This window comes from Lipophrys pholis, assembly GCF_963383615.2.
Source record: "Lipophrys pholis genome assembly, chromosome: 10".
Classification (NCBI taxonomy): Eukaryota; Metazoa; Chordata; class Actinopteri; order Blenniiformes; family Blenniidae; genus Lipophrys; species Lipophrys pholis.
Genome location: NC_137640.1, coordinates 28,316,727 through 28,422,785, shown reverse-complemented (window position 1 = coordinate 28,422,785; position 106,059 = coordinate 28,316,727). Strand labels below are relative to the sequence as shown.

The 106,059-nt window shown below is 43.4% G+C and overlaps 6 protein-coding genes across 11 annotated transcripts; 1 reads left to right on the top strand and 5 right to left on the bottom strand.

The window, feature by feature from the left end:
* Nucleotides 1-5,191: 5,191 nt before the first annotated feature.
* Nucleotides 5,192-10,875, bottom strand: cldn33b (claudin 33b). Its single transcript, XM_080472768.1, has 2 exons — nt 10,645-10,875; nt 5,192-6,673 (listed from the first exon to the last, which is right to left on the bottom strand). Exon 2 carries the CDS (start codon nt 6,300-6,302, stop codon nt 5,643-5,645), a length of 660 nt encoding a protein of 219 aa, XP_080328894.1. The 5' UTR covers nt 6,303-6,673; nt 10,645-10,875; the 3' UTR covers nt 5,192-5,642.
* Nucleotides 10,876-12,014: 1,139 nt separating this feature from the next.
* On the top strand, nt 12,015-56,464 carry wwc3 (WWC family member 3). Its single transcript, XM_080473955.1, has 23 exons — nt 12,015-12,342; nt 34,986-35,095; nt 35,301-35,501; nt 35,954-36,030; nt 37,311-37,390; nt 41,500-41,629; nt 42,048-42,197; nt 42,350-42,423; nt 44,970-45,218; nt 45,949-46,038; nt 46,119-46,690; nt 46,801-46,921; nt 48,286-48,366; nt 48,473-48,559; nt 50,486-50,681; nt 50,782-50,952; nt 51,914-52,065; nt 52,154-52,301; nt 52,377-52,541; nt 52,624-52,716; nt 53,918-54,148; nt 54,256-54,383; nt 55,799-56,464. Exons 1-23 carry the CDS (start codon nt 12,197-12,199, stop codon nt 55,863-55,865), a joined length of 3,519 nt encoding a protein of 1,172 aa, XP_080330081.1. The 5' UTR covers nt 12,015-12,196; the 3' UTR covers nt 55,866-56,464.
* Nucleotides 56,465-58,738: 2,274 nt separating this feature from the next.
* traf3ip2l (TRAF3 interacting protein 2-like) lies at nt 58,739-64,140 on the bottom strand. Its single transcript, XM_080473956.1, has 10 exons — nt 63,957-64,140; nt 61,624-61,705; nt 60,761-61,416; nt 60,640-60,682; nt 60,484-60,548; nt 60,294-60,391; nt 59,750-59,818; nt 59,309-59,425; nt 59,130-59,204; nt 58,739-59,022 (listed from the first exon to the last, which is right to left on the bottom strand). The coding sequence occupies exons 2-10, from the start codon at nt 61,680-61,682 to the stop codon at nt 58,876-58,878; spliced, it is 1,329 nt and encodes a 442-aa protein (XP_080330082.1). The 5' UTR covers nt 61,683-61,705; nt 63,957-64,140; the 3' UTR covers nt 58,739-58,875.
* Nucleotides 64,141-68,701: 4,561 nt separating this feature from the next.
* On the bottom strand, nt 68,702-86,047 carry chd1l (chromodomain helicase DNA binding protein 1-like). Of its 3 annotated transcripts, XM_080474293.1 has the most exons (25): nt 85,851-86,047; nt 85,542-85,654; nt 84,517-84,623; nt 84,302-84,413; nt 84,181-84,212; nt 83,595-83,676; nt 83,338-83,500; nt 82,979-83,134; nt 82,803-82,895; nt 82,598-82,694; nt 81,910-81,983; nt 80,526-80,636; nt 79,616-79,730; nt 77,736-77,889; nt 77,461-77,665; nt 76,161-76,306; nt 74,913-75,076; nt 74,630-74,829; nt 74,443-74,541; nt 74,298-74,368; nt 74,052-74,166; nt 72,133-72,241; nt 71,778-72,038; nt 71,569-71,653; nt 68,828-69,082 (listed from the first exon to the last, which is right to left on the bottom strand). In XM_080474293.1, exons 1-25 carry the CDS (start codon nt 85,942-85,944, stop codon nt 68,960-68,962), a joined length of 3,081 nt encoding a protein of 1,026 aa, XP_080330419.1. In that variant the 5' UTR covers nt 85,945-86,047; the 3' UTR covers nt 68,828-68,959. The 3 variants fall into 3 exon arrangements, 2 of the variants coding, with proteins under 2 accessions (XP_080330420.1, XP_080330419.1); XR_013935764.1 differs by lacking the exon at nt 68,828-69,082 and having other exon boundaries at nt 71,592-71,653; nt 72,133-72,237; XM_080474294.1 differs by lacking the exons at nt 84,517-84,623; nt 85,542-85,654; nt 85,851-86,047 and having other exon boundaries at nt 68,702-69,082; nt 71,569-71,655; nt 71,780-72,038; nt 84,181-84,366.
* A 4,087-nt stretch (nt 86,048-90,134) lies between these two features.
* Nucleotides 90,135-96,294, bottom strand: sft2d2a (SFT2 domain containing 2a). Of its 2 annotated transcripts, XM_080474317.1 has the most exons (9): nt 96,079-96,294; nt 95,849-95,967; nt 95,676-95,765; nt 94,656-94,741; nt 94,468-94,549; nt 91,994-92,029; nt 91,816-91,874; nt 91,696-91,725; nt 90,135-91,207 (listed from the first exon to the last, which is right to left on the bottom strand). In XM_080474317.1, the coding sequence occupies exons 1-9, from the start codon at nt 96,164-96,166 to the stop codon at nt 91,168-91,170; spliced, it is 630 nt and encodes a 209-aa protein (XP_080330443.1). In that variant the 5' UTR covers nt 96,167-96,294; the 3' UTR covers nt 90,135-91,167. The 2 variants fall into 2 exon arrangements, with proteins under 2 accessions (XP_080330443.1, XP_080330444.1); XM_080474318.1 differs by lacking the exons at nt 91,816-91,874; nt 91,994-92,029 and having other exon boundaries at nt 90,315-91,207; nt 96,079-96,116.
* A 1,814-nt stretch (nt 96,295-98,108) lies between these two features.
* On the bottom strand, nt 98,109-105,117 carry tmem45a (transmembrane protein 45a). Of its 3 annotated transcripts, none has more exons than XM_080474315.1 (7): nt 104,764-105,117; nt 104,564-104,682; nt 101,687-101,887; nt 101,327-101,539; nt 100,056-100,240; nt 99,839-99,981; nt 98,109-99,724 (listed from the first exon to the last, which is right to left on the bottom strand). In XM_080474315.1, exons 3-7 carry the CDS (start codon nt 101,880-101,882, stop codon nt 99,628-99,630), a joined length of 834 nt encoding a protein of 277 aa, XP_080330441.1. In that variant the 5' UTR covers nt 101,883-101,887; nt 104,564-104,682; nt 104,764-105,117; the 3' UTR covers nt 98,109-99,627. The 3 variants fall into 3 exon arrangements, with proteins under 3 accessions (XP_080330441.1, XP_080330440.1, XP_080330442.1); XM_080474314.1 differs by having other exon boundaries at nt 98,110-99,724; nt 104,759-104,961; XM_080474316.1 differs by lacking the exon at nt 104,564-104,682 and having other exon boundaries at nt 98,308-99,724; nt 104,759-104,945.
* Between the last annotated feature and the right edge of the window lie 942 nt (nt 105,118-106,059).

Sequence of the window (106,059 nt, the reverse complement as noted above, 5' to 3'; positions counted from 1 at the left end):
TCGCTCACTGCAGTGATTGTTGCCAGGGAAGGCAGTGGTCTGCTGCACCTCGCTGGAGGCGGCGAGCTGCTGGCGAACAAAAGGCCCTCTTCAGACGAGCACAGGCCTCCGTCAAAAACACAAGCTGCACTAGGGGATGACTGGTGGACCTGCTCTGGGCGCAGCCAGGAGTCAGAAGGCTTTTCTGTGAAATGACCATCAGACCAGACCTTTGTTTTGTCCCTTTGTCCCGTCATTCAGCATGCAGCCACCTGAAAACAACCTCAACATATCACCCAGTTTAAGATTTATCTAATCTGCCATGTCAAGCCATCTATCCATAAACTCCAGAGTATAGTGGAGGAGCTCTGATAAGACGGCGGGGCCGCAGGGTTTGCTGATGTTTTGTTTCAGAGTTTCCGCCACGAGCCAACGCTCGCTCGGGTGACACTTTATCTCAGCTGATGACGTTTCTTCTTCTGTGAGATTAAACTGGTGATAAAGTTCCCGGCAGACGAGCAATCCGATGTCCTTCAATCTTCTTGAAAGATAAATGCTACCATCAGATAGAATCTGATAATACAATTTCTTTTTTTAAAAACACCTGGAGAAAAAGGACATTTATACACTAATATTTGCTGCATACAACATTTTTTGTGATCTTAAAATCATTTAATTGAAAGATTGCAACAACAAAAAAATGTCCTTGTCAATCGGCGACACCTTCGATCTGCCTGCCCTCAGATTGTGCAAACCCATAAAAGTGAATTGATCTTTTGGGCAAAGAGCATTTCATTTGCCAACATAACGCGAGCAGACGCTTTTATTATTTTATCTCTTTTCCAAAGGTCATTTACTCCATGTGAGCCAATAATACATTTTGTCTTGTTGATTTTGTTGGCAGTCAGTACCTCAACATCACTGCAGGGGGCAGTACAGAGCAAAAAGAAAGACCATCATAATACTAAAAAAGAATCGAGTCACAGCAATTAAAAAGGTGGAAAAAAGTGAGAAAAAACTCCTCTTCCTCTTTAGGAGACTCTCCTGTGACACAGTTTAAAAATGCCTGAACAGTTTTGCTGAATTTGACAGGAGGAAACTGAGCTCGTTACGGTGGAGCAGTTTTTAGCGCTCTGGCCTCACAGTGGAAGGTCGTGAGTTCAAATACGATCTGGGGCCTTTCTGCGTGGAGTTTGCATGTTCACCAATCATTTTTGGAATGAATCTACAAACTATAAACTGGTACTATAGATTCAAAGATGTTTCCTGAATGTCACACACACTGGTTCTAATAATCAGTGCAATACACAGATGTCCCACAATCATATCATCATATCACATTAAAGCTGTTTCCTAAACGACTCAGACTCAGGCTGTTATTAACTGTTACAGTTTGCAGATGGTTCCCACACAACAAATATTAATTGATAAACCTGTAATAAATCATCAAGCATTTTTTGAAAAATGTGTTTAACAAATCAAGTCAAGACTTTACGAACTTAAAGTTAAACTGACGGAAACTGTATCACATGTTTACAAGACTAAAATTGCAGAGGAAAAATCTTTGTTCACATACTGACGTCTGAATCCACCAGTAAAGGTGTCTGATTCCCAGTATTAACAGGTACTGGTGGTTTCATTCCAGAGTTTGCTGAATAGTTTTTTTTAATGTTTGTTTGTTTTTAACAGAGAACCGCTTGTTTTGCTTTGTTTTGGTTTGTTTTGTTTTGTTTTGTTTTGTTTTGTTTTGTTTGGTCTTGTTTTGTTTTGTTTGGTCTTGTTTTGTTTGGTCTTGTTTTGTTTTGTCTTGTTTTGTTTTGTTTTGTTTTGTTTGGTCTTGTTTTGTTTTGTTTTGTTTTGTTTTGTTTTGTTTTGTTTGGTCTTGTTTTGTTTTGTTTTGTTTGGTCTTGTTTTGTTTTGTCTTGTTTTGTTTTGTTTTGTTTGGTCTTGTTTTGTTTTGTTTTGTTTTGTTTTGTTTGGTCTTCTCACTCTGCAGATAAGTGACTTGACTCATGACTCAGTTCATCTTATGTTGGTGCACTATGTGCACTCTGTGGACTATGTTGGCTTTTACACAGCGCACAGTGAGTGCATCTTTGGTCCTTAAAGAGGTTCTTTTGTCAGACAATTTTGAATATTGCATCTGAATTTACATACATTTTAAAACTAAACCAAGACCAACACTGAAGGTGTTGTTGTGTGCGGTTTTTTTGTTTGTTTTTTTAAACCCAGTGGGAAACAAAACAAAAACAGGCAGAAATAAATTATGTAAAATATTAGAAGAGGAAATTATTCTTTAATAACCCTCTTGGAAATGACTTCTCTGCACTTGAGCCATCCTAGTTACCGTTACTGCCACTCGAGGAGGCCCGGGGTCAAAGGTCTTGGTCAGGGATAATCACAGTCTGGCTGTGGTCATAATGTTATGGCTCATAGCATGAACGTACAGCTTTCACTGTGTTCTGTTCTGTCAGCGTCTGAACTGAGGCTGAGCTTCGTCTTCACAGTCCTCATAAACGCTGTCATTTCCATTTGCAAAACACATCAACAACATAATGGAGCAATTTGTTTATCATCTCCTCCAAACAGGTTTGTTTATTAGTGGCAGGATCCACTTCGACTTAATTCCCCGTCTTCAGAGGGAGAAATGTCGCTTCCTTCGCCGCACTGCCCGGCACACAGCAGCAGGAGTCTTGTAACAATCAAATTGAAGCTCTGTGTGGTTGTTTTGAGCGTCGCCCTGTTGATAGCTGCTCGGCACACCGGGAGACTCCTCGCTCCGCCTGGAGCCGGCGAGGAGGAGAGAGAGTCTCTGAATCTGCTGAGGCCTGACAGAAACACCGGCCACTACTTACCAGGGAAAGTCTGGCTCGTCTCTCTCTCTCTCTCTCTCTCTCTCTCTCTCTCTCTCTCTCTCTCTCTCTCTCTCTCTCTCTCTCTCTCTCTCTCTCTCTCTCTCTCTCTCTCTCTCTCTCAGGAAACATATGCTTCTGTGGTACCATCATTACCTCTTATTAACTTCATCCTATAAACGGGGCAGGGAGGGTGAGGTGGATGTGAAGGTTCATAAAGTGCCCTGCTCCCATGCGATAACACATTCATGTCTCTGTACCTGCGTGTATGTAAATGAAACAGACAGTTTCCAAGTGCAGGGAGCAGCGGCGCCCTCTGACCTCGGCAAATTTGTGTAATTATGTCAACTTGTTCTACATTCTTCGCAGTACACACAGACCATTAAAGCGTTCATTAAACACAGCTTAGCTCAGCGAGTGACCAGGAAATCTGATGGAATTAGTCTCAAGCTGTGTTTCCACCGCCGCAGACACACCTGACAAACTCAGACGGCTGTTTCCAGAGACCGAGTAAGAAAAAGACTCTTTGTGTTTCCACGTCTGGCAGAGCTGAAGACGTACCTGCTCCCTGAAGAGTTTACAGCCGTGACATTACTTTGGCTGTTTGAGGGGAAATAACACTGGAATCAGTGTGTGATGGTGAAGAAGATGATGATGATGATGAAGAGAATAGTTGAGAGATGTAGTCAGTGTGGCGACTTCTACTCAGTTAGAAACGTACACATGTTGTCGTGATGTTGTTTCCTCCTGCTCGCAGGCCTAAAAATAGTGGCCAGTACAAAACAACAGGCGAGAGTTATGGACGTCCTCCAAAAGCGTCACCAAAGAGATTATTTCTATAAAACAGCTGTGATATTGAACACATTTGCAGGAACAGAATTAAACACTGTCGCTTGAATAAATATGCAACGGGCCATTGTGAAGAAGACAAAAGCACCGGGCGCCTCAAAGACGAACTGACCCTCACTCTCATGACATCATGATGTCGGTATATTAATATATCGATATCTTAACAATGTGGCTTCGCTGAAAAGTCCTGAGCTGTTTAGTAACAGTTGCTTGGTGATTTCTTGATGTCAACCAATCTGTTGTATGAAACCAGTATAATGCTCTGGTCATGTTGTCGTACTGCGTATTAGCATTAGGATGTAATGATGAAGTAATGAGTCCCAGTTGTACTGATATTTAACAGAGCTCACGCTGCGGTCACAGTCCTTAAATAAAACTGCTTCCTAGATGTTATTAACTTTCTAAGCATGTTTTTTGGTTGTTGATGAGGGGGAGCGGAGCAACTGTGCAATCATGCAAATATTCAAGAAGGCCTGGAGCAGGAGGGTCTTGATCTTTTAAGTAATTCTCAATTTCAAAAGGTTAATAGCACCCAGAGTATCTAAACAATGAAATAAGGTGAGCAACCAGTGGGTGGGGTCGAAAGGTAAAGGTGATTCTTTACAGTTTTACATTTAAATATGGTTCATTTCAATTCAACTTGAAAGAAATATGTATGAAATGAAACAGTTCTATCACAGCGGAAGGAAACAGGAAATGTCAAATGACGACAATATAGCATATAACATAGTTTACGTTACTTCAACAGCAATTAGATAGTTAAAGATGACACTACTGCTAACAGCAGATAATGATGTAACTTGAGTGGCAGTTAGTTGATGATAATCCCTCACAGGGATTAATTTTAGTCTGAATTTTTCAACATGTGGAGTCGCCTTTCTATCAAACACTTCTGGATTCGAATAACAGCCAAATGAGCAACATTAAGATGTCGATTTATCCTGAAATACGTCATCATAGAATAAAAAACATTTCATAATTTCAACACAATTCTCTCTACAAAGTTTAACCTCCGAACCTGGAAATATTGAGTTAGTCAAACTACAGAATCAAGTAGGCTGCGCAGATATTTCAGTTCTTTGAATAAGAATATATTTAATGTAGAAATGTATTAAATTAACTTACAGGACAAAAGTCTGCTGGACTTTAAGTTGAATCAACTTGTACTTGGATAGAAGCAACTCATCCACTTTAAGTTGAATCTACATCGAAACCCAAATCCAAACTGTTTACACTTAATTTATTGTGAAAAGACCATTAAAACAAACAGACTGATCGTTTAAAAGAAAAGAGAAGTTTCCTTGAACTGATCTTTTCTTATGCTCCCAAAGTCCCTTTAACAGAAACAACATACTGGTGTTTCCCCACAATGTGGCTGAAAGGAGCGTCATCCTGATTTCAATGAAGGAATGTTTGTTTTGACAGTGTGACACACTCTAAACCTCACCGTCAGCCAATGCGTCTGAACATAACTAAACTATAGTTTCTAATGGAAAAAGACACATTTTTTTCAATAGAAGTTTCACACAAGTCTTTATGTGGATGATCTGAAATCTGCAATCAAAAAAGACACGGAACAATTTGTGCTTCGACATCTAATCTCCATGTATTAGCTTTCAGAATAACTTACAATCACAGCATTTAACACAGGCTAACGATAACATTTCATTTTCTTTGCCACTGGTGCATGACAGAAACCTAAAGTAAAGGATTTAAAGCCTTTTTATGAAACATCCTTTTAAAAAAATATTCATATTTACTGATCACAGCAGGTCATCTTACAATGTGTGGTTTGATTGTGCAGGTGAGTCATTTAAAAGCTGAACTAAGGTGTGTCTTCATGATGAAGCAACCGTCTTGATAAAAAAAACTTATTTACATAATCATTGTAAAGCAGTTTTGCGTGCACGTCTCCAGGCGCCTGTGTTGTGCTGCCGCTCTCTACCGACTCCCCATCCCACCTCAGACGTACTCTGTGCGCTTCCTGAGGCTAGCGTTCGTGCTCATCACCTGGTACCTCCGCTGCTGCGCAGGCTGAGGCTCCGCCTGCGGGCAGGAGCAGGAAGCCACCATGAGCATCCCGGCCACTATCAGGAGAAACCCGGCAGCCCAGCCGCAGAACAAGGCGTCTCCGAACTCCCAGCGAGGAACCACATCGGGCACTTTGTCGTCGAAGAAATGTATCACGGCTAAATGGGCCATGTAGGACACGGGGATCAGACACAGCACTCCGGAGGTCATCCCCAGCACCCCTCCGGTGATGGTCAGGGTCCTTTTGGTCCGGTGGCCGCCGTGCTCCTTGCAGCTGTTGACCAGGTGAAGTCCGGGGACGGCCACTAGAATCCCCAGTACGCCCACGGCGAGGGCGACGCACATGAGGATGCGGGCCAGCTTGAGGTCACTGGAGAGGCCCAGCAGGCTGTCGTAAGCCCTGCACTCCATGCCCCCCACGTCCTGGACCACGCAGGTCTCCCACAAGCCCAGCTCGTAGCTCTCCACGGGCAGCAGCGCCGTGGACATGGTGAGCCACTGCGGCAGGATGGTGGTGGCCAGCGCACACAGCCACGCTCCCACGTAGACCAGCATCCCCAGCATCTCCAGAGCGCAGGCGCACGTGTCCATGTCGGGCTGCCTTTCAGTCGCTCTCCCTCTCTCTCTCTCTCTCTGGCCTTCGCGCTTGACCAGAGCCACAAGAGCTTTTTCTTCTGCGGCTGCACTTCAGATGGAGAGGCCGAGTGATGGAGAGCTGCTCACAAACACCTGACAGTCAGAGCAGAGGGCTCGGCGGAGCTCCAAGCACACAAGCGGTTCCCACTCGGAGGAGCCACACATCTTCTGCTGCTGAGAGGAGAGGTGGGGGGGGGGGGGGGGGGGGGGCATCAGCCCTCCCCTTTTGTGGTCCTCCTGCTTCCTCTGCTGTGCCAATGGGCAGCAGAGTCAGAGATAGCCACAGGAAACAGCTTGACATAACTGTCATCAAGTGTTTGTTTTTTCTGAAAGCCGACAGGGGACATCATTAAATGTAGACAGGATATGAATTATCTATTTCACCATGAAAAAAATGTTTATCCAGTGTTTTCTCCCAACAACAGCAATATTTACAGATAAATAAACAAACAATCTAACATAGCCCAGTTTGAAATAAACACACATTTCTGGACAGATTCATCAGTTTGGGGTTTCAGCTCCCGCAGTCTCGCTTTTCTCCCTTCATGTGACTAAACGTTGAACAACAATGCAGCTCATTGTGCGCTCTCATACGAACACTACAACCTGTGGGACGTGATGGTAGGAGGCTGGAGATCAAAGTCGCGATGAGACAAAATGTTTCCCATTCATAAACAAACAGGCAGCTGGACGTGCCACAAACAAACACACAAACAGAAAAATGCAGAGACAGATAAAATCCCTGGCCCGCCAAACTCCCCCTTCACTCCTGGCGATGGAGGAGAAAAGAGGCCATGCTCAGCTGACTGCTCTGAGTACTTGACAAAGAATAACTCACAACACTTAAATTCTCTCTGAAAACTCCAGTTCATAGAAATTTTTAAGCACTTCTGAAGACAAGTCGGCTCTACTGCTCAAGATACTTGATATAATGTTCTGAAAGTAATGATAAAAATCCTCCCTTTGCCCACAAGTATTCACAGAACTTGATATCAAACTGAATTCTAGGAGGGAGAACCAACAGAGACGACAATCACAAGAAAACCTCAGGAAATAGTTTTATGAGTGGTGTTGCAGTTCCACTGATCGAACATAGAGGGCGACAGACACCGTTGATTGCTGGGGGTCTGTTTTGGTGGTGGAATGATTGTGTTGCTAAAAGGCAGCAAACAGAAATGTCTTCACCCATTTCACAAATTAACTCAGCTGGAGTCCTGCAATTTTTGTTCATTTCGTTCCAAACATCTGGAGCACTTAAAGGGAAAGCAGCTTCTGAATACAGGATTTACAGCTGGTGTGTTGCACATGCATATGGCCTGTTCGCAGGTGGAGGAAAACAAATCTTCACATGCATTATGGCATTTAAAAAGACTTCACTCTCAAAACTCAGAGTTAAGAAAAACAAGGACCTCCTACTTCTCTGGTGTAATTTGTAAAAACATCAATAATGCACACACTATCACTCCACTCCAACTGGGCAATAAGTGGTGCAATAACTAGAATAATCTATAAAAACGTACTAACTATGTGCAATACATCCACCCCCATACTCTGTACATGTCCACACTTATAGGCACTGTGTGCATACTTTTTATTATATTGTATTTTATGTGCTTTTTTTAGTTTCTGCTATGTGTGCTTCTTTCTCTTTACTGTCCTGTTGTACCACTGCACATTTCTCCACATGTGAGATAAATAAAGAGATATCTTATCTTATCTTATCACCTGTGTTTGACCGACTGAGTGTGCAGTATCAGTGACTTCTGAACTGTTACCCACCGCGGCCCACAACAAACTCGCCACATATTTTACTGAAAAATCCCAAACAATCAGACGAGCAGTCATCTCCTCCTCCACTCCCTGTTGTGATTGATGTTAGTGCTGCTTTGGACTCTGTTGATCAAGATGCTGTTAAACACGATGTCATGATCAACATGACCGACTGGAACACACTCTGGCGCAGCACTGGAATGGTTTGAATCCCATCTGAAGGACAGGAAATTCTTTGTGTCAACAAGTAATTTCAAGACCGAGCTAAAAAAAGAATAAAAAATAAAATGATATGTGAAGTTCCTCAAGGCTCCACTCTGGGCCCACTTCTGTTTAACATCTCCACGCTCCCACTGGCCACACAGATTTACATCGTCAGTCTCTGGCCAGGAGACGACGGTCCAATAGAAACACTGAGTGGCTGTTTTGGGCAGGTTGACCGCAGGATCTTCATTTTCTTCAGCTTAACAAAGAAAAATGTGAAGTAGTGGTTTCTGTAGCTAAGGAGGAGAGATTAACAGTTAGTTAGTTAGTTAGTTAGTTAGTTAGTTAGTTAGTTAGTTAGTTAGTTAGTTAGTTAGTTAGTTAGTTAGTTAGTTAGTCCTCTTCTTCGGTCTCTGGCGTTCAAAAACAGTGAAGCTGATTTAAAGTGCTGCTCCTCAGGTCCTCACAAACATCAAGAAGTTGGACCACATAATTCCAGGTTTTTCAGGGGTTTTTCAGAGTCCAGAATCCTCTGCTGGTCCACAGGTCTCTGAATGGTTTAGAGCAAAAATACATCTCTGATCTGCTTTCTGTGTTCTAAACATGCAGAAGCTATTTTTACTTTTTATACACTAAATATTTTGAATAAACTAATAACAAATTTAATGAAACTTAATATACTTTTTTAATTTGTATACTTTATTGTTTTTAATCCACCCTTTTCATTGCCAGCTGTACAACTGTGTTAATGTAAAGCACTTTGAATTGCCTTGTTGCTAAAATAAGAATGTGTGCACATCTGAGGTCTGGATTGTTCTTAAGACAGATTTAGAGAGAAGTCAGTGTATCTCAGTTTTTCTTCTTCTTTTTTAGTCAAAACACACATTTTTAATTTTATGGTGTGGCTTATGAAACTTTTTACTCTCTTCTTTATTAACCTAAAGAGGTTTCTGGGTGTTGACCTGTTCAATAAATTCACTCGGAGTTTCCACTGGAACAGTCTCCTAAAAACAAAGAAGTAAATCTGTGTATCATCTGCATAGTTCTGATAACGCAGTAATAGTTAACAGCAGCCCTGGTTGAGGCAGACCTGGTTAACTGTGCATGTAATATTGTTCATCTGAGACTTGAAGTTAACTATAGACACAAAGAACCCCTTTGTCCTTAAATCAGTTTAATGCTGTACCAGTGATGACAGACCAGTTCCGGTCAGTCTAGCAATTTATTTATCAGCAGTGACAAATACTGCACTGAGATCAAGTAAAACCAGGATTATATATAAATTATATAAAACCAGGAGCATATAGAATAATGGTGTTTTTCTATATTATGCCATAGGTATAGAAGTGAAGTCTGCCACCTTGGTTGATCTATTCAAGACTCTTATCTCTCTTTTCTCCCTGTGTGCTGAGAAGGCTTTGGTATTTTCCACGGTGTTTAAATGATTCCTGTCAAAGCATCTCTGTGAACAGGCGCTGTACTCTCAAAGCAGATCAGACAGAGCAACATCCATCACTTCAACAATGTGGAAATGTGAGTCGGTCTGAAGTGTGCTCTCTGTTTCACGTGGGATCTGTTCACCTGCTGCTTCATAATTATCAAGAACCGGAACCGGTTCTGTGGTTCATCTGCCCTGTGGTTTGTCAACATGAAAATAATATCACAAACTGTAACTCCATATTAAAGATCAACCCAGATAACAGACAGTAGTTCCACAAAAACATCAGAAATGTTTGTGTGTGTTCAGGTGACCTTCAGGGGAGGAAAAGCTTCGCACAATTACTTAAAAAGCAGCAAATTCACGAGAACTAACATTTTATTAAAGCATCTGTTTGCATCATAGGAGATCATTGCACCTTCACCTCCTTTATCATTGTTTTACTTGGTAAAAATTAATCTTGTAGGGGTCGACTCAGTGAGAACAGTTGTCTTAAGAACATAAAATCGAGCTTGTGCTCAGTAGTTAAATGACTGATGTTTGTTTTCCCTGTTACCTTATGTTTAATAAGGCTTCAATGTACAGGAGGCGTTATTATCACTATTATTACTTCAGTCATAGTTTGGCTGACAGTGAAATAATAATAAGTTAGACAAATTTGCTGAATCATTTGTTTTTTCCTTTTTGCTGATTTGAAATTATTTTTCTATTACTTATTGAAAAAGCCGCTCCTGCTGTACAGGGCCTCGTGGGTATCATTATCTCTCAAAGCTTTCATTCAACACATCGGAGAACTCTTGCAACACTTTGTACTGGACACCGGGAAGAGATAAAAAAAAATAAGCGAGTAGTTAAGCAGATTAGAGTTGGACAATGTTGTCCTACCTTGATTCGGAAGAGTCCATCTGCCATCAAAAGAAAAATCTCCGCAGGACCAGAGGAAAAAAAGAAAAGTTCAAATTGTCGATGAACTGCATGATTTAGTTTCATGCAGTAGGAAGACAGATGCTCAGTCTTAACAGCCTGCACCAAGTTGTTCCAGAGAGGAGAATCAACAAATGTATAGCCTTGCACACAGATTCCTTCATCTCGGTACATTTTCATCAGCTTCCGCATGTTTCCTGGGCCCGTGGATCCTACAATTTGAGAAAGACGTTTGTGGTCATTTGAAAAAGAAAATAAAAAAGGATGTCTTGTAATTGTTTCTATTTCTATCAAAGAAAAAAGAAAAGTGGTTTTAAGAAAAAACTTTAATCAAATAAGGTGGGTAAAATTTGAATTATCCCAGATTAAAGGGGTTTTATAACATCGCCATATTACCATGATGAAGACTTGAAGTGACGTGTTGGGTTTTCCTTCTTCTGAATCTTTAATAGATCAACTCAGAATAGTTGTCCAGAATCTACTTTAAGTGGCTTATATTTGAAAAAGCATTTAAAAGTAAAGAAAACCAAGAACACGCAGCAAAGGCGTCTGCACTGCCAGAATCAGACGTCAAGACAAAAACAAAATAAACAAAATAAAATAAAATACAAGCCTTAACAGACGCAGAGATCCAGAGAATCGCACTAAAACTACCAAGGTAGACATTTGTAGTTTTTGGACACGCTATGTAATAATATAATTAATACATATGAAGTACATAGCTGCGATACCTCTTACAGACACCAGATGTCGCTGCGCCACAAGTATTTAAACCTGCAGCCGACAACAAACCTCAAGTTGTCGTTGTTCTTTGGGGATTTCTGCGTGTTTGCTTTTTTTTAATGATTAATATTTTTGTTGATATGCACTTCTTTCATCCTCGTGATACTTTGCATGACGTTTGTCAAGTTGCCGTTCTATTTCCACGGAGCTGCCGCGTTGTGTGAGTCGGCGCAGTCAACAGGTTGCAGTCTGGAGCTCCTCTCCCGGGTCGCAGCGTCTGCTCCGGGCTCAGAGGCTCCGCGGCAGCGCTGGGGACCGGAGCGCGAGACCGACGTCAGGAACCGCGTTTCAGCAGCGCTAATGAGCTTTAATGAGGGGGTCGAGCTCTGAACGGCCCCCATTGGACGGAGGACTTCGCTCTGTCGTACGTCCGACCGTTTATGCAAATCCACTCCCGAATATGGACGCGGAGGAATGAAATATGGTGGAGGAGGCGAACATGGAGGACCGAGGACCGTGAGAGCGCCGCGGTGCAGCGTCGGGTTTTTTCGGGGGGGGTCGTCCGGAGAGAAGCGGGTGGATGTCCTTCCTGGAGACACTTTTTCAGCGGACAACTTGGGCGGAAAGTTTGGCAGCGGCGTCTTCTCCAGTGTCCGGCGAGGCCGAGGCGGAGCTGGCTGTAATGCAGTGAGCGGCGACGTGTTTGTTCGGGGGAGAAGAAGCCGAGCAGGGGGCTGCAGCCGCCGCCGCCGCCGCCGCCGCCGCCGCCTCACCGCACCGCCTCGACGCTATGCCGTGGACCGGCGGCAACAGGCGGAGGGAGAGCTCCGAGCTGCCGCTGCCCGCGGGCTGGGAGGAAGCCCGGGACTACGATGGCAGGGTGTTTTTCATCGACCACAACACCCGGCAAACTTCGTGGATTGACCCCAGAGATAGGTACGCCACGGGCCCGGGAATCAGCGGGGTCACACACACTCTTACACACACACACACTCTTACACACACACACACTCTTACACACACACACACACACACACACACACACTCTCAGAACGAGTTGTTGGAGCTCAGCAAGTGTTTTGGGAACCACCGTAACTTTTCTCGGAGGGGATGTGGGGCGGCAGGAGGAGGGAGAAGGGGGACAACCAGGGAGGACGGTCCGGGTTTTATTTATGTTTTTCCGGGGGGATCGGGGCTGTAGACCCGCTCCGTGAAAGCCGAGGCTGCGGCGGATGATGTGGCCGCGACCCGGTGGATCAGCTGAGGCTATGCCGCAGGTCGTGGCCCCTGCAGCTCCGCTCCAAGTCCCCGCACAAACACTCGGGATGTAACGCCCACGGTCTCCCACCGAGCCTCCGGTTACAGCACGGAATGGTCACCCCACGGGGGTTCTGGAGAAGGAGGTGGACGGGTTGTGTCAGTGTGGTTTCGTGAAGAGTCCGTCCGTGTCCTCGCGGTGAAGGAGAAAACCTGATGTCTGTGTCAGACTGCAGTCATTCAGACTCATCGGTAAGCTCTGCAGATTTATGACTTCCAGTGACCTCAAACATTCCTGGCTCTCTCTCACACACACACCTAACACAGAGAGCTATTGTTATGCAGCTCCCCTTTACTTTTCATACAAAGACACCTCCTTCAGAGCAGTCCTGCACGCAGAGACAGTCTGCTCTTTTTCAATGTCACTCATCCCCCCCCCAAAAAATGGTGAGCGAGTGTTTTTGCTGGATTTGAGAATGGAGCAGCGGCCTGATCCTTAAAAACTCCAACTCCCAGAAATCTTTGAGCAAATATGTGAGGAATGCTCGTTGGGCCACTGGGAAAGCTGCTGGGATGTGCTTTGGAAGGGGGGACAGGGGTGTCACCGGCCAGGAACCAGCTCAGTCAGGCGTTCAGGGGAGACTGTGTGAGATTACTGGGACTTAAAGCAAGTATTTTAACTCTGATGTGTTGTGATGGAAGAGCAGAAATTAAGAAAAGAGGAAAGCAAGAATGGGGCAAGGAGGCACGAGTCCAGTTCTCAGAGTTGTGTTGTCTTAAAGGAAAGGATGTGCGACATTCTACTCCAGATTTCTGGCAGCTGATTTCAGCGGTGGGAATGTAGTAGCAGCATGTGATCTAGATAAGACAAACCTGATTTCCTTGAAGGGACCCCTCCCTTTGGGTTGCCAGTTGATTAGCTATTGTTATGTGCAGCTGATAGCACTTTCTCTAGATCTTCTGGTCATCAGAGTACGAGGGAGGGGACTGTGAGCTGGTTCATTTTGCGTGACGAAAGAATGTTTTCTGCATTTGTTCTGGTGCTGCTCAGTGATTTATAGGTGATCTTGTCGGAGGAATGTCCTCTATCGCCACCGGAAACTGAATTTCCAGTAAATCCCATCACTGCACGGCTCTAAAACTGACTTTCTGTTAGCGTGCAACAGATACAAAAAGGTATCGTTGTTGCCTCTCTGATGTGAAGAGCAGGAGTCGAGTCGACTGATGATTTCAGCAGCAATAAGGTTTTGGTACTTTCTCCTGTCTCTCCCGTCCTGGTTTGACAGCTGCTCTGTTTAAACACGGCTCAAAATCAAAGCGTGCGCAGTTTGAGGTTGGCTGTGTGGTATCTGTCATTATAGGCCTTCGTTGTGAAGTTACAAGCTTTAAATTAGGGTGGCACAGTGTTGCATGAAACCATGTGCCACCAGATAACTGAAATACAAAGTGATTGTAATCTGATTCTTGAGAGGTGACACGTGGAATTAGAAGAATGATCCAAATGTGGCCCGGGTATTTCAGCACTCTGTCCATTGTCTGTCATCTCAAAAATATTTAAAGTATTCGATAATGTCAAGGATAATCCTTTAAAAATATTAGATGCATTTTTCCACTGTACTGTGAGAAATATTATTAGTCGTACAAGAGCCGTCTGACAATGTGGAACTTAAATCATCTTTGTATAATAGTGATATTCAAAGTACCAACTCAATGACTCTGTTAGTAAAGATTGTATAAGTTTATCTGTTGGTGGTATTTTCTTAGAGTATTTAACTTTAGTCATGTATTCTGAGTTCATGTACGATTTTTAATTGTAAATCCATTTATTATTTTGATTATTGATTTTGAGGACATTCAAATATCAGCGCCTCGTAAAATAAAATACGTATCCATCGATCTATCTACCTACACATCTTTATGAGAAAAACATACGTTAAGGGAAAAACTCGCAGAGTTTTACAACTATTCTATTAAAAACAATTTGCAAAAAACAACAACCTGATAACAACAACATGTTGAAAATAACAAAACATCTGCGTACCTGTTTGGAGGATTGCTTCTAGAGCAGTACTCTTGGCAGACAGTGTACAACTTGGATCACTCAGCTTCACACAGTGGTGAGGAGATGCGCTCCCCCGGGAGCTCTCGTTTGGTTGGTCTTAAAGTGGGCACCAGTGTGGCGTCCAGAAATACAACACTTATTGAAGACGTAGAGCCGTCATCTGTCGTCTGTGTTTTAGTAATTGTACCTGTGCCAAAGGGAGCGTGGATACAGCCATCGCATGACAACACGGCTTTTAATCCTGCATGCATACCTCAGTGCTTGCTGATTGGTTTCTGTCTTTTGCTCAGTTTTCAGCTCTTCCTCACACTGGATATGCAGTTACGCAGAAACTGTTAAGCGCAGACGTTGATCAGTCACATCATTAACATCCGCCTGTTATTGTGTGTCTCGCTGCTAAAACGGACTGAACTGATCGATTGAGGCAAAAACTCCTTTTCATAAAAGCACAAGCCCATGGCTACCCACATTCCTGTTGAAAAGTCGACTCTTCATCCCCTTTGGACACTTTGATTGATACTACTGCACCAGGAACACCAAGAGTTGCAGGTTGGAGGATCTCCGGGCCTGTTTGGCATTCACATGCATTTTGGGCGATCAAACCACATGTGGCGAGCCGTGACGCAGTACACTTGTCCATATCATGCGTTTCGAGCTGACCACTTCAGTTCAGATTGTTTTACTACCTCTAAGTCACATTCACTGAAAGGTCAAAGGGCCTGGTGCACAGTTCTGACCTCAGTCTGTCCCCCAGACAAAGACGTATGACGTAGTAAGTCAGCGTGAGCGCGCAACAATAACACGTCCTAAACAAAAACATGGACGGAACCCTCGCCATCGTGGTATTTATGTATTTGTAGAGAAATCCCCCCCAGAAAAGAGCAGGAGGAGAATATGGATGAGGTCGTGGCTCGGAGGCCAACTGAGGATGGTAATTTTGCAAAGGGAGCTTGAAGTACGTACTTGTTAGAATCTATTAACGTCTACTCGCATTTTAGGTTGGCATCTAATGTTGTGGTCTTTCACTTTCCAAGAAAACATACTCCATACTGTGAATGAAACAAACAGGCCGCAGGTCGTAGCAGCAGCTACCATCGCCACTAATATCGGACACTGTCTGATATTGACTGCAGGCTCACGACCACGACGTCGGCCATCCTTGACGCAGGCTCATGGTACGACGCACGACCACTGATTAGAACCACGTTTTGCCGTGACTCCCCCACGATTGCAAATCTTTCGTCTGCGACGGCCGAAATTCGCACAGCATGCAGAGGGCTTAAGACACGTGTCTCCTCAGACCTCCAGACGTCCATGTTGTTTTCCAGAGTTTCTTTGCAGAGTTAGAAAGACCGTATAACTCAGACCGGCTCTTTCTTCTTAAATGAAAAAACAACGCGCACTGATGATGTTTATGTTTTACCTCTGACGTATTTTCTTGCCATGCCGCCGCCCCGGGACGCATCACGTTCATGGTACAAATCCTCTGTGGTCAGATGCTTCCCAGGCCACCTCGGGAAATAATTCCACTATTCACACTTGTTTTTGGGGCTCGCCACACGTGATCTGTCCACCTGAAACTTACGTTAATTCCAGGCGTAAACGGGACCTCTTAGCCAGTCATCCAACCCTCATTTCATCCCTTGTGGAACTCGCTCAAATTTCACCGCTTCGGACACAGAAGCCACGTGAACGAGACGTTTGCTGGCTGTCTATAAAACTCTCTCACTGACTGATGCCATGATATAGACAAATTCATTCACAAACCTTTACAAATGAACTGACAGGGAGAAGCCACTGCAACTGTCTCTGTTTACAATAAGTAAGTTACCTCCTGAAAGTCTCCCTGCATTTTCGCTGCTCATTCGTTCTTAAATCAACTTCCAGAATACAGCCCAATTGTTTCTCTGCACGTGTGAGTAGATTGAAAACAGTAACAATAGAGAATGCCAAAGTGCTTGTGCTGCACACTTTTTTTATTTACTTTAACAGCGCTTCTCAGACAAAGTGTACATTTACACCCATTTACAGCAACATTGTGTGGATGAGTGGAGACTCATTTCTTATCTGCGCCAGATACTGATTGGGCCAGAACGAGGAAGAATCACGGCTAAAACATCACATTGTTCTCTGTGGGAACGCTTGTGTGGTTCCAGTACAAATATTACACCACCAACTGCTAGCCCGGTTCCATCAAATAGATTTAACGTAAACAAATCTTGAGTGCATCATTATGTGGAGAGCTTTTTGTCAGAGGACTAACATTCGTTCAAGTTTGGTGATCGAAAATGAGCTTATTTCAATGCACTAATGCCCGTTAGTGTGAAGTTTTGATGATGAGTGTGAGACTTTGTATTCAGGCATCAATCCATCCATCCACATTCTATCCCGCTTATCCAGGTATCCAGGGTCACGGGTTGCTGGAGCCAATCCCAGCTGACTGTGGGCGAGGGCAAGGTACAACCATGTCAGGTTGTCAGCCTGTCACAGGGCAAACACACATAGACAGACAACCACACGCTTTTTATTCATATTTAGTATATATTTCCATAAATGTACTCAACTCCCTGGACTTATTTCGTAACACTGATCCTTTGTCTTGACATACCAGTGTGATTATCCAAAATGCAAAAAACTAAATACACTGAGAAATGTTGATATGGGAAAGTAGTAAAGGTTTTCGGTCGATTGATTTTTGAGATTTATTTGACAGTGGGGATTAAAATTGGGTGTTGGACGGATGGAAACATGCCTTTTTTTGGCGATGATTAAAATCTGAAGCAAACCAGCGTCTTCAGGAGCTCCCTCACAACCCCTGATGCTCCACATGCACGCGCCTCTCCTGGCAGCTTGTGTGAGCGTGTTGAGTGTCATTGCAGCAAGTGGCAGACGCTGCCCCGCTGTGGTATTTCACTGGGTCGCACTGTGTGCACGAAGAAGGTTGTCTGCACTGCGCACAAGATTCAGGTCTGCTGACCCACCGGAGGGGGGGGGGCACATCAGCGGTGGATTATTGCCTAATCAATGAAACACAAGAGCCATTGAGCTGAAACATAATCATCATGTAACCATGATGCGCCGTAACAGAGCTATGTAGTGCGATTCGAGACGTCTAATGCTAGAGATGGAGCGCTTTGGGTCCGCTGGCGGCGTGTAGTGAAAAATTAGATGGATGTGTGAACGTGACACACAGGTACCCGGGAAGTTGATCCATGAGATTAGCGCTCTCTCTAACGCAGGAGTGCGGGTTTTCACATTTATCTTGGCAAAAAACTTTAAAGCCCAACAACTTGTAAACCTCGCGCTCCAGCCCCTGACGTGAACGATGCTCACATCTTTGATGAGCAGCAGATACCTCGAGCAGCTCGCGACCGGCTCCTGCAGATAAGCGGGGCGCTTCTGTGGGGCTTTTTTGTTCCTTTGGAATGAGCGTTATGTTAGGCATGCCTACACTAATGCCCAAGGGCTCTGCTTGCTCGCGGCCCCAGACAAAGCAGCAGAACAGAGGCAGTTACCACGTGTCTACCTCCTCCTCTCATCCCGGGCCCTGTAGGCCTCCTTTATTAGCTCTGTTATGCAACAGGCATGGCCGGCCTGCCGCTCAGCAAAGGGAGGCCTTTATGCTTGGTCACAAAGCACACCAAATTCAATTATTCTGGAAAGGGTGAGCTGTGTTTCCAGCACCGAAAGGTTATTCACATGCGCTGAACCCCGCTGTTATTTTGCTTCCCCCAGTGTTTTCATTATGATGGCTCTGTTTTGTCTTTTTTTTTTTTTTTTTTTTTTTTTTTTTTGGTGGGGGAAGGTTACAACCACACCAGTGCTTTATCTGGTGTCCTTTTGGCCCTCTGTGTTTTCTCTGTTCTTATTTGTGATCACACGATCAATTCGTGGGTTTGTCATTGGGGTTTTTTTTTTTTTGCCTTCAGCTCCTTCTGCTGGTAGCACAAGCTCTTTTTTTTCTCCCCACATTCTTTGTCACATGAATGGCCTCTTTTGATGTCCGGCTGCCCCAACTCTTAAACCTATATATTTGCTTCATTCATGAAAATAAAACCCATCAATAATAGTAGTGGGTGTGACTGTCTTCCAGCTGTATGGCCCATTCATGTCAGTGGTGAAGCAGAGTGTTGGTTAGAGCTGTTGAAATTGAGTTTAGATGTCATGACATTTAAATTTACACATGCTATCACCATGAAGCTGAATATTGCAGCAGACATATTAAGCCTTGTATTCCAAATAATGCTTTACCTGGTATATATGTTGTTGGAAACATTGCTCTATGAGTTTATTTATTTATTTTTTCTAATACGCTCTTGATCTAATGCTGGTAATAAGATTTTTGCCAACTCTGTCTGGGGTTCACATGTTCTCCCTGTGCATGTGTGGGTACGGTTTCTTGTCGTGCTCCAAAAATATTCACTTCATTTTTAATGCTGACTCTAGAGTTCTGTCTGTTGATGACACTCAGAAGAACCTCAAAACTGATTTAAAAATAGCCCTCTGCCTAGAGTTTCTTTTAAAGTTGTGATATCTAATCTAAAAACTGTCTGCATAGTAATGATTTATGTGTTTTATATTAAAAAGATACTGTGGAAAAAGTTGTCGTGCCAAAACGAAGCCTGGATTGAATTGGTAAAGGTAGACAGAAGCAGCCATTTTTAAACAAAAAACTGCCAAATCCAAACTTTACATATGTTCTTGGGCTTATTAAGTATAAGGGGAATTTATTAGGCCTATTCAGCATGCTGTATTGATTTCTGGAAAAGGAATGTTAAGAAGAAGAAGAATCATTGTAAAACAGCTTTAACTTCAAATGTAGAGGAGCTTCAGTGGTGCGGCTGTGACCTGAATGAAGTGGCAACAACATAGTATGAAGGGATCACAAAGCTTTTTTATTTTTTGTTTAATCTTTGGTAGAATTCTGCAGAAGTCTGACACAAAGGCTCAATCCAGGCCTTCTGTCCTTCTGGTGTGATAGCTTCGATCACTTGAAATGCTTCTTTTATTTGTTCTGTGAGAGATGGTTTTGAAATGGGTTACAGCGGCAGTAATGAAGACGTGTTTATTAAAACAGACGTGCAACTGGCACTGTTGCGTTGACATGATAACAACACGTATCGCAGACGAGCATTTGAAATATGCGAGCGAGAAGCTTGTTCCACCTCTTGCTGTGGGTTTCACTGGCTCCTCTGTTCATGGCTTTCTACCCGAGTCTCGCTCACATGTGATACTGGTACCAGATATAAAAGACAAGAGGGGATCCATAAACACTTTGGATGAATGTAGACCTTTAGGTTTAGAGAGCGTTCATTCATGTGTGAGTGCGTATGTTGCTCCCCGTGTTACAATCTATGCAGAAGTAAATCCACTTGCACGTGAGCTCGGTTTGTGTTGTGATGATGTGAAGGCTGCTTTGTTCACAGCATTTATACCTCACTGTAAGCCACTTGTGGCTTTCATACACAAAGAGCAACATGCAAACACTAATTGTTGTGGCAATGGGACTCGATTGATTCAGAAACTTCAGGTTGCTGCAGTGTGAGTCAGACGTTTTGGTGCTGGGCTTCTGCTGTGAAAAGGAATCTTTTATACTGATGAATGTGCGGGATGTCGGCATGTGAAAGCACTGAGGCCTTCAGCTCTTTAAAACTTTCATCAGCGTAGACGTTGGCGCTGTCGTCTCTAAACAGGTCAAATGTTTGGAGTGTTATGCAACTTTATGTGTTGTTGCTGTTTTGTGTTTATGGTTCTTGTATTTTTACATTCTATCGACCTTTTTGTCTCCTTTTGTAAAGTGTCACCTCTTCAGTTTTCTTTAGCCAGTTCAGAGTGAGACCTGTAGCTTTCTCCTGCTTGATATGTGTATATTGTGAAGAATGCAACCTAAACAGGACATGCCAGACCCGCTGGACCAACCTCCAGCCCTGGGCCACCATTGTTTTTTTCCTCTTCCACACATCTGCACATTTGCTCTTCAGAAAGGGAGAAATATGTAGTTGACAACAGACTTCACCATTAATTCAGCAGCGTTTTATTTGCTCTTGAAGGATTGTGGTCACTGGTCCTATATGACCTTAACTTCAATAAACAAACACTACTCTTTGTTTAGCGATTTGAGTCAATTTAAGCATTTATCATTTATAATTTACAACTTTTAAGTGATAACTTCCTCTCTATCATTAAATCCATGTTTTCTTGCAGTCTTCTTTTATTAATGTAACTGTACCTAAGTATGGATTGTTTTTAAAATGTTTATAATTGTAGAAATATGTTTGATTAAAAAATAAAACTGCGTCATAGTTAAAAACGGTTTTCAAACTTCTTACAAGTGCTATTGGCTGAGTGGGGTTCTTTAAAAGAAGAGCGCTCTGGGGAATCCGATTATCTGTTTGTTTTTAGTGGAAGCACTGATACCGCCGTCATGTTTGGACTGTCAGAATGACGCTATAACCAGCAGTTAGTCAGCACAGCGTAAAGACTAGAAACAACAGGAAAGGGATAGTTTAGTTTGATATGAGGTGACAAAATCCATCTGCCAACACTTCTAAGCCATGTTTGATTAACATGTTCCATCTTGCTTATTTGTTTTCAGACGTGAACTGTGGCAGTGATAACCTGTGATATGACAGAAGACTGAATATTGCAGTACAGATATTGAAATTGAGAAGCAGAAATTTTGTATTCTGCTTCTGATTTCACAAAGCCATTTTTGGTTTACTGACATATTCAAAGAATAAACTGATTTTCGTGTTTTCTTATACGTTATAAGATATGTTGGTGTTTATCCCGCTCACTGTTAACTATCAGATTGTTTTTTTGAAAAGATGGTTTTTACAGCGCTGTGCTAAATATGAAAAATGAAACTACAGAGGTTGTTGAGGATGTTATGTAATCACATTCAGTGCAAATTAATCTCTTTTACACAAATGTTTGTTATAACTCAATCCCTGTAAGGGGAAAAATATCTAATAAAGGCACTGGAATTTTGCAATGTGACATTTGTTGACAGTGTGTTGATTCCCAAACAGTTATGTTGATTTCTTCTCTGTTGGAAATGGCTGAGGGTCTATGACAGCTCTGCCACCTAACAGCTGAAGAGGTGAAGGAAGTCAGTGAAACAAGAAAACAAGCCAAGATTTTGGGTTGTAAAAACATTCATCTGGTGTTTTATGTTGGCTGAATGAATGAACATTTAAAAAGTTGATTTATTTGAGTAATTTGGCCTCAAAATGACAAATCATAAATTGCAGTCATTACACACAGACTGATATGTTTCAGGCATTAATTTCTTTTGTCTATAACTCGCAGCTAATGAAAAGTCAAAACTGAATTTTCAGAAAATGAGAAGCTTTTGAAAAAGTTACACATTTAACCCTCATGGTGTCATCCATCGATCAGTTCATTAACAGTTTGGCTCAGTGGTCTCCACAGTCGTGAGTAAAACTGCTGAATGAAGTTGTCCAGAAGCAGATCAATGATGTTCTGAACAAAGAGGATGAACACAGAGAGTTTGCTAAAGACGCTGGTTGTTCAGAGTGCTGTGCACAAATGCATTAATGGGAAGTAGTGCCCGACCGATATGGATTTTCTGGGTCCGATTAAGGAATAACAAGCGATAACTGATATATCAACTGATTAAGCTTTATAGTGTTGGGTGATTTGTCGTTGTAAACACGTTGATTAGCAATGACAGGCATTGATTGGTCACATCAGAGAAGGTGACGTCCTGTCAGTGAGCCAGCAGCGATGAAAGCATGGCCGGAGAACGAGCGAACATATTAGTCAAGCGTGAATGACACTATGAGCCACGTCATGGGAAATAGGAAAATTATTGAGTTGTTGTGTGTTTCGCATACTTTTCACTCTTCACTGCTTCGGTCTGTTGTGGGGTGACCGGAGCGTGACATGCAAGGAGTCAGAGCGTCCTCGAGAATAGAAATACTTTATTAATCCCTGGAACAAATTCTTTACTGGATACATATAACAGAAATGTCGTAAAAACCATATTCTCTTTATTTTTTTTTGTGAAAAATAAGTGTGAACGTCGACGTCATCTCCTAGCAATTGTGGATTATTCTATAATGGAAAGTTGAATGCAATGGAGAACTATGATGTAAAAATATGCACGCACAATCTAAAGGGATATTTGCAGCCTTGGCAGGATTGTGAAATGAAGCTGGGGGAGATTGATTCACACGGAGTGGACTGCAGCTGGAGGCAGAGCTTCAGGAGCCACTGCACTCAGACGTATCCAGCACATTCACCGTTTAGTGATCGTATTCCTTCTGTCAAGACACTCTAAAACCAAAGACATTGTTAGAGCCGTCTTACCTTGGACAACCAGGGTCCAAAATCCTCGTCTCAGATGAAAGTGAAGCTTGCATTTGATTTCAAAATCAAGCTGTCACCGTCTGGAGGAGGAGAGGAGCGCCACAGAAAACACATTTTGAGGTCCGCTGTAAAGTTTCCACAGTCAGTGGTGGTTTGGGGAACCATGTCTTCCATGACTATGGTAACACAGGCTTCATAGGACTGGAGCGTTATAACTTTAAAAAAGTTTAACTTGTTACCATGAATTTGTTGGTAACATAACTTGAGCAGATATGAACAGAAAAAACTTTTGTTGTTGGGTTTTTTCTAGGAAACTGAGGCTGATTACAACTTCAGCGTGGCTCACCAAGAATTTGACAGCCACGCAGCCTAAACTCCAGCTGTGTTCTTCTTGTCTTTATTTGTGTAGAATAAACATGTGCGATCAAACACAAATCAACCAAAGATCTTGAGATAAACAGGTTAACTTATTTTGTTAACTAACTGACAGAACCACATGACTTGTTTACTTCTGTTTCCTTAGCAGTTGTTATTACCAGTAGTACCAGCGACAATGTAATGTGTTGTTGTGGGGTTATTTCAAGCCTTTCAACCAACTCAATGAAACTGTCTAAACTCTTGAGGACTTGAGGACTCTTCACCCCAAAGCAACCAGCAGATAAATTTCAATCAAAGTTTCCCAGTATGAAGAGTTTTCTGAGTGTACCCACTGGATAAATTCCTCAGGAGATTATCGTGGCCATGGCGGTCCTTTCACATGGATCATTTGTGCTTCAGTCGTGAAAACGAGCTTCTAAAGACAAATATTTGCATTTTCTTCTCGGACAGTCTTCCTTTGTGTCTTACATTGATGTTAAAAAGTGCCTGAAAGGCTTGAAGCCCTGAAGGCTGGACAGTTTTACTGGAGTGGCCATGCCTCTGCTCCAGTTCCCCGCCAGACAAGCCCCTTCCATGTGTCCAGACGCTGTCTAAATGTGTACAGAGACAGGAATCTCTGTCTACTTATAGAGACCTATTTCTATAAGATTCAACACATAATGGGAGAAGCGGGACGTCCGTCAGTCAGCTGCTGTATGCCTTGCACTGAAATGCTCCACCAGACCCTTGGAGAGGCCGGACACAAAGTGACATGCCCCTTAAAGTTGTTTTCACATTTCTTTTTTAACACAAAGGAATTTGTGGCATCTTTCCCTTCCCGCAGACTTTGTCTATCACCTCCTAACAACATGAGAATCAAGGCAGGTGGTGATTGATTGTGGTGCAGAATGTTCTGCTCTTGCATTGTGGGCCCGGCTGTGACTGTCGCTGTCATCGCGTGTGTTGTTTTGGCTTTTGCGGGCAATGCTCGTCATCCAGAGGTCAAGCCTCACTTCTGATTTGTGGACTTCAGCATCTGGTTTGCGCGGATGATAAAAGACTAGCAGTGACTGGATGACTCTGTTGTCGCGATGCTGATTTGAGGCTGGCGATCACACTCCTCGACTGAAGCTCCTTTATCACTCGGCCCTAATTATGCAGTGAACCATCACACCATTAAACCCCGGCATCACTTGCACGCCAGGACTGAGGCGACAACTTTTCTAAATGAAAGCCAACGGAGAAGTGATCAGCTGCTTATTTTTCACTTCAACATGAACCGAATGAAAACATGGCGAGTATAAAAGCCAATGTGTTTGGTCCCACAAAACAACAGCAGGAGCAATATAGTAATAATAAAATGCATGGTTGTGTTTCTCCAGCTCCTATGTTGTTGTTGTCACAAAGGCGAAGGAGTTAGTGAGGATCGTCCAATAAGACGAGGTCCAGACACCAGTTTCACATGCCTTTCCCATGCAGCAGTCCATCACCAGGCAAAAACAAAAAAAGCGAGGGAGTGGAGGTACATGCACGGCAGATAGAAATATCCTCTGGGGCAACCCAGGATTGCACAGATTACTCTAGAATTAGCAAATGTCTTCAACAACTAAATATATTTTGTTGGGAATTTGTGAGACCCTTGCAGGCAGAGCAGCACCACAGCTGAACATGCTTGTCATTCCCTGTCACAGTTTTTTTCTATTTCAGATATCTGTCTCATTTTCTATTTCCTCTTAGATCGAAAGATGATCCTGGAGAATGTGTCGGATTTTAGATCCAAATGTTCAACCTTAATAATAACTGCTCTCATTTGCTGCACAATTAGTAGCAACCATGGCGTGTTTTCATTTAGGTTTATTTATTTGAGGGTTTTTTTTGCTTATTATTTGCTCTTCTGTATGTTTATAAATGTTCCTGTTGTTCAAGCTTCATTCAAGAGTGGAAATAACTTGAGACACAATAAGAGCCCAAGGCTGCCTTCAGGGATTATTTTAGTTACTGAGTATTCTGCTGAGTGTTTTATTTTAGTTGGCATTGCCTGAGGTTACACCTTCAAGCTCAAAGACACTAGTGGCCCAAAAACATCACATAAACCATCAATGCTGAGGTTCCCTCGACCCCCCCAACTCGTGCACATGCTCACACTAAATAATTATGAGTTTCACAGGAAGATGAATGTTCAACTATCATTAATGACACTTTTGTCAAAATCAGAAACTGCATCCAATGAAGATAAAACTTAAACATAAAATTATGTTAATACCATTTATAAGTACTAATATTGATACTCATATTATTGCATCCAAAACTTAAAGCATTCAAGACATTTATTCACAGCGAAGTAATCCACCTGTTTTCAGACTAAAGTAGCTCGTCCACTCGTTCCTGCAGGTATTGTTTAGATGTCGTCACAGTAAAGCATTACTTCACTGATAAACTACCATACCCCATACCATACCATACACCCTGATTGTAGAGTTTTATTGACTTGATCCTGGGTCTTGTTTGTGCATTTATTGCACACTACAGTACAGAAAAGATTAACTTTGAGAATGTAAAAATGAACAGCCTACCTAAATCTTCTCAGAAAATCCTTCCATAGCGTTGGATTGTTTACCCACTAACGGGAACGTGAGCCGGTTTAGACCGCCGTAAGACAGGTTAGTTTTACCCTACAGATGATGTGTTGTTGCAATAGTAATCCTAATAGTTTTGTCTCAAGGATTGCCTCCATGCTACGATTTTTGACAGACCACCTACCATTTTTATTATTCTACATATACTTTTATGTTTGGGGTTCAGTGTCTTGCTCAAGGACACTTCCACATGTGAACAGAGAGGGAATGGAACCTGCAACTCTCCGATTGAGAGATGACCCGCTCCACCAACCGAGCCACAGCAACCATTTGTAGATACAATTATAGATTGAATCGAGCCACAATAGTGTAAAATCTAGATTTTCATTCATTTTCTTCCACTTATCCGTTTCCGGGTCACGGGGGTGACAGTCTGAGCACCGTCACCCAGATCACAATGCACCACTTAAGAACCTTCCTGCAGGTGGTGAGCCCACAGGAAGGTGGCACCCGGCGTGGGACACGAACCCACTACCCTGAGATTGTGAGTCTCATGCTCTACCAACTGAGCTAGCCGGGGTGCTAAAATATAGATTTACTGTTGTTTATAGCTGTTGAAAGTGTAATTTTTGGAATTGGGCTCCGTTTACATGACGGTGTTCCAAGTGAAAAGGAATACTTTTTGCAGTTTTGTTTCAGAAAACTTTGGCATCTACACAGCAACATTTTGAAAACGATGTCCATTTACGCAGAAACGGCAGAAACACTGAAAATGATGTAGTTAGAATGTAGGGCCACTAGTAGGTGCTGTGTTTTTTGTTGTCTGGTTTTTTGGTGGCGGGTTAATGAAACCACACACGTGTGCATACAACAATACGCTATAAACATTAACAATGGCCAGGACACGGGTCCCAGGAGAATATGGACTGGGAGTCAGGCCACTCTGGAGGAAACATCGTTGTCCATCTTCTCACGAATGTGCAGAAGAACTATTTACTATGGCTGTGGTGCACAGTAGCAGCGTCTCCATGAACGTTTTCAAATCGTTGCATTTTCCCCCGTCTCCACTGAGAGAGAGCATAGGGACCATTTAGACTGTATACATTTGATAAAATGAAATGTCAAACCCAGCATCAACGTTACAATTTAAACCCTAAAAAGCTTTGGAAATGTATATTGAATGTAGAATAGACCTTAGTAATTGGCCACACACTTGGTCAATAACTAAGAGTTACAGATGCAGAGATGTTGTTTAAATCGCAGAGCCTGAGTCTGCTTCAACTACGTGTCCCAATGTGTCTTTAAATGCTTGCATATGGCCGACTTATTTCCGTGATATGCGAGATACTGTTTACATTCCTGCGTTGGAGAGTAAAATGTTTCCAAACTTTCGCAGTATCAGTTGGGGATGCTGCAGCACACACACACAGTCAATTTGACTCACAATGCTGCTGTTTATGTGGAATTCATGGCAGCGATAGGAATGAAGCAAGATGCCTCACTATGTTGGAAGATGCTGACATCTTGACAAAAACTGACATTTATGTGTTATTATTTTTGTCAACAAGATTTTTTGTCGACAACAATGAGTAATGATTCCAGCCCTAATCTGTACATGAGTTCAAGGAAATTCTTCCCGTAGTTGTGATATGGTGGACGAGAGTTTAGATTAGACAATTAACTTAACTTGTATTGCAAATTTTACAGCTTCTGCAGCTTTTCACACGAGTGTTCCCATCCACCATTCACACAATAAAAGGGCCTGCCACTCTGCAAGTTGCTCGCAGATCATTGGGAGCAACTTTGGGTTCAATCTCTTGTTGATGTTTTACCTTTTTTGCAAAAAAGTTGAAAAACTCGACATGTTTTTAGAGCAACATTGATATTTAATTTATAATTGTATTTTTCTTATTGATGTGCCACCATCTGTTTACATGTGTTCTGTTCCTGAAAAGTGCCATGAAATATATAATTAAAAAATATTTTAATTAAGACAAGTCCTGATCATAACTAGTGAATTTAGCATGCGTTCGTGCATTAAAGACAGTTCAGTCAATGAAGAGTCATCTGCAGATTATATTCACGTGTTGAAAATGATCACTGCATTTGTCAAACTAAACTCAGACTGTTGGTGTGCACCTGCCTGCACCTCTTCAAGACTCTGCCTCTGCACTTCCCTTCGCTCTATTTATTGGTTTTGGACCTGTGATTCTAGTGTGAGCAACCTGCGGGTGTCTTTAGGCCATGAGTGGAACAACAAGGGATTTCCTCAACTCCTCCAGGAGCAGGAGCCTCTAAACAACTTCTCTTGCTTTGCATGTTTGCTTCAGATGTATTGTCCAAAGCAAACATGTTGGTCCCTTGAAAAGGTCTAGCTGTACACCCCGGCCTGGATTGGAAAAACAGGGGAAGTTGCATGCTCCACAAATCCAGAACTTCAGCCATCTTGTCCATCCTTTGACACGTTGATCTGCTCAGGTGGTCATTGAATCTGACGGCCATGCTGATCTCTTGGAACCTCCTGGGCTCTGTCCCCTCATCCCCGGTCCAGGGATAGAGACGCGATGAAGGCCCTCTGCTCCTCCTCATCCACAGCTCCAATTGGCTGTTTGTGTTCCCTGCAGACTCTTGTTGTGAAAAACCAATGGTGACAAATACTGAAAGCACAACTTTGGGATGCTAACCTTAGCTTTGGACCCCAAAGTCAGAATTGGAGGTAGTACGTACCACAGACTAGGGCTGGGCAATATATCAAATATACTCGATGCATCGCGACCTGTTCTCTCTGCGATATAGAAAATGAAAACATTGTGAATATTCGAGTATCACACTGTAGGTTTTAGCTGCAGGAATTAAATTGCCGGCTGCAGCTGGTGGGCTCTACACAACGAGTGCACCTACAGACATCCCGTACTCTCGCGAGAGCTACGTCACACACCTTAGCCGAGCAGAGTACTAGTGGAGCGCGCCCGTCGACCCGAGGCAACACCTCCATCCGGCTCCGGCCAGGCTCCAGGACCCCCGGCCCATGCGGGAGAAAGTTCTACCTGCGTTGTACTGTATATTCAAATTCAAATTTCATGATTGTGCTGCTTAATAAATACAGTTTTGGGAAGATTCACTTTGCTGTGATTTCCCCCTTATTGCATCCAAGTGAAATAGTAGCATATATTAATGTAGTATGAACAGCAATGTTTTAATGTAGACATAGAATCATCACACTAGTGTAATTGTATGCATCAAAAGTGTTGATTTCAGGCAAAATATCGAGATATGTGTTGTGATATGGCCTAAGAATCTTGAGATATTGATTAAAGGCCATAATGTCCAGCCCTACCACAGACTCTCTTCAGGAGTGGGATCCCTGATGAACTGTCCATGATCCCCTGCAGCGTCCGCTGATGTCCCTTCACTGCTTGTGTCGGCAGGACAGCAGGACAGCAGGACAGCAGCCGCAGCCTGCTGCAGATAGAAGGGTCTCTTCATTTTAGTTTTCACAAACAGCACCTGGTCCACTGTAAACAAGTGATCTTTGACCTTTTGAAGTGTGTGTGTGTGTGTGTGTGTGTGTGTGTGTGTGTGTGTGTGTGTGTGTGTGTGTGTGTGTGTGTGTGTGTGTGTGTGTGTGTGTGTGTGTGTGTGTGTGTGTGTGTGTGTGTGTGTGTGTGTGTGTGTGTGTGTGTGTGTGTGTGTGTGTGTGTGTGTGTGTGTGTGTGTGTGTGTGTATAAAGGTTGGGGATGTGCAAAAACGGATGAAGAACAACACATTTGCAGTTTCCCTGCACACACATAATTCTCTCAACACACACAGTCATACTACACCTTTACATCAATGCCTCCACGGTCCGAACCTTTGGTTTGTATTCATGCATCTTGTTGCCAAGTATTAGAAAAGCAACAAAAAAATGCCTCCATCAGCCATATAATACAAATTTATATTACATAATGGAAACTTTAGACGGGATTGGATTGGCATGGTATTCCTATATAGAATCTTGTTTGGTGCTACAATTGATATTTTTGTCCATTTTGCTCTTAAAATGAAGATCATGTTTGCACTTCACCTCCCTTTTTTTCTTTTTTTTTTCTCTCTATCTATTTGTTCGCCATACAAAAATGTTTTGTTATAACTATTGACAGGGGTGGAACACTTGTACAAGCCAATCGGCTTCGTTCCCTCCTTGCACCACTGAATATGTGTGCTAAATAAACGAATGACTGAATGAATTGAAGCAGGGTCAAATATTGTTTGTTGTATTGGTAGTCAGTGGTGCAAAGAATGTGTGAAGGGTAGAATTTGTTTTTACATATGGTATTATAGCCCTATAGTTATAGCCAAAGGTTGGAATTCTGAAACTTGATTTAGGAAAAAATATTTGCCCAAATAAAAATAGATCAAAAATTCACGAAGAGTTAAAAAACACAAGTTGTTTATTGTACAAAGGAAGTCATTACTTGTTTCTTCTCAGGAGCCCCGGTATCACATGTTATGTGGAGAAATGCTGCAGCACAATGTGAGAAAATCAACTCGATTGTTACGGTAACCATTTCCTTAAATTCCTTAAATTTAGTTACAGCATTGACATCTTCCAAATGGAGGTTTGAATAGTTGCACAGCCTTTTAATCTGAATTCAAATGATATCAGGAAGTAGTTGGACAACAGACGGCTGTAATAGAATACCGTTGATAGTTGGATCTCTGTGCTGTAAATCAGAATGATGTGAAGGGTGGAGAGCAGAATATTCCAGACGTCTCCTGCCAGAGAGACACACTGCTTCCCTGGCTGACAGCTCTTTTAAGAATCTTTTCAAGCCCCCCCCCCCCCCCCCCACTGTAATTCTATAGGAGCTCTATAATAATCCTATAGCTAAATCGTCACTAAAGATGATAACTGTGCAGCTTAAAAAGCAAACCAGACTTCGGTCTCTCTTCACAGATATAAATATATTGGAGTGACCGACGGAGGCCAATTGATAAAAGAGGCTCTAAGGTTTTCAGTTTATGTTAAAGGCGAGTGTGAAATGCTGACACAGCAGCCACAACCAGCTTCGGCTGCAACACGTTTCAGCTCGGTGCTCTCCTTGAAACCACGCCGTCACGTTGTCCTGCTTCGTGTTCGCTGTCGAACAGTCTCTTCCCAAGACCCGAGACATGAGTTGGAAAAAGCGAGGCCGCTGTCACAAGACTGCGTAACAAACCAAACATTCAGATAGTGAGATTCAGATCAGTGAGGGGATGTGTTATTCCCTCCTCTCTCTCTCTCTCTGTCCCTCCCCGGGGAGGTCAGAGGGCAGCTCAGGACTAACCTCACTCTGACGTCACACTATTTCCCATCCAAAGCTACTTTTGGTCTCAGTTTCCCTGCCTATTTTCACACAAATCAAACTATAGCATATATGACATTACCTGCCTCTTCTCACCATTCTATCATTTTCATGTAGAATGTCAAGCTTCCTCTTTACGTAACGGAGGAAATAGCAGCTGCTGTCACAGTTGAGTGCTTTTCAAGTGTTTACGAGTGTCTTTAGTGTCTGGATGTTTGTTTACCTTCAACAAATACTTAAGAGTAGGAGCATTTAGAGAGTGTGCTTTTATTTGCATTGTCCTGGTGTTTGGCACTCGTTTTATTAAGAGACTTACGGCCTGTGGTAGATTGGAGCTGTTATTCTGGCTGCTTCACCAACAAAAGATCAAATGCTGACAGTGAAAAGAGCTGTTTTGATGTGAAGTGATTGACCTGTGCTTTGAGCAAACCGGGTGACGTCGGAGTGTCGAAATGAAACAGTTATTAATGGGGTCCATTGGTAACTTAGATGAGGTTGGCGCCTCTCACTGGGAGCTTTTTAGAGCTGGTGGTGGATATGGGAATTGTTTTCCAGAGTGAAAGTGTATCCTGAAGCCTGTGAAATTTGTCCATCAGTCGAGAAACTCTACAGCTCTTAAAATGGGTTTCTTAATGAGATTCATCTCAACTCATTTTTCTGTTTCCGAGTGAGCTGCTGAATATTTTCACTTTTTTACGCATCTAAATTTGTATTGTTTTTTCTGTTATTCTCTACAATCAGAAAATGTCAGCTTTTAAAGGCCCAGCAAGACTTAGAAATTGATAAATGACCAAATCAGTTATAAATGAGTTGTTAATGGATTTCTGGGCTAATAGCTGCTGTATTAAAACATGGATGGCAGTGTCATGGTCGTACTTGGTCTTCATGGCTGAATATTGCATACGATTTGGAAAGTGACAAGAGTTTCCACAGAGATGTAGATGGAAAATTATAATAAGAAATGCTGGACAGTAATATCGACTGAATGTGTTTCATTCCTGAGCGGGACAGCCTGTAGAATTTCCTGAAAATGTGTGAGAGGGTTTGTGAGGGGGGCTGTGTGTTTGGTCATCCATCAGGATTCAGCCCATCTGTATTTAATACTCTTTACATTTCATAAAGGGCATTTTTTTAATAGCAATTTTTTTGTGTTGTTCTTTGAATCAGCGGCATGAGTATGGTACCGATGTGCTATAAGTCTGTGTATTTGGAGTGAAACAGCCCGTGGGTGGTAGTGAAGGGGGTTTGTCCGGGGTGGCTGTGTACAACCAGGAGAGCTGCTGCGTCTGTCTCCTGAGGAATGTGGTGCAGAATGTCTCAGCGACTCTCTCCGGGCCGTCCCCTCATTGTGCGCATACCTCACCAGGATAAGGCCCCGTGTCCCGTCTGCATTGTGAACATACTGGGTGGACGGGGTCAGTGTCTCCGGACCCCCCTCCCTATTTGTCCCTGTGCTGATTGATGTTGATCTGTGAGTGTTGGAGCTGCTGTCATCAGCGCCAGCGCTTCTCGCAGCGCACTGATATGTGTTGGGTTAGTAGAGATAATTATGTATCAGCCTTATGTCATTAGCTCTGCCTCGTCATGGTGCCTGTTATAGCAGTCAAGAGTGTGCTGATGGGCGCACGTCCTCGCATTCAGTCTGATTAAACGTTGCACCCACAAGGGGCACTTTTATTTATATTTCAAGTTTACCAAAATAGTTTCAAAAGCACTTCCAAAGTGACGCTTTACCTGTACACCATATATTAAGGTATGAAACTTCACTTTTCCCTGGGTTGATAATCACTGCCGTGTCCCACTTGCAGCTTTTTGATATATGGTGAATGAAATTTAAACAAAAGTTTAGAGTTTTTATATTATAAAAGAAACCTTTTCTTTCACCGTTAGCTTTATTAAACACTAAGGAACTGCTTTGGATGCTCTTTCACTCTATTTTTGTCAACAGATCAGCGCCTTTGTCCACACTGTTAAACCATCTGCTGGTATGTTTAAATGTTTCAGACGGGATTGCAAGTGCAGCATCTTTGGGTGTGTTGGAGTAATGTTTAAAGCCAGTAAAATTATAGGGATTGTGAAAAATTGCTATTCCCTGCAAAAGGTTTTGTTGACTTTACACTCATGAGATTGTAAGACTGCAAATTTTGCTCGACTGTTGAGACGCGACAGACTTATCAGCATTATTGCTGAGCAAGCAAAGCTTTCTTTTGTTTGACGTGGTTAAAAGAATTCTGCGTGTTGTAAAGAGATAATAGCCTAAAAAAAAAAACCTTGATCATTAGATGTCGTTATGCGAGCTGTACTCGTATAAAGCCATAGTTACAAGTGTTGTATGCACTTTATATTACATTTTAAAATCACTTGTTTTCACTTGGAAGGACCTCTACTTGTGTGGCTCAAATTAGGTCTTGTCTTGTTTTTGCTGAAAAACCAGTATATGCTTCAGTGTGTTAAGTTGGTGGCGAGTATGCGGCAGCAGCAGCTCTTGAGTTGAGAAAATACCTCTGAACAAAGAGTTTCGATGACACTAACTCATAGTTTCTCACCGCAGTGAAAAGCGGAGATTCTTTTCATGAGGATCTGTGAGGTCTCACTGTTCAAAGAAATATCCAGACATCATGAACCAAACCAAAGCAGTTTACTGGTTCCGCAGTAATTTTAACTGAAAGTATGAATGCATCATTTCTTCTTCGTGGTGTCTTACGGGCATTATGGGTCATGTAAACCCTCCGAGTTTAGACAGTACACTATCTCAGCTGATAACTTTCAGGATTCCCAGCTGCCTCTATGCCTTTGCTCCTTTGACGGGAGTCCTCACCCTCCATTGCCTTTGTTTGTCTCAGGATACTTTGGTATTGTTCGGCTGGCGAGGTGTTTGATACACGATTAGAACATTTACTTGAGAGCAAAACCAAGTCAGAGTTGAGTGGTGCCGATTTTTCATTAAGTCATTGGTCAAAGAAGGCAGTTTACACCATAAACGACATTGCATTGAAAGCGTTCTGGACTGTTGACTCTTCATTAGATTGTCATTTGAAAATTCCCTCCCCCTCTTTGTTTTGTTATTGTTTATGTTTTCTGGTCTTTGTTCTGATGTTTTCTGGTGTTTGTTTGTACTTGGATTTTATCTTGTGACCTGGTTGTCCTGATAGTTAGAGATAGAAACATATCCAGTGCTGTAAGTGTGTCAGGCATTAAACTGGGTCAGCACAGAATTTCACAGCGCTTTGGGAGAATCAAATCTTCAGAAAGAACATTTATTTTTTGCTGCTCCCCCCCCCCCCCCCCCCCCCCGAGTTTTCACTGAAAAGACCATTGTATTTATTTTATAGTGGAATCATAAACATATAAATACTATACCATATAAATACTATACCAAATACTAACAGATTTATGTACTGATGTAATGTGAAAGTTGGATATCATCAATGGGACTGTAGTACAGCTCGATGCTGGGTTCAGTCTTTGATTACTGCTTGTCTTCATCACCAGTATTGTCAGAAGAATTATTTTTGAGGGGGTGAAATATCAGGATTATTGGAAGAAAGAGCTGTTGTTACTTCATTTGAGTTAAAATGCAGAATATCTCAAGTTGCATCTTAATAGTGGTCTATCAGCAGCTGTATCTCTGGAACTCTTTCACTGAATGACTCTTGAAATCATTTCAGGATCACCAAACCGCTGACCTTCGCTGACTGTGTTGGAGATGAACTGCCGCTCGGGTGGGAGGAAGTTTACGACCAGCAAGTTGGAGTTTACTACATAGACCACATTAACCGTAAGTACACCCAATATACATTTTGTACATGGCGAAAGAAATATATATAAATAGCTGGATTGAGAGAAACAATAAAAATGTTAAATCTCTTTCAACAGCTGCACGTCTTTAGTAATGGTATGAAACTGAATAGAAGAGAGTTTTTATGTCAAACCACTGCTTGTGTGACTAAACATTGATTATTAAGTTAGTGTTCCATTGTCAGAGACCACCCAAATTGAGAACCCGCGGACTCAATGGCGGCAGGAGCAGGAACGGATGCTGAAGGAGTACCTGGTGGTGGCCCAGGAGGCCCTCAAAGCCAAGAAGGAGATTTATCTGGTCAAGCAGCAGCGACTGGAGCTGGCTCAGCAGGAAATGTTGCTCTTCCACGAGCTCTCAGAGGACAACCGCTCCATCACCAGCAGTAAGCAACACCAACGTCCTGCTGCAGACCACACACACTCCAATAAACGCCTTCACTGTACTGCACCTAATAGTAAGACACGTACATGTGAGCCCAGTTTGGACCTTAAGGTCCATGAGAACAGCAATGGTGACGTTCTTTAACCTGTTCATTTGGCCTGCAGGGATGATAAGGCTCCATTCACAAGGAGATGCAAATTCTTAAAAAACTTCCAAATCCTGGTCCCTTGTTCCTCTATCGTCCCTTTTTGCCACCTCCTCCCAGTCTGTCCTCTGACTTCAACCACCTGTCACATACAAAGGGTTCAGAGGGCGACCACAGACGGCGAAGGCCGGGAGACAACATCAGATCCCACCTCTGTCCTCTTCCACACTCACCACTCCAACATTAAAGTCATCGCTCCAGACTAACTGTGTATCTCCCTCTGTGTCTTTCTTTTTATGTCCTCACAGCGCTTTCCGGCTCGTCCTCAAACGCGAAATATGACCCTGACCAAATCAAAGTGGAAATAGCCTGTAGACGAGAGCGGGTAAGTCATCATCAGAGGAGAACAATGGGCTGCAGTCAGGGGTCCCTCTGGGCAGAGAATGGGGCTGGGGTGTGGCCCCTACAGGATACTGTGGCTCTGGCCCGGGGCCTCGGGAGGATGAAGATGAGATCACCATCAAAGGGTCAGGCAAGGGCTAGGTCCCTGACTCAGGGGGCCAGACGAGACGTGTCTGTGAGATCAGTCATTCGGGTTCGGGTGTTTTAACCTGCAGTGTTACACGGAGAAGTTACATGATTGTGATGTAATTGTGATGTTACCATAGAAATCTGAAAGGATTGCACATCAGCAACTCGAGACGAAGTTGTGTTTTTGGAGAATTGCAGACAACTCCCTAAAATCAACAGAAATTATTTGAAGAGTCAGCGGTTATGCTGCTATGATCAATGGTCAGTAGGTCAGAAGTCACAGCTCATCATTATTGCTCCCTCTTTATTATTGGAGTATGAACTATGGGAAATACCGTGGGCCTGAAAGTATGACGATGACGTCAGTTATAGCTTAGTAAATTATTTCATAAATAATACTTTCAAAAGTATGAAAACAAAATCACCTCCACAACTAGAGTTGGTTTTCAACCCCAGCCGATATAAATTCAGCAAACTAGCAAAGAAAGAACTACACTGCTGCCTGTTGACAGCAGCTGGACATTTCCCGGCGGCTTCAGTTTTATTTCAGCCACGAACAGTTAGCTTGAGCAGAATCAACATAGTAAGCAGGAATAGTTTGTGTCTAGACTGAGCAGCAGCAAATGTGAGCTCTTTCTCTGTGGAGACCAGGACGCTCCCGCCGACTGTGCAAGTTGCAAAGCTGGCACTCTGAAGAGCAGTCAAAGGTCGCTGTGTCTAAAATCAGGCATTCCTTTTTTCTTTTTTTTCTTTTTTGCATAAACACGACAGACAGACTGACTGGATGACTGATAGCAGCTTGGCCAAAGGACATGTCCCCTTAAAATCTACTACAAGACGGCACATTATATCGTGACCTTGTTTTGAAATAACGTGATGTTCAAGAAGTCACTTAAGACGGTCCATGTCATGAAGTCCACACTGTTATTTTTGCATTAGCAGAAGCCCGTCTTCTGGACCAAAACCCTTCCAAACGTCTTTGTGTGCGATGCAGCGTACGTGAAGGTGCTTGTGCACCTCTGCATCAACATAAGCAAGCATTCCTGTATGAAAATACTCATGACTCAGCAGTTTTGCTGGTGGAGAAGGCGATTGTGTACCATAGTAACTCCGGTGTCGGTTTGCGTTCCACAGCTCTCCAGACTGAAGCAGGAGCTGGCCCAGGTGAAGCAGGAGCTGCAGTACAAGGAAATGGGAGTGGAGACCCTGCAAGAGTGAGTGTTCCTCTGAACCCGTGTGGCCCAGGCCCACCCTTCCTCTGACACCCACCCACACATTCGCCTTCCTCCAGCACTCTGCCTTTTCCCTTGTTCACTCCCTCCCCGAGGTTGGTCTCGTCTTTTATGTTTAACAACTGTCACCCTGTGTATCCGATGCTGCAACCAAGAGATTTGACCCTTTAAAATATTGGCTTATTTTACATTTGATGGCAGCAACACGTCACAAAAGGTTTGAACAGGAGAATTAAGGCTGGAAAAGTATACAACACAAACAAATAAACCACTTGAGGGGCTCACACCCATGTTACTGACATATTGTGAGTTTATCTAACTGGATGAGTATAAAAGGTGCATGATTTTACGACGGGCACCGGTTGGTAACATTGGGAAGACGGTCAAGATGGTCGAATATCAAAAGTTTCAAGAAGAAATTGTGCACAAATCTGATGGTCAAAACTATCTGGTGGTCTTTTGGCCCTCAGGCAGCACTGCGTCCAAAACAGACAAAAACCCCAAACTGCTCCCATTGGAGAGACGGCGCCTTGCATGGCCGCAGCCTCCATTGGTGTGTGAATGTGTGTGTGAATGGGTGAATGAGATTGACGATGTAAACTCAGTTGATCTGTGGTCAGATTAATTAAAACGCAAATTCATTGTGGAAAGCATGGAAGCTGTGACCTGTCGGCTCAAGAGGTGAGGGTCCGCCCAGCTTGTTACCAGTTGACAAACCTATGGTGTGGGCAGTTTGCTCATGTGGCAAAAAGGATGTTGAGGCTTCAGAGCAACATTTGCATCCATCCAAGACGTCGTCTCTTTCAGGGAAATCTTTCATATTTGCAAGTCAATTCTAAACCACATACTCCATCATCACGCGTCATAGTAGAATAGTCCAGGATCTGAAGTGACCTGCCTGCTGTCCAGACCTATCACCAGCAGAAAACATTTGGCTTACCAGGATATGAAAGATCCAACAACAGATTCCTGGTTCTGTTGAGCAGCTACAGGAAGGTGTCGTCCCTCCTAAACTCCAGCAGCGGTCTCCTCGCGTCACTGACGTTTACCAATAGTTGTTGTGGAAAGAGGGGATGAGTTACAGTGGGGAACACGGCATGTCCCCTTGTTGAGATGTATTGCTGCTATCAATGTCAAAATGAGCTGAAACCTTCCATAAAGGGGAAAAATTCTCAGTTTGAAAATGAGATGGACAACATTCATTGCTTTCTGTCGTTTATATTTAACAGTGTTCAACCTTTTTGGAATTGGTCCTGTGAATATGTGTCATTTTAAATATGTAAGCCTCTTTCATACAGATCAGAAATACATTTGATTTATTTTTAGATGAAAATACAGGAAAAATATTTTAAATTGTTCTTTTTCTTGTACAGTTGCTTCTTACGAGTGTCCGTGCGTCTCTCTGTGCTGGGAAAATTTCTGTACAGCTCCAAATGTCATGTTGGAAATAGAAGCTCCACCTCTCTGGGAGAGAAAAAAAAAAAAGAGTGTGTTTGAGAAAAGGCAAATGGAGGGAGTTTTTGATGGAAAAGGGGACTCCACCTCAGGAAGAGGATGTACTAGTGGAGTGCATGGAGCCAAGGCTCGGCCTGGAGAGGAAGTCGTTCCACAGAGAGGGGAGGGAGGAGGAGGAGGAGGAGGAGGAGGAGGAGGAGGAGGAGGAGGGGAGGTGTAGGCCCAAAAAGCAGTTTCAAAAACACAGAGATATCTGGCAGCAAATTCCTCTGCACTTCCTGAGTCCTGGCAAAGAGTCACTTATCTTTTAGATAACACACAACTCAAGTGATTCCCAGAATAGCAGAGAGAATACACAGCTTGCAGAAAACACAAACGCATCCTCGTGTCCAGTGGTTTTAGTGTGTGTGTGAGTGTGTGAGTGTGAGTGTGCGTGTGCGTGTTCACGTTCTATTGTTCTCTCAAGATAATTTTTTTTTGGTAGAACAGGGTTTGAGCTGGGAGGAACCCTGGGGCTGTTATTTATTTTGTTTTTCTTCACCCTAATCTGAGTTGTAGTCAGCAATATAGCTAATTGTTCTCCACGCCACATCACATAAGATAAAGCAAACAAACATGTTTCCTCCATTGAACCCGCCTCCTCCTGCTCCTCCTAATCGTCACTCAAAGAATGCAGGAGTTTATGGTTTATCTCTTTTGGACACGTATCTTTTCCAACTCATCCCTTTTGCACTTTATCTTAATGAATTTCGAGGAGCTGCACAGGCCATATTCAGCAACGAGCCCAGCGTAACTTTGAAAAGCCAAACTTCCTGGCTCCTACACCAGCACACAGGCTGGTGTTGATGATGACTGGTGGGCGGGGGCTTCAGTACATTCTAAGGGTTGTGGGTAGTACCCCCTCTATTTTCTTCTTGCTAGGCATATAAACTTATAAACTCCCCGGCCCTGCCAATGGGGTGGGGGGGGGAACAAAGCAGGCCTTGTTTTGGGAGGAAGAGGCAGGGTCTGGTGGATGAACAGTACCTGCTGTTGAAGGAGAGTGAAGGAAGCGAGCTGTGGTGAGAGGGGAGGCCACGTGCCAGGCCCACTGACGGAGGAGGCACCATGCCTCCTAACCACCCGGACCAACCCCCCACCACACATACACACCCACCCAAGAATACCAGAGAATTTACCTGGCCATGCATGAAGTCACCCCCCCCCCCCCCCCCCCCCACCCCTTTTTTTTCCCCTTCTTTTTTCCTTTTTATTTTCATTCTGAGTTTAAATTCTTTGATACGGGCGGATTTCACCTGTTAACATCAGGGAGAGTCTGAGAGAAAACGTGAATCTGGAGTCGAACAGAAATTAGCATGCTCACTCGCCGGTCACATGCGGATTCAGTATTTCATAACTGACCACAGCTTTAGAAAAAAATGAAGAAAAACACTTGACTCGTTCATGTTCGCTCCCACACAGAAATTCTTCAGATGTTCATCTGATTTTTCAGTAACTTTCTTTTTGACTGACCTGCTTGTCCTCAAAGTTGTTTGTTGGTACACGAAAGATCAAATGACTGTTTTTCGCTGGATTTTTGTGTCCTCTGTATATCACTGGATGTGTACATGATGTGATTACACACATAAACATTCGGTGATATCAGAGCATTCAATTGAATTTTATTTATATAGCAGCAAATACAACACAGTCATTTCAAGGCTCTTTTACAGAGATTTAAAAAAAAAAATAACAATTCCACATGAGAAGGTAGAGAAGACGGTGGAAAGGGATTGTTCTTTTTCAACAGGAAGAAACCTGCAGAACCAGGCTCAGAGCTGGAGACTGTCTGCAGTTCTGGTTGGGCCGAGATCATAGAATTAGAGAAAAGGATTGTACATCATGCATGTAGTTTCCTCCATCTGGATGATTACATTTAGGTTGAATTAAAAACAATTTATTCCGTTTTAATAAAGAGACCAATGGAAGCCCAAAATAGACAAAAGTGAGGTTTTCAGAAAAGTCAAACATCAGTATATATGTATATATATATAAGCTTATATAAGTATTGTCACCAACTGATAAGGCCCAAGATACACTAGTTTATATTCATTTGAAGCCAAGTGACATTCAAATTTGGGAACAAAATTTAAAGAAGTTGTTGTTATATTATTAAGTGCATCTACTTCAGGAGGGGGGGTGAGAGTTTACCTGTAGTTTACCTATAGTAATAGTAATAGTTTACCTGTCAGACTGCACTGTGCCAGTTACAATTATATCCTACATAAGTTAGATTTTGGTCACAAATAAAAGCGTCCAAACCAGCTGTCTGGAGATGGAATATTTCACAAAGGTACTGAAGAACCCCACTTTCACATGATAGAAGCAAATTAAAAGTATACTGTACCATGTCTGAGGTCCACAGTTGTTGTAATTCTTTTTTACTTGGACTTGTTGCTTAGATTTCAGAAATAAAAATGAGGGGATCATAAAAGCTGGCCGTAATAACACCACAAAATGTCTTGATATGTATGATGGTTTTATAATTTCTTGATTTAGTTCTGAAGAAATTGCAATGAATTGATGGATATGAGAATGTTTTATGTTTGAAGTTCACAGAGGAACGACTTTCATCACATGTTAACTTTTCCATCCAGGATCGACAGGAAGATGTCCTGCAGTCAAACAAACTACAAGTTGGATGAGGCTCAGGCCATCTTCAACGAGCTGCGCAGCATCAAGAAGGCCATCAGCACCGGCGAGAAGGAGAGGCAGGACCTTATCCAGGTACCCCTTGTCTCTCATTTGTTTGGGCTTTTTCTTCTTCCTGCCCTCAGCCTGTTGGCTTTGTAGGTGCATTCGATACTGACCTCTAGTGTTAGTTAGTGCCTACTGTTCCCCTGCTTCTCCTTGTGTTTGAATAAAGCAGACCTCCAGACGTCTGAATCACCCACAGCCTCCTCCATGGGGGTGATTCACTGGAACCACCTTGTAAAGAGGCGGTTCCAGACTTAATCCCAGTTTATTCTTCAGGGTTGTGTGGCTGCGCATCGTTTTTGATGTCGTCAAAACCTCAAAGTTACATTTCACAGTCTGCTGTTGTGAAATTAATGGATTTCACTGGGTTTTCTGTTTAACAACATTAGATGTTGATCTCTGTTCTGAGACACGTTTTACTGTCTGTGGTTTCCTTTTTTCCATTCAGAGCCTTGCTAAGCTGACGGCTAACTTCCAAAGCAGCTTGTCGATCTGCGACTCGGCCAGCGAAGTGGTGAACAGCACTGGAACTGCGGGTGACTCGTGCAATCCACAGCAGTACTGCGACACTGGCTGTCAGACGGACATCCTTGGAGAGGTGAGGAGGCGTCTCTGTTCTCTCCTGCAAACCACAATCAGAAGCTCAAATGATGACTTCAACTCCCTTCTCCTGTTTGCAAACACTCATCGTCCGATCAGAGGTGTTTTTGCAATCTGCGATGTTTGATTTCCTTTCCCCTCCACACTCAGTACGCCTCCCAAGATTCCTCACATCTGGTCGACAAAGTGAAACTCAACTGGCAGTATGAGGAAGCCAAGAAAAAGTAAGTGTGTCCTGCAGTTTTCTGTTTGTCAGTCATCGCAGTGTGTGACACACCAGCGTGCAGCTCTGATTCACGAGTCCCCGCCGGCCCTCCCCTCTCGGTCCCCAGGCTCTGTGCGTTGTGCAGCCGCGGAGTAGGAGGATGTGTTCTGAATAGTATTTGCTCCCAGTGGCCGCTGAGCGATGTCTGGCCAGTAGAATGAGCTGGGTGGTCACATTCTTGCCCGGCCGCGCCACAGCCGCTGACTGTGTGCTGCCTTTGTGCTCTCAGCGCACCGCCCTGCCTCCACACTTACACCCCACTCGTCCACAAGGTGGTTTAATACACACAAGGTCGGTTAAATATATCCTTGCACATGCTTTCACACATGCTAAATTATACGCTGGCAGAATCAACATCAGATAGAGGCTGAAATTCCTTCACCTTTACGGCGGGAGAAGGTGTGTACGAGTTTGAGACAGGTACATCGCGGCGCTGCGTGGTGATGTTTGCATGAATCGTCTAGCAGTCGGTGATGAGGAGCTGCGCTGTGATAAAAACTGCTGCAACGTCTGTCTCCTTGTGATTATACTGGATCCTTGCACACACTTTTTTTTTTAAAGCCAGAATCGTGTTGCTGTGGCGACTTGGCAACATCAATGCCAACCATGACATCAGGGAGGGAGGGAGGGAGGGAGAAGGGAGACCTGTGGAAACTTGCATGCTCTGTCACTGAGTCATTCGGTTTGAAATCCAGCACACATAAACACAGTTATTCCATCAAGCTGAGAACTCACCCCAAGATCCCATTTAAACTGTGAACAAACATCTGGGTGATATACACCTGTGAGTTCTCTGGCTACTGCGGCATCAGGTAGTTACAGCTCAACACACACGCACATACATACACGCCTTGAATGCTGCTGTTATATTTGAAGCATGTGGTGTGTGCTGGGTTCAGACATGCAGTCCTGTGTGGCTCGGACTGTCCCATGGTGTTGTAAACATTAGTGCTGCATGTTTCATCAATCGTTCAGCAGGTCTTGTGTGGAGTCACTTATGAAAGAACTTCAGATACAAACCAAAGAGAAAAGCTTTCTAAGTATCTTATTTTTGTGATACCTAATTCATGTATCAGCTATAACTGATTGTGTGTGTGTGTGTTGTGATGACACAAACACACCTTCCCCTACTCGGATTGGAAATATTTATCAATGTGCTCATTAGCACCTACAACATCCTCATGTTTTTCATGCTTCTTCCCGTATGCTTCTTTCTCCACCATAAGTGACGGGTAAAAGCCACTAAAAAGAAATTGAAAATACATTGACACTATTGTTAGAGTCACAATCCCAAATGTATTTGAATACCGTCACAGAGTAAAGGAATTTTCCATTTGTTTTCTTGTAAAGTGCGATGAGACGTAACGTTACAATCCCTAGTTTTCTTAAAGCTTCATTCACTAATGTAAGCCAACATCTTTGTGACTAAATCTTCATATTTCAATAAATTCAATGAAATATTGAGTGAAGCCTGTCGTTTACCTTCTGACCAATACATGAACCCAATAGTCTGGATAATCATTTAACCATGAGTGAAAGAAAGTTCCTGAAAACACTGAAGTAGTTTTATTCTGATGTGTGACATAAAACTATCTTTATCAGGACGAGAATAATAATTTAAAATTACCTCTAATTTACACAAGGTTGTGCTCTTTTACATGTCCATGTAATATTGTGGCTTGCTTTCGGTGAAACATTCATCTTTTTCAAAATTAGCAACACAATCAATAATTGCAAAGAAATGCGACCATGAAAATAAAATAAAAGCATAACTGTTGGTCAGTGGAGACAGAGTACTGCAGTATGAATGTGAGGAATATTAGGAGACAATTGAAATGAAAATAAAGATAACAGGTTATATCAAACATTAGATTAGAAAACTCTGCAGAGATGTAGAAATATTTACTCAATGGAAACTTCTTTACTTCGCCACAAAAGGTCACATAAAACCTGATAAAACTGTCCTCAGCAGTAATTACTCGATTCCAGCTGTTCACTGCCAGAGTTCATCTGGCTCTTCCAGTTTTGAGAACAGCCTGTCAGTGCAAGTCCAACTGTTACTAGTGAATAGAGACCGACCGGTGCACTAACAGGTTAAATCAGACCTGAATACTTTAAATCATTATTTACAAAAAAAAAGGAGGAAAGTTGCCATCGTAGGATGGCTAAATGTTTTAGTTTAAATAATACTTCAGGAGTGTATCCTACTTATTTGTTTCAAAAAGACTGAAATATGACAAACGTGCAGAATATGAATGATTATCAAGCGACTGAAGTGTGCGTGCGTGCGTGCGTAATCCATTCTCGATCATGTCATGTAAGCTCTGTGCTGTTTGCTCTCGTGTACAACAGCCAAGCACATTTGGCTCAAGCAAAGTTTCTGTAAACAAATGTTCACGAGCAAGCGGGCACGCTGTGCGCCCGTAAACCTGTCAGCTGTGTCCTGCTTGAGATGGTGAGGTGTGAGCAAACCTTCTCTTCCCCCCCCCCCCGTTGCTCTCTCAGGGTGCAGAGCATCCAGCACCAGCTGGCACAGCTGGACAGTGAAAGCTGGTCGGGGCGGGCCGAGGCCGACCGGGACCGCGACTTCATGCAGCTCCTGCGCGAGAAGGAGGCTCTCCTGCAGGAGATCATCCTGATCAGTAAGCAGCAGCACTCGCCAGAGACGCTGCTGCAGCTGGAGGAGGAGCGCTCCAGGCTGGAGGAGGAGGTGCAGAGGGCCCACAGTTCCCAGAGCCAGGGGGCCAATCAGAGGTGAGGATGCTGAAAGCAAGTTGGAGCTAAACGTTGGATTTGGGAAGCGATACCACACTTCTAATATCTATTCTAATGAGAAGCATAGAATAAAGAGAATGTTGGTAAATTATATTGATTACTAATTACATTCGAGTATGTATTTATACTGTACATGTTTTTTACAAACACATGTAAGTGTTGCAAAATGTTTATACTTTATTGAAGGTACATAATTACTGCAACATTCTCAAAGTATTTGGCTCTCCTCACACATGAAATAGCATCAGATTGATCAAGTCATTAGACTGCAGAATTGTATGATTTACTAAAGATAAACCAATATGACGAAGGAATCCTAACACACAGAATGTTTTTAGCGCCGCTCCGACACGAGGCAATATGAAGTGCTTCACAAGAACATACTTTAAAATTACATCCGACATTAAAAACAAAGGTAAAATACAAGAAACATGACGATGAATTATATTTAAATACCAAACTGTTTAAAGAACAAGACAGAAAGTTAGAAATATTTAGAAATAACAAACATCTTTTCACCTCCAGCGAGAAAAATAGTGTCTGTTTTCACCTGCCATGGACATTAGGACGCTTCGTCACAGCAGAAACAACATGTTGAGCTTTATGATGTGACTTTCTTATGTCTCAGTTGTAGGACACATGGATAGTGAAGTGGTCATAAAAGCAATTTGTATAATCTATGTAGGTAAATCTGTGTATTTCCCGGCAGGATCCTGCAACAAGAGAAGAGGAACGCTCTGCTGAGGCAACTGGAGGAAGCAACTCGCGTCACCACCTACCTTCACTCCCAGCTGAAAAGGTGCAGCAGGTTACAACTGTTCACAAGGTTCCGTTATTCTGGTTTCCTTTCTCACCCGTCTCCCTCTGCTTGGCCCGCAGCCTGTCGGCCAGCTCTCTGACCGTGTCGTCCAGCAGCAGCCGCGGGTCTCTGGCCTCCAGCCGCGGCTCGCTGGCGTCCAGCCGGGGCTCGCTCAGCTCCATCAGCTTCAGCGACATCTACGGCCTTCCACAGTACGAGCGCCACGACGGGGCCGGAGAGCAGCTGGACGCCCACCTCCGCTACCTGCTCCCCACGGAGACCGCGTCAAGAGACTGCTCCATGTTCACCCCAGACCCCCTGAATCAAAGCAAAGCCAAGCGCTCCCACGACACCCCGCAGTCCCTGGCCTCGCTCTCCTCCCGGTCCTCGCTCTCCTCCCTGTCGCCGCCCAGCTCTCCCATGGACACGCCGTATCACTCCGCCCCGCAAGACTGCCCCCTGACGCAGATGACGGAGGAGTACATGGAGCAGGCGGGCCGCGGCCTGCTGGAGGGGCTGCGGGCTCAGTCGCAGACCCTGTCGCACACCGCCTTGCTGAGCGGCGAGGACACGGTCAGCCCCGCCGCCGCCCATCTGCTGGATAACAAGCTGCACAGAGACAGCGGGGCTCAGGCGCCTTTCACTTCCACAGGCAAGTCATGGAGTTTTGGCCTTTCTCTGGGACTTCTCTTTAAAATAAGAAAATCAAATTCTAAACAAAACGGAGGCGATGATCTCTGAGAATGAACTCTTCCTCTGTAGGAGTAACTCTGAGGGGGAACAGCGCCAACAGAAGTGGCAGACGAGCCCGGAGAGTCTCAGCCGGGGTCTCTGAAGACGCATTGGCCACTGACAGTGGCGTGTTCGAGGCCTGGGGCAGAAGGTGAGAGTACGCCTCCTACAGCCAGAGGAGAAAACTGCAGCACCTAAAAGTAAAACCACTATTAACGATGATTGAAGTATTTGTGTCTCTGTTTCGAGGGGGGAGGATTGAAATGCTTTTAACAAAGAAGAAAAGTGTAAATAGAGTAACTAATTCTGATTCATCCTAAATTCTTGCTGTTATTTGCAGTGTATTCTTACTGTTGATAAACAGAGATTTATAATTGCTATTATAAAGTTATGGATGCAGTTATAATTATTTAAACTGCATTATATATTGTAGTCTTTGTTGTGTAAGTCGATAATTTTGTGGTGGAAAATTAAACTTCTGTCTGTCTCTGTCCTGCTCACTCCGCCAGCTGGAGCTTTAGCATTGTTGCATTCACATCATTAAGCTGTTGTCCTCAGTACAGCTGTTATTATTTCACTGAAGTCAAAAAGAAGTGGGTCATCGATCCTGAACGAACTCAGTGTGCATGTCCGTGTTGGAGGTCTGCTGCTGTCTGGATGTTGGTACTTTATCTCAGCTGTTGTCTTGTTTTGTCTGTCGCAGTGCAGACAGCTCAGCTGGTGTGAAACAGTACACAGCTATGTGCACAGTGACACACACACACACACACACACACACACACACACACACACACACACACACACACACCTTATCAAAATCTTGAGACCAGTTACAAAATTCCAAGAATTTTCATTTTCACTGTTGAATCTTAAAAAAAGTTTTCAGTAGAGCTTCAATCTGCACAAAGAAGAACTGGGAGCAGGAGACAAAGCATTTTGAGCAGGCAAAGTATTGAAAATAGCAATTTAACTGACATAGGCTGTTCATCAGCTGATCAGAAGTTTAAGACCAGCTGGAAAACGCAACAGAAAACCCCCTAAAAACAGAAACTAAAGTGTTAAAAAAGGACTCGGTGATGACTGCCTCCAACCTCAGCAGCCATGGCACGTTGTGAGTCCTTGCTTATGCAGCTCAACAATCCTAAAACATTCAAAGACGGTGAGACTTTTTGCCTCAGGAGGTGTTAACAGTGTGACCACTTGACAGAAAATGAATGGAATCAACATTTCTGTACAGATTAAAGGCTGTGGTCTTAAACCTTTGATCAGCTGATGAACAACCTATTCCACTAAAGTTGTTGTTTTCAATAAATAGCCTGCTCAAACTCTCTTGCTCTTGCTCTTGTTTCTTGTTTTTGCATATTGAAGCTCTTCTCGGAACCTTTTTCAGGTCCATCAGTGCAAAATGCAAATCCTTGCATTTTTCTAACAGGTCTTAAGATGTTGATCACGAGTGTTTACTGACCTGCTGCTGTTTGAATGGCTGAAGAATCTGTTTCGTCGTCTCACCAACAGGCCGGAGGAGTTTGACGAGATGTCGTACATGAAAGAGCTGACGCCTGCAGGCGAGCCCACCCAGATCCAGCTGGGACTGCTGTGAGTAAACTGTAAAGTGCAGCGTGCGAGTGGGTGGCGGGCTCACTCTCTGTCAGCAGCTCTGTGTGTTCGCTCTGTATCAGCTCTTTGCTTTTCCTCCTCTCAGGTGGGAGTCCGGCTCTCAGTCGCTACGACTGCATCTGTTACAGCTTAAGAATCTGAACAGGTCAATTGTGAGGGACGGCTTCAAAGTGTGAGTACGGTCGGCTTACTGTGGTTTTGGAAAAGTGTCTTTACTTTGTTTGTCCTTTTAACTAAATGATAACTAACTAACTAGTCATACTTTATGGATCCCCTTGGGGAAATTCCTTTTTGTTTTCCGCATTGACTTGTATTTCTAGTGTGCAGAGGCGCAGCCACATTACGACGCTCCAGAGAGCTGATGGGGGTCGGGGGTCATGCTCAGGGACCCTCAGTGGTGACACGGGGGATTCCCAAGTCCGCTTCTCTAACCTCGAGGCCACCTCGGCCCAACTAATGGAACAACTTTCAATAATATATTACTAGGAGTTTTTATAAAAACAAACGACAAAAAAAACAACAAAAAACAAAAACAAGCAGAAGCTTCATTCGTCCTTTTTAGAAAATTTCTCCACATGCGAGATAAATAAAGGGATATCTTATCTTAAAATGAATGTGTTTGGATGCTGGTTTACTGGAAATGACAAGTTAGTCTGAGTTTATGGGAAAACAAAAGTTTTATCAGGGATATTTTCAAACAACACATCATTTAATCTTTCAAAGCATTTTAGAATTTTAGAATTGTACCTAAAAAAAACAAAAGCAAAATAAACTGCTTCTTTAATAAATATGATCACATCTAAACATTTATAAACATTAACAAACCTGGACGCGTTCGCAACATTCTGAACACATTTGTGTTTGTGTGCATTTAAAAATAACTATACTGGAGGAAGTTGAACCTGACCTGCAGCTTTTCAGACAAATTTCTCTTCTCAAACGTAAATTAAAAGAGACGTGACAGAGTTGATAATCAGAGACTCACTGCTTGTTGTCTTCATCTCAACATCTGGTAGAAAGACACAGAACAAACCAGAACTCACTGGCGCCCTCTATTGGCCAGACGCCACTTGAATTTATGTTTTGAATGATGCTCATTAATTATTTCCACTGTAGTAAACTTTTAAACCTTTAAACCAAAACATCAGATGCTCCCTTCTGGAGCTCATTTTTCCTTCACAGCGATTCATGGATTTATCAGTAAATTCACGAGAACAGTCCTGAGAGTTTGTTTCTTGGTAACATGACGGCGCCACACGGCTGCTGCACATCCTTCATGTAAATCAGCACGTTGGGCTGAGATCGGGTGACTGGTGAACTCGACTGTACGTTAGAAAACCAGTTTGTTTGCTGTGTGACACAACGTGGAGACTTGTACTCATGAATGTATGGACATGATCCGTAGTTACTCCAAAATCATTAAAAGGAGGAATTGGGAGCCACTTTCACACCACAAGCAGCAGCCTGACCTGTTTCATATCCAGGTGATAAGAATCCCTGCTGGCATGTCGTACAATGAAAGCAGGACTCGTCACACCATTGAACGATTCGCACACTTTTTCTAAACTTTGTCGTTCACTGTGACACTCAGCTTGAACTTTTTATCTGCTGGAAGGACTTCCATGTCTGATCACATATTTGAATCTGATGCTGTGGCCAGCAGGTGTAGATTGATAGAGATGTCTTCAATCTCTATTTACTCATAAAACTACAAACGTTTCAGTCAAGCACTTTACTGCTCTTTGAACTATTAAGTGAAAGACAAGAGCAGAGTTCACTAGAGTCCGTTATAAGAAAGAACAAGAGTGTTTCTCCAACAGTCTGAGAATAATACAAAGCTTAATAATCGCTGTGAATATCCCAGTTTTATTGTTTTCATTTTATTTTATAGACAAACCTTTTTGTGAATCCCTCCTTTAATTTGACATTTTTTAATCATTTCATCCACAACCTGCATCATTTTAATGGGAGTAGAGCGTGTAACTGACTGTACTCGCTGCAGGTGAGCTTCAAACGCTGCATTTACTAAGAAAAACAAGCAGTGCATCATGTTTGTCGTGGTGATCATGTTTACATTTCTGTGTTTGTCGTGGCTCAGGTATGTGAAGGTGCACCTGATTCCACTGGACGCCAGCCGGGCCTGTGCGTTCTACTGTTGTACCGCGTTGGAGCCGCAGCACCAGCTGAGCTTCAACGAGGGCTTCCGCATTCCCGTTCCTGCAAACGCCCTGGCGGTGTGCGCCCTGCAGCTGTCCGTCTGCTCGCTGGGACCTCAGGCGCAGGAGGAGCTGCTGGTGGGTGCGACGGGCTGGGCGGCGGCTCTGCCACCCCAGCAGCAGGCTCCGTTCACCTCCAGGTGAATGGAGCCTGCTTTGACGTGAGCTGTCTGCACAGGGCACGGCCCAGCTGAGCCTGGCGGACTGCGAGGGGCGAGCAGAGATGGCGTACCACTGGCTGAGAGTTCAGATGATGAGCGGGACGGAGTCCCAGAAGCCCGAGCACAAGAGCCTCGGCCACCGCCGGCACCATGACGGCCAGGACGACGAGCCGAGGACCAGGGCCGCGGTAAGCTCACACGTTTATGTAGAATTAAATGAAAAGTAGATTTTTACACTTTTGATGTTTCTGGAGTCAAATACCACATCAAATACTGTAAACGAGTTCATTTCATCATTCTGTATCAAATAGAACTGAAAAAGAAGCTTCCCTGATTTCTTCGCTGCAGCAACAGTCTGGCTGAAAATGTGTTCAAGGAGCACAAGAAACGCTTCCAGACACCTGACCAGCCTGAGTTTATCCCTCAGAACTTATTTGTCCATAAAACTGAAAGTTGATGTCACAATAATCGAAGGTGTTCAATGATGATTAAACGGCTGCATGCCTGCATGTAAGTGCACACATGTATTAAGTGTGTCCCAGTGAAGCTCGTCTGTACGTGAAACCATTCATTAATTGGCAGGTCATCGTTATCAGCTGAGTAATTCAATCTCGGTAGAAACTGGGTACATTAGTCATAACATGCTCCTGTACAGTATTTACCTTCTGCACTCAATCTAGATCAGTCTGTCTTTCCGCTGCATATCCTCCAGTAATGTTTTCGCCATATCAGGACAGAAATTAAACAGTTGAGGGCATTTTAGTAGTTTTTTTATAATTGTGCCAAATTCATTTCTGTGCTCAGTCATATGCTGATATTGATCTGTTTCCAACACAAAAATGGAAAATCTTGACTAAAAAGACAAAATAGAGTTGATTTGTTGGGTAGAGATGTGTGGTGTTGAAAGGACCACACACACGTTGGACAGTACTCAGAATGTGTGTGTGAGAGAAAACAAACCTGGATTACTTCCAGGGTTCAGTGTTCAATTCCTCCTGTTGTTGCTGAGCAGCGTTTATCCGACAGTCTGCAGCTCGCACAAGCACGTCACTGACAAGAATGCACCTTGCGAGCCAGCTTTCACACCGGGGGGAGGCGGGGCCAGTAATCACAGTGTTGAAGAGTGTGTTTTGCTGTGTGACGTCACAGGACGCCGCTGTCACTCCGCTGTCACGGACCGCCGCCGCTGCTCTCGCCGCCACTGCCAACACCAACAGCGTCCACCTGGAGGCGCGGGATGCAGAGCTGGAGCTGCAGAGGCTGGAGAGGAAGGATGAGCCCGGGGAGGCCGTGTCTGAGAGGTGACACACTTTTGTGGTGCGAGCTTCAAGATGGGCGCCTTCGTGCCGCCAGCGTTCGGGTTGGGTGACGGGTGTGTGTGCTTCTCAGGAGTTGGCAGGCGGAGTCAGTGGACAGCGGCTGCAGCAACAGCACAGCGTTCACAGTCGCCTGCTCCGAGGGCCTCTGTGCTGAAGGAACCTGCATCACCACCGGGGGGCGCTGTGAACAAACAGCCAGCAAGCTTTCTGCTGTGAAGGTAAACTCTTCTGTGGTCAACCTGCCCGATAGCAGAAGACCTGCTTCTAAAGGGCCTGTGGATGTGTGGCTGCAGGTGGAGAAGGCCACCATGACGGAGGGCCTGTTCCCAGAGCCGGTGCGAGTCCGGCCCAAAGAGAGGGGGGGCCGCTGGGGCCACGCCTCCCCATTCATGCGTGGGAGCACCATCGTACGCTCTCAGACCTTCTCACCCGGCGCCCGCAGCCAGTATGTCTGCAGGGTGAGTTTGACCAAACCCAGTTAACTGACGTCTCAATATCTCAGTGTGAATTCCCAGAGTGATGCTCACATCTTTTCTGCAGTTATATCGCAGCGACAGTGACAGCTCCACCCTACCAAAGAAATCACCTTTTGTCAGAAACACGTTGGAAAGGAGAACAATGCGATATAAGCAGGTGAGCCATAGTGTCTTTATCGTTACTCAAGACTGAGCAAAATCAGTTCTAAGAAGTTGGGATGTTGTTTAACTGTCACTAACACAGAGTGCAGAGCTGGGTATGAAAGAACCTTTTCAGTGAGGTAGAGTCAGGAGGGCAGTTTTCTCCTCAAGACATAAATGTATCAGAACAAATGTCATTTTCTTTTGGGAATCACTGCACGGAACAATGTTAGAAAGCAGTTCTGTATCTGCACACACCGTCCAGAGTCAGACCACATCCTGTAAATAGGAGAAACCACACTGAACCTCACATGACCATATTTGGTCATTTCCTCCAAACGAACCTAAAACGATGATGAAAATGATGATGAATGAATCACACACAGTGTGTACATGTGTACCTTGTATAAACTTTTATGTAAAAAACAAAAGCAGAGTGGAGAGTGAACGACGTGACAAGAGTCTGGTAAAAACCTTCTTCAAACTCTACTGAGAAAACTTTCCCATTTAGAAACAATTTTAAGCTATAAATGATGGAAATCGTGTGGTTTTGCTCTTTCCAAGAAATATAATTTTTTTGATAGCTTCCATATATTCTTACATTAGTTCTGATCTTTTAGTTTAACTTTAAACATGGTTGAAATATATATACAGTGTATATATATATATATATATTTCAGAGTGCAAACATGGAATAAATGTGTTACATCTTAAATAACTTTTTCTTTTGTTTGGTTTTTTTGATTGGAGGCGTGTGTGAGGCCAGAGTTTATCTTCAGTGTGATGTGTTGGCCGATCAGACATCCGAGGGTCTGCAGCCTTCCTCAGAGAATATTGAACAAATACTTAAAGTGAAAGATGTAAATGGTTGTTGTGCTTGATCCTGTGTTTACAGCTTCTAGAACAACATGTACATGTGCTGCCATCCAAACCGTGTACACACAACCTTTCTTTATTCCACAATGCAAAGCCGCATTCTGCACATAGTGCAGTGGAGTGGAGTCAGTCTGCCTGCTAAACTGGTCTGCCTGCACTCCAGATCTGCCACCAACTGAAAACAGTACGAAGAAAGAGCCGCTCTGATCCAACACGAGGATTCTTTATTCTGTCAACTGACTTTTATTGAAATACCAGCTCTCTGACTAATCAAATCATTTCACTGTGATTGACAGAAACATTAAAAGGAAAGCAATCTGTGTGTTTGTGCTCTTGAGCAGCAGTCGTACCGCTCCTCTCTGGCCGAGCAGCCGACCCGCACCTCCCTGGACCTGGAGCTGGACCTCCAGGCCTGCCGGACCCGCCAGAGGCAGCTGCTGGAGGAGCTGAGCGCCCTGCGAGAGCTCAAGCTGCGACTGGAGGAGCCCCAGAGCAGGGAGCCGGCCGAGCTCCCCCACTGGGCCCTGAGGGACGAGCGCTTCCGTCTCCTGCTGCGGGAGGCGCAGCGACAGGTGAGCCGGAGGCCGGGCGCCAGCACGCCAGAGGCCGGGCGCCAGCACGCCGCCTCGCTCCAACACGCCGGCTGCTGACTGCTCTACTGGTTGTTGCTGTTCCACAGGCCGGCCAAAGTCAGCAGGAGCAGCGCCAGGAGGAGGCGGCGGAGCGGAGGCTGAGGAAAGCGTCCAAAGAGGTTCTGCAGATGAGAGGCCAGAGCCACAAGGAGCCGCTCCCAGTGCAGACGTTCAGGTATTCATCACCACGCTGAGTGAACAGAGTGGAGGCCGCGATGGAGTGAAGCGTTGCGACGTCCAGATGTGGACTCAGCAGGGAACACGCACACGTCTCACCGGCATTGGCTCCTACAAACCGCCTGATTCTCTGAGACCAAAGATCAGATCGTGGAAGAATCCGTGGTCTTCAGTTGGGCTTAGTGCAGTTTTAAGACGGCCAATCGGTCCGTCAGGACTCCACGACCATTAACAGGTCGGGTCTGATAATTGAGGAGTCGTAGCAGCGAATCCGAATACGTCGTCTGATAACGAACCAATAGAAACGCAGCATGACGTGACGCAGTTATCCGCTCGACAGCACTGGGTAACCGCTCAGACCCACGCTGACCGACCAATAGTGAACGCCGTTAGAACGATGTGGGGGTTTTGGAAGTCGTCTCCCATCTGAAGAACTCTGGCAGGGCAGACGTTCTGCTGGTACAGTCTGCAACAAGGACTATTAAAGACCGTCTCGTACAGTTGTGAACAGTGGGACGGCTTTGACGACCCCGACGGCCGAGAATCGCGCCTTCAGATCAAGTAGTGGAGTAAATAATGAATGTCGTGACACCCGCCCACCAGTCGCCTCCTCTCCGCCCGCGTTGGATCCGTTTCAGTTGTGAGCAACAAACCTGACGAGCTGCTGCAGACTCATCTGGGGAAAACTCTCCACACGTGCTGCTACTATCAAACATGTCGCGTGACGTGTTGCTTGTCGGCTGAACTTCTCTCGTCAGACTGAAGCAGTTGAGTGTCAAACTAGCACACTTTGTTTTCTCTTTGTTTTCTCCCTGGTTTGCTTGTGGGCTGCGCTTCACACTGTGGTCGAGGCGTTATTTATTTTTTTTAACCTAAACTGAAATACAGAGCAGCTCTGCAGCGTCGCTCGTCCTGCCCTCGTGGAGACACATTAAGAACTTTATCCCATTAAATGATTCTCAAGGTTTGATACTGGTGGTTTAGTTATACTAAGTATAAACAATGAAAATCTAAATAATCTAAACAACCATCAAGGCAGTTAATGCGTGCTGAAGGATGGATTAAAAAGGTGTGAAGTTACTTTTAAACTGGCAAAAGTGTAAATGAATGATCAACTTTTCGAGCTCAGTCACAGGCTTGTACCTTATTGTGACATTTTCAACTCAATTCAATATAAATCTATTTAACATTTTAATCATACCAAAATGTTGTTTTGCATTAAGGAGAATCTTCTATTTCTCAGATTCTGACATTTGAACCAAATAGTATGAAAAAGTATTTTAACTTCAGATCGCTGCTGATGGACCGACATGATAATAAAAGGCAGATTCACGGGTACGACTCAAGAGACGGGAAGGTTTTCGTTCCCGACGTTAAATAAGTCTAATGAAAAGTTGTTTCTCTGTTTTGCAGAGAGAAGATGGCGTTTTTCACAAGACCAAGGTTCAACATACCTCCTCTGCCGGCCGACGATGTATGAGGACTTTCCTCGGTAATCTGTGACTAAACATGAAGTATTTTTATAGAATTTTCTGAGCTCATGAAGTACAAAGTCGTTTTTCTCGGCAGGATACAGGAAAGGCCACACTCAGACTTTTTTTTTTTCCCCGTGCGGCTCTCATGAACACACGCTCGATGTCGGCGACAGCTCGGCGGCTTGTTTCCTATTCAGAAGCTCAGAAAGAGACTTTGACATTAAACCTCTTCTCCCCCGAGGAGTCGCTTCTGTTTGTGCTTCCGAAAGGCTGGAAGACGGAAACAAAGGTCGGCAGATTCACTGTACTGTAACTTATTTTATAGTACTTTTCCTTGAAGGAAATAAAAAAGAGACGCTTCCTGCTCTTAAAGTGTATTTTGTAGCTTTGAACAAATAGCACTTCAGTGTTTTTCTTTTTTTTTTTTCATTCAGTAAAATTGAACTTTTGTCTGATTTTGTCTGTTACCTAAGATTTATTTACATAAAATGTCACTTTGTAATCCACTTTTATTACAGCTTCTGTTTCCTCTTTTGTTATGTTATTAAAATTAATATTATTTCATGTACTTTTCAATATATGGATGAATATATGAAACACTGTACTCGGACTGTGCTTGTTTTTTCTGATGCTTTGTGTCTGAACGTGTGTCGACCGTCAGTCTGGAGCTCCTCAGTCTCGTTCAGAAAACTACTGGTGAACAGTCGTTTACACGGTAATGGAAGGTGAAACCTTCTGCCCACCACTGAGGAAGACCCCGGCTCCCCGAGGAGGTTAAAGGTCAATCACAGGATCGGTTAAACTGACGGGAAGATTTGAAAAGGAACAGAATTGAAATCTCTGAAGGTTGTCAGGAAAATAAGCATCTCATCCGCCCGCAGGATGACTTTAACTGCAAATGAGTAAACTGTAAACTGTCCAACGATGGTGCTCAGGAGGCTTCTTCTTCTTCTCCTTCTTCTTCTCCTCCTTCTCCTTCGTCTGCCTCCAACCACCTCCTCGTCCTCCTTCACTCCGAGGTCTTCCTCACCGCCAACATTCTTTATCTAAATATCTTCCTCCTCACTGCAGCCAGTTCCAAAGAATAGAAGCCTGAGTGGAAAATAGTTTGATGTAATCTCAACTTACACGTTTGCCCTGTGTGCGAGATTTGGAGAGAAATTAGAGAGCAACAGGAAACGGCGAGTCTTAATGTTTTAACTTCCTGAACGCGAGATAAATTCCAGTTTCAGTGAGTCTGGAGGAAAGTTTAGAAGCTGCGGTATCTTCCTGTGTTTGGAATGTGGAGACTATTTGGTGGGAGGGTTCAAAACTGTGATGTGAAAGGTTGCAGACCTCTGGTCTACACACACACACACACACACACTCTGCAGGTTCAAGTGCAGGTGAAACGCCGGCGCGCTTCCTTCACCTGTTGAAAAGGATGAAGTTGCATCGATTCCGCACACGCAGACATTTTCTTCAAGCGTGTCAGGATGCTCGGAGTGATTTCTCTCCAACCACAGAGCGGGTGGTGATGACCTACTTTGGTATCAGTTTGCTGATTCTTGAGAAGTTGTACCACAGCGGTGTCAGCTCCTTATCGCCGTGCAACATCCTGTTGCAGCTTTTTCTGCCTCGGCCTCGGGGCCCGAGGTGAGAGAGGCTCTCTGCCTCTCCGTTCAGCCCGACGGGACGAGGAGCCCCAAACTGCTGAGCGTCACTGGGATACCTTCACGTTCTCACAGCTCACTCTCTCACGCAACACAAAAATGCAGCTCGCTGTTTCACAAAAATGCCCACATACCCTGCAGGCAGAGTCCAGGCCTCTGCTTGTCTGTCATTAACTGTGCAGCTTCCAAACACCCGCTGGCATGTGGCTCCCACACAGTGTGTGACCTCGTGTGATAATGCAGGTTTAATTAGTAACAACGAGCACCAGTCAACCTTACAGGCAGCGAAGAAAATCACATGGAAAATGTTTTCTAACTCTGAAGTAGAACAGTCATGCTGGGGTTTTTTAAATCTGGAAATATATTGTTTTGAGTCACATTTAGAAAAATGACTCAAAGTAGGACCATATGCAGCGTCACGTGCTTGTAGTTTGACATCAGCCTCGTCGTTTGTCTTCCTGTTGGTTCTCAGCAGATGACCATATAAGCAACACAAGGAAACGACTGTTCGCAGCATTCTGGAAGCAGCAACTTCAACATACGGTTGACCTTCTTTTTTTGAGCACCTCATCCACTTTCAGTCTGAACACACGTCGTGAGAATGTGATGATCTGGAAAACTGCACCACCAGATCACCTGAAACAGAAACTCTGTTCCCTCTTTGGTTCTTAGGGGATTAATTAAATGGGCTCAAATGTGAAGAAGGAGCAAAGATGTAGGAGTTCTATCGAAAGCAATAGTTGAAAAAAATATTTCATTTGTATATAATTTATTAGCAGAAGAAAACACATGATTCCAAGTATGTAACAGCCTTCACTGATCAGCTCTAATTGTTTTTATTCTTTAAACAAAGGCTACAGAAAAGATCTCATCAAAGTGTGTGTGTGTGTGTGTGTGTGTGTGTGTGTGTGTGTGTGTGTGTGTGTGTGTGTGTGTGTGTGTGTGTGTGTGTGTGTGTGTGTGTGTGTGTGTGTGTGTGTGTGTGTGTGTGTGTGTGTGTGTGTGTGTGTGTGGCTCCACCTTGTCATCAGAGTATAAACTCTCGGCGCTGCGATTGTTTCAGGAGCGTTTCAGTGAAGCAGGATGAACCATGTTTATGAGGACGAGTTTGATCGGGTGAAAGAGGAATGCATCTCAGTCTGGTTCTCATCAGGTTGTCACACCACTGACCTCGGAGCCGCACTCGTACACCTGCAGCCAGGTGCACAGTCTGTTGTTGAACCTCTCCGTTCACTGAAAGGTGGATCTTCACTCACGGCTCCTTCCAGTTCCAGACGCTTGTCCTGGCGCTGGCCTGCAGCCGCTCTGCAGACTGAGCTCTGGGTGACAGTCCGGTGTGTGTGTGCTCCAGGCAGACCGCTCTCTATATGGGGATGGAGACGATGGTGGGCAGCTCCCCGACGGGAGGCGGGTTGTACTTCTCCACCCTCATCAGCCGCCGCAGGATGTCGTCTCGATCCCACGGCCATCCGTAGACATGAGTGTTCTGCAGCCAGTTGGGAACGTGACACTGGAGAGACGTTTGGACAGAAAGAAGTGAAGTCATTGAAGACACGTGAGTGAACCGGCAGCTTCAAAGTGTTTCTCTCCCTCCACCTGTCGGAGGATAAAACCTACCTTCTTGGCCCCGGGGAACAGAATCGGAATGAACCTGAAATTCTTGCTTCCATTCTGGATGAATTCATTCTGCAGCTGAGTGGCGCACACACACACACACACACACACACACACACACACACACACACTTCATGAGTTGCTGTTTCAGCCCTGAGAAGGAGCAGCTTTAAGTCTCAGACCTGTTTGTGGATGTAAACCGTGTTGAAGGTTCGCTCGTCGCTCTCCAGGCTGACGGGCGACGCCGTCACCGTCTCGTAGTACTTAGGACTGATGATGATGATGATCAGATACTCTTTCTGGATCACACAAAACAATACAAGATGTGTAAACACACACAGCCTCAGTGAAAGTCTGAACATTTTCACGGCTTCGCCTCGTTTGGAGCAGGAACTTCCCCTCGTCCCTCCTCTGCTCAACATCGACTGACTTCATTCACAGAAACAAGCTCGTGATGAAGCATCGATACTGAAACACGTCTTGTGTCTGACTCCGGTGGGTGCCACGTTGTTCTGACTGTCGGGCAGCAGCCGGATTCTAAGATTTTCCCGCTGACAGGTGGTTCATTCAACGTAACGCCACAAACAGAGAAACAGGTTTCATGAAGCGTCGACGGCTCCTACCTCACTGAGGTACCGCTCCATGAAGTCGATCGTACTGATACTCCTGAACTGCTGTTCAAATAGATCAATCTGCAACACACAAACAACCCAAATGTCAAAAAGTTGAGCTCTTGCAGGGTTTCCAGCAGAAGATCTGCACTTTGCTTCAGAGCAGAACCTGATCAGTCCCGTCTGGCTCCGCTCCAAGTCTGGAGCTGGCGAAGTGATCAGTGATTTCTGATGTTGCATTGTTTACGTTGTACTCGATTACAAGTGAAAGTACAGCAGTTGAAAAATAGTCTCATAAAAGCGAAGTACTCTCTTCAAAAACTACACAAGAGTATTTGTTACTATGGAGCCACATGAAATTAAATCACATGTAGCAGATATCAGATATCAGATTCACTTTACCTCAATAAAAATGTCTTTAAAGTTCTAGTCCAAGAAAAATTAGGAAAACATGAATGTACGTGAGCAGTCACACACACACACACACACACACACACACACACACACACACACACACACACACACACACACACACACACCAAACCCACGCTCGTACATGTGTGTCGAAGCCGTTGTGTCGTAGCAGCGCCACAAAGTTGATGATCTCGTTGACGTGTTTGTCGTTATCCGCCTCATAAGTGACGAAGACCTTCCCTGCAGTGAGGAAGAAGGGATGACAGCGTGAGGTGGCGTGTCAGCGGGGGGGGGAGGCGTGCGGCGGTGCAGGACGGCCGCTGGACACTCACTCTGCTCCAGAGACAGCGGCATGCTGTACGCAGGGTGCTTCTCCTTGGTGGGCGCGCTCTGGCCTCTGCGGGCGGTCACACGGTGTCAGTCACATTCAAACGTTTAGCAGGAACTTACACTCTGATGTGAGGACGGCTTCTCGGTCACACACTCACATCTGTGTGAATCCACCCCGGAGCGGTCTGCAGTCTCCTGGATCTGAAAAGCCATTCATGGGTTCATTTCATGGTGTTTGATGCGTGAGCAGCGACGTGGCGGGCACGGAGGCGGACTTACAGTACGGACCGGGGTCCGGCCGGTACTGAGGCCAGGGCGGCTCGTTGGCTGCCGGCCCCCGGGGGAAGGCGTCGGGGGGGCACTGAGCACAGCAGGCGGCCCCCTGAGGCGAGCAGGCGTAGGGGGACAGCGTGTGGTGGCGCGGCGCGGCCGACGGCGGGTTGGAGCGCAGAGACAGCGGCTGCTCTAAGCTGCTCATGCAGGAGCTGCCGCCGCCGTCCAGCGACAGGAACTTGTGCCTGGAGAGGCAGCTCTCCCGGCGGCAGCTGTCGTAGTCTTCCCGGCCGAGGCGTGACGGCAGGCTGCTGGGGTAGCCCGACCCGCTGCTGAAGACGCTCGGGGGCAGCCAGCCGCCGCTGCCGTTGGCCTGGCTGGGGAACGGGGTGGGCTGTCCGTACCCGGCCGGCAGACTCTGGTTGGCGAGGGACGAGCAGAAGCTGGAGCTGCTTCGTGGGACCGGGTGGACATGTCTGGGCTCCAGCCTCCGTCTGCTGAACAGGGAGAAATCGGCGAACGTGGCATCGTCCTGCAGGAGGAGGCGGTGGACGCAGGCCTCTGCAGTGGAGTCCAGCTTGTGCTCGGCGCTGGCGTCTCTCTGCACCGTGCTCATGGTCTCATCGTCCTCTTCCGGGGTGTTGAGCTGGCGGCTCAGATGGCTGGCGTGACCACAGGAATGATTAGAACCACAAGCTGACGACATTCACACCTTGTATTTCCCGTCTTTCACATCGATTCTCACTGCTGATCACAGTGAGAATCTCTGCTGCTGCACTGAACAGCCACACACCACAGTTTGCACACACTCCAGTGAGAGAGGTTGCAGGCTTATAGAGCCGGTGTGAGTTTGTTGTCATCTCACCTACTTAGTGCTGAGAAGACTGAAGAGGGCAGCATCACTGGGCCTCTTCCTCCTGACATCCATGTGTGTCGGGTTTAAAGCTGCAGCTGCAGAGGATCAACCAGACAGATTTCCGCCGTAATGGTGAGAACAGATATTGATTATTTAATATTCGCATCTCTAAACAGTGGCAAAGCTTCTTTTAAGATCAGCCCACACTTCCTCTGCCTCTTTGTTTTGCATGTCGGTGACGACATGCCTCCCACACAGGGGACTTTTCTCATCACGTCCAACGTGTGAATGAGGACTCTCACTTACAGAAAAGTATAGAGTCTCAAAGTTTAAGGCGACAAAAGGTTCACTGTGGATGAACTAATTAACTCTGGAAAATCCATTCAACAAATTCAAAAACATTTCACACCAACTTTTCGGCCGAGTAATAATGTCCCATTATTTACAAGAGACGTTTCATGTCAATGAGTTCCTCCAGAAAGTAACACAGGGAAATTAATGTCACCGCATTTTAGGGGATTTTTATTGTCTAATACGTCCATTACAGTTCCTGTAAATGGGGAACACACTCATTCATCATCATTTCATCTGGCAACACACACACACACACATGCACACACACTTATTTTTCACTGAGTCTGCTGCTAGAAGAAGAAGAAGAAACTCCTACACCATAGTAATAATAATAATAATAATAATAATACACATGTACAGTCGTGTTTACAGTCACCTGTATGGATTCCTCACAGTTCAGAGGTCACAGATCTTTTTAAAACAGTTTCATGCTCAGACGTTGTTTCACTTCCTGGCTGAGTTTATTGTAAATCTTCACTCCACTGACTGATGTGCTCATCCTCCTCGTTGGAGTTGGAAACTTCCTGGTTGTGAAGTTAATGTTTCCCCCTGGAATCAGAACCCCCTCTCTATCAGTGAAACGTTTCTGGGTGTTGTTTCTAGCAGATCTGGGAGTTTTATAAATGAGGCTTTTGGTCCTGGAGGTCTGCCTCACGAACCGTTCTGGTGGCTTTTGTCTGGAGCGAGGATTAGCAGGAGTTTCTACGCAGCAACTCAATTATAGCAAAATAAGTGAACGATATAGAAAAGGTATTGTTTCCTTGTTTATGAAGTATTTTGCTTTGCTGAGGACGGAAATGCCTCTGGACATGTTGGTTTGAACATGTTTAATGGGAGGTATTCAGCAGATCCTGTGGTCTAACATAACTTTCAAGTTCTATTCCCCTCATTATTACCACCCAACACAAACTTCGTTTTGTCCAACTTTAATGATCGATTCTTTATATCAAACCACTTTTTTTAATTTGTTCAATTCTGAGGAGTTTACCTCCGTGAGCTGTTCCAAGTTCTCTCCTGCACAGAAAATATTTTTGTCATCAGCAAACTAAACAAAGTGTAGTATTTGTGAGATTGTACAGATGTCATTTATGTCTAGAATAGCTGTGATCCCAATACTGACCCCTAAGGGACACCACAAACAATGTCCAAGCATGAAGATTGAAAATCCCCCATTTTCATGCTGTTGGTTGCTCTTTTAAGATCGATGAACAAACTGACTGCACGTTTCTTTTTGTCTGTGGAGATCATTTCTTCTATTAGATTAATGCCAGTCGGGTGGACCTCTGTCCTCTTGACTCCACATTGGCTTTCAGAGAGCAGTTCGTGTTTATCAATCAGTGAGTAAACAGTTTTTCTAAGGTTCTGAGTAGAGAAACAGGCCTGTAATTATTGAATTGGTGTCTGTCTCCAGCTTTCCCTCGTGGGACGACTTCAGCAGTTTGGATTTCGTTTGGGAATTCACCAGTTTGCAGATCAACGTTTATAGATTGATGTCAGATGAACAACTGCCTCATCAACCCTTTTGACTAGTGTCATATCGATACCATCAGTCAGTTGACGTCTTGTTTTTAACATTTATTTATAATATCTATGATTTCTCTCTCCTCCACTGCTGTGAGAAAGTTTGGGTTTCTAGTATTTAATGTTTCATTCCCCTATCGGCTGATCCAAGTTTACAGATTCCTTCTGCCAGTCCAACATTTACAGAGTAATTATATTACGATGAACATTAAAATGTTGTTTCAGGTTAAAAACGCCTCAAACAAAAACATTACAGACAACAGTTCAACCCATTACAGAAATTCCACTTCCACAAAGCAAAGCGATGGTAAACTTTAGAACGCAGCGGCGATTTAAGTCCCGATTTCAATGAGCTGAAACTACCACTAATAATAATTATGTTATTATTATAAGGAGTTTTCTTAGGAGGCATGCGAGGCTGTGAGGTGTGTGCTCCACTGAGAGGACACTTGATGTTGTGTAAGGACTCACCGTGAGAACTGCGCTCATCCAGGTAACTCCGCCGGATCCGCGTCTCTGCGCAAAGTAACGAACAAATACCGCACAAAGCGCCAACTGAGCCTCGAAGGCAAACACAGAGGCGACGGGTCCTCGTTCGGTGACGGTAAACGGTCGTCCTGAGCAGGTGAAACACACTGACGCAGCAGCTCCAACCACTTGTTTGTTAAAGCGCAGCCGAGACGCGCCGCCCCCCGAGAGAAACCGCACCTCAGTGCGCCTCTGCGCGTAAACACCCGGAGGCAGCAGCAGTAAATCCACTGGTCCTCCTCCTCCTCCTCCTCCTCCTCCTCTCACTACTTCATTCTTTAGTTTTATTTGAGCTCTTTTAACCATTTCAACTGTTTTATGTTATGTCATTGTCATTTCAGTTTTTTATTTTCACGTTATTATCATTTGATTTGTTTCAACCATTTCAGCTGTTTTCATTCACCTCGTTACACTTATATATGATGTATACTTACATATTAAAATATGTATACTTACAGAGAACCCTCCACACTGACTGGTCAGGGAGAGAACCCTCCACACTGACTAGTCAGGGAGAGAACCCTCCACAATGACTGGTCAGGAAGAGAACCCTCCACACTGACTGGTCAGGAAGAGAACCCTCCACACTGACTGATCAGGAAGAGAACCCTCCACACTGACTGGTCAGGAAGAGAACCCTCCACACTGACTGGTCAGGAAGAGAACCCTCCACACTGACTAGTCAGGAAGAGAACCCTCCACAATGACTGGTCAGGAAGAGAACCCTCCACACTGACTAGTCAGGAAGAGAACCCTCCACACTGACTAGTCAGGGAGAGAACCCTCCACACTGACTGGTCAGGAAGAGAACCCTCCACACTGACTAGTCAGGAAGAGAACCCTCCACACTGACTAGTCAGGAAGAGAACCCTCCACACTGACTAGTCAGGGAGAGAACCCTCCACAATGACTGGTCAGGAAGAGAACCCTCCACACTGACTGGTCAGGAAGAGAACCCTCCACACTGACTAGTCAGGGAGAGAACCCTCCACACTGACTAGTCAGGAACAGCCACTCCTGCCATCCTTTCCCCTGCTGTCCATTAAGAGCTGCTTGTATTTGGAGAACCTGATCCCCGCTCTTCCCAGGGGGCTGTGAGTTCAATGAGGATAATCTTCTGGGCTTCAGCGTCGTCTGGACGACCTGGTGGAACTGCAGCTTTCCTCCGGTTCTGCCTTCATTTCCCATGATGGCTGGTTCTTGTTGTGGTCGGTGGCTTTTCTCACTCCTTAATGAATCTGATCAGCGTTGGTGTTTTCCCATGTGGTTGGTGTTTTGTGCATCTCGCCCATGTTGGCGAGTGTCTTTGGTACCTTGTCCTGGCGCCACCTGCATTTTCTTTTTTTGATCAGTTTTAAACCCCAACAGTTGGAAGAGTCCTAAACATCATTGATAGGAATGAGGGGTCCTCAGATAGGGCTATATTATCACTTCATGCACAACGGGCGTTTGACCAAGTATCGTGGCCTTATCTGCTTGAGGTTCTTAGGCGGTTTGGATTTGGAGAATATTTTTGCAAATGGATTGATATCCTTAATCCTGACTCCTCTGCATCTGTTTGTACCGATGATCTGATCTCTTTACTGTTTAAGTTATTTCGTGGAGTTTGACAAGGTTCTTCAATTTCACCGCTTCTCTGTGTAATTTCTATTGAACCCCTTGCAAAAGCAACAAGATCACACCCATTGGTCAGTGGTATCAGAATAAATGAGCAGGAACATCGCCTTGCATTATATGCGGACGATTCTATCTTGTTCATATCAGAGCTTGCTAAATCAATACCAGCCCTGTTAGAGCTGATTAATCTGGTCAGTGGCTTCTCTGGCTTTGAGGTGAATATGAATAAGTCTCATATTATGTTTTCAAACGAACAGGAGAGAAGGAATCCGAAGGTAGTTCATCCAAATGCAAATGCAGTAGACGGCTTTGTCTACCTTGGTATCATAATAACTCTGTTGATAAAACAGCTCAGTTCAATTAACTACGAGCCTAAACGGACTAAGACATCACTAGATGGTCAACCCTACCTCTGTCCATAATTAGACAAATAAACACAATCAAAATCATTATACTTCCTAAATTCCTTTTTTTTTTTAGTCAATTCCTTTCGCTCCCCCTCTAAACTTCTTCAAAAGAATAAAAAAACTTAATCAGAACTTTTATTTGGAAAAACAGGAAGCCCAGACTGAGACTCTCTCTTGTATATTTGCCATACGGCAGAGGGGGATTACACCTTCCAACCCTTCAGTGGTACTATTGGGCTGCGCAAATGTGAGCAGCAGTGTTTTGGTTTGCTGGAGAACATAAACCACCCTGGGTCCAGACTGAGCTTTCATCTTCAAAGGGGGAAACTCTCTCTGGATCCCTTTTATACTCGGCTCCGTTAAAAAGCTAAAGAACGATGTAACTAATCCCTTTGTCTTTAACACCTTTAGTATCTGGTTTGAGGTGCAGGAATATATAGAGGATACCCCTGAGATGTCCTGTTATGTGCCGATATGGAGAAACGTCAATTTTAGTCCAGCAAAAAAAGACCTGGGATTGAAATTATGGTTTAATAAGGGTATACGGAAAATTATGGATCTACATGAAGATGGCAATCTAATGTCCTCCGAGGAGCTGAAGAAGAAATATGACATTCCACAAAATCACTTCTTCAAATACTTACAATTTAGAAGTTTTATTTATTCGCACTTGAAGAACAGAAAACAACCACCTGTTTCTGCCACACAGAACCGCCAGGGGAAAAGGCTGGTCTCTCAAATGTACCGCAGATTGGAAGAAGGTCACAAAGAGAATGACGAGAGCACAAGACAGGAGTGGACGTAAGACCTGCAGGAGGATATATCAGAAGTTGACTTTTCCAAGGCACAAACACAGACTATTCATACGAGATTAAGCTTAATTTAATATAATTGGATTATGAGGATTTATATAACTCCTGAGAAACTAAATCAATTCAACCCTAACATCCCTGACACATGCAGTAAATGTAAGGACCATAAAGGTACTTTACTACATTGCTTGTGGGAATGTGAGGAAATTAAAACATTCTGGAGGTTATTAGGGCAATATATATCCTGGATTATGTCCGTTTCTGTTCCTTTCTGTCCTAAATTATGTATTCTCAGTATTTACCCACTGGATTGTGCACTGGAAAACAGGGAAAGGATAATGATTGACCTCTGCCTATTGCAAGCGAGGGGGTCAATCGCTCTGTGTTGGAAGAGTGTCGCCGCCCCCACGATTGGCTTCTGGTTGAGAAATGTAACTTCCTGTCCAGTTTATGAGAAACTAACTTATGTAATTAGGAAAGAAACTACTGAATTCTCTAGGATACGGGAGAATCTATTGGAGTTCATTCATACTGGTGATCTAGAAGAAGCTCTAGTTGAAGGATAAACTGGACCTTTAGTTATGTAGTGAAGTTGGAATGGATGTTTTCTGCACATTGTACTTCTCTGTTTAAAAGCCTTCAAGTGTCTATAAAGGTATTATATCCTCCCTTACTCGTCTTTCTTTTTTGTTATTATTGTTTTGTTTTTTCTTGCTGTAATTTTTTTTTCTCTTAATGTTTTTGTTATTTTTTCATGTGTCGGTACATAAAAAAAAAAAAAGAAAAGTTCTAGATCCTTGTCCTTCTTCCTCCTGGATCAGTACTTCCTTCCTGGATCAGTACTCCCTCCTGGATCAGTACTTACTTCTGGTTCAGAACTTCCTCCTGGATCAGTACTTCCTCCACGCTCAGTACTTCCTCCTGGATCAGTACTTCTTTCCATCCTCAGTACTTCTTTCCTGGATCAGTACTTCCTCCTGGATCAGAACTTCCGTCCACGCTCAGTACTTCCTTCCTGGATCAGTACTTCTTCCTGGATCAGAACTTCCTCCAGGCTCAGTACTTCCTCCTGGATCAGGGCCCTTTTGTCCCTGGTTCCTGCCTCCCCCATCTTTGGAAATAAGAAGTTCCAAGACTCTCTTTCTTTGCAGTTTATCAGTTTTTTTCTTTTTGTTTTGATAAAGTTTCTTATAGATGTAAAACTTAAGCTGTTTTAGCACTTTTAGTCATGAAAGTTGTTTTATTTTTCCTGTTTGCCATTCTAGCAATTTTAGCTTCTTTTTGTTTTAACCGTTTCCGCTGTTCTAGCTTTGTTGTTATTTCTGTAGTTAGCAGATTTACTGTAGACACTATAGTTATTTCAGATGTTCTTTGTCGCAGTCTGAGTTGTTATGGCAATTTAAGTTGTTTATTATTTAACTATTAGACTTTCAGGCTTCTTGAGATATTTTAGTTTTTCCTACTTTACCAATCTTAAGACATTTGAGCTTTTTTAACCATATAAATTGTTTGTGAGCTATATATAACACTACAATAAGTATAGGAGTTTGCCATTATTACTTCATTTATCATTAGTTTGGTGATTTCACAAATATAATGATTGAGAGACCGAGTACAAAATTATTAATATTTGTATCTGTATTGTTTTAGTGTTTTTGTACCTTTATTATTATAACAAAGATAATCTAAGACATAATGAATTTAGGGGTGATTATAATTTAACAACCACTTGATTCAGCTTAAGTTTTACTTAAACGATTGTCACTTTGCGATGAAATGTTTTCTTTACTCATTCTGTTCTGAATCCATTTTACAGCAACAAATCAGCAAAATAATAACCTCAGACCACATCGTCAGGTCAAAGCCTTTTAATGAGAAACCCAATATCAAACCAAAAGATCAACATTATTATTGTTTTCTTGATCTTTCAAACCAAGACAAGAGCCAACATGGCGCTCCAGCAGAGATAAAAGGTTTGTTTATTGACTAATTTCATTTTAAATACAGGTTCATGAACCGTTTTTGATATATGTTGTATAGCCTTTTATGAAGCAGAGCTCATTCAGGTTTATGACGAAGCAGTGTTAAGAAACAGCATTAAAAAGCAGCGTTATCTCAGCACATGCAGGAAGTGCGCCGTGTTGACTCTTCTCTGTTTGGAGAAGCACGCTTCCAGCCAGGCCGTCTCCACAGGGACAGCCTGCGTGTACTCGGATACTAGATCCTGGAGCTCCTGGTTAACACAAACCACAGAAATAAAACAAAGTCATATAAAGTAGTATTCTATCAACGATAAATACAAATAAGTGACAAAAATGTCTATAGAATCTTTACAAATCTATAAAAAAAAACCTCTTAAATGTGTTACTGCTCTACTGAGATGATGTGCCTTGTTATGAGACCAGCGATCCAGACATAAAGTCATATTACATAATATGACTTTGTCCTTCAGCACGACTGTGGAAAAACGTATCTCTGACATTGAACAAGTCTGCAGGGCTGCTTTCTTTCACCCGTGTCATCTCACTCCAGTCACAAACATCTTGCTTCACTGTGATGCTGAGAAATTGATCCGTGCATTTGTTTCTCCTAGATTATTGTAATTCTCGATTAGCAGGGTGTTCAAATTCCTCTTTAAAAAGTTCCTTCAAAATGCTGCAGCGAGAGTCCTGACAGGAAGCAGCAGGAGACCACAACACTCCAATATCAGCTTCACTTCATTGGCTTCCTGTTCAATCAGGAATAGAATTTAAAATCCTTCTTTTAACAACCAGGCTCCATCATATCTTAAAGAACTGTTCGTCCCACATAACCCAGCAAGAGTGCTGCTTACTGGAGGTTCCTAGGTTTTCTACCAGTAGAATGGAGGCGGAGCTTTCAGCTGTCAGGCTCCTCTCAGGTGGAACCAGATCCCAGTTTCAGTTAGGGAGCCTGACTCAGTCTCTACTTTGAAGGTTAAGACTTTTCTATTTAATGAAGCTTACAGTTTGGGCTGGTTCAGAACACCCTGGATCATTTTCTAGTGAAGCTGCTGGAGGTTTAGGCTGCTGGAGGGCCGACACTGAGCTTTTTTCTTTTCTCACTCACCATGTGTCACTATGACATGTCACTGTTTCTCTCTCTCTGCCTAATATCTGATATATCCTGGTTTGTGTCTCTGTCCTTTCCTGTTTCTCTCCTTCTATCCTCCAACCTCAACCAGAACAGCAGAAAGTCTCCACCTGAGCCTGGTTCTGCAGGATTCTTCCCGTTAAACGGGAGTTTTTCCTTCCTGCTGTGATGCATGCTTGCTCATGTGGAATCGCTTCTTTTTCCCACAAAGGAGGTTCCTAGGTTTTCTACAAGTAAGAAAGATGGTTATGCTGTAATTATCAATATACACCTAAAATGTAAACCAAACTAAATAAGCTCCAAGCCAAAGAGAATCGATTAGCACATATACTTGGGTTAGGGTCATCCAGAGCAGAAGATAGTGTCCGGAGTCTGGAGCATATTTGGTTAACATATAAGTGTTGAAGGCAGTGTACACACTGGACAGGTCTCCAGTCAGTCACAGGGCAGATACAGAGGGACTGACACACACATTCACACAGAATCGCCTGTTTCTGGACCGTGGGAGGAAACCGGAGTATCTGGAGAAAAACTACACGCAAACTCTGAAAGGCTGAAGCCCAAAACAAGCCGTGTGTCGACTCGCCATGTTTGGGAGATTCACTGATCTAACAGTGGGCATCACCATTCAATGTTGACCACATTGGTTTTAAACTCGACCTCACAAATATAAAGAAAACTAAACAAAAGTTCAACATTTTAAACCCCAATTTAAAAAAACAACAATTTGAACGCAGACTGTGGTGCATTGTAATTTAATGTGTTATGTTAAGAACTGATGGGTTGGGGTTAGGGTTATTGGTAGACACAATGTGGATTAATCAGTTACAAATGATTTCATCATGCACGCATTTTTAAATCCTGTGTTTCTTCCCTGTACAGGAGGCGAATATCATAAACCCACTTCTGTTGAATTTAGAGGTTAGTGGCTAACCTAGTAAACTTTGAACCCCATGAGATTTACAAATGAGCCTGTATTTTATTTAAAATCTCCGGGATGCGTTGCTCTGGGGCACAGATGTTTGCTGACAGCTTTACTATCGTTTTTTACTTTTATTATTCACGTAAGCAACGGACTGCTACGCTCTCGCCATGCTCTACGATCATGATTGACAGTTCCAGTTAACACTCGCCCAACATCCATACCAGTCAATCGTGTCCTGTCCTGAGAGGAAGTCGCTGTATGAAGAAGAGTCAGACTATTTGTTTGATGTTCCATCCATCCATTTTCTCCTGCTTAGTCTGAGCACCGTCACCCAGATCACATTGCACATATTAAGAACCTTCCTGCAGGTGGTGAGCCCACAGGAAGGTGGTGTACGGCGTGGGACATGAACCCTCTACCTAGAGATTGTGAGTCTGATGCTCTACCAACCAGACGGGATGCGTGAGAATATCAGGTGATAACGCCTTTCATTGCACCATTAGTTTAGAAGATAACATCAAAAGATGTGACTAAACATGAAAACCTGCCAGATAAAAGATTAACGTAAAGAAACTGTTTCTATTTCAGTCAAAGTGCAGAAGATTTTAGTTTCTCTTTCTCGCTCATGTGTCAAAGATTAGGGTCAGATTACCATGGGTCAGATTACCACCGGTGATACGAACCTGTGAGTGGATGGTACTCTCCACCTCCGCTACGATGTGGGTGACCTCCTGACTCATGATCTCCTCCTCATCACCATCGTACGTGTGCTTCAGTTAAGGAGCTGCGCCTTCATTCTGACAGTCATCAGTAACAGTGAAACGGGCCTGACCACACCTGGCGCCGCCCGGTACATTCAGCTGGAACGCTGAGCCGCCTGAAAGGATATGTGACGAGGTAGCGGGCCAGCCTTTTCCTCTCGGATGCAGGCAAGTTGTAGAAAAACACGCGCACTCCCTTCATGAAGCTGGGGAGTTCTGCTGAGCTGCAGCGCCGAGTCTGAGCAGAAGGACCCGGAGCTTCTGCTCCCGCCTCGTCGCTCTGCCTGTCGGACGGCTTCGTCTCGGGGTCGGCGGAGGAAGCCGAAGCCCAGGCAGCAGAGGTGGATGTCTGAGGTGTGGCCGTTTTCTTGAGCGCTCTGCTGTGGTAGTATCTGTCAGTGAGGTTAAAGAAAAGATTTTCAGAAGACTCTTCTTCTCACCGTCGCTGCTTTTCAAAGTTCAGACGTTGACAAGAGTGGAAGGTACATGAAGGTGGGGATGCCTCGGGACGCCAGGTGCTTCCTGATGAGCCTCTCGGTGCCGTACCAGTTGAAGCCTTTGGTGGAGTGACCGATACGTGGGAGGTGAACGCTGGCTTCGAGGACATAAAGACCAAGAAATATTAGACGAGAGTGAACCTGACCGTTAATGGTGACCTGCTGCACATCCTGCAGAGCTCAGTTCTCCTCTAATAAATGTCCAAAGCCAATTAAATAAAGACAAAAGACATAAAGGTTCACTCTTTAGGAACCAGAACATATCTTTTTTTATAATTAATGGAAACCGTCACTAAAATGTAAATGTTCCTATAGAGGAAGTTATCGCGGTCTCGCCTCACAGCAAGAAGGTTGTGGGTTCAAATACCCACCAGGCCTTTCTGTGTGCAGTTTGCATGTCCTCTGTGTGTCCATGGGTTTCCTCCCACAGTCCAAAAACATGCAAGTGAGCTTAACTGGCGATTCTACTTTGGCCCTCGATGTGAGTGTGTGTGTGTCTGTCTGTCTGTCTGTCTGTCTGTCTGTGTGTGTGTTTGTCCTGTGATGGACTTGGAGACTGTCCAGGTGAATCCTGCTCTCGCCTACAGTGAGCTGGGACCGGCTCCTCCGCCCTGCACAGGATGGAGCATCATACACGATGGATGGATGTAAGTAAGACCAGTTTGTGCCTGTCTGCAGCTGGTTTGATAAATCGAACCTCCATTAAGTCTGTAGTTCATTTTATAGTGGTAATTTTCAGCTTGGTCTAAAGATTTTGTTGAATTCAGTCAGGATTATCACAAACCACCGTCACACTTTTCCCTGGTGCAGCTGGACGCCACATTCCCACAGAGCTCCATCTCAAACTGCCGTCTTATGAAACTGGCTCTCAAATTTCCATCTAAAACCTCCTGTAATGATTTGATGTAATTATTCCTTTCATATGTTGGCTCCAGTGGTGGGTGGAGTACCAGAGCAGCTCTACAGCATGATGATACCACCGCCCTGTTCCACATGAGTATTGCGTTTGGTTGCTTATAAACAAAGTGATGCACTTCCCCTGCAAAGAGCTCGGCTTTAGTTTTATGTGTTCTCATAGATCCTGAACTCAGAACGTCTGAGGAGCGTCTCTGACACCCATGGGGTCCGGTGTGGTTCGGTGTTTGCTACAGGCCGAAATGAAGGAGTCACAGTCTTCCAGCTCAACCATCCCCGTGTCCTGCTGCTGTTTTCATCCTTCACACGCTTCTCTCATCGAGTTTCATGTCCAAGAAGCATCTTTTAGCATCTCCTTACAAATAGAGGAAGGTGAACACCTCAGATCCTCTAAACCAGTTAATTCTGATGCTTTTAAACAACATTTTGCTCTTTAGCAGTGAGAAAATTTAACTACAGACAACAAACGGATTTCGTTTCTGCTTTATAAATGTTTCTTCTTGTTTGATTTTGGACATTTTGTCAAATATTCTCATAACCTAAGATTGTTTTCTCTTCATCTATTGGAATGCACTATGAAGTCTGTATTCAATATATACTATAAACTGAAAGAAATTCACTTTTAAATCACAAATTGTAATCACAAAATGTTTGTGCAAACCAGCAACACCAACGTCCTGTGTGTAATCTCGTCAATCTAATTTCAGCGTAATCTACATCGGCTCCTGTTGCCCCCGATATGCCTCTGTGTCACACATCCTTCATAACCAGGATGTGGCGTTCGCAACAGGGAGCTTCATTAAAGAGTTAGTTACTTTACCAACTATGGTTTGAAGTAACTGGTAACTGAAGTACTGAGTAACAAGCTCACAGAGTAGAGTAATATTAATACTGCAATAAACTTTGTTAAAATAACTAGTTACTGGAGTGGAGCTGCAGAGTATTGGCGCCGCGTGCTTTGCTTCTTTATGTAAAGCTCGGGCTGAACCGTACCGTTGTCTCGCTTAGCTGCAGCAGAAATCTTCTTCAGGCCGTCATCCAGAGCCGTTAAGCAGATCCCCGACAGGTTGTTGGCTTTGTCCCGTTGCTGCGCCACAATGAGGGCCAACTGGTGACGGGGAGGAAATCAAAGCAGTTCAGTGTTTTATCGTCATTTCAAAGACAAATCTTTTTTAATTTCACTGCATCTAATCCAGTGTGAAGGTTCAAGCAGGACGACTTGTCCTTCTTTACTCTTACCTTGTCTTCGCCATTCAACCTGGACTGTTTGTCATCAATGGGGAAAAGCAGCACGTTTCCAAGACCTAAATCTGCAATAAATTGCGTGTTACATTTTGTTGCTTTAGTAAGCGAGACACCAAACAGGAAGAGGAAGTGAAAGGACCTTTCATCTTGCCGGCTAACTCGTACTGCTTTCGTGGCTCATCGGATCTCACCTCCAGCGCAGTGAACAGGCCGCCCCTGCCCCAACGGCCCGAGTCATCTACAAATCAAAACAAACACGTTAGATCTTATAAATACATTTGTTTATCAATCCTCCAAGCAAGGTGGTCTTTTAATAGAGCGCTCACCAACACAGTGGACGATTATAGCATCTCCCTGAGCGGTGTGAGGATGAGTAACATCCCCCAAAACATATTGGATATCTGTTCTGTCAGAGTCTGAGGAACATGTGCTGGTGTCGTCCTCCTCGTCCTCCTCCTCTTCTTCATCACTCTCCACAGGCTGCAGGCTCAATGACTTGTAGCCGCAGGACTCCCACCATGCAATTCTGCACAATGAACATCAATAAACCAAACGCTGTCCAACCTCAAACGGGAGAAAGACGGAGTTCCAAAGGAGATGCTTCTTAACTTTTTCTTATATTTCTGCTCTTGCTTCTTCTTCTCCAGGTCCTCCTGGAGTTTGGCTCTCTTGGCTGCAGCCTCTTCTCTCCTCTGCCGCCTCAGTTCCAGCTCTGCATCAGTCAGAGGTTTCCTCTTCCTGGAGGGAACGCCCAGGGCTACGGACAGAGACACCTGGAAGCAGAAAAGAACACCTCTTTTAATGAACACAGCTTTCATTTCGGTACAAAAATACAAAGCTTGCAATGGATTGCTGTCAGACTGGCAGAAGGAAGGTGTGAACGTTTAGTGGTTCAGGGTAATGAGGTTGTCCACATTCACAACAGACACAATATACTGGCATCATGCCAACAGCCTGTCCTCGACTCTGATCAGCTGCGGCTTCTCATGCTTTCATTAAATGTCTGTGTAAAGGAAAGAAGCTTAAGAAACTGAGCTTGACTTCCATCATAGAGATTTGACATTTTTATAAAATACTAATGGTTTTCAAGTTCCTTTCAGACATAATCTGATTTTTAAAGTGAAGAATGGTCTGATGAACCTGGAATATCAAAAGTACATGTGGACATATTGTGTTATAAAGGCCAGAGCTTAAACAAGATCAGTAGAATGTGACTATAACTGGGAGGTTTTGAGTTTAGATGATACAAGGACAGTGATATGAAAGTAGAGCTTCTTTTGAAAAAGGAAACCTTTGCAACCACTCTCATTCCGAATGAAATCTGAACTGCAGCTTGTTGCAAAATACCACAGGATGCTTTTTGTTTTTTTTAACCAGCCCTTGTGGACTGGGGGCATGACTGTGCATGTTGTGTTAGACCAGATGAAAAAATACTTTTTTTTTTTTTTTTTTTTTTTACACGCCAAGCAACTGGAATATTTGCAGAATAATACATTTTTTACTTTTAATATCAGACCTGAAACAAATGCTTATACCAGAGTTTTTCTAGTTTGTGTGGTCATTTCAATAAAGTTGATCTCATTCTTCAGGTATGACACTATGGTGATGAGCCAGAACTTAAAGGAACATTTCCTGCACAGAACAATGTGTTTCTTAAAGTGGAACAAAGGCACCTTGTGTCTAAAGGCACTCAACCTAAGATGTCACATTGTTACTGGAAAATAGCAAAGAAACCTGGGAACTGCATCTTGTGAGGATTGTATCTCTGTTTAGTATGACGCTGTAAGAGTGCAGTTCAGTTGGAAAACACCTACAACACGTTTATATCAGTTGTAAATGAAAGTGACCGAGTCTTACTCCAGTTTTGTGTCGTAGAGCTCGTCCCTCTCCTGCAGCCTTCTGAAACTCGGCCAGCTGCTCTTCCAACAATCGTTGGAAGCTCTTCTGGTCGTCGGTGCTGGGGTCTTTACTGTAGTCTTTCCCTTCAAAGTAGTACATGTGGTCTAAAAGGAAGGGACAGCATGATCAGTGAATCTGGTTAGGACATAAAAATGTATATAAAAGCAAAGACGGACAAAAAAAACAACACAAAATAGTGTCTAAAATCCTTAGAATGAGAAGGAGATCAAAAATCAGCGTTTACTTCAACCTCAACGTCTCCAGGGTGTTAGAAAACACCAAATATGACAAAACATCTCATTTTAACGGCCAATTCAGGTTACTGAGCCTGAGTCAGTGCAGCACTCTTCTCCACCCTACCTGATTAAACAAATCCTTCCTGGGCTGCTCCAACATGAATACAGAGTCGGCCTGGTAGGCCTCTCAGACCTTTGTCCCTCCCGGCCCAGCAGGGAGCCAGGCAAGCAGAGCCACTCCTCACACTTCAAGTAGGATGTATTTGTTGTCCTCACTGGAACAAAAGCTACTTGAAGCCTAAAAGGTTGTCTACAGTGGCCGAAGATGCACCAGCTGGTGAATCGCTATTATTATTATTATTATTATTATTATTATTATTATTATCTGTGGACACGTGAGGTTTAAAAATCAAAGTGACCGATGAAATGTTTAAAAACCATCAAGTCCATGAAATGTGATAAAATTCAAATCTTTTTCTTTGAAATTATACATTTCATTTTTGAAACGGGGAGTTTTAAAGCATCTTTGTTCACTTTGCATCACATCACAAACTGGTTCCCTGTCGTCTGGTCCCCTACACTATTGGGAGTTAAACATTGCGATTAACACACGGGTCACGTTGCTGAGTCATCGAATATCAGCTGCTGGTTTCATTTTTGTTTAATCTGTTTCAGTAAAAGTTGTTCAAAGTATTTCTTCTCTCCCTGTTATGACAACGTGCCTGTTAAAACCGGGTGGTGACCTTACGACCCAAATAAAGCCGAGAAATAAAGGCTATGACACATTTGCACCTTCACTTCACTCTAACAGACGTGAATAAGAGGCCACCGTCTGAAATCTCCTTTTGACACGTGGTTCAATTTCGCAGACTGAGAACCAAAAGTAGAAGCGAGAACTTTCCAGTAACAACCTGGTTCCAGCTGCACTCACACCAAGCTCACGTGTTGCTCTCTAACCACATTAAACACAGAACAGCCCACAGTGATTAACAGGTCAAACAGGATCCTGTGAGAAAACACACTCTGCCCCTCCAGTTCTGCGTCCTCGTCCTCGTCCTCGTCCTCCTCCTCCTCCTCTTCTTCCTCTCTGAGTGGAGTCGGTTCTTCATCATCCACCCAGTGGCCGTCACGCGACGAGCCCAGGATCTTCTCCAGTTTGATTTCCTGTATGGAGCTCTCCTCTGATGACAGAAGCTTGTCGACACCAAACTTCAGGATCTCACTCAGCTGTGTGAGACAGAACATGTGAGCAGAAGTAGAGGAGACAGCCAGAGGGACAGACTGAACGTCCACAGACCTGCAGTCCTGCCGCGGCTGACTGAGCCTGGTCCAGTAAAGAGAAGCGTCCTTCTTCAATAACCGTGTTGGTGAGTTGCAGCTTGGACACGGCTCTGGAGTACATGATCTCCTCCACCGTGTCTCTGGCCAGGAGGCGGATCACTTTCACAGGCCTGGAATTAAAGTACAGTCAAACCAGGGTTAAGTCCACCGAGACATCATTTATTTGTTTATATGTTCTATTATTAATTAAAGCTGCAGATCCTGATTCGGCTCACATCATGTTAAGTCCTACTATTTTTTTTAAGGATCTCTCTTGTTTGATTTCTCTCTGTTTATATTGACGGCCGCTACAGGTCCTGGTTTGTCCCGCCAGCTCAGATCTTATTTCATTTATTTGTCACAGAAGTGTGTTGAAAACAGAGAAAAAAAACCTGTTTATTCACTCTAAAGGTTTAATGATCGATGAGACGGAGTTTTACAGAAAGGTTGATCCAATAAGCATTTTGAGATGTTTTCACTCGGTGTAGTATTCCTGTTAACTGCTCACATGCAGCACAGACAGGTTTGGTTTCCATCAGCAGTTTGACCCTGATAAAACAAAGAGTTTGATCTTTGTTGTTGGTTTTGTTAATATTAACAAGTGCGTCTGCAGTTTCCACCAGCAAAGTTTCTTTTTTTTGTCTTGATTTTTTGTGCTTTGGGGCTTTTGTCACGGTGTGTAATGTAATGGTAACTACATCAAGTGAAATTCAATCTGTTGTCAACACAGTCCAGGGACCATCTGATTGGCCAGATATGTTGACATGCAGCGCATGAATGCACAGTGTGAGGAAATACACTTTCTAGAATATTATTATTTTGCCATGACAATAAATATGCGATAATGCAAATCTATTACCAAGAAAACTAAATACTGCAGGACAGGCCATATTTTAGATGAAGTACAATCATTTGTGATTAATAAAGTTTTGCACTTTGCTGGTCATATCTTTAGCATTCATTAAGATATTTTAATACGGAGCTAAAACGTTATGTGAGCTTTATCAACAGCGAGACTTTCTGCCCTAATCTTCAAAAAGCCACTTTTGGAGAAAGAGTTGGTCAGAATGGTGGAAGACTGAAGGACCTAAAACTACGACAGCTCAGATTGGAGCCCACATGATGGAAACAGATCAGACTGAAGGACTGAGGTCCTCCTGTCAAACTGCTGCACAGAAAACACTGCGGAGGAAACACGAGAAGACGCAACCTCTCTAATGACAGATTATTATCAGGAGTGAACATTCATTCATTCATTCATTTTCTTCCGCTTATCCATTTCCGGTTCGCGGGGGTGACAGTCTGAGCACCGTCACCCAGATCACATCGCACCACTTAAGAACCTTCCTGCAGGTGGTGAGCCCACGGGAAGGTGGCGCCCGGCGTGGGACACGAACCCTCTACCCTGAGATTGTGAGTCTCATGCTCTACCAACTGAGCCAGCCGGGGGGAGTGAACATCCAGCTGGGGGAAATCTGAGAAAATTGATCAGGAGTCAGGAGCGTTGCAGAAGCACTAAAAACCTTTATGAGTGTGTATCTTTGTAGACGAAGAACTGCTCCAGACATGAAGTCAGAATTCAGTACAACATGAACCCAACGTCCTGCAAAGACATTCAGTCAGTTTGGCCTGAGTGAAACCACCATCGCTTTTCTTCAGGACGGGATAGAGGGCGAAAAATAAAACCGTGGCCTCAGTGAGGGCGGCTGACCAGACGATCACGCTCTGAATCACCTCTCTGCAGAAACCACCCCACCCACACCGCACTGGATGAGTGGTTCATCAGTTGTCGCCTGCGTGCCGACAAAACTGACCAGCCTGAGGGACAAAGACTATCGCAGTGCAACACAGTGTCACCTGGTCTGACCAATCCGATGGCAGCGTGCTGCAGCTTGAAGGTCATTTTGAGGGTTGAAATCACTGTCCACGAAGATGACGGTGTCAGCGGCAGTAAGGTTCAAACCCACTCCACCTGCAAAAACAGGTCAGTTACATTCAACTCAGTTTGCCTTCCAACAGGACAAACGTCTCAGGAGGAACCGGAGCCATCGATGGAGGCGCTCTGCTGTGACCAGTAGATGTAAGAACCAGAGAAGAGAGACAATGACAAACCAGAGAAGATCTCCGGGTGAAAGGACTGTCCCAGGTTTACGTTTGTAAATATTCTAACAACAAAGCAATCTGTTGGTTTAACATGGTAACTGGCAGGGCTTCAACATATAAGGCCACAGAGGCAAAGCACAATAACTGCAAACAGCATGAACTTTTATATGTTCAATATAGTAGATACACCGGGGATCAGAGCATTTATATATTTTACCGAAGCAGCTAAACTGTGGCAGGAAACAAGACTTCCTTCTCCCTATCTTTATACGAGAAAGAAAACCGCTGGTTGCATTAACTCAGGGTTCACTCTGCAGCAGCTCTTATCTCTGCGGGATCACTCCCCTTTCCTCTCTTACTTTTATGAACACTGCTGCTGATTCAGATAAGCAGAGGTTTTGCAAAGCGCAACCTGAGCAGCAAACGTCTGCAGCAGTTTTATACTTTTAAAGCACTTCAAACAGTATAAATAAAGTTATTTTCATGCTTAACGTGTCTTAAAGTCACCGGCAGTGGGCGTACGATTATTGGTGCAATAAAGAAACAGTGAACATCCCCGATTTGACATGTTGGTCTCGGATTTGGTTCAGATATTCAATCGTAATACCAACTTGCTAACGATACCGAAGATGGTTTCACATGTGACAACAGTTCCTGCTCACACCTGCTTTAGTGCTGAGGAGGAAAACAAAGATATCTTTGCTGCTGAAGTTCTTCACTGCCAGATTGCGCTCCTCCCCGCGGACGGACCCATCCAGACGTTCATAGCTGTGACCTGAAGAGAAAAGCTTCAGATCAGTACAAACATCCCATTATTACACGCTCTGCTGCACCGTCAGGATGCGGGCCAAAGACTCGTATGGCCACCGAACATCAAAAGTGAATATAAGACGTGTTCACGCGTTCTTTTGATGTTTCAAATGAAAACTACGGAGCTCGATCAGGTCAAAGGGTTTGTTCATTTCAAAAAAATATGGGATTGAAAAAAAATATTTTGAATCTGAATGTTCAAGGTTTCATCTCCAATTTTTAAAAATTAAAAACACTGTATTCAAAATAAAAATAAGTGTATGAAAAGATTTTTCACCTTACATGTAATTTTGATTCAGCTCTGGAATTCTTTTGATAAAATCCTTTATATTCATGTTTCACTCTTAAATCTATTTTTTTAAATGTCAGTGTTGTTTTTTCAGTTGCAGGTTTCATGTTTTCAGATTAAGATCTTATTTTTTTCACATTCAAATCCTTTTTTTAGGTTTCACTTTTAAAACTTTCTTTCACTTTCAGAAAGTATTTTTTCAGGTTCAAACTTTTGGCCCTGTTCTGGCGAGGGGGCGGGGCTTCCATTTTGTGTAAAATGAAGGATCTTATCAAAAGAATTCCAGAGCTGAACCAAAATTATATGTAAAGTGAAAAAACTTTTCATACAGTTTTTTTATATTTTGAATACAGTGTTTTTAATTTTTCAAAATTGAAGCTCATAATCAGCAGTACGTTTGGTTTGAAGGCTTTTGAACACCAAGGAGAACCTGTTGCATATTTACATATGAAGAGCTCATGCTGAGGTACATCAGTTTCGTTTAAGCACTTCAACTTCACAGTGGTCACATTAGAAGTGGTGAAAATTAATGTGATTCTGTTGGAAGTTGGGCTCAGAAGCAAACCTGGTTTGATTAAAAAAAAAGAAAGGAAGTTGGACAGACTGCACACATCTTGTGCAGTTTGGTGGAAGTTTAATTGTAAACGGCCGTCAGAAGCACTGAGTGGTTATACGAAGCAGATTATAACTGAGGTGCGTAAGTAAAGAATTGTTGCAGCAGTTTTAACTCCTTTATACAATTATGAAATTTTGTTTGAGTTACTAGCAGGTAAAATAATCGTGAGCAGACAGCAGCGTTGTAAAATGTGTTACAGGATAAACGTCACAGCAGCCGTCTACACTTCATCCAACTGCAACTTAAGAGTGAACTTCTGCCCTGAAATCGGACAAACGGAACCACACCACACCACACCACATTTAGGATGTGCATTTAGTCGATCCCGTTCACCTCGATACTCCATGTAGTCCTGAAGAATATCCAACATCCTCGTCATCTGGGAGAACAGCAGAACCCGATGGCCCCTTCATTCGCACACAAAACAAAATAACACAACACTATTTGATAGTGATAACAGGACACTGTCAATCACTGCACTGTCCATTTTTATCACCAGAATCATTTTCAAAATAACTCTTTTAAGCAAAATGTGACTAAAGAACTGAAGGACTAAATAGACTAAAAGGTTAAAACTGTTAAAATGAACAAAGTAAAACTACAGAAATAGATCAATTCAAAATAAAAGGTGGGGAGGAGACAACTAAAAAGACAAAAAAAAACCTGTAAAACAACTTAAAACACAAAAAAAAGCTAAAATAGCTTTAAAAAAAATTGAAAATTAAAAAAAAAAAGTCATAAAATTTCTACAATCCTCACTTGTAGATATGGAAGTTCAGAAACGCAACAGAACTGGTTCTTGTATTCGTAGAAAAACTACACAACCTTTGTCATTTTAAAGATCAAACATGTTTTGTGGCTCCAATTAAATTTTATCTGGTGGAAAATGACAAAAGCAGCACTTTAGGTGTTGAAAGTTGCACATATCTGGTCTTGGTTGGAGGAGTTTAGAAAACTTAAGTGAGTGCAATGGAGGTTCGTCACCAACAGATGGAGACAGACAACAAGGAAGCGTGCCCACCCTTTGTGCAGGAGGGTCAGCAGGCTGTCCAGAAGGCAGAGTTTTCCACTTGCTTCAACAAGATGCTCGCCCATCTCAAAAGGTTCAGGTTCCACTCCTGGAAAACAAACAGGGATCGAAACATTAAATAGTGAGACACTATTTAACTACTACAGGCCCCATTTACAATAGTCAAACTAACTTGTTTATTAATCAAACGTCTTACCATCAAAAAGGTACGGATGGTCAACACACTTTCTTAGATTCATCAAGATGTTCAGCAGCCGGTTCCTGTTGCCCTGCTCATTTCCAAAAGCCTCTGGAGGCAGAGTTTATTAGATAAGGGGTGGCTAACGGCAACCACCAGGAAGCATTCTGGTAGGATACATGGCAAAGTCTCACCCAGATCCTTGGTCAGAACAGCTTTGTAATATTTCTTCTGCAGCGCTGACATGCCGTGATACACCACCAGCTCTGTCTTCTTGGGCAGGTCGACAGCCACCTCCGACTTCACTCTACGTAGCAGGAAAGGCTCCAGGATGCTCTGAAGCTCAGCAGCTACAAACAAAAACAAGGAAAATCAAACTGATTGAATCTGAGTTACTCTGGAATTTCCTAAAGTTTTCCTGTAGGGCTTTACAAACTTCCTACAACTCCTTTATTTATGCAAACAGTAGATTATATTTTTCATCTTTTCTGAATCTGTAAACATGCAACGATCTACCAATGGCACTTTGTCCTGTAACGGAAACGTATCATACCCAGAGCAGGCTGACTTTGTACTTGTGAGTAAGCCTTGACGAAGCCGTCAGCATCATCTGCTGTGAAGATGTCTGGCTGAATGAAGTTCAGCAGCGAGTAGAGCTCCTGGATATTGTTCTGAATGGGAGTCCCTGTCAGCAGGACTCGGAAACCAACTGAAAACTAAACGCACACAGAAAATAGGGCAAAAATAAAAGCAGAGATGTGATACAAGAGCGGAAGAAATGAGGGAGCAAAGAAAAACGCAGCTTGGCACCTGAGTCAAAGTTACGTGCAACAGCGAGTTCTGGTTTTTCAGTCTGTGAGCTTCGTCCACCACAAGCACCTTCCACTTCCACCTGAGGAGCAGAGCGACTGAGTGCTGATCCAACAAGGAGAAACGGGTTACAATGGTAACAAACCAACAAATATAATCCCATTAAAAAACACTGCTGCGTATGAGACAACACAGAAAGTTCAATATTAGCACATAGATTAGGTTTGATAAGTGGAGTAAAGTTACTTGTAAGTACACACTTATAGGAGGAAGCTGCAGCAGAACAATAAGAGAAAGGTTTGGAGTGGCATGACGGCCACCACAGGCTAGAGACAGACCCACTGAGAGACAGAAGAATGGACGGGTCTGTGGACACAGTCGATGAGCTCAATCTGATTTTTTAATACTTTAGATACCGAGGGTCCTGTTTCCCCCCCTCTGAACCCCCCCCCCCCCCCCCCTGTAGTTACAGCTTAGTTTGGAATAAGTCTACAGGAAATGAAAGAATGTCAATGGAGTGACTCAAAGGCTACATGCCACTCTGTCACCCTGCTGATTGTGCTGGAGAACGAATGTTTTTACTCACCGTTTCAAGAATGAAGCGTCTTTGAGACACAGCTGGGAACATTTCAGCACAAAACAAAAAAACATGTGACTCAGTACATATGACCATTGAGGAGACTTTGTACTGCAGAGGAGCGACAGACCTCGTATGTCGTGAGCAGAACCTGGAAGTCCAGTGTGTTGGTTTCCCTCTGAAGCTCAGCTCGTCTCTCCTTGTCTCCTTTGTAGCACAGTACCTTCAGAGAGGGGGCGAAGCTGCAGACACACAGGAGAGAGTTTCCCATGAACACTTCATCACCAGAGTCAGGACCAGTATGTAGTATGTAGTATGTAGTATGTAGTATGTAGCAGTCTGTACCATTCCAGCTCCTTCCTCCAGTTCTCCAGGACAGACAGTGGGCTCAGCACCAGAAACGGGCCCTTCTTCCCAAGAGCTCCAGAAATGTACACGAGCAGAGAGATAGTCTGAGGGGATCAATCAGGAAAATTACTTCTCAAAGTACTTCATGGATGCTCCTTAACGTTAGAGCTTTTACACCATCATGCATTTACTGCATAAACACCTAGTTTCAAACTCAGAATAATTCTCTCAGTAATGAGGAGAGGTTGTTGCCAGCTGTGATAACATGCTCCCAGTATTTCATGTAATACTATGAGGAAGGGAAGCTGCTCGTCTATAAACGTAACGCGCAGGAATGGACGATTATCCCAATGTCATAAAAAGTCACGTGTCGAGTAGAGAGCAAGTCCTACAAGTGACAGTATGAAGTATCTATTGGAAAGCGTGTAGAAGTACACCAAGAAGATTTAACTAAGGTCTAATTAAATGTTGAGGCTTCTTCATTGAATCAACTTTACATTGTTTTCTCTGCACCAGATTTCCACATATACTACACACATACAAACACCTACTAATGCAAACATATCAGTTGCTCTGTGCTGGGAACCCGGATGTTATATAATAAAGCCAATTTCACAATCAAAGTGATAGACAGGTTCTTGATCTGAAGAGGAATCCCCTTTTAATCCCAAAGCTGAAGCAGAGAAAATAAAGTGCAGCTCCTCAAAATGGATCAAATCTGAGCAGACTTTCTGAATAAGACAAGCCAAAGCCACTGGCGCCATGATAACAACACAATTCACTCTTAACGCTCATAAATCAAGCAGGTATGAACTTTGACACTTGGGAACAGTGTCTTCTAGTCCTGACCCATCCAGGTTTAAAGTTCTTGTTCCTCCAACCATGACAGAGCCACAGGATCAGACACAAATACTATAGTACCATCATGTATTTAAACCAGGAGTGGACCGGGGTGTCCCACATGCATCCGCATGGAACAGGACCGCGGAGTAATATAGTGCAGTACAAGAAAAAGTGAACACCTGGCAGGTTTTTCCCAAACCCATCTCATCTCCCAGGATGGATCCGTGCTGGCTGTCGAGGCACTGGGTGAACCACCGCACTCCATCCAGCTGGTAGGCTCTCAGCTGGATCCCTGCGGCCGGAGGACACGGGTCAGCTCAGGACGCCCGAAGAATCAAGCGTCCACACGTGAAGAAGACAGGAGAGACATCGACAACCAGGAAATAATCTCAGGACTACAAAAAGAGTGTAAAAGTGGGTCAACTTCGACCAAAGAAAAACACGAGACTTCGTTCGAGTAGAAGTGAATGAACGAGGCGAGTTGGTACCTCTTAAACCCCACTTCTGCAAGTCACCCTGAGCCACGGCCGTCTTCTGCTTCCCCGCGACACTGTTTTTAATCCGAGCCAGGATGTCTGTCATGTTTCCTCAGAACACAAACACATACAGGACTAACGAAAACAGCGTTTCCCCGCAGCCTCGTAAACAGCAACCGGCCTTCTGACACTTCCTGGTACGGTCACGTGACGCGAGCACAGCGCGCGAGCTTTGAACTGCAGTCAAATTAAAAGCTTTTACATGGAATATTTTTAAGATATCATTACAGTAGTGGACGTAGTGCTGTGTATAGTGGCATTAGTTTGTGTGGTAGTAGTAGTAGTGGTGGTAGTGATAGTTCAGTAGTAGTAGAGTTGTAATATGTATAAAGGTATTATTTCATTAGATGAATTGAAGCAAGTCATAATAAATAGGTAGAAACATCTGTGATCAACAATTGTCTTTCTCCAAGAGACCCATCTAATAGCTTTTGTTATGCCTAGTTAGGAGTTACCTAGTTCGGTTTCAAATTACAAATACTATTTAAGATCCAACATGATTGTACACGGAAATATTTTGTCATGTAAAAAATATTATTGCTTTTATTTTATTTATTAGTCCCCTATTAGTCCCCAGAGGAGAAGTTTCCTTACAAAAACTGACCCACTGGCAGGCAGCCACACAGCATGGTGCCTGGGGGGTACGGAGTCTTGTTTTAGGACCCATGCTTTTTGGATTATGGGAGGACACCAGAGTACCTGGAAGTACCCAAACTGGAAGAGCAGAAAGCGGCCCCCTCTGAGCCTGATTCTGCAGATTTCTTCCTTTTAAAAGGGTTAGGGTTTTTCCACTGCTGCCACTTGCTCATATGGAATTGTTGGGTTTGTCTCTGTAAAAGCGCCTAAAAATACAAGTATTATATACAAGTTGAATTGATGATGTGGGTTTTCAATGCAGTTCTTAATGCACTGCTGCCTGAAGGGTCAAAGGTCACAGCCATTCAGTGTGGATTTTCAGCATTGCCCCCTGCATTCTCAGGTTTCTCTGTATTCTCTGAATTGTTTAATGATGCTCCTCTCTCACCCCTAACGATTCCTGGTGTATTGCCCCGCTGTATGTATTGCCCTCCATACAGTTTGGAGAAGAAAAATAGAAGCACAGTTCTTTATGAAAACTGTGAAAATTTGTTCTAGTTTTTAATGATCTATTTTTGTGTATACAAAATCTTCCAGTCATTAAAATTGAGTTGATAATGACTGTAATTTTTTATCAGGTATATCAAATGAAAGATTCTATTTTTAGGCCAGAATGAATGTCAAATTTGCAAAACAACCTGATATGCAGGATTACCCAGAATGCATTAGGACATTTACAGTCAAAAAAATATATGGTCAGTTGTTTCATTGTCTTGATTACAAAAAGAACAACATTAAATCTACGTCTCAAACATTCAGCAGAATGATTTATATTACTTAATGATTTAAAGTGAACTTCCTTTGCTTTTGAAGTCACAGAAAACTTGGAATTTTTGGATCTTAACTTTTCCTTTGTTGTAAAGAATTGTAAAATTGAGACAAAATAAAGTCTTAGAGCAAGAAACACACGACAGGAAGTCAGTCCACAATAGTGAACCGGGGCGGCGTGCGCAGTGCCGAAGGTTCCTCTCACCATTTCTCTCATTTACTCACCAATATTCACACAGAACCACATCTCATAAATGTAAAATAATATTGATCTTAATTTGCAGGCTATATTTACATGCAGTAAAAGTTTATAGGACGAAATTCTGATTGTTTTTCTCTACAATAACAATACCTGATGTGGCTGCACGTGATCTGGTGCACGGAACATGTTGAAATGACTTCCTGCTCCAAACCACCTAATAAGTTTTATTAAGCCTGTGCAGGGCTTGCAGACTTCATAAAACAATGTAATCGTGTTAAACTGTGATACCTGTGTGTCACAAAAACATCAAAACAGACTATGAAGTAGTTCATTTGTTTTATTGTAAAGAGTCATAGTGTATTGATGTAGAGTCATATTCTCTGCTGAGATCCAGCTTTCTGTGGAGGCCTGAGCTGCTGAGGCGTCTTTCCTGTTGTCGCCATGTATGCGTGTGAGGAACTGAAACCCACCACCACAGAAGAAGATAATGAGAACTTCCTCTGAGAGTGCAGGGTCGGGACACTCCTCATGGCTGGAGAGAGTTTGGGGTGCAGGGACCAGGAGGACAATTCCACCTGTCAAAAAAACTCCAAATAAAAACAGCTGAGTCACTGATGTGAAAAGTTCAGGAGTCTGAAGGAAAAAGTCCAAAGAAGTGAGTTGGATGATCTTACCGCAGAGTGAAGCTGCAGTTCTCAGGCTGCTCTGCTGCGTTTTATCTGGACCTCCAGGACCTGGCAGCTGGGAGAAGCACAATCACACAAAACACACGACAGAGTAGAATACACACATGGCTGATATGAGGACGTGTACAGTTGTGTATTTGTCACGTTCTTCTGAGTATTTCAGTTTTACAGCGACTCTCCACCTGCTGCTCCGCTCGTCGTCTTCTCTGCTGCTGTCAAGGAGACGCTCCTCCTCTGAAAGATCAACCGTGTGTGTGTGTGTGTGTGTGTGTGTGTGTGTGTGTGTGTGTGTGTGTGTGTGTGTGTGTGTGTGTGTGTGTTCCAGCCATGTGAGTCAATAGAAAATGGAATTGAACTTTCAATAAAATGTAATTGACAACTTACCTGCTCAGAGTTCAGCTTAAATAAATAAATAAATAAATAAACAAACTAACAAATAAATTAATTAAATATATAAAATAAATATATAAATTAAATATATAAATAAATAAATAAAATATATTAATTAATTAATTAATTAAATATATAAATTAAACATATAAATAAATAAATAAAGAGTTAAACAAAGTGAGGTCAGTGATGTGACCAGGATCAGCAGGTTTCTCCTCCTGCCTCTAGGGGGCGACCCCACGTCTCCTCACACACCAGAGTGCTTTTCCTCTAAACACTTTTCAATTAGTGTTTCACTCCCACATAAATAAATAAATGATCAATGGACTCACTTAAATAGCGCCTTTTCGCTGACAACAGCCCCAAAGCGCTTTACAAAGCTCATCACATTCACCCATTCACACACACATTCACACACCATTGGAGGCTGCAGCAGTGCAAGGCGCTGTCTCTCCAATGGGGGCAGTTTGTGGACATACAAATGTATCGATTTTTCAATCAACCCGCCCACCACTAATGAATGGAGAAATAAAACTTGCATGACAAGGAGGGACTGGACAGTCCAGGACCAGTCTGTCCAGGGGGGCTACCAGGGACTCTCCACGACAAAGTCTGTCAGAACAGGAGTGTCAAACACATTTTATTCAGGGGCCACATACAGCCCATGTTGAAATGACTGGACCAGTAAAATAGGGCCATATTAACCTTTATATTTAAAACTTAAAGAGTGTCAGCAGGCCTATTATGTCATCTAATGAAACATGGAACATTTGGGGTCAGTTAGAACATGGACGGGTTATGTAGACCATACCTCCTGTTTCCAGCAGGTAGCGCTATGTGTGATGTCATTATCATCACATGGATTAGATCACATGTGGACTCTGTTGCTGCACCTTACCATAGACTACTTATTTAACTGTGAAGGTGACATGCTGCTGCTGCTGCTATAAGAGAGATGCAACCAAACGGAATTTAGCTGTATTTTGTACAATGTCAATAAAGCTTCTTAAATCTTCAATCTTAAAGTTTGAGAGGGATCGGACCATTTACGCCACAATTCCCATTTCCATCAGGTGGCGCTATGGCCCATGGTTGTTATCATCATATGGCAGTAATCAGATCTGGACTGTATTGCAATGTGCAATGACTGTGATACAACATGTGAAACTTGAGGCAGAACGGAGCACGTTCAGGTTGTTTACGCTCCACTTCTGGCTTCCAGCAGGTGGCGCTATGGCTGATGGTCATCATTATGATATGAGGCCGTGGGTGTGGCCATGCCACAAACTTAATAATCTCCATCAAACTGGAAGTGAACTGTAAATACCCTCAACATGGTCCACTCGGGCTCAAACTTTACACCTTGCATGAGAGTCCAGATCTGATCAGAACCATATGATAACAACCATTGGCCATAGCGCCACCTGCTGGAAAAAGGAGGTATGAGCTCCATAACCTGTTCACGCCCCAAATTTCACATTTCATTAGATGACATACAAACACCGACTGACATTCTCAGTCGAAGTCCAGCAAGTAGCAAGGACCCGTTCAATGCTGCGTGCAGCTTTATTCATAATAATTAGTCATTTTATCTCTTTATTTGAATAAGTGTGACAGTATAGGAGGGGATATGCATGTTATGTTGAGTGTGTTTTGATAAAACAGGTTTTAAACTTCAATTTAAAAGAAACATTAAAAACTCAACGACAAAAGATAAGTCAGATGGGGAAATTAAAATGCGAACAGTGTATCATGCCATCTTTTTTAATTATATTTTCACGTGGGTTTACATTTTTAGATATAAAATGACAAAAGCAAAAATAAAACTTTTCATGAACTATTGCTAAACATCCATATCAGCTTGAGAAAAATTGATTTGATTTTTTGATCTTTTAATACTAATGTAGAGCATTTTAGTGAACATTGTAAAAGTGCGCTTGACGAACATGCGTTACTATTTAAAGAGACAAATTTGTGAAAAATGTGTAAAATGTATTGTCTTAAAAGGCAAGCGCTCGTATAACAGAGATCATGAGCTGAAGAGATCACAGATTAACTTACTTGTGATTTGTTAAATGATTTGTTTTTCAACGTTCTGATTAACAACAATTTTTCATAAATGTGACTGACAAGATTTTGGTGGCAGACTGGAGATACAGACATCTTGAGGCTGAATACAGACATAGAATTGCGTGCAGGCTGCAGATGTTCAAGCTGGTGTCCTTACTTATAATTTATCTTCTCACAAAAACGGAGGCCTTCATGTGTTTATTTACAAATCCTTCAGAAATCTACTTACCGCACACTTTGACACAATAGAAAACAATCATTAATAGTTGCTTAACTGTGAGGGGGTCAGTAAACAAAGTCCTAAAAAGGAAGTGGATAAATATATAAAACATGAACGAGAAAGTGAAACATCTTTGGATCTAAATGTAACCCCCCCCCCTATAAACAATCAGGGCAGGGCATAAGCAAGAATCACAGACTCTTCTAAGCAGGACCACATGGCGTAATTTCAGTAAACAAGATAAGAAAAAAACAAGAGACCCCGTCCCTTTAAAAGCCTTCAGCACAAACACCAGGTTCATCTCAAGCACATGGCCACCAGCTTCATGATGGCCTCCCTGCAAGGTAAAAGCACACAAGTCAAATCCATGGACAAGACTCCAAACGGCACATCGATACTCAACTATTTTGCAAATGAGGTTTTCAAAGTTGGCTTCTGAAGGAGGAGCGATAAGGCCCGGAGCACAGCAGCAGCAAACCCCTTCAGTGTAAAACCATAAATGGAACAGCTGGAGACTGAAAATGTCCCAATATATTTGGTGTTTTGTTTTTTTTGTTTAGTTTTACCAATTTAAACCAGCTCACTAGCAGAAGAGTTATTTTCTGCATTTTACTGGACCTAAACACCTCATAGCAATAATTTCTCCTAATGTGAGAACCATTAAGGAGTTTGACGGCATTGCTACCGAGTGCAACACAAAGCATGCATGGAGAGAGAGCTGGAAAACTGAGTAGTGTACCATGTATTCCAATATACTTCTAGCTGCTCCTACTTTGAAAACCACCGATGCAAATGATTTGAATAAATGACGGCAAGATGACAAACCTCACACATGGGATGTAGGACAGACTGTACCTGCAAAGGAAGCACATATTATAATCATAAAATGTTTATCATTTCAGTAGTAAAACAAGCCGTTTGACAGAAAGCGCAGCAGCGACTCACCAGGTAAAGGACAGAACTTGCAAGATGACAAATAACAAAGCAAGGCCAAAGTTCTTCCACTGAAAGAAAAACAGAGGTTACTCAGAAAAACTGAAGCGACTGCGTGAGCCCCAGGAACAGAGAAGGAAAGTTACAAGGGCTCATGTGGAGGATTTGTCTTTCTGTGAAGAGCACTCACCCAAAACGCTGCGCAGAGCGTCAACACGAGGCACGTCTGCAGCAATGAATGGAACAAGTGTAAACAACCACATGAGGAGGACCAACATGAACATTGATAATCACTCGGGTTTCTTCTACCAGCATATCACACCCGCAGATCTTCCTCCATCAACCAGCACAAGTCCTGTTCTCCTTCCTTAGCCTCTCGTTTCTCATATAATCATGACACACATTCGCCACCACTGACATGGTCACATGACGATGCAATTTCTTTTCCTGCATACTCTCTTTATCTCTCTGCCTGTCCCACGTCCGTTTCCCGAACCTCCTCGGGGAACGGCTCTCCTGCATTTCCTCACTCCACCACAGATTCCTTGTCCTTTATCTCCGCTGAAGAAACACAGACGAGCTTCTCAGTGGTTTAACTCACAAACTCTGCAGTAATTCCCAAGTCTTCAGAAGGCTGGGAGTCTCAGATGTGTGACGATAATCCTCAAAGTGTTGCATTCTGATAATCCTAGTAGCTGCAACAGGTTAGGGTGACTGAACGATACCTTTGTCCGTCTTATCGTTGTTTTCTTTAACCCTACATCGTATGAATATGAAACGTTTGCCATCATCGCTCTCCTGTGGTTTGAGTTTCTCTTCTCCTTTTTTACCTCCGCCACTCCTCCACCTTTATTGGTCTGTTAACAAGTTATCTCAAAAACTAATGAGTGGAGCTTCAGAGAAATTGCTGCATGTGCGTTTTGATCGAAGGAACAAGCCAGTAAGGTTTGGTGGCGATCCAGATCGAAAAATTTTTTTCATTTTGCAATATATTGTCTGATCTTGTGTTCTTTCAAATTATGAACTAAAATCAAGCGATCGCCAAACTAAATAAATGAATAAAGGTAGTTGATCTGGATGTGGAACATGTGTCATTTCCGTGTCTCCATGTTTATCCTTGGCGGAGGTCAGACATCTCTGATTGCTCTTATTGCATTCCTCTCTGGTTGTTCCTGATCTGCAGTTTCTGGCTCCACTAACCCTGACTATGTCAAATCTCCCCGATACACATAATGCAGATATCCAGGAATCCTCAACTTAATCTGAGGTTGATTGCAAGTTAAGGGGAAATTCTGAGCCCATTTTAATCCTATTCAAACATCCCAAACCTGTATTGTTACGAGAGCCTCCAGTTAAAGATCATTCCACATGTGGCTACATGTTTCTAACGCCAACTCACAACAGTCTTCTTACTGATCAGCTGGACACACTGAGTGCAAAACATTCTGTATGGAAGTCATAATAAATGACCTGCTACCCTGTGGTGTGTGATACAACAGTCAGCTGTACGAGTTCACTGAACGGGGAGAGGAGCAACACTGATAATCTCTTTATTATGCCACATGGCAGTGGATTGGATGTGGTTGAAGTTTTGACCAGTGTGAGGATCTGAGCAAGTGTGAAAAGGACCAAACTGTGATGGTAGGATTGGACTGGGTCAGAACCAGAGTCCTGCACCGGTCTAGTTTTAGACACCTGGACACACCTGTCCTCCTAAAGTCTCACAAAACTCGACCCATTGCCTGCAATTACCCTCACGTTAAAGGTGGAGAGCAGCAGGAGTGGAGAGCAGCAGAGGAGGAGATCAGTAAAGGTGGAGATCAGTAAAGGTGGAGAGCAGTGGAGGTGGAGAGCAGTAAAGGTGGAGATCAGTAAAGATGGAGAGCAGTGGCGGTGGAGAGCAGTGGAGGTGGAGATTAGTAAAGATGGAGAGCAGTGGCGGTGAAGAGCAGTAAAGGTGGAGATCAGTAAAGATGGAGAGCAGTGGCGGTGGAGAGCAGTGGAGGTGGAGATTAGTAAAGATGGAGAGCAGTGGCGGTGAAGAGCAGTAAAGGTGGAGATCAGTAAAGATGGAGAGCAGTGGCGGTGGAGAGCAGTGGAGGTGGAGATCAGTAAAGATGGAGAGCAGTGGCGGTGGAGAGCAGTAAAGGTGGAGATCAGTAAAGATGGAGAGCAGTGGCAGTGGAGAGCAGTGGAGGTGGAGATTAGTAAAGATGGAGAGCAGTGGCGGTGGAGATCAGTAAAGATGGAGAGCAGTAGAGGTGGAGATCAGTAAAGGTGGAGAGCAGTGGAGGTGGAGAGCAGTGGAGGTGGAGATTAGTAAAGATGGAGAGCAGTGGAGGTGGAGATCAGTAAAGATGGAGAGCAACAGAGGTGGAGAGCAGTAAAGATGGAGAGCAGTGGAGGTAAAGAGCAGCAGAGGTGGAGAGCAGCGGGAGTGGAGATGAGTAAAGATGGAGAGCAGCGGAGGTGGAGAGCAGCAGAGGTGGAGAGCAGTGGAGGTGGAGAGCAGTGGAGGTGGAGAGCAGCTCACCTGAGGTCACAGACAGTTAATAAACCTCAAAGTTGAAAGCTTTCAACTTAAATACTGTTAAACATTTTCCATGACCCGTTTTTAGATTTGGGGTAGAAAATTCAAGATGTTGAATAATGATTGTAACTTACAATCATTATTGCCGTGGCGAGAGCTCTGGTTTTGTCACACATCCTTTTCAGCTGCTTCATGGGGCCCATCAGGAACATTGTACTGGGAAACCACAACAAGCAAAGCCACAGTTCTAATCAGTCTCCTACAAGCAAACTCACCTCAAACTGCAATGAGCTTTTTATTCTTTATCATTGGAAATATTCACCTTCCCAGAGTGCAGATGTTTCCAAAGGTATAGAAGACGATGAAGAGTGTGATACCAATCCTGGGGATGAAGAGCGCACACACTCCCTGCAAGAAAGAATGAAAAAGAAAGACACACACACACACACACACACACACACACACACACACACACACACACACACACACACACACACACACACACACACACACACACACACACACACACACACACACACACACACTTTATTTTAGCCACGGCGACCTGAAGAGATGAAAGCTTGTGGTGCTGCTTCATCAGAGTATACGTGATGAAAATATCCAGATTTTAAATTATGATCGAAAATGACAACAATCTCAACTAAAAGCCAATTTTAATGGAAAATACAGTGGAATGTTTAAAAGACTCCTTGTTGCATTCTGCATGTCTTTACACGTCCACCCTGACTATGAGGCCAGTTTGATATGAACGTTTGCAGCATCAGCGATAACTTTCAGTTTCAGGGTCGTGTGTCGGCTCTTCTTCAGAAATTAGTTTTCAAAACATCGAAGCTTCCTTTGAGATGTTTGCAGTTTGCGTGGTGGTTTGGCTGGACGGGACCTCTTGCAGGCCGGTTTTGGCCTTAAGTTTGACACCCCTGTTCTAGATTATTTTGAAACAATGCTAAAACCTAATCTCATGACACTGATGTTTGGACCTGCTACGTCACAGCAGGTTCAGAGTTTATCCTGCTTTGTCATCTATTGACTAAATTGGGCCCGCAAAGTTCGCCTTTATTGTTTCTTTCACTTATTTGCAGATTTTATTCATTTTTATGTCACAATAATCCCTTTCTCACCCAGTATAGGATATTTGTTATTTAAATGAGCTCCTACTTGATTTGACATGCGGGCAGGACTGAGTCACCCTGCAGGATGAAGGAGCATCTCATCCTCAGCATTCCTCAGAGCCAGAAGAACCAGAAAGGCCACATCAGCCTGTTCTCTTCCTCATCGCGAGGATCAGCTGAGCTTTATCACTGAACTGATCATGAACCCTCACCAGGATGGTGGAGACGGCTCCCACCACGAAACAGGCCACGAAGCCCTTCAGTCGCGTCCCCCAGCCCAGAGTCGAGGCTTCATTCACAGTCTGACGTGTGGAAACAAAAAGCGGCCATGAGAGACGAGCTCGCGCTTCAGCTTCACTCGTCGCGGACGAAATAAAGAGTTTACCTGTAAGACGTTTCGGTCATCCCTGCGCGCCTCCTCGCCGCTCAGAACAGACTTCAGCTTATCCATCTCCGGAGATCCTTCAGCGCCCACCTGGACAGGTGAAGGAGTGATGCGGCTTCCTGGACGGAGAGAAGAGTTACCGGGTTTCCTCAAGCGTGTGGACGGTCACCAGCGTCACATGGCCGTCTGCCGTGAGCCGGAGGAGCGGCTGAGAGTAGGGAGCAGCTCACCTGGCCAGGTAGGTGACTGCACGTCAATCACACGCGGCTGCAAAGACGTCTCACTCTCACTGGTTTTCCAGAAACCAAAGGATCTCATGCTGCGTTGATAACAACAACAACAACAACAACAACAACAACAACAACAACAACAACAATAATAATAATGATAAGTAGTAGTAGTAGTAGTAGTAGTATTCAAGCCATTTTGCCAGACAATTGCGCAATGACCATAACATTTTTAATGGTTCGCCACTTCTGACGTGTGCAAATGTTCACGAAGGTCGTCAAAAATGCAGCAGTTTCGACTATAAAATAGTATAATAATAATGATAATAATAACAATAATAATACTAACACTACTACTACTACTACTACTACTACTACTACTAATAATAATAATAATAATAATACTAACACTACTACTACTACTACTACTACTAATAATAATAATAATAATGATAATAATAACAATAATAATACTAACACCACTACTACTACTACTACTACTACTAATAATAATAATAATAATACTAACACTACTACTACTACTAATAATAATGATAATAATAACAATAATAATACTAACACTACTACTACTACTACTACTACTACTACTACTACTACTACTACTACTACTAATAATAATAATAATAATAATAATAATAGTAATGATAATAAATTCCGTGCATTACATTAAGTTCTTGGGCTCGGACCCTAAATAAAATCAGCCAACTGAAAAAGGAGGACGAGGAACTCACTTCCCACACAGATGTTGTCAAACTCGGAACTTCTCCTGAGTAAAGTTGGAAGTTTCTGAAAATAAACAACAATTTATCATGGCTGCATCAGTGCATCATCCATAGTTCCAGTCATCTTATTTCAGGTGTCACTATACAGCTAAATGTGATCTGGAATAGACCGGACCAGTAAAATGACAATCTATAAACAACCACAACTCCAAATGATTTCTCTTTTAGTGGAAAGCATTATGAACATTTAAAAATCTGTCCTTGCGTTTTACAACACTTTATAAAGCGTTATATTTCCCCCAAAGAATAAGTACTATTTATCAAAACATAATCTAATTTCTAAGTGTGTCTTGGTGTAAAATAAGATGAAATATTCAAATCCTATCCTTGGTTTGCAGTATGATTTTCTCTTCAGCTGTTTAAACAAATCAATTTCACTTCGAAGTATTGTGCCTGTCCAAATCATGAAAAAGGAGGGAACTCCTCTTTGTAATCTTCTCTTTATTTCTCTCCAGATTTTTGTGTTCAGAAATGCAGCTCTTCTCCAGATACAATTTCTGCAGTGATTTTTGTTTTTAACTAAATTCAGCCTCACGGTATCGGCTCAGGTTATTTAGAAAGCTATAAGATATTTACATTTTTGACTGCTTAACTTACTGAAACAACCGCCCACAGAATATAAACCAGGAAAATGTATTTCTATTAAAACTGTTAATTGAAATGTTGATAGTTTGTTTGGTCGTCCGAGGCTCGTATTGATCCCTCTGGTGGGTCAGCTTTGGCTCAAAGTTTCACACTCCTGTTCTACAACGACAAATTCTTGTTTATGTAATTCATAATAAATTAATCTTATAATGAATTAAGCGAACACATCCAGACTTCATTAGCTGGGTGACTTATAGTGACCTGCAAAAGCAGCCGTGTTTCCAGGTGTTGACGTGATGGAGATGATATGATCTTCAGTTTCTTGCTGCGGTGGTGAGATGCAAACTGGGAAACGCGTCTTTTCTTCGGTGGTAGCTGTCAGGTGGTACTGTAGAAACACCCCAAAATGTCTTGAGAAATGATTCTGACTGCCTGTTTCAATAAAAACTATTTGAGGTGAAAGCTCATACTGTTTGAACTTAATATGCAATGCTTGGTTTTGATTTGCAGGAGAGGCCCTCTGCTGCAGGTAAAGCAGCCAAGACGATGATGTACCCGTCAAAATGAGTCAGAAAGCTCATCTCGGTGAATAGAAAATGTTTTTTTCTATGAGGGGTTAAGGCTTCACTATAGAGGCAAGCATTTAGAAGTTGTTGTTGGTTTTATTTCCACCTGAACCCGAGGGCTCCATAAAACACATGAGAATACTTTTCTCACGAAATGATCCTCTAGTCGAGTTTCAACACAAGTAAATGAACATGAGTCTCTTTTATCAAGTGTATGTTACAGAAATGTCCTCATTGGTTAGTTCTGCAAAAAGAAATAATTCAAAAACTACAAAAATCATATTATTAGAATAGAGAACTTTATTATCCTCCAATGGGTGAACTCATTCAACTGAATCTAACTGGCAGAGAACATTGAATTCACAAGGCTCAGGAAATAAAGAACAACACATCATTCCAGGTAAGAGTTATCATTACTGAGTGTCTCTATTCCTTTACCTAAAACATATTGTACTGATCAGACTGAATGACTTCCAACCCTCAATCGTCACCAGAATAACTTTGTCTTTATTGTAACTGAGGTGAACAATCACACCCGAGTCTCGTTGACGCTGATGTTTAACACATCACACACGGTGCCGTCCTCCTTGTTTGGAGCAGATCCTTTCAGCAGTGTCATTGTCACGTGGTCAAGATGGAAATGGGATGAATAAACTATAGATAAACTTCACTGCTGAGATCTAAACTGACGTCGTCTGAACATGGTATAACTGTAACTGAGCTTTTTTAATCACATATGCTGGTTTGGTTTTGCTAATCAGCCTAAATGACACTGTCCTAAGGTTTTTGATTACCCTCACCTGACCAGACTGCCTGAGCTTCAGATTTTAAACAAATAAAAGCCACTTTTGTTTTAACACTGACTGTTTCATCTTCTTTCGACACAGAAGATCTTAAGATCAGATAAAAAGGACATATTGCCAAGCATGATAAACTAAGACAAGCATTACTAACTCAGTTTCCAATGATCCTTTCATGCATGTGGAGTCTGCATATTTTAGTTTTTCATTTAAGTATGAATTAAGTTAAAAGTTCTCAAGGGAAAGGAAAGTGCATGAAGGTTATTATAGACAAATCTCTGCGGCTGGTAAAATTGATAACATGCAGCAGCAATATTTAGATTTAGATATAAAGATTTTACAAAGATACATTTGGTGTAAACTAACAAAGTGTACATATTTAAACATATAAAACATTTAATTGCTGGCAGCTTGATTCCCACGTGTTGATTTCTGATCAATGAAACAAACAAAGCCACAAAAACATGTAAATCACAAACAAATAAAAGAGACACGTTTTCATCACAAGATGGACGAAACGCCAAAGTCCTGACAAAAATAGTTTGGTTAGTCAAAGGGAGGCGCAGGATTGATATCCTGTGCAAATGAAATACAAATATATGAAAGAGTGTAAGTGTTATGTCACTGTAAAATAAATAAAATGAACAAGTAGGTTTACAGCTGAATTCCTATGGCAGAGGTAGAGATAGATTTAAAGCATCCAGGAGCCACGTCCATATCTCTAATCAAGACGTCATCATTTCCCTGATTGATCTGTGGTTATCATGAGTGACAGTGTGAGGGAACCACAGTCCATCTTTATAGAATCTCGTCCTCTGACTCTGCGTCGCGCTCCCTGGTCTTCAGGAGGCCCATCTCCATCGGGGGAGTCCTCTTCAGACGGGAACGAACCACGCTGCGCAGCCAAACACAACAGACGGCAGGCAGGGTCAGCACAGACTACTCAGCTGCACTCCAGTGGACATAAACCGTGTTTCCAAATAAGCTTCTTGTGGGAACGAGATCTCACCAGCTGACGGTGCAGTGGAGCACGCCCACCACGAGCATGGCGAAGGCCAGGTGCCACGAGTAGCACATGGTGATGAACATCATGTTGCTGTGATCCTTCATGTCCCACTCTGGGCCGCGAGGAGGGTACAGGACGAAGCCAATCTGTGGCCAAACGCAGAGTGGCATCAGGGAATCGTCTGCGGAGCGTCACGAGTGTCTGCTGGTGCTCAGATTACCTCCCAGAACCAGCTCCCCTGCAGGACGGTGAAGGTGCAGCGCAGCAGCTCCAGCAGGATGTTCCCCCGGTGGAAAACCTCCAGAAAAGCCACGAGGGCCTCGCCAAAGACGGCATAGAGGAGGAGCTGGTGCACATGCACGTCCAGCATGCTTCTGCCGTGGAGGTGGTAGAGGAAGAGAAATCCTGAAAGAGAAGAAGGAAGAAAGCTGTGGAGGCCTGCGCTCTCCGCCCACTTCAAACTCTTTCCTTTCTCTGACCAAGTGCAACAAGTCTGACAGCCAAAACATCATCGTGTTCTGGTCTGTTTATGGTAAGAACTGAGCTTTTTATCTAAACATGAATCAGTTTCAGAGGCAGTTCTTTCCACTGGGAAAGTATTGTATAATATATAATACATTTATAATACATGAAGAAGACGGGGCAGAAAAATGTCATGTTTAGAGGTAAAACCTTTTACCAACCCATTCTTTGATTGAATACTTCCATCATTCAGCTATAGAATCTACAAAACAGCCGAAACATTCAGCTGATCGTAATTAGTCGAAATCCAATTAATTAAAGTAAAACTGTGAGCTTGAATTACTTCAACACCTGTTTACCTAAGCAGCTAGAGTAACATTTAAAAGTAGTTCATTCCAGCTCATATAAGGTTTAAATGTTAAAAGACTCCACATAAAAGTATAAAAGTATAATCAAAACGATTAGTATATGACTGGAAAATAAAACCAATAATCTACATTCAATGATCAGTTGATAAATGTACTGCTATCTAGACACAATCAATAGATTGATGAAGTAACTTTGGACTGGCTTAAAGAAAGGAAAACTAATAAACTATTACAAAGCTCACTGGCATCAATAAGGAACAAAATCTATATTTAAAATTAACAAATAGCTCTTTGATTGTATAACTAGAACAAAATAAGAATAAACATTAATTAGGTTATTCAGAATATATTATATTTCAATTAGTAAATTGCTGAACTACTTTGCCAAAACAGTATTTAAATTTGATGAATAAACAATTATAAATCCAAGTGTCTGTAAAAACAAAACTTCCACAAATTAAACTGATTATTAAAACGGCAAATAATGTATTTTACTGTACAAATAATACAATGAATAACAGCCAGTTTGAAGTAAAACTCCACTTCACAGAGGGGAGTAAATAAGAATACAACAGGGTTGTGGGGTTGTGTCTTAAATAGGAAGTTTGTGAATGAATGACGTAGTGAATGATGTAGAATAACAATATTGTTTTATTATTACCTTGGTTGAAGAAGGCTATAGCCAGCATGAGCCTGTCCAGAGCCAGCGGCGCTGCCTCGGTGGTGTGGACGATCAGGGACACGGTGGCTGCCAGGCCGAAGAACAGGTACATGGTGGCGTGTTGCCAGTTCATCAGGTCCTCCCAGTGCTTCTCCGCAACGTCATACAACTGCAGCTTCGGTCCGTCGTCCACAAACTGCTCCGCCAGCATCCCTGAAACGCAGCGCAGGGCAGCGGACGCTCAGTACGCACCGCTGCTCGCTCGCTCCTCGTCAAGTGGCATTAATGCAGAAACTCTGCGCTTCCCGAACAGCAAAGGGTGAAGTTCCCCGCTGGGCGCCCCGTCCCACCCTCTCTTACCGACGATTGAGAAGAAGAGAATGACGGAGCTCTCCATGACTTCCAGGCGTCTCTGCGAGGCTCTGCTGGCCAGCCGCGTGGAGCCCACGTTCTTGTTCCTGCGGGTGGCGTGCCACAGCGAGTACTTCCCCGTCCACCAGATGCCAGCCACCAGGAAGAAGCTCCCCGGGAGCGCGTGGCCCTTGAAGCTCCCCATGGTAACTGGCAGGGGCAAATAGTTCGTTCTGCTGAGACCCACTTTCTCTGAACTTACATTCGCAACTCAACTTCACTCTCAGTCCAGACATGTGAGCAAACAAGCAGAATGAAACCAGAGTAGACCAGCAGAGAAGAGGACATCGTCAGTTCTCCCTGCCGCCCTCTGGACCGACCAGCAAAATCCTCAAGACATCAGCAAGTGCTCTTCCTAGTTTTCAAATTCAAATTGTTTATCTAATTCATCAGAAAACAATGGAGTTTGATCATTTAACACGTTTGAACAAAAGGTTGCAGAAAGAAGAATCTTATTGTGTTTTACTTTTTAGGTGGATCAAGTTTATGATTCACCTTTAAGATAAGATAAGATAAGATAAGATATCCCTTTATTTATCTCACATGTGGAGAAATGTGCAGTGGTACAACAGGATAGTAAAGAGAAAGAAGCACACATAGCAGGAACTAAAAAAGCAGATAAAAATACAATATAATAGAAAAATATGCACACAGTGCCTATAAGTGTGGACATGTACAGAATATGGGGGTGGATGTATTTTACATAGTAAATACGTTCTTATAGATTATTATAGTTATAGCACCACTTATTGCCCAGTTGGAGTGGAGTGATATTGTCCGGTTGTTTAAGCAATAGTTCATAACAAAAACAAGAATCACACAGCTTTCTTGGTTTTTACTATTTTTCTCCAGAATCACCACCATTGTTTTAATATACTATTAAACAAACAATTACCTGGTGATATATATAGCATCCTTACCCTGTTGCTCTTATTTTAGTTGAGTCATTGTCTTTCTTCTTAGCTCTTGATAAACATCATTATCGCTGTCACACTAGAATGACTTCATGAATGACGTATCGTCTTAGTTTTGTTCTTCCTTGTTTTTTTCTTATATTTTGGTATTTATCTTGGTTTTAAATGTAATGAGTGCTTTAGCTTCCTTTATGTCACTCCACATTCTAACTCATAATGCTTTCTCTTTCTTTTGTTTGACGGTAATATTATTTTATGAGCTGTAAAGATTTCTTGCAAACATCTGAGATCAGTTAAGTCATGAAAATCAATTAATTTAAACTGAGGGGATAAAGGACCTGCTGGAGCTACACGTTGTCTTCTACTGATTATTATTATGGCTCTTCCTTTCTTGCAAGATGAAAACTGATTTTACTTAATATTTTCTTCTACTTCTGCTCTTTGGTTAAAAAGACATTTACATCAGCGAAATGTTTCCTCCGGGGGAAGCTAAATAAGTGTTTTTGTTTTGCCGACAGGACGATATTGACACGGTGGAGGATTGGAGGTATAATTCTGTGAGGCAAAGAAAAGTGGAGGAAAAAGAAATGAGGGGTTAAATGTGGAGGAGTGTCTGTAATTTAGTTAACCAGCATAATGACATGTAATTAGTGTGTGTGCTGGCGACAGTCCTTCAGCTGACCTCTGCAGTGTGATGGAGCCCAGAGAGCCGCCAGGTTTGTACCTTCATGTGTAAATAGACGCCTGTTTAGTTACTCGCTCTGCACAATGAGCACTTCTTTTTAATTCAGCTTGTGCAAAGCCAGACGGAGTCACCTGACCCCGACTGCAGCTTCTCCTCGGTAATGATTAGCCATCATTTCCGGAACAATTAAACCGGCCTCTGATTCATGTGAACTGCTGTCAGGCTGTCAAGCCTCTGATATCTCCACCTTTACGCCTCCATGGAATCAAATAGTGCCGGAAAAGAGAAAGACAATTACTCCACAAGCTGAAGTCGTGTGTCCTGCAATCGTTGTGTGAAGGTTGTACTGCAAGTATGAGATTACTGAAGAGAACCCGTTTGACTCCGGTTCCCTCGAGCTGTGATATGTGCTGAGTGGAGCACAAACCAGCAGTGACATCAATGGCGAGCAGTGGATCAGAAGAAGGTGCATGGCGGCGCTCTGCTTTGTGATGGAAATGAGACACAAGGGGAACCTTTAGAGGGAGGACACTCAATACAAACAGATTGTTTGTGATGTTAAACTGGGCTCGTCTGTGCCAGACGGCCTGTACAACAACCTCTCCAGGTTGAAGAAAACACTTGAGTTGCCACGGGAACCGCTGCCTCCCTCACCTCACTGCCACAAAGGACTCGGCACTGTTAAGATAATTTGATTAACCATCAAAATGAACAACACCTGGGCCATTTTGTCCCATGGAGCACCAGCGAATCCCACTGGCATGGTTTTATTACACTAAGTGTAAAGTGCAATCAGCGTAGTAAGGCACAGAGCAGCAATTTGGAGATACTTATCAGAGTATTTCTATATTGTGTATAGACAGTTTTACACAGTTTTGCATGGTTCCCCCCACAAATTCTGTACTTGTTTGTTTATTAGCAGGTAACAATGCATCAGATAAACGTTTTTTCTCTAAGAACTCAATTGATCAAACTGTAGCTACAGTCGTATTTAATTATTTAGTTCTATTGGTTACAACCTGATAAACCTTCTGGCAGCAGTTGGTCGAGTTTGGATCCACATTCATCATGGCAGTAGGAGGAAAATAACATGATTGTTAGTTACAAAACCCAAACTGGGCTGTGGTTCAGTCTATTTCCATCTTTTCTTTCAGTTCGTGTCTTTCAAAGTCGACATAAACACAATAAAAAACAAAAGAATCTTTTCAAATGGAGTTATTGTATTACCTGGAACACAAAGGAAACAGCAAAATTGGCCTGGAAATCAATATGTAGACGCAAAATCCAGCTTCAGATCGGTTTTATCCAGTTCGTCAGGCTACTTTCCCAGCCTCTTTTCATGAGTTCTGGAGACAGAATAAGTTCTGTTTAAATAGCCTGGCTGTGCAGGTTTGCCAGTGTGAAGAGAACAGGAGGGCTCACCTCACCCAGGCTTGTTTGTGTCAGCAGAAGAAAAGTTGCTTGAAGACAGGAGAGTTAGAACATCCTCATCCTCTCCTCCCACAGATCACTGAGTTCCCCTCCTCTGTTCCTGGGCAGACAGAGAGTAAACATCAGCTGGCTGCTTCCATCCTCCTCCACCACATCGTCTCACAACCTTGTTTTTTTCCTCTCAAAATTTTTCCGACTCCAAACACTTTTGGTTTTTACTTCCCAATAAACTCTCCCATTGGAGGACTGTGGGCAGACGCGTCAGCGGCGGAGGGAGACATTGGAGGACGGGTACGTCTGTCTCCGGTGTCCACGTGTGCACTTTCTCTCCGCCCGCTCGCGCTGCGTCCCTCCTCATCACAGGAAACCGCTACTTTCAGTCCGGTCCGGGTTGCCAGGTTTGATTTGAGCTGCTTCCACAACAAAACAGTTTCTCAAACTTTTCAGTGTTTCACACCTGGATCTCTCTCTCTCTCTCTCTCTCTCTCTCTCTCTCTCTCTCTCTCTCTCTCTCTCTCTATCTATATACATATATATATATATACACACACACACACACACACACACACACACACACACACACACACACACACACACACACACACACACACACACACACACACACACACACACATAGATTGTGTCACTCTTAGTTCAGGCTGTAAATCTCTAATTTGGCACAGAGAGCAAGACTCAACAAAGATGTTTGAAAGTTCAACAAAGCAAAGATATGACAGTAGACACACATGAGTTATGGCAGGATGATTGACGCTGAGCGATGACAAAGGTTTAGGATGAAGAGGAGGAGGAGGAGGAGGAGGAGGAGGATGAAGAGGAGGAGGAGGAGGAGGAGGAGGAGGAGATGTTATTAGAGCAACAGATGATGAAAACAGAACTCAAATGGATTCACTCCGTCATCTTCACAGTTCATTTCAGTTTTCAGATCTGTGATCATTGGTCGTGTGCTTCACATGTCCTCTGTCATAAAGACACAGAAAACACAGTTTCATGATGTTCCGTCCTGAATTCCTCCATTTATATTATACTCTGATAACACAAAAAAGTAAAGCGGGAAAAAAAAAAAAAAAAAAAAAGTAACTCGATCTGGCAACCCTGTTGGTTCCCTGGGCAGGAGGCCGGGCCGGTACAAGAGCCCCGGCACGTACGCACGTGACGTACACGTCCGAGGGGCGTCAACATCTGCAACATCTGCTGGAGCGTCCGACCCGGGATTATCTTTTGAAATGATCCACAGAAACATGTTTAATTTGGGGCCTCGGTGAGGGATGTGT

What these genes read in the sequence shown, in the direction of transcription:
- cldn33b (XM_080472768.1), bottom strand. Translation starts at nt 6,302, where the DNA reads ATGGACACGTGCGCCTGCGCTCTGGAGATGCTGGGGATGCTGGTCTAC.
- wwc3 (XM_080473955.1), top strand. Translation starts at nt 12,197, where the DNA reads ATGCCGTGGACCGGCGGCAACAGGCGGAGGGAGAGCTCCGAGCTGCCG. An exon ending in AGCCAGGGGGCCAATCAGAG is followed by an intron (nt 45,219 to 45,948) that starts GTGAGGATGCTG and finishes ATTTCCCGGCAG; the next exon opens with GATCCTGCAACAAGAGAAGA. An exon ending in AGGCGCAGGAGGAGCTGCTG is followed by an intron (nt 50,682 to 50,781) that starts GTGGGTGCGACG and finishes CTGTCTGCACAG; the next exon opens with GGCACGGCCCAGCTGAGCCT.
- traf3ip2l (XM_080473956.1), bottom strand. Translation starts at nt 61,682, where the DNA reads ATGGATGTCAGGAGGAAGAGGCCCAGTGATGCTGCCCTCTTCAGTCTT. An exon ending in CGGGGTGGATTCACACAGAT is followed by an intron (nt 60,549 to 60,639) that starts GTGAGTGTGTGA and finishes GACCGCCCGCAG; the next exon opens with AGGCCAGAGCGCGCCCACCA. An exon ending in ACAACGGCTTCGACACACAT is followed by an intron (nt 59,819 to 60,293) that starts GTACGAGCGTGG and finishes TGTGTGTTGCAG; the next exon opens with ATTGATCTATTTGAACAGCA.
- chd1l (XM_080474293.1), bottom strand. Translation starts at nt 85,944, where the DNA reads ATGACAGACATCCTGGCTCGGATTAAAAACAGTGTCGCGGGGAAGCAG. An exon ending in CTCTACGACACAAAACTGGA is followed by an intron (nt 75,077 to 76,160) that starts GTAAGACTCGGT and finishes TTCTGCTTCCAG; the next exon opens with GTGTCTCTGTCCGTAGCCCT. An exon ending in AGGCTGGCCCGCTACCTCGT is followed by an intron (nt 71,654 to 71,777) that starts CACATATCCTTT and finishes TTAACTGAAGCA; the next exon opens with CACGTACGATGGTGATGAGG.
- sft2d2a (XM_080474317.1), bottom strand. Translation starts at nt 96,166, where the DNA reads ATGAGATCCTTTGGTTTCTGGAAAACCAGTGAGAGTGAGACGTCTTTG. An exon ending in GCAGTCACCTACCTGGCCAG is followed by an intron (nt 95,968 to 96,078) that starts GTGAGCTGCTCC and finishes CTCTCCGTCCAG; the next exon opens with GAAGCCGCATCACTCCTTCA. An exon ending in CAAGTTCTGTCCTTTACCTG is followed by an intron (nt 91,726 to 91,815) that starts GTGAGTCGCTGC and finishes CTTCCTTTGCAG; the next exon opens with GTACAGTCTGTCCTACATCC.
- tmem45a (XM_080474315.1), bottom strand. Translation starts at nt 101,882, where the DNA reads ATGGGGAGCTTCAAGGGCCACGCGCTCCCGGGGAGCTTCTTCCTGGTG. An exon ending in AGGGGAGCTGGTTCTGGGAG is followed by an intron (nt 99,982 to 100,055) that starts GTAATCTGAGCA and finishes GTTTGGCCACAG; the next exon opens with ATTGGCTTCGTCCTGTACCC. An exon ending in CTCCACTGCACCGTCAGCTG is followed by an intron (nt 99,725 to 99,838) that starts GTGAGATCTCGT and finishes TTGGCTGCGCAG; the next exon opens with CGTGGTTCGTTCCCGTCTGA.